This window comes from Nuphar pumila, chromosome 9 (genome assembly GCF_984573655.1).
Source record: "Nuphar pumila chromosome 9, dmNupPumi1.hap1.1, whole genome shotgun sequence".
NCBI lineage: Eukaryota > Viridiplantae > Streptophyta > Magnoliopsida > Nymphaeales > Nymphaeaceae > Nuphar > Nuphar pumila.
Genome location: NC_143257.1, coordinates 105,892,752 through 106,036,930, shown reverse-complemented (window position 1 = coordinate 106,036,930; position 144,179 = coordinate 105,892,752). Strand labels below are relative to the sequence as shown.

The window sequence follows — 144,179 nt, the reverse complement described above, 5'->3', positions numbered from 1 at the left end:
CGTTATAACCTATGCAACGATTAAAGTGTGTAGATATACTAATAATCCTTGACATTAATATTAGAATCTTGTATACAAAATTCTTAGATATCTTAACCATACTTTAAACTATAGGATCCACTATATCGAGTTTTCTACCATTATTTATGGGTATAATGATGCAAGTTGAAAAACTGAATTTGAAGATTCTAAATTTACTAGTGGTTAGGTTTCCGCCCTTATTAGAGGAGGAATTGCATAAGGGTCTAAAAAACATACTTGGATAACTCATTCTATATTGGAATATGAGTTTATTGCGTTGGCATGTGCTTATAGAGAAGTTGAGTAACTTAAAAATATGCTAGTAGACATCTCACTAGGTGAGAATCCCATACCTATTATTTCAATATTTTGCGATTACAATAAATTTAAAATATAATGAGAAATCTAGATACATTATTCTAAGACACAATTTTATCTAACAAATGATTGATGACAATATTATTTATTTAAAATATGTAAAGTCATATCAAAATTTGGCAGACCCATTGATGAAGATGTCATCATTAAAACATCAAGGGGAATATAAATTAAGTCAATTAAGTCATCGTCCAAGATAACCCAACCTAAGGCATTGAAGATCCCACATGCCTATGTTCAATGAAAATCAAATTGATGAATGACAAGTATTGAGCACATTTATGTGAACCCATTCCTTATGTGAGTTCATGAGTTGTAACAAATGTGAGGGTTGAGCTAATAGCTCTTAATGAGTTTATAGGCCTTAAGGCTAGTGTATGCATTACAGAACACCTAGACAAACTCACCTATGTGAGTGTAGAATTGTTAGCCACTTCTTCTGAGAATTGACAATTCTCAAAAACACTCATGAATCCAGAAAAGCATAAGGCTCTAAATGTGCTAACTTGAAATCCACATAATCAAACTTTGAAAACCTATGTGAAGAAAAATCCAGTTAACAATATAAGAAGCTAAGTTAAATGTAAGTCCACCTAGCACTTTTCACTAATTCAGAGGACGTCGTCACTAATGAATAGGTTTTCTATATAAGCCAAACATATTTTGAAACTTAGTGGGGGACAATTGGAAATGTTTTAAAATATATTATTTTCAATGATGGGAAAGTATATATTCCTTATAAAGATTTGGAGAATTTATTGCACACACCAAATTACCTTTGAAAAGTATCTAGTCAATCTTTTCTCTATATCTTATTCTTTGAAAACTCTCGTGTCTTAGGGTGACTTGTGTATGTTGATGTGCATCACGCAGGAATGGACACGTCAACAACACGCACATGTGCGTGTGTATGAGGGTGCTTGAGGCATAATATGATGCTTTGATGCCACACTTTGTACTTCTCACAACTGTATGAGACGCAATCAGAGGCTCCTAGGTCCATTTTGATTGCATTGAGCCCACCTTGACCTTCCCAACTTTTACTTTCCATTTCTCACTTGATTTGGCCTATTTGAGAGTATTTAAAGAACATTTAAATGTTGTTTATTGGTCTTTGTGACTGTTGGGAAGTTTTGGTAGTCCTTGATCATTTGTCAAAGGTAGGTGACCATTCATAGTCAATTTTGTTTAATTTTTTAAACATTGAATTTATGGCCATTTAATTTCACTTATCAACTAATTCATTTTTAGCCTTACTAAGGTTATAAAAAACCAACATTTTCATCTTTTTGAATCGTTAAATTTTTTTAATTCTCAAACTTTTATTTTTTTGTATTCTTTTGCTCTCATTTGGCTTGTAAGTTCACGTGAGGAAGAGGTCACCTGATCGTGTGAAGCAATGACACTCTTGGAGTCTAAACCTAGTTGTATCCTAGGAGCTCAGCCATGAACAAACACAGTTTACATCTTCGAATATCCTAAAGTGGGGGCGATTGAGGTTCTAATGTTAGCGATCTTAAGAGTGTGCCTCTAGGCTTGGGATCTCAATTTTTCAAAATCCTGATTTCTCACACTGTGTACCAATAATTTTAGAACTTCAACATGGCCTCTAGTTCAACATCTAACTCCATCAATTTGATGAGTCATGACCTTCGGAAGCTTGATCACTTTAATGGATCAAACTTTATATGGTGGAAATCGACAACCTACTTCTTGTGGTCAGAGCTACACATCGGCTATGTCCTCAAGAAGCCATGTCCTACTGTTGCTGCTATAGAAGTCGAGATATAAGAAATAAAAAGAGAAGTGATATACAAACAACTATCGATGCAAATGACACATTATGAACATTTTAACTGACTCACTGTTTGACCTATTTCTCTTTTAGAGACTAGTAAAGAGTTGTGGGATGTTCTAGAGATCAAGTACAATGTAGAAGATGTTCACAATAAGAGATTTCTTATATATCAGCAAGTTAATTTTTTTATTATTGATGATAAGTGTATACTTGCTCCAATTCACGAGATGCAAATATTAGATTATAGGATTATGAGAAAATGTTTGTATCTTGATAATGATTTCCAACTTGTAGTCATCATTGGGAAACTATCTGATTCCTTAAAGAATATAGAAATCACTTTAAACATAAAAATAAAAAAATTACTTTGGATTGCCTTCTTAAGGACATTCGAACTGAAGAAAAAACTCATTTTCATGACAAAAAAATTTGAATTTTAAAAAAGTTTTTGATAAAGTGAATATTATTAATAACAAAGGTGATAATGAAATCCCAAAGAAACAAAAAAAATTTGTGATAGGTAAAAAACACACTGATAAAAAAAATCAGTTGTTATGTATGTGACAAGTTTGGCTACATTGCAATTAAATGTTGAGATCGAAAGAGGATTGGTGATGTAGACATGACCGAACTACGGGGTTGGTCTCGAATACGCATACACACCAAGTGTACAATGCAGAAGTGACTAAACCTAAATGAAAAATAACTTGAAAACAAAGATTTTTTTGTTTTTTTTCAAAAATAAATGACTATCTACACTAAACCTAACTATGACTATATATATAAGATTCAGTTGGGAAGTGAAATATATGTATATAGATATAGGTTTAAGACTAGATTTGAATTGATCACACAAGTTAGAGTTTTGTTAAACAAGCGCTTAGAGACAGTTGCACACTTTCAGAATTAGTTCGAGTTGGGAATTCAATTCAGGTAAACAATGAAGATCACCAACAGGGCAGGCACAACATGAAATTCAGATTTGGATCTTCACAAATTAACAACCGTGCAACTTCACAATTTCAGGAAAATGGTTTTCTGTTCTTGGTTAATGTTCAGTCCCAAACTAAACTGTATGCAGGTTCAGATTTGGGATGGGCTGACACTGATCCAATTCAGCGTGACAGCCAAATGAGAATAGGCATGTAAGACACCCAACAGTTGATGCTAGCAAGGCAACAACATGCTGGTTGCAGTTCATGGGTGAGTCTAGTCGCCAAACAACATACAAACACAACTCTGAACAATGCAAGTTTACGCACACAACCGATCAAATTTAAATTAATTATGAAAATCATGATAATGTGAACACAAATAAGTGCTAATCAAAATTTTTAGCCTACCCAAACTCAAGCATGAAACAACACTAAAGTGTAGTTGGTGCATAAACAAATTCTCAAAGAGACTTCCAACAGCAAACAATTGAGAAATGGTATGAGTGAAGTTCTGATTTATACACCAAGTTTCAACAAAATTTCAGCAAGACGAGCTTGGGAACTATGGTCCGCAAAGACTTGTAACAGTCACTAAACTAAAGAAATTGGTAATTTTTTAAACAGCAGATTACAATTGTTCCCTTGTGACTTACAATGTAAAGTTGTGTCTAGAGTCTGTTTTGCTTTTGTTGAGTCTGATGTAAGTTGTCTGGTTCAGGTGAATCAATACCTCTAAAGGGCAGCCTATATACTTGAACTGTAATAGCCTGCGGGAAAAATTGTGAATGAATTAAATGTGTTGAGCTTTCTTTTGTTCACCCTCATTGTGATTGCTTCTTGTGATTGTAATTCTTCTCCCTCTATTCTCTCTTGCTCTCTGATTACAAGCTTCTACGACAGGCAAGCGAGCGATAAGTAGGCTTGCGGTTATGAGGAAGGACTGTTGTGTTGCGCTGGCCTATTAAAGAAAATAGGACCATGACAAGTGGTACCAGAGTCTGTTCTCGTGCTGGGGAAGGAACTTCAAAGTCGGTGTCGACAGACACGTCGACAGGCTGCGATTTATGAGCAAGACATTGTGGCGCTTTATCAAAACTTGCGCAACACCAAAGGCAAGGCAGTTGCCGAAGCTGAAGAGATGGGTTCACCTCAGGGCCAAGAGGAGATGGTTGCAATTGTCAACAGACTGGTGGAAGATGTGACTTCTCACAAAGAAGTGATTTCACGCGTAGTTGAATCATTCGGTGGACTGAATTATATGGTGGCGAGCCACCAAGAGCAGGTGATCTTGCTGATGGGACAGGTCACTTCGTTGACAACTACAGTGGCTGACTTGCAGACTGAAGTAGGGGAGCTTCAGTTGAAGAACCGCACATTGTAGCGGACTGTGACCCTAAATGGGGAAAATGTTAAGAGGCCATCAAGGATTGATATGCCAAGACCAGCAAAGTTCAATGGTTCTCGCGACAGCAAGGACATTGAGAACTTTTTGTTCCAAGTAGAAGACTACTTGGATATTCAGAATATGATCGTTAAAGATCTTAGGATCAAGGTTGCAATAGCTCTACTCGATGGAGATGCTATCGCTTGGTGGAGGCAGAAGCACAGTGACATGGAGAGGGGTCAATGCGTGATAGACATCTTTGACGACTTCAAAATGAAGTTTTGTAACTACTTTATGTTGATGAATACGTAGACGCAAGCATACCGGATGGTTGGCAAGCTTAAACATATTGGTTCGTTACAAGACTATGTTAGAATGTTCCAGAAGCTTATGTTAGAGGTGTCTAACATGCCAGAAGAGGATAAGCTCAATCGGTTCATTGTGAGACTTCATCCATGAGCACAGTCTGAAGTGGAAATGAGCAACCCCCGTATTTTGGAAGATGCATATGTGGCGACCGAGCACTTAGTTGACACACAGTACAAGCCTTTCACCCCATTAACCAAAGTCTGGAAGAAGCCTAACCATAGAGGAAAGAAGGACGAGCGGCATGACAACAAAGGTAAGGCATCGACACGCCATCAATTCGAGAAGAAACAAAACTACATCGAGTCTAACAACAGCCACAAGGGTGCGGTTGTGACATGTTGGTTTTGTGAAGATAGGCATATCGTCAGGCAGTGCCCAAGGCACCTCGTGAAGGACGATGGGCATGCCAATGTTGCGCAGACAGAATGCAGCGACACTGAGACTATGCAACCATGGATGGGAGTCATGTGGTCAATCAACACAGCTAGAAGTTGTGTATTTGAGAACATGCAGGTTAACAAAGAACTGATGTATCTCAAAGTCATTATGAATGAAAAGTATACTTCAGCAATGGTAGATTCTGGGGCCACACACAACTTCGTCTCGCGGGAAGAGGTAGAGTGGTTGGGCTTGATGCCCGAGACAAAGTAGAGGACCATCAAAACTGTGAACTCTGAGGCCAAGCCCATCCTTGGTGAAGCAAGAGATGTGGCTATTCAAGTGGAGAGTTGGGCCGGCAAAGCCAACTTCTCTATGGTGCCCCTGGATGATTTTAAGATGATTTTGGGTATGGAGTTTCTGCGGAGCCAGAATGTTATGATGCTGCCAAAGTTTAACATGTTGGCGATCATGGGGCCAAACCTGTCCCACACAGTGCAGTGCTTTACGCAGAAAGGCAAATCTTTAGTGTTATCGGCGATGTAGTTGAAGAAGGGTTTCAAGCATGGGGAGCATACATTCTTAGTTGTTATGCGCACAGAAGAAGGGAAGGTGGAAGCAGCAGTGCCATCGACCCTAGCCCCAATGTTGGAGGAGTTTCAGAGGGTGATGCATCTGAAATTGCCGAAGTGACTTCCGCCAAGATGTGAGGTCGACCATAAGATTGAGTTGACCCTGGGAGCGAAGCCTCCCGCAATGGTTCCATACCGCATGGATCCAACTGAGTTGAAAGAGCTGCATAGGTAGTTGGACGAGATGTTAGATGTAGGCATCGTTCATCCATCGAAAGCTCCATTTGGTGCCTCAGTTCTATTTCAGATGAAGCATGACGGCTCTAGAAGGTTATATGTAGATTACCGTGCTTTGAACAAGGTCATGGTGAAGAACAAGTACCCATTGCCATTGATAGCAGACTTGTTCGATCAGCTAGGCAGTGCCCGTATCTTTTTCAAGTTAGATTTGCGATCGGGTTACTGGCAGGTGAGGATTGCTAAAGGTGATGAGCCGAAGACAACTTGTGTCACCCACTATGGTACTTACGAATTATTAGTAATGCCATTCAGGTTGACGATTGCTCCAGCCACATTCACGACTTTAATGAATCGGATTTTCTACCCTTACTTAGACAAGTTTGTGGTAGTCTACCTAGATGATATTATGATCTACAGCAGCAACATGGAGGAACATGTCGGACACTTGCGAACAGTGTTTCAGGTAGGTACAGAAGAATGACCTCTGTGTCAAGCGAGAGAAGTGCCTCTTCGGGCAGGAGGAGATCAACTTCTTTGGCCACATTGTGGGGCATGGTGTGAGCGTATGGATGGGCAAAAGATAAGGGTCACCCAAGAATTGGTTTTGCCAAGCAAAGTTCTAGAGTTGTGGTCATTCCTTGGTTTGGCAAACTACTATTAACGTTTCATCGAAGGCTACTTTCTCATTGTTGCGCCCCTCACAGTTAAAGAAGAATCAGGTATGGCGCTGAACAAGAACGTGCCAAGATGCCTTTGATGGCTTGAAGAAAGCCTTAGTGAGAGAGTCAGTGTTGTGATTGCCTGATCACTCAAAACCCTATGAGGTCTACACAGACGCCTCAAACTTTGCCATCTATGGAGTTATTATGCAGCGGGGTTATTTGATTGCATATGAGAGTCACAAGCTGAAGGATGCAGAGAGGCGTTACACGGTGCATGAACGTGAGATGACCGTCATTGTGTATTACCTCAGGACTTGGCGGTAATACCTCTTGAGTGCCCAATTCATCGTCAAGACGAACAATATTTCCATGAGCTATTTTCAGACACAAAAGAAGTTGACGCCTAAGCAAGTTTGGTGGCAGATGTTTTTAGCTGAGTTCAACTTTGCCTTGGAGTACAAGGTTGAAAAGACCAATGTTGTGGTGGATGCTTTGAGTCGCAGGGCTAAATTGGCAGTTGCATGTGCAGAGCCTTCTGAAGTGCATTTGGAGAGCGCATTGCTGAGTCTCATCCGCGAAGGGATGCAGCAGGATCCAACAACATAACACCATGTTTCTCTGGCACAGATAGGGAAGACTCAACGATTTTTGCTACAAGACGGCCTCCTTGTGACAAAAGGGGGACGTGTCTTCATGCCATGGTGGGGAAGCCTCCATTGGGAATTACTTAAAGAGTGACATGATACACTATAGGCGACCATCCTGGTCAGGAGTGGACCTTAGCACTCCTTGAGTGTGACTACTACTGACCGTAGATGAGAGACGACGTGGAAGGGTATGTGCGAACATGCCTCATCTGCCAGCAAGATGAGGGGACAAACCAGAAGGTTGTCGGTCTCCTTGAGCCTCTACCAATTGCAGGGCGTCCTTGGGATAGCATCTTCATGGAATTCATTATTAGTCTGCCAAAGGTAGAGGGCCTCAGTTCTATCCTGGTTGTGGTGGATCATTTCTCAAAGTATGTCACCTTCATCCCATCTTCGAAGGAGTGCCCTGCAAAGAAGACTGCAGAGTTGTTTGTAAAGCATGTGGTGAAGCACTGAGGCATACCAAAGAGCATTGTAAGTAATCGCAATGCTCGCTTCATGAGCAAGTTCTGGCGTGAAGTATTTCAGCTACTTAGCTCTAATTTGCTATTTTCAACAAGCTTTCATCCACAGACAGATGGGCAAATAGAATGCATCAACGAGATACTCGAGCAGTACCTTAGGCACTTTGTTAGTGCAAATTAGAAAAATTGGGTGAAGCTCCTTGACATGGCACAATTTTGTTACAATCTGCAGAAGGGCGAGTCTTCAGGACCAACCCGTTTGAGATAGCCGTGGGGCAGCAACCACTGACCCCACACACTCTTGCCGCACAAGAAAAGGGAAGGTCATCCTTTGATTGTCAGTTTGTTCATGACTGACACAAGCAGAATGAGTTGGCAAAGGCATTCCTACGCAAGGCGGCAAAGAGAATGAAGAAGTGGGCGAACAAGCATTGTCGGCCCGTTGGGTTCCAAGTTGGGGACCAAGTGTTGGTGAAGTTATATCCAGGTCGCACCGACATCTTCCGCAGGCAGCATCGCAGACTGCTTAGAAAGTATGAAGGACCCTTCACCATCACAAAGCTGGCGTACAAGCTGAAGTTGCCCCCAGATTTTAAGATGCACCCGATGTTCCACGTGTGCAACCTCAAACAGTTCCATCTAGTCGATGGAGATCCGGAACACAGCTTGCCACAATGCACTCCTATCATGTAGAGGGCCCCGATAGCACAACTGGTCGAGAAGCACCTCAGTCAGATCCTTCGTCACATGGTCAACTACTTGGGCAAAGTGAAGAAATACCTAGTGTAGTGGGAGGAACCAATAAAACCAACGTGGGAGCCTGCATTCCGAATGAACAGCCACTACCCGGCTGAAGTCATGGCTTACCATGAAACAGATGGTGCCGAGGACGACACATGATTTGAAGGGGGGAGCATGTTCCCTTGTGATTTATATTGTAAAGTTGTGTCTAGAGTCTGTTTTGCTTTTGTTGAGTCTGATGTAAGCTGCCTAGTTTAGGTGAATCAATACCCCAAAGGAGCAGCCCGTATACTTGAACTGTAATAGCCTGCAGGCAAAATTGTGAATGAATTAAATGCATTGAGCTTTCTTTTGTTCACCCTCGTTGTGATTACTTCTTGTGATTGCAATTCTTCTCCCTCTATTCTCTCTTGCTCTCTTGCACTTTGATTACAAGCTTTCGCGACTGGCAAGCAAGCGACAAGTAGGCTTACGGCAGTGATGAAGGACTGTCACGCCGCACTAACCTATTGAAGGAAATAGGCCCGTGACAACAATAGTGATTCAAATGATAGTTATCTTTTATGATGTGAAAAGATCACACAGGGATTTAAGCGAGAGAACTACTATTTCCTATAGGATTTGGCCAAGTTCAAGAAACAAACAACATAAATCTCTTTAACAACAATAATGAGTTCCACACACTAAGGATTCAAGCATGTAACATGAACATCAAATTATTTCAGTTGGGAAACAAAGAGAAACATGTATCTGATGTAACACAGTCACAAACATCGTTCCAGCTGCAAAGGTTCACCACCAGATGGATGGTGCATGGTTTGGTTCAGTTGTGGTTTGGTTCATGCCCATCCACAAATTTCCAAAGGCTTCATAAGTTGGGTTCACGCCCAGCCACAAATTTCCAAAGGTTTCACAAGTTCGGTTCACGCCCAGCCAAGAAGAGAGCAATATGGACGTTAATGAGTAGGTCACCACATCTTGACCTTTCCAAACTCCTCACTCGAGCCAGGTGTGTCCTCAACCCACAAAGTTCAATGCTCCACAAGTTCACGAGCCTCACTAAAACTGGTTTACGTTTTAGGTAGTTCTTCTCCTTCAAACTTGGACAACTCCAAGTATAGTTAAAGAGCAAATCACGTTTTTGTTGCAAACACAAGTTCATCTCTTTCACAAGTTCACATTTTTTACATTGTTTCTTCCATATTCTTTCCATATTTTTTTTTCAAAAGATGACAAAACTCCCAACACCTTTTAGCTAAAATGTTTTTATATGAGAGATGAGATGTAGCTTAGGCTCTCATTACCTACAAGTGAGGTCATCTCTTTGAAGTACAGTGAGAGACCCTCACTTAAAAACTTTGTCCTATTCTTCTTTTAGCGCTCAATGAGGAGCCACCAAGGGAAAAAGGACTAAAAGCCTTGGATGACACCTCTTTTCTAGCACAATGGAGCTTGAAAAGAGGTGGCTAGCTCATGGTTGACCACTTAAGTGGCCACCTCTCTCAAGATCCACTAGAATAAAGTCACTTGTCATGTTGGGCTCACTCAAGCAAATGGATTTAGATCCAAATTTTAAAAAATAAAAATTTGTCCATTGACCCATTACACCATCTAGTACTACAAAAGAGAACCTACTGGATACTAGAACTATCTAGAACCGTAGTATCCAGTTGTTTGGGGTTCTAAAATTTACAAAATAGGAACCAAATATAAAAATAGTTTTTTTGAAATATATTACACAAAATTCTAAAAAAAATATTGTGAGTAAAATTATCAAAATATCCTTAAATGTTGAATTGGCCCAAATGAATCAGAATCAAATCGAATATATTTATAGTTATATTTTGGATTTAGATCTCGCTCTCACTCCTAGCATGTGGGGCACAGATCTCGATGCTCCTGCATCAATTGGTCTCAAGCTAAACAAGTAAGAGAAAAGACTTGTAATCTTTGAAACCTTCATGGTGGCTGCTGATAGGGGCTGGTACCTGGATAATGAAAGCATTGTGCATGTGAGAAATGATAGAAACTTATTAAAGTTGTATGAGGTAGTGAGAGAGGGATGCAATCTCTTTATGGGACACTCTTGCTCAACTAAAGTGTTGGGCAAATGGTTGAAAATTAAGTTTACCTAAAATATTCTAATACCTGAGAATGTCCATTATGATCCAAAAGTTCGTAAGAACTTAATTTGTGCATATCAACTATCACGAAATGGTTTCAAAATTGTGACTGGCTATGAGATTGTAACTGTGACCAAAAGGGAAAATCTCTGTAAGCAAAGGATTTGCCACTGGTGGTATGTTCATAATGAGAAATAATGAATTTTTTACTTTTGTTTATATGGTTAACTTCTATTCTCTTTGGCACTCATGATTAAGACATTAATTCATGCAACATTCTTAATATGAATAATTTTGAATTGCTTTCTTACCAAGCCAAAATAGAATATAATCATAAGTGTGATACATGTATTCAAACTAATCTAACTAGACTTCTATTTCTTAGAGTAAAAGAATATTATAAATTGCTTAAATTAGTGCACTCAGATGTGTATAACATAGATAATGTTGTAAGTCATGGTGGCAATAGGTATTTTGTTACCTTCATATATGATTATTAGATATTTGGTTATGTTTATTTGATGAAACATAAATTTGAAATATTTCTCAAATTCCTTCTTTATTTTGCTGAAGTACAAAATAGGTTTAAGACCAAGATTGTACAATTAAAAACAGATAGAGGAGAATACTTAGGTAGAGAATTTGATAAATTTTGTGAAGATAAGGATATTATTCATCAAACTTCTGCTTTGCAAACTCTCAAATAGAATGGGGTAGCAGAAATAAAAAATAGAACACTTGTAGAAATGATGAATGTTATGCTTCTTGATATGGGTTTACATCCCAACTTGCGGGGAAAGGCTCTACTCACTATTTGTTACATTCTAAACTGAGTTCCCTACTCTAAATCTGATAAATTACCCAATGAACTATGGTTTGGTAAGAAACCTAATCTAAGTTATTATGGTGTTTCTAGTTATTTAACATATGTTAAAATTTTAGAAAACAAAAGAAAGAAGGTTTAACATAAAGCATTCAAATATGCATTTATTTGTTATGTTGAACATAGCAAAGCATATAGATTTTTAGATATTAAAAATTATGTTAATATTGAATTTAAATATGCATCATTCAACATTTGATTATCTACTTGATGGTAGTCATAGTGTAGTTGGTAAACATCATGTTAATGACATGATTCAAAATTCTAATGATTATGATACTAAACCTAAAATTAAAGTTAGGTGTATTAAACACATTAGAAAACAAACTAACTTTGGTTCTGAGTTTTATGTATTTCTGATTGAGAATGATCATGTGTCTTTTCAAGAGGCTATGTTTTCTCAAGATATTGCCTTTTGGAGAGGAGCTATAAATGATAAAATTATTTCAATTATATCTAATAATGTTTGAAAATTAGTAAATTTATTTGTTGATTGCAAAACTATTGGTTGTAAATGGATTTTAAAAAAGAATTTAAAAGCAGATGGTACAATTAAAAAATTTAAAACTCATTTGGTTGCAAAAGAATTTAAACAAAAAGAAAGTGTTGATTATTTTGATACTTTTGCTTATATAATTAGAATAGCTAGTAGAAGAATTATGATTGTTATAGCTGCCATATATAAGATTGAATTCCATCAAATGGACATGAAAATAATCTTTTTGAATACAGAATTAGATAAAGAAAAATACATGGAGCATCCTAAAGCTTTGTAGTGTAAGAGCAACAAAGCAAAGTTTGCAAGCTTGAGAGATTTTTATATGGATTAAAACAATCTCATAAGAAACGACACGAGAAAATTGATAGTGCATCGGTAAATCATGGTTTCAAAATTCGTGATGCTGATAAGTGTGTTTACAGTAAAGTAAATTGTAATTTTGTCATTTTGTTTATATGTTGATGACATACTTATTCTAGGTTCTAATATTAAATTTGTGAACCAAAAAAAAAGTTTTCTATCTTCCATGTCTTGTATAAAAGATTTGTGTGTTTAGATGTTATCCTAAAAATCAAAATGGTGAGAAATGACAATGGCATTGCATTATGTCAATCACATTACATTAAAAAAAATTCTTATAAAATATAGATATTTTACCCGATAAAGCCTAGGCAATGACTAAGGTGTGTAGATATACTAATAATCCTGAATATCAACATTAGAATGATGTGCACAAAATTCATCAAATTGTTAAGCATACTTTAGACTATGGATCCACAATACTGAGTTTTCTATCATTATCGAAGGATATAGTGATGTAAGTTGAAACATTGAATCTAAAAATTCTAAATCTACCAGTGGTTGAGTTTTCACCCTTGGTTAATGAGTAGTTGTATGGGGTATAAGAAACAGACCTATATAACTCATTCTATAATGGAATATGAGTTTATTGCTTTGGAGTCTACTTATATAGAAGTTGAGTGACTTAAAAATATGCTAGTGGATATCTCACAAAGTGAGAAGCTCATACATGTTATTTCAATGTTTTGTGATAACCAATCAACTGTATATAAAGCAAAAAAATTGAAATATATTAAAAACTCTAGACACATTAGTATAAGATACAATTTTATCAGACAAATTATTGATGATAGTATTATTACATCTTTGAAATATATAAAGTCATGTCAAAATTTCGCAAACCCATTGACGAAAGGCCTTTCGAAAGATGTCATCATTAAAACATCAAGGGGAATGGGAATTAAGACAATTAACTCATCATCCAAGGATACCCAACCTACAGTGCTAGAGATCCCAGATGCTTGAGTTCAATGGAAAATGAATTGATGAATGACAAGTAATAAAAACATTTATGTGAAATAATTTTTTATGTGTGTTCATGAGTTGTAACAAATGTAAGAGTTGAGTTAATAACTCTTAATGAGCTTGTAGGGCTTAATGTTAGTCTTAATGTTAGGGTGTGTGTTGTGGAAAACTCAGACAAACTCACCTATGTGAGTATAGAAGTGTATGTCGCTTCTTTTTAAAATTGAAAATTCTCTAAAACACTCATGAATGCATGCAAGCAAAGGGCTCTAAATATGCCAACTTGAAATCCACACAATCAAACTTTGAAAACATGTGTGATGAAAATTTTGGTTAACAATATATGGAGTTAAGTTCAAGATAAGTCTACTTAGCACCTTAGTTAATTTAAGTTTTCTTTCACAAAGTGGAGGTTCAAGTCTAAAAGACACTCACTAATGCCCAGGTTTTCTATATAAGTCAAACATATTTTGAAACTAGTAGGGGATTGTTGGAAAAGTTTCAAAATATACTATTTTCAGTGATGGGAAATTACATATCCTTTATAAAGATTTGGTGCATTTATTGTTTCCCACAAAAATACATTTGAAAAGTGTTTAGTCTCATATCTAACAGGGAGAAAAAAATATGGTGGTCTAAATAGTCTTTTCTCTATATCTTACACTTTGGAAACCCTTGTGTCTTAGTGTAGCTAGTGGACGTTGATGCACATCATGTAGGAATGGACACACCGACCATCCATACGCATGCGTGTGTGTAAGAGTGATTGAGGCGCAATGTGGTGCTTTGATGGTGCACTTTACACTTCTTATAGTGGTGTGAGGCACATATAGAGGTGCCTAAGTCCATTTTGACTACATCAAGCCCACCTTGACCTTTTGATCGAGTAAACTTTGACTTTTCATTTTTTGCTTGATTTAGCTTATTTGAGAGCATTTAAATAATGTTTATGGGGATTTGTGATTGTTGGGCGATTTTGGTGGTCCTTGACTGTTGCTCAAAGTTGGGTGACCATTCAAGGTCAATTTTGTCTAATTTTTTAAACATTAGATTTATGGTTATTTAATCTCATATATAACCTATTTCATTTTTAGCCTTTCTAAGGTTATAAAAACATTTTATTTGCCTTTTTTTATCATCAAATTTTTTTAATTATCAAACTTTTTTAGTTTTCTATTTTTTTGCTCTTGTTTATCTTGTAAGTTCAAATACAGGAGAGGTCACCTGATCTTGCAAAGCAGTGACACTCTAGAGATCCAAGCCTAATTGTATTCTGAAAACTCAATCGCGAAGAAACCATGTTCGCATCTTCAGAAATCCCGAAGTGGGGCAATTGATGTTCTAATAAACATGCCTCTCGGCTTGGGATCTCAGTTTTCTAAAATCCTAATTTCCTACTATGTACCAACAATTTTAGAAATTCAACATGGCCTCTGGTTCAATATTCAACTTCATCAATCTGCTATGTCATGATCTTGAGAAGCTCTATCGCTTTGATGGGTTGAACACAATGGCAATCAATGTTCTCCTTCTTGTGGTCTGAGCTACACATTGACTATGTCCTCAAGAAGCTCTGACTCATTGTTGTTGTTGGAGAAGACGAAACAAAAGAAAGAAAGAGAGAAGTGGTACACAGACAACTATGGATGCAAAGGGGACATTCTAAACACTTTAGCCGATTCATTGTTTGAATTGTATTCTCCTTTGGAGTCGACTAAAGAGTTGTAGAATGCTCTAGAGATCAAGTACATCGTAGTAGATGAGGACAATAAGAGATTCCTTGTATATCAGTATGTTAATTTTCTTATTGTTGAGAATAAGCAAATACTTGCTCCAATTCATGAGATGCAAATATTGGCTTATAAGATTAGGGGAGAAGGTTTGTATCTTAATGGTGATTTCTAACTTGTAGTCATCATTGGAAAACTACATGATTCCTGAAAAAGAATATAGAAATCACTTTAAACATAAAAATGAGAAAATCACTTTTCATGGGCTTCTTAAAGACATTTGAATTGAGGAGAAAACTAATCTTCATGATAAAAGGAATTCAAGTTCTAAAATGGTTTTGCCTAAAGTGAATATTATTGGTAACAGAGGTGGCAAAATAGTGAAATCCCAAAGAAACAAAAAGAACTTTGTGATATGTGAAAAGCAAACTGATAAAAGGAAAATCAATTACTATGTATCTGACAAGTTTGGCCACATTGCAAGAGAATTCCGATATCAAAAGAGGATTAGTTTCAAGCCAAATGAGTAGGAAAAAGTTCTTGATGTTGTAATCTCTAAAACTTTCATGGTGGTTGCTGATAAGGGTTGGTACTTGAACATTAGAAGCATTGTGCTTATGGCAAACGACAGGAACTTGTTCAAGTTGTATGAAGTAGTGGGGAAAGGATGCACTTTCTTTATGAAAAACACTTGTTCAACTAAAGTGTTGAGGATAGAAAGTGTGAAAATTAAGTTCACCTCTGAAAAAGTCCTAACACTTGAAAATGTCCATTATGCTCTAGAAGTTCATAAGAACCTAATATCTATGGATCAACTATCACAAAACGCACTACATGAAAAAAGGGCTTTACTGGCGCAATCATTGTGCCATAAGTCATGCCAGAGAAAGCCTCGATGGTAAAACCTCGCCGAAAATGTCTTTCACTGGCAAAAATTGCATGCACCAGTGAAAAAGATTTCAGTGGCACAGACTTGTGCCAGTAAAAGACTTTTACTAGTGCTAATTTAGCATCGGTAAAATTGGCTAATAGAAAAAATATTGTTTCCTTGCCATTTAATCTCATTTATCACATAAATCGTTTTTAGCCTTCTTGAGTTTATAAAAATCCTTCATTTCAGCTTTTCATATCAATTTTTTTTTATTCTCAAACTTTTCTATTTGTCAATTTTTTCTCTCGTTCGACTTGTATGTTTGCGTGTGAGAGTAGAGGTTACCTGATCTTGCAAAATATTGACACTATTGAGGTCCAAGCTTAGTTGTATTATGAGAACTCTTTTGTGAACAAACCCAGTTTCAAAAATCCTAAAGTAGGACGATTGGAGTTCTAAAGATCTCTTAAGAATGTGTCTCTAGGCTTGGGATCTCAATTTTCTAAAATCCTTATTTGCCACTGCATCTACTAACATAAACAACCTGATCTAAAGCATGTTTTGTGATAGACAAGCTCAAAGTTAAAAATAAAACAATTTTCTTTTGGTTGCACAAGCATGCTACTGACCATAGTGTCACGCTGTTGTGTTCTGAATTCAACATGGTGGACATGTCTTCCCTAAATGACATCAATTGCGAATCAAGTGGAAACACCATATCATTTCCCTACAAGCCAAGGCAACAAGAGTCCCATCGCACTACAAGAAAAATGTCAAATTGCGACGGAAATTTATGATGAAAATAATTCATCATAATTTTGTAATGGATTAGCGAGAGAAAATGAGTTGTCCCTAAAATTTGATTTAGTTGCGGGATTTGTGACAGAACAATTCCGTCGTTAAGTAGCGACGGAATTACATCCATCACAAACTATGTCGCAACTTAGCGACGGAATAGCGATGGCTTTTTTCCGTCGCTGATTAGCGACAGAATGTTTCTGTCATGAATCTATCGCTAAGTATCGTCGATGTTGGCAACAGAATTATTTTATCGCGAATTCGTTACTAATTTTTTGATGTAAAATGCCCATCTAGGGCATGAAATTAACTATGCTCTCTCTCTCTCTCTCTCCTGCGTTGCTTGCCTCAGCCACCTACCTCTCTCTGGCAACCGCTCCAACCACCTCCCACCCTTCGGTGACCGCCCCAGCCACCTCTTTCCTGTGTCTGGCAAACACCCTGACAATCCCCCTCTTTGTGTCTCCTCTCATTTTCCCAGCGGCCACCAACGACTAGAGTTGTCGGCGACTGCGCCGACGATCTCCCCATCGTCGTCTTTCTCTAACCTCGCTCTCCAGGAGGCTCCCTCGGCCGATGACGTCTTTTCCCCAGTGACACCTCCCCCTTCGACTGAGGTAACCCCCGACTCCCCTCTCTCTTTATGTTACATCGTCGACCATTTCATTTTTCGCCAGGGAGGGGCCGAGCCTCCCTGTCTTACGAGATGCGAGGGAGAGGCTTGGCCCCCTCCCTATGCCTTTTTCACCAGGGAGGGACCGAGCCCCCTCCCTGTCTCCCTATCTTACGGGTGCCAGGGAGGGGCCGAGCCCCCTCCCTATCTCCCTGCCTTACAGGATGCGCGGGAGGGGCTCGGCCCCCTCCCCTTTTTCTTTTTCTTTTTTGCTAGGGAGGGGCCAAGCCCCCTTCCTGTCTCCTTGTCTTACAGGATACGAGGGAGTGGTTCGGCCCCCTTCCATGTTTTTTTTTTTTTTGCCAAGGAGGGGCCGAGCCCCCTCCCTATTATTTTTTTCGCCAGGGAGGCATTGTGCCCCCTCCCTGTCTCTCTGTCTTACAGGATGAGAAGGGGTGGCCGAGCCTCATCCCTTTTTTTTTGCCAGGGAAGGGCTGAGCCCCCTCCCTGTCTTACAAGATGCGAGGGAGGGACTCCCACCCCTCCCTGTTTTCTTTTTCGCCAGGGAGGGGTCGAGCTTCCTTCCTGTATTATTTTGTATATTTAGGCTTTGCAGATGCGTTGCTGAGCTAATTGCGCGATGCTTAGTGCTAAGCATCGCATGCTGCTAAAAATGCAATGCAAAAAGAAATAAGAAAAAAATGCAAAGGCAAAAACAATTCAAATCAGGTAAATACTCTTTGTGAGTAAGTGATGCAAGTGCATCACATGTTATTTAATTTCTTGGATGCAACACTTTTCTGTTAACACACTCACTTAGTTGTGGATATCTAGGATTGCTTTGATGGAGTTTAGAGATCATGCTGAGAATGATTTTAATGCATGAAAATACAAGTGTTCTTATTTTTAGAGTACGGATTCCATGCTAGGCATGGTAGTAGTTAGCGGGATATTGGAGTTGTTTGTTGTAGGTACATGTTTGACATTGTTTTGATATGAATGATTTGAATGTATTACAATGTTTGATGTATCTGTATTTATGCTTGCATGAAGTTATTTTCCATTTGATTATGCCTTCCATGTGAAATTGTATCATGAAAACATGCTTCAAATGAATATATTGTTTTATGGAATGTGATTTCATATTTCTAAATATCCTCGTGATGTGTATAAATATGATATGATGGTGTTACACACGAAAACATTAAATTATCAATGCATGCATAATAGTTCATGGAATTGCATTTTATGTTAAGCATGTTTGTAGTACAGAGGAGAAGAAATTTATGCATTAATTGAAACAAAAAAATGCTCACAAACAATCACCAAACAAGAATTAATAGATATTTTTTTCATCATAGCATTATTAAGATTTTCTTTTAACTGGTAATGATAATATTCATAACATTATAGGATAAAATGACTGCAAACCGTGAATGAATATATCATAGGATAGTTGATAATGAGGTGTCACATGAATATATGGATAGTGTTGACAGTTTTATTGAATTTACAACGGCAAGTGTCAGTACAATAGATCCCACTGGTCGGATCAGATGCCCCTGCACGATGTATAAGAACAATCAATTTATAGAACCTCATGGTGTTAGACATTACCTATACAGAAAGGGTTTTGTTAGTAGTTATCATAATTGAATGCTTCATGATGAAGAATTTTGGAATAATTTTGACGCACGGGTAGATGTGGTGCACAATAATCCATATATGGATTTGATATTTGATGTCGTAGGACTAGAAATGGGTTCTGTTATGTGACAGTGATACACCAACTAGGGTAGAGGAAGAAGCAACAAACGATGCAGCTAGTAGATTTTATGACTTACTTAGAGATGTTGATGAGCCACTATGGAATAGTTGCGAGAGTCACACTATCTTGTCTGTAGTTTTTCAACTACTGAATTTGAAGTCAGAGTATAATTTGAGCCAATCATGTTTTGACCGTCTGCGCTCTATTGTGAAGAGTATGTTGCCCAAAGATGAAAAATTGCCAGAAAATCTCTACTATGCGAAGATTATGGTCAATGCTCTAGATATGGGGTATCAAAAGATAGATGCTTGTCCAAATCACTGCATGTTGTATTTCAAAGAACAAGAAAATAGTAGATCATGTCCGTCATGTGGGCATCCTCTATTCAAGCAAAAGCCAAGAGAAAATGGTAGCACGACATCAAAAGAAGTGTCATATAAGTCACTATGTTACTTCTCTCTCACCCCTAGATTGCAACGATTGTATATGTCTTCGAAAACAGCTAAACAAATGATATAGCATGCAAATAAAGTTTGACATGATGAAGACAAGATCACATATCCTATTAATGTGGAAGCTTGGAGGCACTTTGATCGTACTCATCAGAACTTCACAATGGAAGTGAGAAATGTTAGGCTAGGTTTATGTATAGATGAATTTAATCCATTTGGGGGTAGATCAACCTCATACTCGTGTTGGCCGGTATTTGTCACCCCATACAACCTTTCTTCAAGCTTGTGTATGGAGCGTCAAAATTTTTTCTTGTCTCTATTGATCTCTGGTCCGACTTCTCTGGGCCAAAATCTTGATGTATATTTAAGGTCATTGATTGATGAACTGAAAATACTGTGGGATGACGGTGTTCTCACGTATGATGCCCACAAAATACTAAACTTCAATATGAAGGTTGTTGTTCTATGGATAAGCAGTCACTTCCCTGCATATGGTATGTTATTTGGTTGGAGCACACATGGGAGGTTGGCATGTTCGTACTGCATGGAGGATATAAAATCTTTTAGATTGATGCGTGGAAGGAAGTCGTGCTGGTTTGATTGTCATCGTCGATTTCTACTCAGCGACCATCCATTCCGACGATAAAGAAATGTGTTTCGAGCAGGTACAACTGAAATGAAAGGTCCACCCACAAAGTTGTCTGGCATAGAGATTTTAAGAAGATTGTGATACTTTCTATGTGAACTGATAGATGCCCGTAACCCGATGCCCTTCCTTGGATTTGGGAAAGATCATAATTGGACAAAGAAATCTATATTTTGGGAACTATCATATTGGCCAACCTTATTTATACAACATAATTTGGATGTGATGCATATGGAGAAAAATGTGCTTGATAATGTGTTCAATACGATAATGAAATAAAAAACAAAGACTGTAGCAAAAAAAGCATCTGGTGGGATAGATGATCCACTACAGTGGAAGGGTCATGGGTCTTCTACTATCAGGAGAGATTATTGGGAGGGCATGTGCGACAAGTGGACAAGCAATGAATTTCGAAACTGCTCAGAAAAGGCTGCACAAAATCGAGTGAAGATGCCCGATGCTTATCTACACATAGGTGGATCTAGGACTTTTGGGAGCTATCAGAAGAAAATGGTAACTCATAAATATATATATATATATATATATATATATATATTATCAAATTTGTAAGTATTTATGCAGACTTATTAATTGATTTTTTTATCATTTAACATTACAAGAAGCAGAAAAATGAGACATTATGCCTTACAAGGATGTGTTTGTTGAAACACAAATATAAGAGCATGGGAGCTTTTGTATCAGAGAAGGCAAGAGCATCATCGGTATGTATTTATTGTATTAATAAACATTGTAATATACAAGTTACTATAAATTACGTTATCATAAAGATTGTAATTCTTAATTATTAATTCATATTCTAATCATTACTTTATAGGAGTCATACGAGCAGCAAATTGTAGAGCGATATGGCGATGACTCCACTCAACATCCGCCTTTTGATCATGCAGCATGGGTGACTGCAACCGGTGAACCCAAAAAGGGTCGTATGTTCGGGTTTGGGAGTAACATGAACACCACATCAGTCGTTGCCTCCTGCAGCCGTGGCTCTCAGAGTTCTCCCGCCAGCATCAACTCCCAACATTTGATTGACCCTGCTATGTCTTGGGATGGTGTCTGTCAGCGTCTTGAGAACAAAACGCAGTACTTTTTAAATGAAGTTATTCCCAACATTGTCCATAATGAGTTGTGCAACTTTTTTCGAGACAGGGGAACTTCGTCTGCATTCAACATGAGCTCTGGTGCCCGTCAGGTATAAAGATTCATGTCATTTGTTTCATGTCGTTAGATTTCAAGATAGTATATGCATGATTGAGTACATATATGCATGATTGCCTCACTATGAATTTTTTTGACACCTTTAGAACACATATATGCATGATTGATTCACTATACAATTTTTATGACACCCTTAGAACACATATACGCATGATTGAATCACTATGAAAGTTTTTTTACAACCTGACAACACATGTATGCATGATTTCATTACTATAAAATTTTCTTAGTGTCTTATAACACATATATGCATGATTAAATCACTATGAAAGTTTTTTGACAACCTTAGAACACATACAAGCATGCTTTCATCACTATGACAACCTTAGAACACATATGAGCCTGATATTAGCATATATGAAAGTTTTTTAATGCCTTATAACACATATATGCATGATTGAATCACTATACATTTTTTTGACTGCCTTAGAACATGATACGCATGATTGAATCACATATAAAGTTTTTTTACTGCCTTAGAACACATATGAGCATGATTGAATCACTATGAAAGTTTTTTAACTGCCTTATAACACATATGAGCATGATATTTGCATATATGAAAGTTTTTTTACTGTCTTATAACACATATATGCATGATTGAATCAATATGAAAGTTTTTTGACAACCTTAGAAGACATATATGCATGATTGAATCAATATCAAAGTTTTTTGACAACCTTAGAACACATATATGCATGATTGAATCACTATGACATTTTTTTGATAACCTTAGAACACATACAAGCATGCTTTCATCACTATGAAATTGTTTTACTGCCTTAGAACACACATATGCATGATTGAATTACTATAAAATTTTCCTTAGAAAGTTTTTTGACAACATTAGAACACATATAAGCATGATTTCATTACTATGGAAATTTTTTTAGTGCCTTGCAACACATATATGCATGATTGTGATACATAACACATTTATTTGACAGCCTTATAAACCATATATGCATGCGTGAATCACTGTGACATTCTTTGACAACCTTAGAACACATGTCTGCATGATTGAATCACTATAAAAAAGAATTTCAGTCTTAGAACACATCTGAATTCTGTTAAGGTCCTTCAGTTTATTGCTAGTCTATGTGTCATTCAGTCATTTACTTTGTTGCATTAGATTAGGTGCATTGCATATAATTTATTTCATTATATTTTGTTTATAAATATTAACATTTTAGTTCTCTTGTAGGATGCTGGAGATGATCAGCGTAGAGGAGCTGATGGAGGCATGGAGGGACGGACAAATCGAGAAAATGAAGAGGATGATGCCCAGAATCTTGGCGAGGATTAGATTCATGTGTTTAATTTGTTTGATGTACTTGTAACTAATTATAACTTGGCAATGGCTGCATTTGGTTGTTAAAGTTGTTTAACTTAGAACTTGTGTTAAATTTGTTTCACCTGTATATGTATTTTTTATGTGTACTTTGTTTTTTTATAAGCAGGTTATATGAATTGTATAGCGAAAATTTTTTCTCGAGTTTTAGAATATTTAAAAAATAATAATTTTTTAAAAAAAATAGCGATAGATATTATGCGTCTCTACTTCGTCACTAATTTAAATCAGTCGATGGTTTGCGACGAAATTTAAGCTATTGCTAATGTTCATCTTCAAATTGGCGATGGATATTAGCGACATATATGTATCCCTCGTTACAGATTAGCGATGGATTAAATTCCGTCGCATAACCAAATCAGTTTCTATTTAGCGACGAATTTGCGACGAACATGATCCACCGCTAATCCATCTTTAAGTAGCGATGGATTGGCGACAGATAAATTTTGCCACAGTTTAGCGACTAGGGTTATGCGACGGACGCTATCTGTCACTAATCCGTCGCTAAACACATTAGCGACGAATTTTGCAACGGATAGAGTTTGTCGCTAATACGCATTTTTCTTGTAGTGTCGGCTCAACTAGAAGACTTGATTACTTCATGGTGCTGTCCGACCTGGATGCACACTTTGGTCCAAAGAAGAGGCATTAGTTATGGGTAAGAAAACCCATAAAAATATTATTATTTCTATCAAGTTTATCTTTCATATCTACGGTTTGAATAACCAAGCCTTTCCGCACGATAGACTACACAGTGACAAATATATAAGAAGTTTCCTGCTCATGTCCTAAGGGCAATCGATAAAATATTTCTACTGTAATGTTGAAAAGGTGCACACAAGTCTGTGAAAAAAAGAAAGTCCACGAAGATTTCTGTCAGAAAAAAGAGCAGAAAAATGAAAATGGTCGCCGATTTCAAAAACAAGTCATGGTCCACACTGCCATTGCCATCTCATGGCCTTTAATTAATGCACAAATTGAAAATAAGGGTGAACTTCTGGCGTAAAACAAAAGTATGCAATGTATTAGAAGAAAACTAAGAAAATTATCATAAACCAATCAAAGGCAACTTTCTGTTTTTTTTTTGTCAAAAAGCAAGAAATACTTGTAAAATCCAACGGGGGCAACTTAATATCATTACAGAAATATTTTAGATATTGGTACTAATAATACTACAATTGTATCGAATAAATAAATAGAAACAATGTGTATATATAGGGAACGGCGCAACAGTAGGCGCCCGTCCGTAAAATGAAAAATAGGACACACACTTGCTCGCTTAGCCTAGTTAGTGACCGCCGCTAAATGTGTTTTGTTGAAAAAAAAAAAACAGGACCGCGCACGAATGTCGAAACTTCATTTTGGGTGTGATTACGTGTATTTTACCAATTGGCTACATTGGGAAGCTTTATTGGGGTGCAAATAAGTATCTTTTACCAACACGAGTATCGTTCATGGGAAACTTCATTGGGCTCTTCAAGCACACCAATGATGATACCAATAGTCTTCTGATATTAACAAAATTTTGGAGTTATTCGGAGAAAGCAGGTTGCATGTCTTACATGCCCAACTGAAACAGATGGGAAGATGCCTTTTTTCAATTATACAAGTTGGTCAAGAATTCAGTTTTTTTACTAAAATGCTACGGATCCCAAGCAATAAATAGGGGAAGTATGGGAGGAAGGTAAACCAACATGGCGTTCTTCATTCGTTTCATCCACTTGCTTATTTCTGTACTGGCTCTCGCTGCTGTTTCTCGCCTAGAGGATGGTGCACTCCCTTATCCACCGCGGGGATCTCGAAATCCCCCCTCCCCATATGCTAAAGATGGGAGTTTCCGATCTGCAGTAAAGCAACCGAATTTCCAAAATATCCACCACTAGGTTGTGTCAGCGGCACTCTTACATGCCTTCGTATTAGATGGTTATTCCTCAGATGTACTTGTCAATTGCTTTACTTGTATTGGATTATGTCAATCTTTATGAATTTATTTTAACCTACTTGCTGTTTGTTGCGTCCACATAACCGAGCTGTTCAATTCATTAATCACCTTGTTCGTTAAAAAAAAAAGTGTAAAGATTCAATGACCATCCTGTTTATTTTTATTTTTACTAAAATAATGCTCTATGAAAAAAAAACAGTATCCTTTTTCTTTGAAAGAAAGGAAATTTATTGAGATGCAGAAAGCATTAGTACAATACGTAGACGAGTAGGGTCACGAGACATCACACTACTGAACAAGAAACGATCCAACAACGAGTCGAGTCGATCCCCTGATTGGCAAGCCACCATTCGCAAAATCCTTTTGCTAAGTTTCCTGGGTGCCTTTTGCTATCATCAGGAACTTCTCCCAGAACGCTCTGTTGTCGAATACTGAGTTCTATAGCAGAGTCAGTCTGGAGCCTACGTTTTTTTTTTAGAGAAGAGGAGTCTGGAGCCTACCATCAATCTAGAAATTTAAGCACCAAACTGAATCCAAAACACTTCTGCAGAAATGAATTTGATTCCCGTGTCGACGGTACAGAGTACACAGACGAAAACGTAGGAGCAACTGTGCTCTTCTTTGACAGAACGTAGCCCCGTTGAAACAAACACGGTTTTAGAAATACTGTTGCAGCATGCCATGGCACTTTGGGGGACAGATTTTATTGCTCGTTGCCAATGATGGTGATGAGACAAGCGAAAACTAAGCAGGGCCACATTTCTTGCTTGATTTGGCCAGTTTCAGATCATTTAAGTGGTGTTTATGGGGTTTTATGACAGTTGGGCTGTTTTGGTGGTCCTTGGCCATTGGTCAAAGTTGGGTGAACGATCAGAGTAAATTTTGTCTAATTTTTTAAACATTGGATTTATGGTCATTTAATCTCATTTATCACTTAAATTGTTTTTAGCCATCCTAAGTTATAAAAACCATTCATTTCTATCTTTTTGGATCATCAAAATTTTCTTGTTCTCAAAACTTTTCTATTTTTCTATTCCGTTATACTCATTTGGCGTGTAAGTTCGTATGTAGGAGAGGTCACCTGATCTTGCAAAGCGGTGACACGTTTGTGGTTCATCCCTAGTTGTATTTTGGGAACTCAATCAGGAACAAACTGAATTTGCATGATAAAAAATCCTATAGTGAGGCGATTGAAGTTCTAAAGATAGTAATCTTAAGAATGTGCCTCTAGGCTTAGGATCTTGGTTTTCCAAAATCCAGTATACCAAAAATTTTAGAACTTCAATATACCCTTTGATTTGACATCCAACTCCATCAACCAACTGAGTCGTGACCTTGAGAAGTTTGATCTTTTTTATAGGTTGAACTTTAAATGGTGGCAATCGACGATCTCCATGTTGTTCGAGCTACACATCAACTATGTCTTCAACAGGCCCTCTACCACTGTTGTTGTTGGAGAAGTCGAGACAGAAGAAAGAAAAAGAGAAGTGACATGCAAACAACTACTAAAACACAGAGCATATTCTAAATGCTTTAGTTGATTCATTGTTTCTGTATTTTCCTTTGGAGTCAGCTGAAGAGTTGTGGAATGCTCTAGAGATCAAATATAATGCAAAAGATGCCGACAATAAGAGGTTCTTGGTAGATCAGTTTGCTAATTTTCTTATTGTTGATGATAATTATATACTTGCTCAAATGCACGAGATGCAAATATTGACTTATAAGATCAAGGGAGAAATTATGTATTTTGATGATGATTTTTAAGTTGCAGTTATCATTGTGAAACTACATATATAACGCCCTACCTGACTCCAGGATTTTTTTTTTAAACACAGCGAATGACTTTTTTGAACCAATTCGAAACCATCCTCAAACTCGAGTGTGTCAGAGAGTTAGAATCAAACCATTACAATTCAAATGTCATAAAATGATTTCATTTATATCATAAATAAAATTTTAGAGTGTACACAAAACACCAAAAAGAAAATAGAAGGGTACAATCCAGCCCAACACAGCAATCCCCATGTCTCTCGACATTTGTCTGCCTATTCTCACAGAGCTGAAAAAAGAAAAGAAACAGAACGTGAGACACATCATGTCTCAGCACAATTATGTAGACCCTTACTAGGTCTCAACAAGTAAGTCCTTCATGCACACTCAGATGAATATATCAGACATATAATACACGCATTCATTTATGCGTGCTTAAGCATATAATATTACGCAAACATTAATGCGTAAATGAAACTTACATTTTATGCATATCTTTATGCATAAGTACACATATAATTCAAACATATAATCATATGCACATGTATTCGCGCATATAATTATGCGCTCATGTCATTTGAATGTAAACTTACACTCGTATATCAATTCATGCAAACATATAAGCATTTATCCTATTTAAGCATGCAATCATGATAACGCATATTTCATACATATAATTATGCAGATATCAATTTAAACATACAAGCACACTCGTAAATAGTTTAAATGCATATAATTATGCAATCATGCTATAACTTACTTCATGTATGAATAATTTTTTTTCTTTTAATTAACTTTCTTTTGCAATTCATGCAATGCTTGCAAACATTAAACTTAAATTTCATCTTGTTACATTGGGGCACTACGTTCAGCCAACTATGGATTCTTAGGTCTCTAAGGACATTATTGAGATCAAAAGTAGAACCATAGGTGTTTAGAGTAAGATTACCGACATGTGAAACAGAAAGCATCTTACCATTACCAATCACGATCTGATCACTCTCTTGATATTGCGACTTTTGGGGAAATTGATTATCATCCATGGTGAGATGATTGGTAGCACTGGTGTTAGGATACCAAAATCATCTATATTTTGTTGAAGAGACATAGCCAAAAGGGCTTGAGGGATATCCCATAGGAAGAAGGATGGAACAGAGGAGAGAAAGAACCGGCAGGGGTGGCAGCAATGGTGGCCGGAGGTGGAAGTGACGATCCAGTGGTGGGCGGCCGTGAAAACGGGGGAAATAGAGAAAGGGTGGTGAGAGAGGAAAAAAGATGGTAGCATGGGAGGAGTGGTTGTCGACAGTGGTGGCCAGGGGTTGGCAGGTGGCTGGCGGGGATAGGGCCAACAACACAAAAGAGAGAGAGGGACAGAATCAGAGGTACTCCGGCGGTGGTGGCCGGCAGAAAGGTTTCGACAGTGGTTCATCATTGCAAGCACCCCAATAATAGATGTATGGGATGGTGATGGCATCGGGTGGCTAGGGTCATGGCGATCAACGGTGGTGGTGTGGTGACACGGTGGTGGGAGGTGGCATCTGCAAGAAGAAAATGGGAGAGAGGGAGAACGATGAGAGGATGTGTGAGAGAGAGGAGAGATGATTTGAGACAATGTGGGAGAGAAGAGAGAGAGTGTGTGTGTGTGTGTGTGTGTGTGTGAGAGAGAGAGAGAAATAAAGAGATAAATGAATGGAGAGAGAGTGATGTGAGAAGGGGGGTCGGTTTATGTAAAAGGGATAGGAGAGAGAGAGGTAAGGGATAAGGAGAGAGAGAAGGGGGGGGGTGCCATGTGGCAACTCCCCATTTGCTGGGGTCCCCTTCATGAAGAATTACCTACATGCCCCTCTACAACCTCATAAAATCCCTCTTATTTCTTCCCGTTTTTCCTCTCCTTTCTCTATTTCTTTCACATATGCCCCTTTGGGCTCAGCGCATTTGGATCTCGATCCAAACTCCACATACATACCTGGTCACTTCAATCAAACAAGGTTTCTGGATTTTTTATCAATCCAAATCTTGCACAGATCGATCCTATGGAGTCTTTATCGCTCCATCTCCATTTCTGACCGGATATCAGGTCAAGTTCATTCTAACTCACATTGAACCCAAACTTGATGAGTTTTGGGTCGCTCCTAGATCCAAACTTTCATAATCTTACGTAAAAGAACCTAAATTTATCATTAAAAATTCTTGAGTATTATATCCTTACCTCTAAAAAGAAATTTCATCCATGAAATTTAACAAACATACAAAAAAAACTATGGATACCGTTCTTGTATCTCAGTTTTTGGTTCCCAAGTGCACTCTTTGATGTCATGGTGTTGTCATCTGACCTTGACTAGCGAGGTTGTCTTATTCCTCAGCACCTTCTCGTTGTGATCCACTATCTCTATTGGTCATCCATAGTCAAGTCTGCATGCACATCCACATACTCATATTGGATAGTATGAGAGGGATCACTAATGTATTTCCTAAGCATCGATACGTGAAATACATTGTGCGCCTGTGCAAACTACGATAGTAAAGCAACTTGATACGTCATTGCTTCTACCTTCTCGAGAATCTTAAAGAGACCAATGTATCTAGGGCTAAGCTTACCCTTCTTTTCAAACCTGAAAACACTGGTCTGCAACACCTCCACGAACACATGGTCTCCTACCTAAAATGTGAGCTCACGACGCCTCTGCTCTCCTACCTCAAATGCGAGCTCACAATGCCACTGGTTGGTGATATCATTATGAACACATGGTCTTCTACCTCAAATGCGAGGTCACGATATCTCTGGTTTGCATAGCTCTTCTGACTACTCTGAGCAGCTTTCAAATGGTGTCGAATCAACTATACCTAATCTGAATAATGTTGGATGACAATCGAAGATTCCAATGCTTTATCCCCAATAACACTCTAACAAGTGGGTGACCAACATGGCCTACTGTATAAGGCCTCAAAAGGTACCATATCAATGTTGGCATGATAACTGTTATTGTAGGCAAACTCTGCCAACTTCACGTGTCAACCCCACTTACCTGACCACTCTAGAGCACAAGCTTTCAACATATCCTCTAAGGTCTAGATAGTCCTCTTTGACCGTCTATCAACATGTGGGTGGAACGCAGTACTGAATTACATATTTATTCCTAACACCTGCAATTGTTCCCAAAATTATTATATAAATCGCAGGTCGTGATCGAATACAATGGATTATGACACTCAATATAGTTGAACTATCTCATCGACATACAAATTTGCCATACTCTCCATATTCTGATTCACTTTAAAAGGTAAAAAGTGCACAAACTTAGTGAGATGGTCTACAATCACCCAAATGGAATAGTTTTGCTTGTGGGTGCGAGGCAACCCGACTATGAAATCCATGGTGATATTGTCCCAATTTCATTCTGGAATCCCTAGAGGTTGTATCAAACCACTAGGCCTCTGGTGCGTTATCTTCACCTTCTGATAGGTGAGACACCTGTATATGAAATCAGTGTCATGACACTTTATTTTGTTCCACCAAACATATGTTGCAGATCCTTAAACATCTTTGTACTCTCCAAGTAGACATAGTACATGAATATGTGTGCCTCTGTGAGTAACTCATCATATAAGACCTAATCACTTGGGACCCACCATCTTCCCATAAACTTAATGGTCCCATCTTCATCACAAATAAACTGGGACCTTAGGATTCTGCATTGCAATCATAAATTTCTCGAATTTTGTGTCTGACTTCTGCAACTGAGCAATTCTATCAAACATCACTGGTTGTGCACCTAAGTTCGAACACTGAATTTGTCCTAACTCATCCACGAATGACCGCCATGCTATAAGCTCCTCCACTAGTCCCCAACTTTGGCAAATCAAGCGTGTGTGTGCGTTAGGGCACTTGAGGCACAATATAGCACTTTGATGACACACTTTACACTTCTCGTAGTTGTGCGAGGTATATTTAGAGGCACCTAGGTCCATTTTGACTGCATTGAGCCCACCTTGACCTTTTGACAGAGCCAATTTTCAATTTCCATTTCTCACTTGATTTGGCCAGTTTGAGAGTATTTAAAGAGCATTTGAATGGTGTTTATTGGTCTTTGTGATAGTTGGGCGGTTTTGTTGGTTTTTTATCATTGGTCAAAGGTGGGTGACCATTTAGGGTCAAATTTATCCAATTTTTTAAATATTGGATTTATGACAATTTAATCTCATTTATCACATAATTCTTTTTTAGCCTTCCTAAAGTTATAAAAACCCTTCATTTCTATCTTTTTTATCATCAAATTTTTCTAATTCTCAAACTTTTGTATTTTTCTATTATTTTGCACTCGTTTGGCTTATAAGTTCGGGTATGGGAGAGGTCACTTGATCTTGCGAAGCAGTGACACTCTTGAGATCCATGCCTAATTGTATTCTGAGAACTCAGTCGCGAACAAACCTAGTTTGCATCTTCAAAAATCCCAAAGTGGGGCGATTGATGTTCTAATAATAGCGATCTTAAGAGCGTGCCTCTAGGCTTGGGATCTCAATTTTCCAAATTCTTAATTTTCCACAATTTCTACCAACAATTTTAGAACTTCAACATGGCCTCTGGTTCAACATCCAACCATCAATCTGCTGAGTTGTGACCTTAAGATGCTTCATTGCTTTGATTGGTCAAACTTTATACGGTAATATTCGATAGTCTCCTTATGGTTCAAGCTGCACATCGACAATGTCCTCAAGAAGCTTTATCTCATTGTTGCTGCTAGAGAAGTCGAGACAGAAGAAAGAAAGAGAGAAGTGACGCACAAACAACTATCGATGCAAAGGGTACATTCTGAATACTTTAGTTGATTCACTGTTTGACTCGTATTCTCTTTTGGAGTCAGCTAAAGAGTTGTAAAATGCTTTAGAGATCAAGTATAATATAGAAGATGTTGACAATAAGAGGTTCTTTGTATATCAGTATGTTAATTCTTTTATTATTGATAATAAGCGTATACTTTCTCTAATTCACGAAATGCAAATATTGACTTATAAGATTATGAGAGAATGTTTGTATCTTAATAAAGTTTTTCAACTTGCAGTTATCATTGAATAACTACTTGATTTCTAAAAAGAATATAGGAATCACCTTAAACATAAAAATGAGAAAATAACTTTGGATGGCCTTCTTAAAGACATTTGAATTAAGGAGAAAACTCATATTTGTGACAAAAAGAACTTAAATTCTAAAGAAGTTTTGCCTAAAGTTCTTAAAGAAACAAAAAGAATTTTGTGATAGGTAAAAAGCAAACTGACAAAAAGAAAATTAGTTGCTATGTATGTGATAAGTTTGACTACATTGCAATAGAATGCTGAAATCATAATAGGATTGGTCTCAAGCCAAATGAGTAAGAGAAAAAACTTTTTGTAATCTCTGAAACCTTCATGGTGGCTGCTGCCTGGACACTGAAAGCATTGTTCATATGGTAAACGATAAGAACTTGTTCAAGTTGTAGGAGGTAGTTTGAGAGGGATGCAATCTCTTTATGGGAAATTTTTGCTCTACTAAAGTACTAGGCAAAGAGAGTGTGAAAATTAAGTTCACATATGGTAAAGTCCTAATACTTGAGAATGTCCATTATGCTCCAGAAGTTTGTAAGAACTTAATCTCTGCAGATCGACTATCACAAAATGGTTTTAAAATTCTAATTGATTATGAGATTCTAACTGTGACCAAGGAAAAAATCTTTGTAAGCAAAGGATTTGCCACTAGTGGTATGTTCAAGATAAAAAATAATGAATTTGTTACTTTTGCTTATATGGTTGACTCATATTGTCTTTGACACACACGATTAAGACATTAATTCACACAATATTCTTAATATGAATAATTTTGAACTGCTTCCTTACCATGTCAAAATGCAATATAATCATAAGTATAATAAATGCATTCAAACTAAGCTAACTAGACTTCCATTTCTTAGCGTAAAGGAAATTATAAATTGTTAAAATTAGGGCACTCAAATATGTGTAACATGAATAATGTTCTAAGTCATGGTGGCAATAGGTATTTCATTACCTTCATAGATTATTATTAGATATTTGGTTATGTTTATTTGACGAAGCATAAATCTGAAATATTTTTCAAATTTTTTCTTTATTTTGCTAAAGTACAAAAGTGGTTTAAAAACAAGATTGCACATTTAAGAACATATAGAGGAGGTGAATACTTAGGTGGAGAATTTGATAAATTTTGTGAAAATAATTGTATTATTCATTAAATTTCTGCTCTCCAAACTCTTGAACATAATGGATAACAAAAATGAAAAATAATACACTTGTAAAAATAATGTATGCTATGCTTCTTAAGATGGATCTATATCCCAACTTATGGGGTGAAGATCTAGTCATTGCTTATTACATTTTAAACCGAGTTTCCTACTATAAATTTGATAAATCACCTTATGAATTGTGGTTTGGTAAAAAAACCTAATCTAAGTTATTTTAGTATTTTGGGTTGTTTAGCATATGTTAAAATTTCATAAAACAAAAAAAGAAGGTTGTATCTAAAGCATTCAAATGTGAATCGAGTGATGCATCTTTCATAAAGTATAAAAATGCATTAAATTTTCTTCTTGACGGTAGTCATACTGTCGTTGATGAACATCTTGTTAATGACATGATTAAAAATTCTAATGATTGTGATATTAAACCTAAAATTAAAGTTAGGTGCTTTAAAAACATTAGAAAATAAACTAATTGTGGTTATGAGTTTTATACATTTCTGATTGAGAATGATCCTATGCCTTTTCAAGAGGTTGTCTTCACAAGATGCTACCTTTTGGAGAGAAGATATAAATGATGACATCATAATTGGATGATTCAAGAGCTAATCCTTATAAAAGTAGGCATGAAGATCACATCTGTATGGTTAGATTTAAGAAAAAATAACAAAAAATCCCTCAAAATCGCAGTTCACATGGTAATTCTCATATTCTAGTGATTCTCTCTCTATATTATATATTTATATATTCATAAAGGGGATGGTCCACCACTATATGTTTGTAGACACCCAATTTTTTATGATACCCAAGTGCAAAAAATTTTGAAAAATATTTTCTTAGGTTCCAAGTTGAAGATCCACAAAATCTCAGCATATCCTAGCTTAAGAAAACCCTAGAATTTCAAAAAAATGCAAAATTTCTCCTTTTCTTTTGGATGGCAAAATCATTTTGTCGTGAGATAGCAGGATGGCAAAACATTTCGTTGTCCGATGGCGGAATGGCAAAATAGTTTTGTTGTCCTATAGCATGACAACAAAATGTTTTGTCATCTAGTGGCAGGAGAACAAAATTGTTTTATCATCTAGTGGGGGGACGACAAAAATATTTTATCGTCCATTATCCTAAATGTAGGGATAGGCCTTGGGCCTTATCCTTATCTTATCCCAACCCATTTTGCGCTCTTCTTCAATATAAATCTCTCAAAGGGATAACTTTTATCCCTTCTTTGTGGATAAACACAAATCCATTTGAGTTGGATATGAATCCAAAAAACATTTGACCTGTATCCCATACATCACTTCCATAAATAGGACTGACCCCTAGAACCTGAGCATTTGAGAGTTCTCTGTTTGAGTGTTGGTCATAGAAAGAACAAACACTTTAACCTTTCCCTCATTCTATCCCTCTCTTATCTTGAGCATAGATCCCTATGCAGAGGTATTGCTGGACTGAGAAGAAGTTGCTCTGGAATTGTCCTACATGCCCTAGGAGGGGTCTTGGCTGAACAAAAGCCTGTTATTTGGAGATTAAAAGACAAACATACCCAAAGTTCAAAAAAGGTAACCTTCAAATTCATTGGGTTACTTATTCATTTATTTTGATTTTATATTCATTTTTAGTATTTCTTGCATAAGTACTTATACATTCTCTTGATTTGAATTGCATATATCATTTCGTGGGGCGTTTAGATCCTGGACCTGAATTTTCACAATAGTAGACTTCAAAATATGAAGATCGGACCTGCTTATGCTTTACCTTCTCATGGAGAAGGACGGTCGAGGCTTGAAACAAGCATCTCATATCTTTTAAATGATTCTAAAAAAGAGTTTTGCAAAATCAAGGTGAGTACATTTCTTTTATCACAAAATTTTTGTTAATAATTTTTTGCGATCACAATGGGACAACGTGTTTTTTTATATTTCATAGTTTAGAAATTCATTATTTAGGAGAGTTGAGGTTCTGTAGGATCCAAAATCATAGATAGATAGCTTTGTTTTGCAATTCAAGAGGTTTCAAACCAAACAATAATCAAAGTGTTGTTAGGAATTGAAACAAAAAAAAAATGCTATCCGAGACTGAAATGAAAAAAATCTTTTGTTGTTAAGAACCTAGATGGAAAAAATATTTTGCCAACCAAGACCAAAATGGCAAAACCATTTTTTCGTCCAGGGACTAAAATGACAAACTCTTTTGTCGTTTGGTCGTTGTGACCTATCCTATGAACAACTCATCTTTTGGAGGTTGTAACTCATAGCCCCTTTATCAAAATCGAGTGATTTTTATTGAGTTGGAAAGATGAGATTCCAAAATTTATTTCATCTTTGTGGTGCTTCTTCTTAAATGATATATTTTTACCCCAAAAGTGTGTAAAAATTTTATGTTTTTATTTTGTGATAGAAATTTTTAGACAGTTTGCTTTCTAGGAAGGGAATCTCCACGCTTCGCTGTCAAAATCGTGTGATTGTTGTTTCTTTTGAAAGATAATTCATTTTATACATTTCATCTTTTATGAGATTTTCCAGAAAACAAAAATTTTTAGGTCAAAATCACCTGTAAAGTTTTTGTTTTTCATTCGATAACAAGTAAGGTTGCATGACAGCTTATACTCCCTGACATATTTCTCTCTGCCCGGGCGTTAGATGTTGACAAAATTGGTCACTTTTGAAAGCTGACATCCCAAAATATGTCTGATATTTTGAGAGAAAGATATTTTTCTTAGTAAAAAATTCTCAAAAAAAAATCGTTTTGTCATTTTGAGGCAAAAAAGCTCATTAGGTGTTTGAATTCCAAATAGCATATCTACTTGCTCTAGAATCCAAATTTCATGAATTTTGCTTCCTTTTAAGATAATATCATCATTTTTAAGCTTAGTTCTTAGTGTTTGACTTGTTTCTTTTTTCTAGAATCCTTAATATAGGGTTTGCATTAGGTGCATGCATAAATATTATGTTTATATTTATCACATGTATAGAAACACTTACTGGAGAAAATTCATGTTACTTAGAAAATAGGAAAAGTATCCTCGAGCAAGCTAGGATCTTGATTGAGACCTTATTTAAATTATTATGTTTTCTTTAGATTATTATCCCCTATTCTTCTAGGATTAGAGCCTCTCTTTTATTTGGATTTTTGAAAAATTCCTAACCCATTATTTGGATCTTTCAACCCCCCATCAGTACATTTAAGTTGTTAGCTTGGGCATATCAATTATGGTACCAAATTCGAATAATCCATACATCAATACCCTACATGGTATATAGGTGGTGGACTCGAGAGAAAACTCTTATCTGTATATTCCGAAGAGACCTCACAGATTCGTAGAGCAATTTTTGAGAAGATTTAGAGTACCCATTGTTTTTTAAAACCTCACGTTACTTGTTTGAGCTTCTGTTTGAATCATTATTTGGGGTATCATAAATACCCGATATCAAACCCTAAAAGCTAAATCTCAATTCATTCCTGAAGGGCAACCTTTAGAAAATCTCACCTATGGGATGCCATCACACATGGTGTTTAACCTCATCTTCGATGAAGAGCATGAAGAAAGGACCCATATTGACATCCCTGATGAGCCTAAGAACTGACAAAGAGAAGGAAAAATACCATCCTAGAATCCAGTTCACATTAGTACTTTCTTCATACCCACAAGGATCTATCCGCAACATATGAGACAGACAATTCAAGCACAAAAGGGTCTGCAAGGAGATGAGTCCCTCAGACCCAACCTGTCAAAAATCCTCTCAAAGGCAGAGGATAGGATAAGGACACTTTAAATGAAGGAAGTGTATGAACGGGTTCATGTAGTAGAAACAGAAAGAAAGGCCAAACGAGTCCAAAAACAAAAATATGAGAGAGGCTATAACCCATGGAAAGAATCCCAAATGTTAGATTGGGAAAGAAAAGTTCACAGTAGTACCCATCCAATTTAAACCACATTATTGGAGTCGGATAAAAAAATAAAGTCCCTGAAAGACATGGTTTGAAACATTAGTATCAAAATGAAATATATGGATATAGACATGAGAGAATACTCCATAGAGGACTTTTTACCAAGGATAAGAGGATGATGTAAAAGATACTCCTCCCAAAGTTTTCAAGTTTAGTGGAAAGGGAGACCCAATAACTTATATGGCTCTATTCATGAGAAGTGCACAAATATCATAACAACGATAAGAGGCTGATCAATTGGTTTCACATGAGTTTGAAATGAGATGCATTGGAATGGTTCGCTACCATAAACCTCCAACAGGTCAGAGAGTTTAAACAGATTATCAACCTTTTATGGATCAGTTTTGTTTTAATCTTAAAGCCCTATCCACCATAAGTCAGTCATATGACTTAAAACAAATGAAAGAGGAAAGTATTTATGAGTTCATCAATAGATGGTGATCATTGGTCAATGCAATAAAGGATCTATAAAGGATCTGATCTCAAACTCCCATGCCCAAATCATTATTATAAGCAATTTCTTTCAACTTTTAAAGAGTTTAATCAGTATGACTCAGGTTGAAACCTATGTTGAACTCATTAAGAAAGCTACTACATTTGAGGTTGACATCAAAAGTGGAGTGTATGATACGTTTCTGAAGCATAACAAAGACAACATTTATAAGATGTCAGACTCATCTAAAGGTCATATAAATATGGTTCGTGCCTCTAGACAGAGCTATCAAAAGTAGTGCAATTAGGGCTAGAAGGCAAGCAACTAGAGAAGTACTCTCAAAAAATGAAACTCGAATGAAAATGGGTATGATGAAAACTCAAAATGGACCAAGGAGTGAAGGTTTATAAAGTTCAAGCAAGCCCGATCACATGTCCTAGATCTTTTATTGCAGGATGGTCTAGTAAAGTTGCTTGAGATGTCAAACCCACCACAAATGAAGAATAAATACCCCTCTAAATATTGTCGATATCATAGAGTTGTGGGTCACGATACCAAAAAATATAAAGTTCTCAAGCATGTCATATAAGATAACGTCAAAAGTGGTGAATTGCTTGTTGATAAAGAGCAACAAAATCACTGCAACAATGACATGGACATCTTTAAAGAGCCATTTCCAAATCATAACACAAAAGAGTCTAAGCATGCGAACAAAAAGGGAACTAGCTTTCAGAAAAAACTATTAAGGCAGAACCACATACCAACACAGTGATATGTATTCCCCAAGTCCTCACTTGTAACACTAATTGTCATCAACTTCTCATAGTAACTTAAATATATTACCATGGAGGAAAGAAGGTAGAAGTAGGGAAAATTTCACAAGGGAGTAAAAAAAATTTATGAGAGACCCCTTAGATAAGTGTGATTCGCCTGAACCCAACAAACAACAATTACATAAGGGTTCATCCCCCAACATCTTATAACAAAGATGCAATTGTAAAAAAGGACAACCTTCCTGTACTTTCTCTTAAGAAGAATTGGCTAGAAAGTGATGTGAGTCGGGTCACATGTTCAGAAATGGTTTTCCAACTAGAAGTCTTAAAAAAAGCTCACCCTTGATGCCTCATTAAATCACTTCTTAATCCATGTCTAATAAAAAGGCCCAAGAAAATCCAAAGAGGTAGGAAAAGGAAATTACAATATTGAGATCCAACTGGCCAAGACACCAACTACTATATTGATATTTGAACTAATTAGGGTTTCTTATGAACACCTGGATGCAGTAAAAAACAAATTGAAAAATGTCAATGTTCCCCCAAGCACCCAACTTGAAGGATTGACAACCTTAATATCTCAAGTCATGACTCAAATGTCCATTACCTTCTCATATGATGATATGCCAAAGTTCTTGACACCCTACATTAAGGCACTATACATTATTGTGTAAATCAAGGGCATGTCAGTCACCAATTGTCTAGTGGATGGAGGTAGAAGAATGAATATATGTCCAATCATTACTGCCAAAAGGCAGGATATTTCAAAATTAGAGCTAGGGAAACATGTGATCCAGAGCAACGGATATGATGGCAACACTACAACTAAAATATACACCATGGTATTAAATATTATAATAGGTCACATTTTTCAAAAGATACTTTTTCATGTGGTTGATGTGCCACCCTTATGCAATCCTCTGTTAGGGGAGCCCTGGATTCATGACCTCAAGGTTGTCACTTCAACATTTCACTATTGTGTCAAAATGCCATGGCAAGATTAAATTGTAGTGGTATATGTTGATGACCCTATAATTTGGCAATTGTTTGGTTAAAGAAAGAAACAACCCTCTCATCAAGCTCAATCATAAATGTGACATCATCCAGCTTAGACCAAGTGTTAGTTGTAGACCTCTCCAAAAGACCCAGAATCTTCAAGCTTAGAGAGATGATAGATTACTCACCTCAAAGGACACCCCCAATATCAACATGTTCTAAAATATATCAATGGGTGAAGAATTGCCTTGTATATGGGGTACCTTTTTACCCTAAATGTAGGGATAACCCTTGGTTCTTATCCCTATCATTTTTCAACCCATTTTATGCGCATCTTTGATGCAAATCTCTACAAGGGATAACTTTTATCCTTTCTTTGTGGATAAACATGAATCCATTTGAATTGAATCTGAATCCAAAAATTTCATGAGCCGTATCTCATTCTTAACTTCTATAAATAGGGGTAGACCCCTAAAACCTATATATCTGAGAGTTTTCTGTCTGAATACTGGTCTTAGAAAGAATGAATACTCTAACCTTGCCCCCACTCTATCCTTCTTTCATCTCAAGCTCAGACCCCTATGCAAAGGTGTTGTTGGATCGAGAAGAAACTGCTCTTGAATTGTCATACATGCCCTAGGAGGGAGCCTTGGCCAAAAAAAGCCTCACAATTGGAGCTTAAAAGACAATTCAACCTAGAGTCCGAAAAAAGTAACCTTCAGATCCATTATGTCATTTATTTTAATTTTATATTCAATTTTAGTATTTCTTACATAAGTGCTTATACATTCTCTTGATCGGAATTGTCAATTATACATTATTTTAATTGCATATATATATATAGAGAGAGAGAGAGAGAGCTCATTTTGCCCTAAAACGTGGCTCTCAAACGGAGCCAAAACCTAATTGCTAATGTGCAATCAGTGATCCGGGGGATGGAGAGGTTGTTCCCTTGGTCTAACCAAAAAACGAAAAAGTCTATTTTCTCCATTTTCTTTTTCGTTTTTTGGTTAGGCCACGGGAACAACAATCTCCCCATCCCCCCCTAGATCACTGATTGCACATTGGCCGACCTTCTGTTGGTAAAACGCTTGAGGTCTACCCTGTCCACTGAGCAGTATATCAAGCTTTGACCTTTCAGTAAGGATGCTTCCCGCTGATTTGAACTCGTGACATCCAGTCTAAATGGTGACTTTCACAAGTAGCCCCTACCAGGAGAGTGGTACTCGTACGGGCAAAATCTATCTATTTTAAACTAGTTCATATCATTTATTTGGTTCGAAACCTAACTGGTTGCTTATATATTGTTTGTTTTAGAGGAGGCTGCATATATGCTGTTTAGTTAAAAGAGTAAATCTTTTACTTAATTTATTTTATGGCTTACTAATTGAGATGACATAAATGAAGGGAAAAGTGAAAGAAGATGAGCTAGACTCCCTCCAGATGCCGTTTTACAACCCAAGCGTTGAAGAGTTCAAGGAGCTGGTGGAGATGAACGGCTAATACACCATTAATGCGGCACAAGTTGGTGATCAAGGATGGGGGTTGAATTGTTAGCCATTGATTTTCACTGTCTCAAAAATGGAATAGCAAATAAATCATACTAAACACATCATAATGGTTAGATTTACCATTTGATGGTTAGATCTACGTAAACAAGAGTGTGTACCACCATACTGTAACAGTACCATATATTTTTACACATATTTATAGGGAGAGAGAAATTGGTTGCTCCTAATCGTCCATATGGTGTGGACAGTGCTATTTTTTTATATTTCTACCCATGATTGGTAAATCTAACGCACATGTGTTTAGCATGATTCATTTGCTAGGAATACATTGTTGGATCATACTTTTTCAATGAAAAATATGATTTTATGAGCCTTAAAATTTATAAAAAAATTTGAACCATTGATTTTTGAATCCTTATAAAATTTTGCTCACATGTCATAAATGAATGATTCAAACTCAGATTTCTACTAAATTAACCATGTAGATAACATATGTAAAGATAAATTTTCAAAAAAGTCCAAAAAATGAAAATTGAGACTGTCCACACCCTCCTACATTAGAAGGAACCTCTCTCTCTCTCTCTCTCTCTCTCTCTCTCTCTATATATATATATATATATATATATATATATATATATATATATATAGTCCATTCTATAAACACTTGACTTAGCAAATGTTATTTTTTGGTTTTCTTTTGCACTTTTAACCCTACATGTGTGATCAACATGGTTCGTTGTGCTGATGGGAATTTGAATCGTTGGATTCCAAGGAGTGAGCATGATTTTCTAGTGATTCAATAATTGACTACATATCATGTAATACCCTAAAATTTTAGAGATTTTTTTTTTAAACTGCGAAAACAAACTTTTTCTTTAGGTTAAACATTCTAGGCGGATTACAGTATAATCAATTATCATAACTTAATTAAAATATAAACATTAAGATTTAATTCAGTTTCAATAATTAAAAATACATATCAAAATATTTTGATAACAATAATTATGTTTTTCCAAAATCATCCTCGAGAAAGAAAAAGATTGGCTCTTGACGTCGCTTAAGCATTCCGTATTAGCTTCATAGTTGCATATCATAATCTACCTGAAACCCAATAAAATGGGACAGACTCATGAAAGCCTAGTAGAAAATAACACACTTGCAATAAATGCATGATATCATAATGCATTCAAATATAACCTTAGATATATCAATCATGTCATACACATTTTAGCAGATTATAACATAAAAATCATGCTAACAATTAAAATAACATATCAGTTATATGTACATCCATTCATGCTAAGTTTTTGCATCAACACAATAAATTATACATATACATGAATATTTAAAAAATGCATGAACATATAAATATGCATGAACTTACCATTTAAGTGTTGTAAATCCTTTATGCATGAATAGTTTTTTATCTTCACTTATTGTTTTCTTTCTTAAATGATGTATGCTATCTTCTATCTATATGTAATTCAAAATCTTGTTTTACTTGTCAATATCTATCTGTGGGTAAAACACTGACTCTCCCAAATGAAGGTACAACCTAGGTTTGTAGTTTCAAATAATTGTGTCTTATTAACCTGCGTGACACCTCAACTGTGCATACTCTAGAGAGCAAATATAATTTTATAAAGAGAGTTTCAACTCCTACAATTCCAATATATCAGATTTTTCTCATAAGTCTTATCTGTCACACCGTGGACAAATCATGTCAGTTCCCCCGGTTACTGGTCTTGTGGATAAGGGACAAAAGTGACCTTCCGTGCTAAGCTAAATATCTCGTAGAACAATCAGTATCATACTTACTCTCTCAAAAAACCTTAAGAGAATTAATTTTATTTTATTTTAATTAAATCTCTTGTTAACCATGACAATGCAAACATGCAATTACATTCAGGGTTCAAATGCAACAATATTCATGGCACTTTATGCATGCTTTTGATTATTCTCTACCATAAAATCAATATAATAATGCAATTATTATGCATTTACACTGTCAATGTAGGCTAATCATTGATATTTATGCATTCTTAATTCAATCAATAATAAAATGCATTAATTTAACATGCATATCAGTCCAATATCTCATTTAAGCATCAACAAACATGTTGTAAAAAGTAAAATACAACTTGGCATTAACACATGTCATACTGTGCAATTCAGATCCTTGTTAACCCGATTTTGAAAAACCCACAAAAAATTATAGGTATTAAATTTAACTCTTAAAATTTTATTGAGATTTCCACATCATCTTAGAAACACAGTGCAAGAAACAAAATTACAAAATTTATTGTAATAAAATCAAAAAAAAAATTGGGACTGAACCGTGTTCAGAAAATATATCAGATAGATTTTGTTAACTACAGAAATTTAATCCAGATTGAGGAATTTCTCAAGATTTACAGAAAAATCCTTTGACAAAATCCTTTTATAGAATCATTTTATACATGTTACCTTTCACTCAAATTTTTTATAATTTATTTTGATAAATTTTGATTAGGGTTTTAGAGCTTTCAAAATCTTTGGTCAGAATAGTCCTGCTGACATGGTAGAAAATATGTACTCTGTTGCAATAGACGTTTCAGCCTTCAAATTGTACCAAATGGGACAAAACACGATTCTAAATTTAAGCCTTGGATGTGTAGAACACTTCACCAATTTTATTTTATTTTTATTTTTAGTTTTATTTATTGACCTCATTTTAATAGAGATATCAATTTTTTTTAGACTAGTCGAAACAAAAAAATGAGGATAGAATAACCAAGATCCAAACTCGTGCAAGATCTATTAAGAAAGAATAAGAAACATAGTGAAACTCATACAATCATAATTTTAAGATACTTTAAACACATTTACAACATCATACAATACATCTTTGATCATATTTAGGCTAATCTTGCTAAAACATTAACAAACATCATTCAAAAATCACAAAACCTTCATGGAATATCTCAAATACGATTTCATTTATACAATAATCATACGAGACATAAAAATAACAATGAATCATGGATTATTTATTCAATAACATGTTATTTAATCATGTTATACATGTCATAATCTATTATATATGATCAAATTAACTTTCTTTATCATAAAACAACAAAACCCTAAAATATTTTTTAGCAAAATCTTTTTCAAAATGATTTTTGCATATTTTTAACCAAGATCTATGCAAGAGACATATTTATAGCATTAAGATCTATGAAAAAATACTCAAAAACATGTTTTTACATTCATTATTCGTGCTTAACAATTAAATAAAATATAGATATATCTATTGACATAATTTTTGCTTTTTAGGATTTCAAAACTAGTCTTTTCCAAATTATTTTCTCAAAATCGATCTTCCAAAACATTATTTTGGGTTTTCAAAAATCTTTTTCATGTAGATTATATAAATCTCTAAGTCCTGGATAAAAAAGATGATATGATAATGTATCTCGAAATTGAACATCATAAAAGTAGAGATTTCCTACTAAAAATTCGCTCTTCGCAATAACATCGTCGCTTTTTCCTCCACTAGTACCTCATTCTGGGCTAGATTAGACCTTTACCAAGGTGGTTTGGAGGTCTGGACTATCCTAATGGCTTAAAAGAAGAAGGAGATATGAGAAAAAAAAGAAAAAAGTTGCACTTTAATAGGGAGAGGGAGAGAGAACTAACCTTTTTAATCCTCTTCATGAGGACTTCTATTTATAGATGGGCTTAGGCAAGAGTCCCATCTCTAATATAAGAAATTAATATCTATTAATTTTTTTATTAATAAAATAAGTAAATAAATTATGGGCTCTAACTTATTAAATTTTGAAATTAACTAAGGTAGAGAAGAAAGTTGTGTTCTTCTTACCTTGGCTTGGGCTCTAGTGACATGGTAACCTTTTGAGCAGTCTACAGACCCAAAGACTCAACATAAATTGACATTTAAATAGTCAATTTGACAACTCTCAAAATGTAGATTGTCATGGTGGTCTTAAATTTAATCGTACACACACAAATCATCAAGAAAATTTAGTTGGCGTTGAAAAACGTTAATTTTTGACCTATAATTAGGCATGAACTTCGATCGATGATAAAACACTTAAATCAACATCAATTTGGGCGTGTAGATAGTTGAATTCAATGCCCTCAAAATGAGGAACATCAAGGTTGATTCTGATCTAACAGGTGAGCTACCGATCGGTCGAAATTTTTATTAAAACAATAATAATAGTGTTCGGAGCGTCTGACCCTATGAGTACAATCTAATGATATTAGATCTAAATATCCTAAGTTATATCTAACCCAATTAATCCTTAATTAGATCCAAATGACATGAATTATATCCAACTTAATTGGGTTGGATTCAAATATCATGAGTTAAATCCACTACCTACTATAAGGTTCAAATCCATATTAGACCTGAATGCTAAGATTTAGATCCAAGTCCAATATCCATAATCTAAATATATACACATCATTTACTTTATTGCATAGTCCACATATTTTAAATTTTATAATTATTCTTGAATGTTCTTCATAACTTAAGACTTAATTTTATAATAATTCGAAATCAAGAAATTCAAGAATTTCAAGAAAACTAAGAAATTGCACATATGTCAAAGATAAGAATAACGTTTATTATTTATTTATTTTAATTGCTAAAGAAAAATCTTGGGTTTTACATCCTACTCCCTTAAAAAGAATTTCATCCCTGAACTTCGATATAAGCATCAAACAAAAGAACTACCAAAATATAGTTCAATCAATTTTAAACAACCAAATTATGAACTTTATCCAAGTTGGAAAACCCAAAATAGATGACGGTTAATTTTAAAAACTATATTTTTTAAACCAACTTATTACCAAAATCATCAAATCTAATCTTCTATGTGATCTACGGCTCATAACGGAACTAACTAGAGTCCTAGTTCAATTTAAACTCTTGAATTTTGCCTAAATTTGACCTGATTTTAACTTGAATTTAACTTGAATTTTGTTCGAATTTAAAAGTTAAAATAAAACAAAATTCGCAGGTATTATATATCATGTCAGAGCGAGATTTGGCAGTAATCCATCTTTGTTTGTTCACCTTAGGTATTCCTACTTTATGAACCACTTTTGATGGATAGATAACTATAAGAATAGATGGAGCGATGTGTGAGACATTAATCACCATTAAGAACAATGAATATTCATTATATGCAGCTCGATATAATTCAATTGTGAAGAACTTGTCACATTGATTCTCTGGTAAGTTGCCCTCGTACAAAATGCATGTGATCACATGTTCATAAGGAATCCCACTAATTTGTCACTCTTTATAAGAACACAAGTGCTTTTGAATATCAATATTGTAACTGTGAGATCGATCGCTGGATTTATATCGATGTCAAAGGCAATGCACTACTTGTACATGTATTTATGGTGTCTTTTTCTTTAGTTCTTCTAAAAGGAACTAGGGATTTGTCACGTATGACGAGAATCTACAAATTGAAGCTCTCTTTTATATTAGACGTTAAGCACCCATATTTTTTTGCTGAAAAGTAATTGTTAGACCAATGTTTCGGTTGCACATTAATGAAACATAATTGTATGCATTTTTATTTTGCTCCCAAATTTAAAAAAAATAAGTGCATTATTCTCTCGTGGCTGCTAGAGCTGCACTCCACCAAAGTGCACTGAGTAGTGAACCAAATTTTTTTGAAAAGTTCTTCGTCAAATGTTTTATGCAATATTCAACATGCCATATATGCCATGTGTGAGAGACAATATACTTTAAACCTTGATGTCTATCTGAGATAATTGTTAATACTCTTCTCTCTCTAAACTCATTGAAGTGTATGCATTTATGTTTTAGATGTTCTAAACACTATGTCAATGACCCATTTAACTCCTTATCAACAACTACAAATGCTACTGCAAACATCTCACTATAATGATCAATACTTATGGGCTGACAATAATATACTCGCTATCTTTCTTTTAGGAATATGCCATCTACCAAAAGAACTATTGAGCATCATTTCAAAACTCATTGATGCTAGGATGAAAGGATAAAAATGATACTGAAATTGATCTTTTCGATCGCTCTGAATATACTCTAGAAATATACTTGGAAAACACTTTCTCCACTATAAGGTTGCCTAGTGATCCACCACATGTAGGCTCGCTTTGATATTTCTTTACTTGAAAGAACTCTGCTTCACGTACCTTTGTGCAATAAATCTTCAAGGGGCAATCAACTGTCATCTGTGGGTTCTTCTTCGTGCTCTTTAAGAACTTTTCTTTATAGTTATTCTTAATCACATGATCTTTCAAAAACTTGTGACAGTGTTGGAGATCATTAAACCTTTTGCCAAAAGCAATTTCTTATGTTGTTAGCAACTGAAATTGTTCATAATCATTAAATTTTTTGTTACGTAATTGGTTATATAAATGAGATGTCTCTGCTTCAATGATTTTTAATTATTCTTCATTGTATGAGAATCTATTGAATGAAAACACATTCAACCACTTATCATTAGTGTAAAAACATAAAACAATTATACTACCCAACAAATGTTCATATAATTATATAACATACCAAGGGTTCGACCATTCACCCCCATTATTTGTCCCATGTTATCACTATTTTTGTCCTCTCCTATCGATATGGTATACTCTTCATCATCAATATCATCTAATTCTTAACAGTTAATATGATCGTTGTTACCGTTAATTGACTATTCAGTTGCACAAACTAAATCAAAATTCATTATATCTATCGTTTCATTTGCTTTCATGCATGCAATATTTTTGTATTTTCAACATTCAAGATTAACCATCAAAATATCACACTCATAATCACACCTATATCTCAACAATAAATTATATCAAAATTATAACTTGTACCTAGCTTTGTCGTATGCTAAAAAAGGTTGCATGTCATTTAAATTACTGTGATAAAGATTATTGGCACTAATTTGCTTATGTGGTTTTACATCATTTGCAATGGTTATTTGGTCATGTACAACATCAATATCGTTTACTGTTTGAGCCAATTGGATGATCAACAAATGATTCAGGTCAATATATGGTGCTCAAGATATATGCACATTCTCTACTTCTCTTTTAGCTTTGCGAGCAACTAAGCAAACGTCATCACAAAATAACATCAATTTCACATTATCATCGCCCAACACAATCATTCATATATATTGGATATCTAGGTTTGGAGAAAAACTGTATCGGAGGATCATTGACTCTTTCGCGTATCCGATTTTACAAGACATCAAAGCTATAAATTTTTTATAGCTACTATTTTTTGAGTCGATTATAGATCGCCCAGGGTAATCAATGCTATAATAATTTACTCTAACTATTTTAGAGTCCATCGTTAATTGCTTACACCAACCACACAACATATCATTTATCTAATAAAAATAACATGTGAAAAAAGACTATCCATGTACACTTCATACATTCAATTAACATAACTCTTAACCCTTCAAAAAACTAATTACCAAAAATAAACTCTTAACCCCTATTCAATGGTTGTGCAGAGTAAACCCTTAGCCCCATTACACCGACACACAAACATCGAATATTAACTAAAATATAAGAAAATAAATATAAATTATCTATAATAAAAACATATATATATATATATATATATATATATATATATATATATATATATATATATATGTGTGTGTGTGTGTGTGTGTGTGTGTGAAAAAAATCCTAAATAGTAAATTTGGTGGCTGAAAAAATCAATGACAATATAGGAAAACATACAAAAAACATCTATAGCAACAACCAAACATAAATACGCATGAGGCTATTAAACGGTTATATCTACAAAAAAAGAAAAAGGTTCAGAGTAAAAAATAATCAATATGTATATATATATATATATATATATATATATATATATATATTTATATATATATATATATAGTTTGTATGAAACGCATGTTTCGAACAAATAGATGAGAAAGTCGATGACACGGATGATACCGCAACCTCCTCAGAATGCAACACCAAATTACATAGGAATCATTGCAAAGGAAAATGAACAATGGAGAGGGTTCTACATGAAAATCTTTTGCAGACACAAACGAAAAGAAGAAACCCTAGATAAAAAAATGAGTTTATATATGATTCGTAAACTTTGTAAATAATAAGAAAACTCATATATATGTAATAAATTCACAAATATTTAAGTAGCATATTTGCAATATTGTGACATTCAGTTAAGTAGATGTTCATACATGTTTATCTAAATTCGTGAAGTATATGCAAACAAGTAGGATATTTGTGATGTTCTAAGTTTCAGTTTGACTGAATTTTCTCAAATATATTATGCAAATTCATGAAGTATATCCGAATAAGCAGGATATTTGTGATTTTAGTGATTTCAGTATAACTGGATGTGTGCAAATAAATTTATGAGAGGTTCATATTATATATGCGAATAAGTAGAGTATTTACGATTTTAGTGGTTTCAGTTTCACCGAATGTTCACAAATAAATTTATGCAAGTTCGCGAAGTCCGTATAAGAAAACGTGTGATTCTAATTTTAAGTAAAAGTTTGCACTAGCTTGCAAGCAGTACAAATTTATCGCAATAACCACGCAAAGGATAAAAAGGTCCTAAGGAAGCTATGTATTTGCGATTTTGGGCATCGAAAGAATAGCGAAAACTGTAGAGTTTTTAGGAAAACATGTCAAATTAATCGAACAGCATGATCATTTTTTGATTTTTAATATAAAAATGATAAAAATTTATTATTTTACCGAGTATGACCCGAGTCTGGTTCATGTAGTTCTTATCGGGTACGAGTATGATTTCTTTGGTGAGTCCGATTAAACCCGAGTCTGGACCCAATACCATACCCAAAAACTAAAGCGAGGTCTGGTTCCACCAGAGTCAGAACCAAACCCGTTGACACCCTACTCGGCCCTGCATGCACTAGTGAAAAATTGAAGAGAGGATCGTGTAAAACGCTGGGTGAGATAAGGGTGGGTTTTGTGGTTGGAAACGTTGGGTGAGGGCGTTTTACAGGATCCGCTCTTAGTTGTAGTGCTTTTATAATACGTGGGTGGTTAAAATGATGTGACAAGTATTGTATTTTTCTTTATCACTGCACTGCCCTCCAACGTGGATCCGGCAAAATGGACACGAAGGTGAGTTGGAACATCCCTGAGACATATGTTCTGGGTTAGGAGTAGCCGCCTGAGTGGGAGCCGCATCCCGTAGGCAAACACGATGCTCATTTTTGACGTTATATGGACCATTCATTTTGAAAAGCAACGGTCCAGATTCACTCTCTTCTACATTCTCTAGTTTTCGACATAGAAAGCTGACGCAGCTACCAGTTTATATCATTGGGATTCGAACTTGCAACGTCCTAACAAGGGTAACGTGCACTAACTGCTCCTGCCAGACAAGCGGAGCCCCCGTTGGTCTCTCTTCTACAGTGCAGCGAAGCAGAACTCATGCAAGCACTCCGCACCCTGTCCATCCCTTCCGGTAGCCGTCGTCCTCACCGTAACATCCCTCTCTCCGCTCGTCTGCGAAAATCCCGTTTGGGGATCTCGCAGAATCGCGCTTTGCGAATTCCGGTCCGGCGCGAGGAATCGATCTTCAGTCAGAGAGGCAGGGGATCAAAGAGCATTTTTATCCCCCTTAGGTCCCTCGCTTCCTCATCTTCAGCCGCATCTCCTGAGTTTTTTATGTCAGCAAGTTCCCCGGTACGAGCTCCGAAATCGATGATTCTTGGTCATTCCTCTGTATCTAATGTCTTTCCCTACCTCTTCTTCGCCATTATTCTTCCCCGACTCTTGCAGACGATGGAAACGGCGAGTCCCGAACGCTTCCGATCGGAATTCATGGAAGTGTTGCGCTTCAGGCGTTCTGAAGAAGGCTAGATTCCCAAAACTTCTAACGGATCCTATTTTTTTTTTTTTCATTTTTTGTCCCTCAATTTTTATCCTGATTTTCGTTCATGAATTTCCTGCTAATCCGAGATCTTAATCGCGAAATTTTCTTCTTTTTTTTTGCTTTTTTAGTTCCTCTTTGTGTGGAGCGCACGTCTCCCGTGACTGATCCGAATTACCAGGGGAGTCATTTGGGACCTCGCGAGGTCGGGAACTCTTTTTATCTAGAAATTGTTGTAATCTGTTGCAGATTTCCAATTTCTTCTTTTTTTCACCTTTTTCTCTTAAGAAGTCGAAAATGAATGCAGGCGATGGAGTCTTGCCCTAGGAAGGACGTAGGAGATCCAAAGGAAGCTTTTGAGGAGGAAAACTTTTACTTGTTTACCGAGGTAATTTCTTATTTCCCTAATTTAGATGCTGTTCTGTGGCGGATTGAGTAATGGACAGGCTGGTTTATCGTCGTGAAGAAATTTGGATGAATTTCATAATCAAGATGGTAGCTTTAGTGATTACGAAGTCTGGGCGGGTTTCCTAGTGAACTCTGTTAAAGTATATATATATGTCATCTCTCTCTCCCTCTTAGCCCTAACTTTCAGCATCTCTTCTCCACCTCCCTCTTCTCCATTACACCAAGGCGCAACTTCCTTCAGCCACAACTGCAGCATCCACCGTTGGTTCCAGCCACTGCACCAGCTCTTCCTTGGTGACCAGCATATCCTCCAGCTACACCAAGGCGCAACTTCCTTCAGCCACAGCCCCCACACCAAAGGGCAGCATCTCCTTGGCTCCAACCGGCGCCACAACAAGCCATCTCCTCGACCACCGGTATATATATATATATATATAAAAGTAAAACTCATTAGGGGTATTTTGGTTATTTCACTTTATGTAATTAGGTGTCCTTGTTAAGGACACATTAGGGTTTTATTTTTTTTATTTATTCATTTTTATCAAGGGCATTATAGTCCTTATAATGCCCTTGAAATAGAGCTATTGGGAGCACTTCTGATGGGTCTAGTTGCTTTCTTTTGTGTATAAATAAGAGTGAACCCCTTTTTTTATGTGAAGCTTATTCTCAAGCATTCTTTCAGTAAAGTCCTTATATTTTTTTATGTTGTCTTTCTTGCCCGTAAGTAGCAATGTGTTTTGATTGTATCTTGACCTATAAGTGATCTTCATTTGTGTATGTTATATTTGCCTATAAGAGGCACGTGTTAGTGTTCATTATATTTCATATCTGAGCTTTGGTGCTCTTAGGTTGTAACTTGTACGTGAAAATTAAGAGGAGGATCGTGAGATTGGTGGAGCATTGGTTCGTTGGTTTGTTGCTTCGAAAAGCATGCTATCATACTTTTCATCACATTCTTGCAATCTTTTTCTTTTCTTTTCTCTCTATCTTTTCTCTTCTCCTACTATTTCTTTTCTTGATACGATGGCCAAAAAAGTAGTTATGGTTGTTTTTGTCAAATTTGATGAGAAAAAATATAAAATGTGGGCCATCGCTATGAAAATAATTTTAGTTGGCAAAGATTTGTGGGACTATGTTGATGGCTTCATATCGGAACCTCAACCTATTTTTACAAAATCTATTTGTGGGGAAGATAGAGTTACTAAAAAGCATAGTCATAGATATCGCCGATATTTTGAAAATATTGCGATATTAACTCGATATAATGGCAAAATAATATTAAAGGTAAAATATCATGATATTTTCAAAATATCATGAATTTATATATATCACAATAATATCGAGATAATATCAAATATATATTTTTTTATATTTTAAATATGTTTTCCTTCTTTCTTTTACATTTTTACTTTTTTATTTTTATTTTTTATGTATTTTTTTATAAACATGACATTTTCTTATTTTTTTCTAAACATGATATTTTCTTACTTTTTTTTGTTACTTTTTATATATTTTAGGCCCCTATATTTTCCAAAATTTATCACCAAACCTATATTATCACGAGAAATTGTTTGCCGAGATATAGTCAATACCGATATTTGTGACTATGCTAAAGATGAACCTCTCAAAGACAAATAGAGAGAAAAGGCTATTTTAGACTACAAAAAGACTATTAAAGCATGAGATATTGCAAAAATATATTAGAATTTGAGAGGGCGGATGAAGCATGGGTTTATATCAAACTACACCCAATATGATGATTCCTATAAATAGGAATTGTAAGATAAGATTCACAATTGCAAGCAAGGAAAAAGAAGTGTTAGAGAGTGCTATGATACTTTCAAAAGACTTTGGGACCAAATGGCTAAAATAGAGCCTATTTGGGATACCCTTGATGAAGCTCGCCGTAGAAAAAATCAAATCCTTAGTGAGCAATTTTTTTAATTTATGATAGGGCTTAGGCCCGAATTTAAACATGTTTGAGTTTCTATCATCCACCGGAACAAAAATCAAGTAGAGCTTCCTCCTTTACATGAGATTTTAGCCTAAGTTTGCATTGAAAGAAACAAAGCTAAAATCCATGAACGAATCTAGGGAGTCCAAGGATAATGTATTGGCGGTTTCTAAACCAAGTACCTGTAACGACCCCAACTCATACCCCTTGAAAATGCGATTTTTTTTTTTAACAAATGCGAAAATATTCCCAGACATCTGGGGCCTTTACAGTTTCACTCCCAATTGGATAATCACACACACCACAATAGAGTTTACACTTATCATCCATACCAAACCATTATTCATTTATTTGAAAGAAAAAATGTTTAAGCAATAATTGTAAGAGACATATCAGAGTTATTTAAATGACATAAAAGTAAATAATGAAAAATTGAGCCACACTGTCCCTCTGTGAACCGTCCATCAAGAATGTGACACTCGTAACTCTTCCAGAAACCAGTCGTTTCACTGATCACCTGCGACTGCAAAAACCATAGAAGTAGGGTGTCATAACCGAAATCCTGAGCACAGGTACTTCTAATGAAATAAGTAAGCATAACGAATACAAATAAGATTTTATGCAATCATTTAGTGGAAAGCAGTTATGACAACTTCATAATTTCAATTAAGCATTCATGCAACATAGAATAATTTCTAAGCATGAAGAATCATTAAGCAATAGCATGGATCACAATTTAAATAAGCAGGACATTTAGCATGCATTATAAATTAAACCTCATGTATTCACCATCAACGATTAAGGAAACATGTAAAATATGCATGTTCTAATGCTTAGCAGGAATATGCATGATTTATGTGCAATGCATGAACATTTCATTATCTTTCATTAAAGTTTTCCTTTCCATATGCATGCCCTATTAAATGCATACAATTTAAGTTTCTCTTTTTAATTACCGTTGCCCGCAGATACAACAAACGTTCCCGAGGTCAAGTTAGGTTCTCAGGGTAGCTTAACACACAATTTGTATTTTATTACTGGGTTCCAAACTTAACCCTCGACCGATATCATGAAACAACACCATCTATCAGAACATTAGAAAACAACATCTAATGTCGGGGATACCTGGAACATCAGCATCCACAAGTGCCAATTTTCATGGTATACCAAAACAACACCTGTGTCTACACACCACCCCCAGGCAAAGTGACAGACTCTCCCTAAAACCGTGGCCAAGAGAAGAACCTCAATATCGGGTTCAGGGGCAACAACAACGCACACAAAGTTTTGTATCCTCATGATTTCTCCAAAACCGCAATATCCAAGATTCTCACATTAAAGAAGGGACATCAAGGAAACATAAATTACACAATTCTTTACTTTCTTTTTATCTTGTTATTAATTCATCTTTTTTTCATTTGCAAATCAACATGCAAAATTAATAACATAAGTTTGCAAATCAACATACAACCATAAGCTCGCAAATCAGCATGCGCAACTCTTCACGGTCTACCACCCATGGCAACAATAGAACAACACAATTAAAACCATAATATAAATGTGATTTTTGCGATGCATTTAAACAATTAAAGAAAGAGCAACCAAAGCTCAAGGCTCTCCAGACCTGTGATGATTCATTTAGACCATCGATGCATCATACGCAAAAACCATAACTTGAAATCATGCTTCCAAATGCATATTTATATATGTCAATTTAATCATGTGCATGATATGTCACATTCATATGCATGTGTTCACCATTCATGTGCATATGCCTTTACAAAATCATTCCACATACATGCATTCACTCATGAATCATCTCAATTGGGACAAGTGAACAACTCATGCATTTATGTACATGCGAAACACACATCAATGCATGTATGCACATGCATTTGAAACAAACTTCATATAGTATGATGCTTAAGCACGTCACATCAAGTCAAAGCATATAAATAATTCCAAATCTTGACATGTCTCGAGAACCAAAATACATGCACACCACACATTCTGGAAAGTTATATGCACATTCAGAAATGCAAACATGTATCATGTGTATGCCACAAAAATATTCATAAGCATGTCTTTGTTCAATTCGGATACATACTCAAGTCAAATGCATACTTTTATTCATGAACCAGTTCCAATTAAAATATGTGAACACGCACGTCATGAGGTACGTGCCAAAATACATCAATTCCATGTATGCAATATCATTCTTTCTTTGATTCACCTCTAGCAAAACATGCATACAAGTATATAAGCATGCAAGTGCAATAACAATAAACTTTCATGATCCGTGTTTTCAATACATGCACATGTCCATACATTCACATGCGTAAAAAGAAAAACTAAATCTTTAACACATGTAAACCAGGGGATAACATGAACACTTTTCATATGAGAATCTGTATATAGCCATATGCAGTTTGTTGAGTCAATGAACTTGAAAACAATTTTGCAAACGTCCCAACACAAGGTGACATGCACTAATTCCTATGCAGTTTGGTTTCACCGAAAAAGGGGGATCAGGCAGATCCCTGACGGCCATACAACCATATAGAGGGGATTTGAACTTGCAACCTCTGAGCACAAGGAAACGCGCACTGGCTGCTCCTACCAAACAAGCTGAGGTTAGGGCAGACCCCTACCAGACAACAATAACATTGGGATTTGAACTTGCAACGTCCTAACACAAGGTGACGTGCACTAATTCCTCCTGCCAGACAAGCGGAGCCCTGGTTGGTTTCCTCGACAAGGGGGGGGATCAGGCAGGGGGGCCCTGCCTGTTGGCCGGAACAGAAGGGGAAAAGGGTAGCAGGGGCCTCCGATCCCCCCCCCCCCCGACGGCCACAGGAGGGGTGGCAAGGGTGGCAGGGGTGCTGGCGGCCACCTGCCGACCCTAGGCAAGCCCCTCCCCCCCCCCCCCAAAAAAAAAAAAATCGAAAAGGAGGAGGGCACGCCAGGGGCCTCCTGCCGACCTCCCGGCGAACACAAAGGGGAGAGAGACGCAGCATAAGAGGGGGGGGGGGGGCGTCGGCTCCCTGCCGGCCTCCCGGCATCCTCGCGAGCATCAGGAGGAGAGAAGAGAGGAACAAAGGCTCACCTGGAGGACCGACGTCGGCGGCCGGCGTTGATGGCTGTCGCACGCTGGGAGGGGAAGGCGATAAGGGAGAGGGAAGAGGAAGAGGCTGACGCTGTTGGGAGGTCGTCGGTGGTCCCGCGGTTGCGCACGAGCACGAGAGGGAGACAGATGAACAGGGAGGCCAAGAGAGTGGAGAGAACGAGAGAGATGAGAGGGAGAGGGAGAGGGAAGAGAGAGGTACCGAGGGAGGAAGAGGGTGACCCACTCCTCTCCTTCCGAAAAGGAAGGAGGGGATAAACTTTCCCCCGGCGGCTCCGCGCCCCTCCCCTTTGCCAGACTCGTGTTAGGGTTCCTTCAGAACCCTAACCACGGGTTTTTCTTCTTTATCGCTACACGAGTTGCGGCCCAGGTCCGAAACCCACGACTCGGGTTCCAACCATGTGTTGGATCTGGGTCTTGCTTGAAATGCGGATCCACAGGTTGGATCCAACTGTGGATCCCTGCACTACCTTATATTTTTATATATTTTTTTTTATAATGACATTATCCACTTTATGGGTCCTGGATCCGAGATTTGGATCCCAAGCCCAAATCAAACCATTTACGAAAACATGTCAAATTAGTAAATAATAACAAAAAATTTGCAGTTATTACAGTACCAATACTCGTTTCTATAAGCCTCCTCACTTCTACAAGAATAATTCTTGGAGGCCAAGGAGCAATGATAGGAGGTATGATAAGAGAAATGATGCAAAATGAAAAATTACTTTTCATAACTGTGGAGAATCAGGGCACATCAAACCTTATTGCCTTGAATTAAAAAATGATGAGAAAAAAGTAGCTACCCTAGAAGCTCTTCAAGAAAACAAGGAAGCCTCTAACTCCGGTTACCAAGGCATGTCTTTGTCTCAACTTGCGGAAGCTCTACAACTGCTCCTTAAAAGCTCATTCTCCTTAACTGGTGTCGCAATATCCTCTTTCTCATCTCTTGATAAGATTTCTTGGCTCCTAGATTCCGGTGCCTTATTTCATATGACCCCCTAATAGTACTATGCTCTCCGATTGTGTTTTTGATTCAAGTAGATCTAATGTAATGCCCCAAGATTTGAAAACCCAAAAAATGAGAAAAATTTAAAACTTTTCTTTTCAAAGTATCAACGAAACCTTTCTTAACTTTTTGTCAAGACTTCAGGCAGGTTACAAAATGATCAATCACAATAATACTAAATTTAATGCCGTTAACATTTACCAAAATGATTCCATTCTATAGAGTAATTTATAAAATCTGGAGTAACGGTAATGTTTTCTAGAACAACTAGTAAAGTTTATCCAAAAACTCAGTTTTGGGAAAAGAACAACCCCAACAAAAATACAATAACAAAACATACTTGCATAGAAATAGGTATACATGAAATAACAGTCTTTTTATGTAAATAAGCAATTGTCAGTGCAGATAAATAACAGTTCAATATCATATGCAATAGTCTTACCCATGCATGATCATTCAATTTATGCATAACTTACCAGTGCAAGTGAAACAATCATCGTAGGCATGAATAACTTATAATTCTTTTCATTTACATTTTCTTTCTTAGATGGTTCATGCCATGCTTCACTACATGCATGATATACTTTTATTTCTCTTTCATTATTCTTTGTGGGTATAATACAGATATACGGATTAGAGGCTTGACTTAGGGGTATATTCAATTAACTTGTATTTTATTACCCTGGCCTTGCACATCCTTTTCGGTCTCAGGGTGAGGGACGATATAGTCGAAAGAGAAACCCAACACCCGCAACTTGATATATCAGAATTTACTTTCAGCTGAAGCCTTATTCACTACCACCCCGCGGCCTCGGTGGTAGCTATCATCTATTTTCGTGGCTGGGGAAGCAACCTTCTGTGCTTAACAATATTCCACGGAGCCTTATATATCGCTTACTCTCTCATTGTAAGCTACAAGAGAATTATTATACATATTCTTTATCATTTGATTAACTCTCTTGACATACATGTTTTAAACAATTATTAATCTTTTACCGCTTCAATAGCCTCTATTGGCATAAACACGGATGCTTTCAATTGACCTTATCAAAAGGTTCTTAGCCACCTATTTGGGGCACTATCATATCAATCCAGTTAATCGTGCACAAGGTTAGGAGCTACTCATCTGAACTCGAGCCATAACAATTTCATAACATGCTTTTCATAATACACATTATGCAATACATACATATGTAATGAAGTAAGCAGAATTACAAATAACAAAGTATAGAGCACTTACCAGTCCAATAATGGACAAATATAAAGAGAATAGACAAGCACTTAAAGTGCACATACAAATCCACAAAGGGACAGTACCAAAAGGCTAACAAAAATAAGTATTATTGAAAAAGTGAGAGAAAGGAATGATATATGTAAAGGGGGAACACCCCTATTCATATACAAAAGGGAGAGAGAGGGACCCTTGGGAGCTCCCCACTCTAAGAGTTGTTGGGGAGCTCCCAATGGTCATATTTATGACCGTTGGGGCCCCAACAACTCCTAGAAGTGAGGCCCCAAAGCTCAAAAAGAATAAAAAATAAAAAAAAAGGAAAAAAAAGAAAAAATTGTTTCTAATAAACAACTATTAATACATATAAAAAGACTAAAATGCCCCTATTGGGCAATACATTGGAAATACAAATTTATACATATACATATATATTTTTAACACCCCCTAAAATTTTACGGAGAAAGAACCAAAAGTTTGCTAAGGAGAAAGAGAAAACGATGAGCAGAAAGAGCTTTGGTGAAGAAGTTGGCCAACTGATACTCCAAGGTGACATATGGCAATGTAATGGTTCTTCTTAGATATTCATCATGAACATAATGACAATCCATCTCAACATGCTTGTTGTGCTCATGGAAGGTGTGATTGCTTGCAATATAAATTACACTTTTATTGTCACAGCACATCTTCGATGGTGTTGAGACGATGATACCCATATCACGGAAAAGACTTTTAAGCCACACAATCTCCATTGTTGTTGTAGCCATTGCACAATATTCGACTTCAGTTGAGGATAGAGATACTTGTTGTTTCTTGCACCTCCAAGAAATCAATGAATCTCCTAAAAAAATACAAAAACCAATAGTTGAGATTCTATCATTTGGATTATCTCCCCAGTCAGCGTCAATATAAGCAGTTAAATCAAAAGATGAGAAAAAGGATAAGAAAAGCCATTTCAAAATGGTGTTTTTAATGTATCGCACAATCCTCGTTACTGCTGCCATGTGCACTGTGGTAGGGGCATGCTGAAACTGGCTGGCCGCATGAACATGAGCAATATCAGGTCGGGTGATGGAGAGGTAAGTGAGAGATCAAATTAATTGACAATATGGAGTATGATCTTCAAGCAATACACCATCTTCGAGTCTTAATTTAGCATTTATGACTTCTGGGGTCTCCACCTTCTTTTCATCTGAAACTCCTGACTTAGCACATATGTCAGCAGTTAATTGTAATGGAATTGATTGAATCCAATAAACATGTAAAAACACACTTTCAATCAAGTAGAATACTTGATTGAATCATCAAACCACCCACATAAGGGTCTAACAAATTTGTTATTTTATATAGTCACTTAAAAATGAATTGAAAATACAAGGCCTCAGAGGGCCTATTTATAATACAAATGGACCACTAGGGAGCAGCCCCAATATGGCTATTGGGCTGCTCCCAACAATCATATTTATGACCGTTGGATGCAGGTCCAACAGCTATATTGGAGCTGCCCCAAAAACACAAAAATAAAAAAAATACAAAATAAAATAAAAGTAAAAAATAAAATAAAAGTAAAAAATAAAATAAAAGTAAAAGATTGTCAGCCTCTAATGGGTTGGCGTCTAAGTCACACGGACTCGGCTAAAAGGTCGATGCACCCGCGTTGACACGCCCCGACACGGGTGTGGACACGGGTGCGGCTTCAGACAAGGGGCGGACACGGTCAACGCACTGGGGTCGAGTTCGTCCATATTTTGGACTCGGTCAACTTTGATCGAGTCTATTTTTGTCCATTTCTGAAAATTAATTTGGACTCGGGTTAGGTCCTGATCCGGACCTGACCTGACCTGACCCGACCCGGATCTAAGACAGTATCGGGGTCGGGGCCCGACCCTTAAGAGGCTACGCAGGAGGAGGGGAATACCCCCCCCCCCCCCAAATTCTTTTTAAAGAAGTCGAGGGTTAGGGTCCTCTCCCATCCGAGCTTCGGCAGGCCGTCGGCGACCCTCTGCCACCGCCTCTCGACCCTCCCTTTTCTCTCCTATTTCCCTGCCACCCGACGCCGGCAACCCCCGACGCTCCTTTCTCCCTCCCGCTCGTCGTATTTCGGCAGCCGATGCCAACACCCCCAGTGCGCCATCTCCCAACGCCGACGACACCCCTTTTTCCGCCCACCTCTCAGGTAATATCTCTCTCTCCGTCTCGTTGTCTTCTTCTTCTTTTCCCTGTTTGCGCAGAGGAGGGGCCGAGTCCCTCCCCGCCTCCCTGATCCTTTTGTACGCAGGGGAGGGGCTGAGCCCTCCCCTTTGCGTCTCTTCCCCCTCCCCTCTTCGCCCTCTCCTTTATTGTCGGTTGTCAGGGCCTGTCGGCCCTTCTTATTGCAGGACAGGCAGGGGCTCACCCCCCCCCCCTTTCCTGCACCCTTTGCTCGCAGAGGAGGGCCTCGGCCCCTCCCTGTGCCTCTTATTCCGCAGAGGAGGGGCTCGACCCCTCCTCGTGTTAGTTTGCTCTGACAAGCGAGGCGGGGCCCGACCTGTCAACCGAGCCCCTCTTTCCCCCACCTTCTTCTGTGCCAGAAGGCAGGGCCTGCCGGTCCTCCCGTTCGAGCTGGCAGGGGCGAAGCCCCTGCTGCCTTGAACCTATTGGGCAAGGGGCTTCGCCTCCCCTTGCTGCTCGTTTGCCCAACATGGCAGGGGCGATGCCCCTGCCACACGTGGATCTTCGGCAGGGGCGATGCCCTCTGCCGATTGGGGTTTTTCAGCAGGAGCGATGCCCTTGCCCCTGAGCACCCTTAGGTAGGCAGGGGCCTCACCCCTGCCTCTTCTCCCTGTCACAGGCCTGCCTCCCTGCATCTTATTCGGTAGGGGCTTCACCCCTGCCGCTCAGTTTTTCCAGCATTGGCAGGAGCGACGCCCCTGCTAGGCGCTCTCTCTCCTGCAGCGCAGGCAGGCGCAAAGGGTCCCTGCCCCTTCCTACTTTTTTGATTTTTCCTTTTTGTATACTAATGTATTGCAGTTTTTTAGCAGGGGGCGGAGACCCCTGCCTCGCAGTTTTTTGGCAGGGGGCGGAGCCCCCTGCTTTTGTTATTGTCTGTCAGGCACAGTGAGAGGGGTGAAGCTCCTGTTACTATTTTTTTGAAGTGTTTATTAACTTTATTTACATATTTTGGTGCGTACTGTATACGATTTTGTGTTCAGTTTTCAGTTTCACTTTTCTTTTCAATTTTCAGATATGATGGCGAGTTCTAGTGGCAGTGTCAATACAGTTGGTTCAAGTTCTAACTCTGAATTAGAAGTTTCTCAACCACTTTGGAGGCTTGTGACAAAAAGGATAAAAGCTAGTGGTGGTGGTGGGAATGTGCAATTTCTTTGTAATCTATGTAAGATTGCTTTCACGGGTTCTTATACGCATGTGAAAGCACATATTTTGCATATTCATGGTCTAGGAATTAAGCCATATTCTAGGGTTGACAAAGACTTGTTAAAGCAATTAAAGAAAGAACAAGAGGAAGCTGAAAAGAAGAAAATTGCAGAGATGAGAAGCGATTCGATTAATCTGCCTTTTGCTATTGCTAATGATGAACAAGAAGAGCTTTTGAAGAAAAGAAAGATGGAAGGCAATAAAACAATACAAGGGTCATTTAAAAACAGGGCAAGAGAAAAAATTGATAAAAAGATTGGTCGATTCTTTTACTCAAGCTCAATTCCTTTTAATGTAGCTAGAAGTCCATACTGGAAATATATGATTACATCTTTGGCTAATTGTAATTTGAGTGGTTATGTGCCTCCTAGTTCAGAAAAACTAAGAGCAATCATTCTTGTAGAGGAAAAAAATAGAATTGAAGACTTGTTAGAGACCAAAAAATTTGCATGGAAATGACATGAAGTGTCTATTGTTTCTGATGGGTGGACTGATATACAAAGGCGACCACTGATAAACTTCATTGCTTACTCACTTAATGGGCCAATCTTTTTGAAGTCTGTTGATGCATCTGGGGAGTATAAAGATGCTGAATATTTAAAGAGGTTATTTATCGAAGTGATAAAAAAGTGGGTAAAGAAAGTGCGGTACAAATCATTACTGACAACGCTCCAGTTTGCAGTCGTGCAAGAATGAATTTGGCAAGTGAAGATACATACAACAAACAACAACAACTACGCCTTCATCCCAAAACAATTGGGGTCAGCGATATGAACCAAAAAAGAAATTCATTTTGGGTCTTCCACATGAATCCTTTTCCTCCAATCATTTCTATCCAATGTCATGTCCTCGGTGAGGTTCAAAGCATTCATATCCTTTCCTATCATCTCCATCCAAGTCTTCCTAGGCCTACCCCGACCTCTTTTAACTAATATATTTTCCCATTTCTCCAACCTTCTAACTGGAGCATCATTAGGCCTTCGCCGAATATGTCCAAACCACCGTAAACGATTCTCTCGCATCTTATTTTCAATGGGTGCAACACCTACCTTCTTACGTATCCTTTCCTATCATCTCCATCCAAGTGAAGATACATATTCACATATTTTTTGGACTCTTTGTGTAGCACACAGTTTAAATTTGACACTTAAGAATATATGCAATCCATCAAAAGATGATGCACATGCACGTGAAATGTGTTTATGGATTGAAGAAATAGAGCATGATCGAAATATTAGAAATTTTGTTGTAAACCATCATCATGCCCTTTCTATATTTAATAGGCATTCTGATCTCAAGCTACTGAAAGTTGCTGAAACTCATTTTGCTTCTCTCATTGTTATGATGAAAAGAATTAAGCAACTAAAGAATGCATTGATGATGATGGTGGCTGATCAAGTTTGAGATTTTTATCGTACTGAAGATGATGTTAAGGCTCAAGCTATAAAAAAATGCATCTGTGATGATTTTTGGTGGGATAAAATTACATATTTTGTTAAATTTACAGAGCCTATTTGGGAAATGTTGGGAGAAGTTGACAGAGATGTATCCATGCTTCATCGAATTTATGAAATGTGGGACGATATGATTGAAAAAGTTCAAAGTATCATTTTCAAACATGAGAAGAAAGATGTTGCACTTGATGATTCAAAATTTTACAATCATGTACATTCAGTTTTAGTGAGTAGATGGGATAAAAGCAATACATCTTTGCTGAGACATCTTTTGACTAAGATTGGAGAGTCTATTATGCCCACCAATCTCTTTTGTGATAATCAGAGTGCCATACAAATTGCCTTCAACCCCATTCATCACAGCCGTACCAAACATATAAAGATTGATCAACACTTCGTTCGACAAAAGATCGAAGATAGAGAAGTTGCACCAACCTATATTCTCACGACTGATCAAGTGGCAAATTTGTTTACTAAGGGCCTTACTAGCATCCATTTTTGGTTTTTGAAGAACAAGTTGTCCATGATACAAAACCATGCACAACTTGAGGGAGACTATTGAGACTGGACTGTACAAGTATATACGGGTCCAGATCTGGACCCGTATCTCTATTAATATTGGGTCTGGATTGTATCGGGTCTGGACTGAAGAGTCACAAACCCGACCCGATCTGGATGTTATAAACTTAAGTCAAGGAATAGGGCACGTATTGTTGAAGATTGGTGTGCAACTGCTGCAACCTCCTCTCTCCTCCCCTTTCAGCAACATCAACGAAGCCGATCAGGAAGTTAACAGGTACGTGCGTGATATCTAACAGATTCATCTTGTTGGCAAGTTAGCATCTTAGAGAAGTTTGGATCATCTTTCTGTTGAGTTATGATCTGATCTATGATATCCGTTCGAATAGCCATGTTGGCTATTCCCATCTTGCTGGAATTGGAACCGATAGGTTTCCATGCAATGAGATCTTCAAGAAGCTTTCACTCATGGCATAAGATAAGCTTCTTGCCTTTCTGCTCAAGGCATCTGCGACAACATTAACTTTTCTTGGGTGGTAAGAGATAGTAAAATCGTAATCTTTGAGAAGCTCTAACCACCTTCTTTGTCTTATATTTAACTCCTTCTAGGAGAAAATATACTTGAGGCTCTTGTGGTCAGAGAATACCTCGAATTGCTCTCCGTACAGATAGTGTCACCATATCTTGAGAGCGAATACTGCTGCTAACTCTAGATCATGAGTGAGGTAATTACGCGCGTGCACCTTCAACTGGTGAGGAGCGTATGTGATCACTTTCCCATGTTGCATTAGAACACAACCTAAACCCGTTCATGAAGCATCACCATATACAACAAATCCTCCTTGGCCCAAGGGAAGTGTAAATACAGGGACTGAGGTAAGCCTCTTCTTTAACTCCTAGAAACTTTCTTCGTATTGTTGTGTCCATACGAACTTGATTCCCTTACGAAGCAATTTTGTCATAGGAGTTGCTATCTTGGAGAAATCCTTAATGAACCTTCGGTAATAACCGACAAGTCCTAGGAAGCTGCAAATGTCCGTAATATTCTTAGGATGTTTCCAATTCAAAACTACTTCTACCTATCAGGATATCCAAAATCTATTTACAAAAACCAAATTCAAAAATTAAATTAAGAGATTCAATTATTAATGAGATAATTACCTTGGCGGGGTCCACAGATACTCCATCTTTCGAGATCACGTGTCCTAAAAACATGACCTGCTCTAACCAAAACTCATACTTAGAGAATTTTACATATAACTTATGCTTTGTAAGTGTCTCCAAAATGATCCGTAGATGGTTTTTATGATCTTCCTTGCTTTTTGAATAAATCAGGATGTCATAAATAAAAACAATCACAAAAAGATCTAGGAAGGGTCAAAATATCCTGTTCATAAGATCTATAAATGCTGTAGGTGCATTGGTAAGCCAAAAAAGCATCACCAAAAACTCATAATGGTCGTAACGTGTTCTAAACATTGATTTCTGCACATTGGATTTTGAAATCCTCAATTAATGGTAGCTAAATCTGAGGTCTATCTTGGAGATGACCTTTGTATCTTAAAGTTGATCAAATAAGTCATCTATATGTGGAAGAGGGTACTTATTTTTTATAGTCACCTGATTCAGCATACGATAATTGATGCATAACCATATTGATTCATCCTTTTTAGCAAAGATCACAGGGGCTCCTCATGATGATACGCTAGGTCGAATAAATCCTTTATCAATGAGTTCTTACAGTTATTTTTTCAACTCTTCTAGCTCTGTGGGTGCCATCCGATATGGAACTTTAGAGATTGGGGTCGTACCAGACACCAACTCTATCGAGAAATCAATTTCTCGCACAAGGGTAGTCCCAAAAGATCATCAGGAAATACATCCGTGAATTCTCGTATAACGTCCAAGTCCTCCATAGGGGTCGTGCTGGGTTCCACCACGGAAACGCTGACCAAAAAGGCCTCACACTCCTTCTCAACACATCGTTGAGCCTTCAATGCATAGATCATCTTTCCTTTCTTTACAGATTTACCAGCTTTGTATTTGAGGACAAGCTGATTGAGATAGAATAAAACAGATCTGTCCCTTATGACAATCCACACAAGCATAGTGCTCGTATAGCCAATCCATTCCCAGAATAACACCATACCAAATCATGTCTAACACAACCAGGTTGGCAGATAGGTTCTGCCCCCATAACGATAACTTTTATTTTGGGCAAATAGTTTCGGGCGATAGTTTTATCACTCGACGGTATGACAATCTCTAATACATATCCCAATGCAACAAGTATTATTATCTATCATGCTAGCAAAATGCATAGATACAAAAGAGTTTGTGGCACTAGTATCAAATAACACCTTAGCCTCAAAGTTCACAATAGGGATGACACCTTATATCACATCAACATCCTTTGTCAGTTCCTCTAGGGTAGTCGCGTAGATGCATCCCGTAGCTCGCTTTTGTCCTTGCAGTTGTTGCCGCTGCTGGGGCTGTTGTTGGCCTCTTGGTGCCACATTTTTCCCGTTTTGTGCCATCATCTTGGCAAAGTCCTTGATAAAGTGTCCCATCCCTCCACAGTGTAGGCATGCGCCGATGTCAAAGTAGCACTAGCCCTTGTGGTGCCTCTTACACTTCGGTCAAGCATTGTTTTATGGCTATTGTCGAAAGTTGCCACCTTGCTGAAATCGTGCCCTTTTGGCTGGCGGTCCTCTGTTCTGCCATGCAGCAAGGTTTTGAGGCCTCTTCTTGTTGCCTCCAGTCTTAGTTGTTGAGACTTTCTGGAAGAATTCCGGTCTGCCTTTAACAACGTGGCCATTTCGACAACCTGATTTAGGTTCCGAGGTCTACTACGGAGAACTCTCGACCTCAATCCATCATAAAGTCCGTGCACATACTTTCAGGCATGTTCCTCATCCATGATGTAGGTATGCAGATAATATTTCTCTAGGTGTCTGAACCTAGTGATGTACTCCGCAATGGTACGACTGTCTTGCTTGAGTTCCAGAAACTCTTGCTTCTTCTGGTCCTTTACATGTTGGGAAAAATAGGTGTCGAGAAACACCTCCAAAAATTGGGCCCACGTCAGGGCCTCTGTTCTGGTGTGTAATGAATCTCACGAACCGTCTACCACTAGCTTTTTGCATCCTCTTTCAGTTGGTACATGTCAAGCACCCGTAGTACCTGAAATATCTCCCTGATTTCCCGAATCCACTCATCTGCTGCATCGGGGTTCTTTTTCCCCGAGAAGGATGGGGGATGCAAAGCCATAAAGCGCTTGAAGCTGACTTCATGATTGTCGTTCTGGTTACTTTCCTGGTTCCTTTGTCTATTACCGTTACCATTACCATTGCCATTACCCCCATTATTATCGACGTTCTGACAAGTCTCGGTTAGAGTACCGAGAGCTTTTAGTAGAAAGGCTCTCTGCGCAGTCCAACCCTGGGGTTATCGTCTAACCATCTAGTACAATAGCGAATTCATAAGTTCACATAAATACCTATGATGTCTTTATCTCAACATCTAAGCTCATACTTTCAAACTTACAGTAATAAACATCACAATTTCAATCAATTAAACAAGTGAAAATTACTTACAGAGCAATGTCGATCTGCTGAGTGTGTCACGAACCAGTATTTTTTTCGCTCTGATACCAATGTTGTAACGCTCCAAGATTTGAAAACCCCAAAAATGCAAAAAATTTAAAACTTTTCTTTTTGAAGTATTAGTGGAAACTTTCTTAACTTTTTGTCAAAACCTCGAGCGAGTTACAAAACAATCAATCACAACAATACTGAATTTAAGGCAGTTAACATTTACCAAAATTATTTCATTCCATAGACAGTAATTTACAAAATCTGGAATAACAGTAATGTTTTTCAAAACAACTAGTAAAGTTTGTCCAAAAACTCAGTTCCTGGGAAAAGAAAATGATTGGCTCTATGACGCCGCCTTAGCTTCCCGCAACCGCTCCATCTCAGCTACTCATTTCCTAAAATGGTTTTAGTAGGGGGTCAGAACAACCCTTAATAGGAATACAATAACAGAACATACTTGCATAAAAATAGGTATACATGAAATAACAGTCTTTTCATATAAATAAGCAATTATTAGTGTAGATAAATAACAATTCAATACTATATGCAATAGTTTTAATTATGCATGATTATTCAATTTATGCATGACTTACCAATGCAAGCGAAGCAATCATCGCAGGCATGAATAACTTGTAATTTTTTTCATTTACATTTTCTTTCTTAGATGGTGCATGCCATGCTTCACTATATGCACGATGCACTTTTGTTTCTTTTTCATAACTCTCTATGGGGTATGACACAGATATACGAATTAAAGGCTTGACCTAGGGGTATATTTAATTAACTTGTATTTTATTACCTTGGTTTTGCACATCCTCTCCAGTTTAGGGGTGAGGATGATACAGTCGAGAGAGAAACCCCAACCACCCGCAACCTGATATATCAAAATTTAATTTCAGTTGAAGCCTTATTCACTATCACCCTGCGGCCTCGGTGGTAGCTATCCCCCATCTCCATGGCACGGAAGCAACCTTCCGTGCTTAACAATATCCCATAGAGCCTTATATACTGCTTAGTTTCTCATTGTATGCTACAAGAGAATTATTATACGCATTCTTTATCATTTGATTAACTCTCTTGACATACATGCTTTAAACAATAATTAATCTTTTACAACTTTAATAGCCTCTACTGGCATAAGCACGTATGCTTTCAATTAACCTTATCATAAGGTTCTTGGCCACCCATTTGGGGCACTATCACATATCGGCCCAGTTGACTGTGCACAAGGTCTGGAGCCACTCATCCAAGCTTGAGCCATAACAATTTCATAACATGCTTTTCATAATAGACATTATGCAATATATACATATATCATTCAATATCATTTTATCATTCATAAGCATAAGCAAAATGCTGACATGTATCATAAATTCTGAAATACACTCGTAGGTGCATGTCCGTAAAAATTCAAAATACGTGAATATGCTCGTAAAGCTTGAACATATTTGTGTCTTTATTGAAAACATATTTGAAATATTCACATATGGATAGTTTCAAAACTTTTTGCATACATACACATTTTTGCTCAAAAAATCCAATGGTTTCGTAAATATATACTTTTCTCAAAAAATGTGCAACACGAACACTTTCTGAAACCATATATATGTATATATTTTTAACTACATAAATATGCAAAAATCCACGTATTTCAAGAAACCTAAAACTATGCATATATGTAGTTATCGTAACCTACTTTGTAGTGCATGAAGAGAGAGAGAGAGAGTGTGAAGAAAAATGAGAGGTGGAGTGGGTGCCAGCTGGGCATGCTGATGGTGGTGCCTGAAGGGAAGGTGGCCACTCTGATGAGAGAGAGAAAAAAAAGTTGGAGGAGATAAGTGAGTAAGAGTGAAGGGTAAGGGGGGTATTTATAGGGGAGAGAGGGAGTGGGTAGGTGAGCAAAAAGGAGAGTAGGTAGGAGGCTTGATGGGAGGGCTTTAATGGGGATGTGAGGGGTAGAGATGATGGGTATTTGGGTTTGGATTTGGTGAGACCCACTTGGATCTCATTAAATCCAAATCCAATCTCTAATATTATATATATATATATATATTTAATTAAAGTCATTTGGGTCTTATGTGGATCCAAAATCTTATTATATACATTTATTTTTGTAGGATCCATTTGAGTCTTCCAAATGAATCCAAAAATCTTATTATATCCATTTATTTTTGTAGGATTTATTTGGGTCTTCCAAATGGATCAAAAAATCTTACTTCTTAATGGGATCCAATTGGGTATCCAAGTGGATCCAATATCTTATTTTTTTACTATCTATTTGGGTCTCCAAATGGATCCAAAACTCACTTTTTACTTAGTGGGATCTATTTGGGTCTCCAAATAGATTTGAAGCTCACTTTGCTTAGTGGGATCCAATTGGGTCACCAAATGGATCCAAAACACTTTCTACATTAGAGGGGATCCATTTGGGTCTCAAATGGATCCAAATATCTTCTATGTCTGGTTTAAACCCCGATATGGGTCTAAACCCTACCCAAACCCATTTGGGTTGATCTGAATCATATGAAGATCCAAATACCTTGTAAAAACCTCATAAATTCTCCGATTAAACATCTAATAACTTGAATAAATGCTGAACTATTATCGATAATGAATTTGCTGATTTAATCGACCGATAATTTGTCAGAAAAATGGTATTTAACTAAATAACTCACAAAAATTCCTCTTATTCATTTTGAAACTTTCGAGAAATTTGCGGATTTTACATCTAATGTTTTTACCGCGGATGGATCCTCTCTTGAAATTAAAAGAATTGAAATTTTTTTAAATTCTTCAAAATTTTCTATTTCAAAATTCATAATTTGTTCCAAAACTTAACTTAAATCTTCTTTCAGTTTCCCAATTAATAGACCATGGTTGTAAGGTCTCCTTATCATTCCCAAAGATTATTTTTGCTTCAATGTACAAAATTGAATACTTTTTTATGGCATTAAAGACTAGGTCATCCTAGCTTTTCTAAATTATCTAATATATCTTATTTGAGAAAATTTTGTAATGAAAAAATCTAATGTACTGACTGTATTTTTGAGAAAATGAAAGACATTTCTTATCAAGCGAGAATTTTTGTTATCTTCAAACCACTTGAATCAATATATTCGGATGTTTGGGGTGTTGCTCCAGTTGCCTCTAAGGGATGATTTACTTATTATGTGATATGTGTGGATGAGTATTCTCTTTTCACTTGAATTTTCTTTCTTAGCCACAAATATGAAGTTTTTCAAACTTTCAAAACTTTTCACAACCTTGTTAAAAATCTACATAAAACCAATATTTCTATTTTTCGGTCTGATATGTCAAAGGATTTTAAAAATTATTTAGAGAATTGTGACATTTTACATCAAAGATCTTGTGCAAACATGCCCCAACAAAATGGTTTGGCCAAAGGGAAACACAGGGATATAGTGAAAACCACTAGAACCTTGCTTATATCTAAACATGTTGCAAAATACTTTTAGGTTGAAGCTGCGCTTATTTCACTTTATCTCATAAACTGACTTTCTTCAACCAAACTTCAAAATATTTTTCTCTATGAGAAACTTTATAAAACTACCCCTGACTTTTGGATGTAAATGTTTTGTCCTTATAAATAAAAATGACAAACTTTCACCAAGAGCCATTCTTTGTGTTTTTCTTGGTTATGGGGAAACCCAAAAAAGATTTAGATGTGATTTTAAATATGATAAACTCTATATATCAAAGAATGTTTACCTTTATAGAGCAAGAAAGTTTATTTGATTTAAATGTGCCTATTAAAGAAAATAATGAATATTCTTTTCTTGAATTACTTTCTAAATGTAATAATGATATATTAAACCATAATGATGTTGTTAACGAGGAACCTCAATCCAACATCCAGTATGGTAAGTCTAATAACATTGATGGTGGACCTCTAGTTATCCAATATAGAAGAATAACTAGTGATAGACATCCAAATGCCTTAGAACAATATCTAGCATAGAATCAAGCACTCTTAGAAAATCCATCAGAATACATAGGCTTCCAGATAGTTTTTTATCTTATGAAAACTTAGCTGCTTAATATAGAACTTGTGTAGCCAAGATATTTTATTACTTTGAACCCTCAGTCAAGCCAAAAATTGTCCAGAATGGATGAGTGCTATAAATAATGAAATACAAGCCTTAGAAAAATAATAAACCTGGGATATAAGAAGTCTTCCTCATGAAAAATAATAGGTTGTAGATGAGCATTTAAAATTAAAACAAAGAGTGATGAAACTTTAGAGAGACATAGCCATGGGTTACTCTTAGGAATATGCTATAGATTATGATGAAACTTTTGCCTCAGTAGCTAGGATGACTTCAGTTAGAACTCTTATAACTATAGTTGTCATTAGATGTTAGCATATTTATCAAATGGATGTCAAGAATGCCTTCCTTAATGGTGAATTGAAGGAAAAAGTTTATATGGACCCACCACCTGAATATGAGGTTCTTGTTGGAAAGGTGCTTCACTTAAGGAAAGTCTTTTATGGTTTGAAACAGATGCCTAAAGCCTGATATGTTAAACTAGGTTTTACTTCCTATTATTACTAACACTGCTATGTTTATTAAGAAATATGATGCAAGTATTGTTATCATCCTCCTCTATGTTGACGACATGATCATCACTAGAAGAGAAACAAAAAGTTGATTTTCTTAAGAATGTTTTAAAACAAAGCTTTAAAATGTTTGATTTAGGCTTTCTTAGATATTTTTTAGGGATTGAGGTTGCATATTCCGCTCGTGGCTATTTTCTAACTCAATCCATGTTTGCTTCTGACATCATAAGCAAGTCTAGAATTATAAATGAGAAAATAATTGACACTCCTAAAGTGATAAATGCAAAAATGAAGATAGATGATGGCACACATCTGGATTATCTTACTCCTTATCGCCAAATGATTGGGGCCCTCACATACTTGACCATTACCAGACCTGATATCTCATATGCAGTCCATCCTGCCAGTCAGTTCCAACATTCTCCTACCACTATGCACACGAGTGTTGTTATGTGTATCATTAGATACAAAATTTTGTTTCTAAGGGGATTATTTTGTCTTCCTCGTTCCCACTTGAATTAATTGCTTATACTGACTTTGATTGGGGAGGAGATCCTAATAATAGATGCTCAACTACTAGTTTCTGTATGTTTATAGGTAACTCATTGGTGTCTCGAAAATACAAAAAGTAGCAGAAAGTATCGTTGTCATCAACTAAAGCTAAGTATCGTTTCATAGCCACTACAACATTTGAAATTGTGTGGTTGAGAAGATTATTGGACGACATGGGGGTGCATATGCAATCACTCTCAAGGTTATGCTATGTCAATAAAAGTGCCATCTACATAGCTGGCAATCACATATTTCATGAGCGTACCAAATATATTGAAATGAATTTTCACTTTGTTTATGAAGAATACCTAAAAAAGACCATCATTCTACCTTATGTAACATCGAAATTGCAGTTGGCTGACTTCTTTACAAAAGCTCTTCTCCCCAGTTTCATTTTTTGCTTGACAAACTTTCGGTGATTATAGAGAAAGTTTGAGCGAGAGTGTTAAAGTATATATATATAAGTAAAACCCATTAAGGGTATTTTGGTCATTTCACTTTATGTAATTAGATGTGTTCATTAAGGGCACATTAGGGTTTTATTCTTTTTTGTATTTATTCATTTTTATCAAGGGCATTATAGTCCTTATAATGCCCTTGAAATAGAGCTATTGGTAGAGCTCCCAACGACTATATTTTTAGCTGTTGGGAGCACTCTCGATGGCTCTAGTTGCTTTCTTTTGTGTGTAAATAGGGTGAACCCCCTTTTGTATGTGAAGCTTGTTCTCAAGCATTCTCTCAATAAAATCCTTATATTTTCTATGTTGTCTCTCTTGCCCATAAGTAGCATTGTTTAGATTGTATCTTGACCTATAAGTGGTCTTCATTTGTATGTTGTACTTGCCCATAAGAGGCACTTGTTTGTGTTCATCATATTTCATTACAAATTCGTGCTTTAGATTTTTTTTCTCCTATTCGATCTTGATTGGATTATTGACATTTCAGTTTCAAATTCTGCTATTTGGATCGATTTATTGCTTCTTGAGTGAAAATTCTTCGCATAGGTTGAAATTTACATGCACAATTGGGTTTAATTTTGTTGAGAACAAGAATTCTGGCATAGATATAGCTGCATGTGAGGTGAATTTTACACCCTACCATCCCTGTAGACCTGGCTTTCCTCATATTTACATATAGTGTTCTTGACTGCTATGATCCATCTCTTGAACTGATTGTGCTGCATTCGTTTGCAAGAAAATGTGAATTAGTCACACAGTTTGTTATAGGCTCATGTTCATGATTGAAACGAATTTGGTAGTTAGGCAGGTGAACAAGGGAAGATGCCAGTGCTGGTTGTAAAACTGAGAGAGAAGAAGGTGGAGAAAATGCCTGCTATTGTAATTCTTCATAGCTCTTACAAAACCAAGGAGTGGGTGCAGCCATTGCTTGAGGTAAATGTTGGTTCCCTGTGTGTTGGTGATTCATTAAAATGTTATAGTGGCATCACCATGTGTGACAGGTGTGATTCCCATTCATAGGCTTATGCTTCACGGGGTTATGTTGCTGTTGCTGTTGATTCGCGCTATCATGGTGAACGGGCTAAAACTCTAACCTTTTATCAAGATGTATAATATCTTTTTTTATCCCCTATGTTTTATTTGGATACACACACATATTCTTAACCAAGAGCTGATTTTCTGTATCTTGAGTCAATTCATTTTCTATATCATGCAGGCTCTTATATCTGCGTGGAAAAATGGTGATACCATGCCTTTCTTATTTGACACGGTATGTGAATTGTCTTCGTAAAGTTCTCTCTATCTCTCTTTTGGTCACAAATTCCACCATCAAAATAGAAATGCATGGTAATCTTATTATTCACTACAAGTAGTATATCAAACTTCAAGTGTAATCTGGTGGATTGTAGGTTGGTAAGGCCAGAATCATGTGGGGAGTAATACCCATGTTTTGCATCCATACCTATGTCACAGGGACTCGGTATAGAGGCCGCCGCACCCTCGTCAACGCGATGCGGGTGCGGCACCCAGTGCGGTCAACCCGCACCCATGGTTATTTTTATCCAAAATGGACTCGGTTAACTTTAACCAAGTCCATTTTGGTCCATTGAAAAAGGGAGGGGCTCGAGAATGGATAGGGGTACCTCGAGCCCCCCCCCCCCCCGCCTATTAAAAAACAGGGGTTTCCTTGAGCCCCCCGCACCCAAGTTATATATATATATATGTATATATTAAATTTTTTTATATATGTATATTAAAATATATATACCCTCCCACACCCTCGCACTCAACTTTTTTTAAAGTGCCTCATCACCGCACCCGCACCTATGTGACATAGATCCGTACAGTTATAGTTTGGTCCAACATCAGAACCCTGGCAACTTCTTGTAGGCTTTTGGGTGCCTTTTAAGCTCATTGATGTTACAGTTTTGTGCTCATCTGTTTAGAGCATAGTTACCGAAAGCTTCTTGCTATATGGTGAAACTCGTTTCCTTAGAAGCTCACTTCCCTGAAATGAAGGGAAGCTTTGGGAAACTCGCTTCCAAAATATGGGAAACTCGATTTCCTTTAGTTGGAGCCCGCTTCCTCTTCATTTCCCAAATTGATTCCCTTTCGCTTCCTTAAAGTTTTTCACTCGCTTTTTGTCACTTCCCACTCACTTCCTACATTTTTCATATTAGAAAATTATAATTTTTTATAACAATCTTGCATGTTGGTTTTATATTGTTTTATATTTGTGTTCACATCATTTCTTATTTGCTTCTACCCATGCATCATATTGCTTTCTGTCTCCTTTTCATTTTTTTATGCTCTTACATAATCATTTCATAACCGTATCCCACTTCCCGCTTCATGCTACTTTTTCACACTCGCGTCCCCACTTCCGCTTCATGCATTGCTTCTCATATCCATTTCATTTCCTGGTAACTATGGTTTAGAGTATCCAGAAAAAGATGACATTTCAACATGGTTCCAACATTAGATTTTGCTTAAACTAGGTTTGTCTCTGCCGGCATCAAAACCTTGCTTCCTTGCCCTTTTACAAGGTAGGAGTGTTTGTAGCTTTCTTTGTCTTTTAAGATTATAATTTGCATCAGTCACAAGGAAACAAACGTCACAAACAGCAAAATAGGCACAGGCTGTGCCCTTACCTCATGTTGCTCCCATCTCATGAAAGTGCTGCTACTTTCTGAAGATATTAAAGCTGCATGATACCCACTTAAGTGTATGAAGAGCATAGTTACCATCTTCATGGTCTATGGTCTGGATCACCAAGTGCCTAGAGGCCCTCATTTGGGGAGTAGGATAGTTTGATTTCTAGAATCTTGGTACAATGAGTCATGGGTTGCAGGCTGCTATTTAAGACAGAATATTGGCGAGGGTCTACCATTAAGAGTTTGGGATGCGAATATGGAAAATGGATTGTTGATGTTTCTAGAGTGACATGGTGGGAGGCTGGTACCTTTTTAAAGCATCAGACATGTGATATCTGCTCAGAATTTTTCCTTGTTTTGATCTGCGAATTTCTTCTAAATGACAGGCCTATGTGTTTTTTACTGTTACTCCATGTTGTCAAATGAAGCTGCTTTTGCAGTTAAAATTTAGTATGAATTAATTTAAGGCAGTTTAAGTTGCTTTGTAGTTTGTACACAAGGCTACAATTTTTGCATTAACTGTTTTTAGTTTAAAGCATGGTCACAGATATCAGCGATATTTTCAAAATATCATGATATTACTGCAAAGGAAAGTGGTCCATGGGACATACCCATAAAACCAGCAAACAATATTAAAGGTAAAATATCCTTATATTTTGAAAATGTCACCAAATGAATTATATTGAGATATTCTCATGACAATACCGCAATATTATCAATTATTTTTTACTTATTTATTTTCTACATCTTAAATATGTTTTTCTTCTTTCTTTTACATTTTTTACTTATTTCTTTTATTACATATGCATTTTATTGTCTAAGTTACTTATATTATTTTTATATTTCATTTTTTTTAAGTCATACAATTTTCTCGAACTTTATCAACCTAACCTACAATATCATGAGAAATTGTCTCACCGTGATATAGCTGAGACCAATATTTGTGACTATGGTTTAAGGCTCTGTGTGAAAAGAAATCGTCAATCATATCTGGGTTGGGTTTGGATCTGAGATCCAGACCCAACTCAAATTCATTATGTCACATGTTCATTAATGGCTTACTTGTATTTTAGTCTATTGTGTAGAGGGTATTTTAGTACCCTAATATTTGTATTACAAATACTTAAAGAAAAGCCTAATACGAGATCCCTATTGAGGGTTTTTCAGCAACATACGTTCTCCCCTTCATTCTCTCTCTATTCTTGTGGCTGAACCTCAGAACCTTCAATCTCTAACATGGTATTAGAGCAGCAGATCCAACATTGAAGTCCGTGATCTTCTTGGTTCATCAAAATTCGATTTCTCATCCTCTTCTAAGGTATCTTTCTATTCCATTTCAAATCCCCTTCCTATTGTAACACCCCAAAAACTTAACCCAGAAACACCGAGATTTTTTTTTCCATACAGCGGAATCATTTTATAACTCATGGTTAAGTGAATGGAGTGATACAGGTAAAAAGATCTTCAAACAATCCACACATCCTTTATTCCACTTTAGTTCATGAAACTTTACAAAAGTACATGATGGCATATCAGTTACAAGTTGGCCAGGGAACCAGTAGATCAAACAGATATCGAAACCTCTCCTGTAACCGCTTGTGGTGACTACTCAGGACCTGAGAATGTTAAAATAAAATAGGAATTAGACTACCACGTCTAAGCAGGAATTCTGTACTGATAGAGCAAGTATATCGTGAGTCGAGTGTGTGGTATGAGTGTCATGGTTGAGCTTTAATGTATTGAACATGAGCAGGTGAGCAATTATTTAACAATAACAAATATGCAACATTAATAAACAGGTGAGGTATGCCACAGTCAATGTAATAACATGTACACTTTCAAATAACAATTTAATTACCTCGTATCCACCAAGTTAAGAATTTTACTAATTTATAAGTTGATAATATAAAGCATCTGACATATAACTTACATACATCTCTCTAGTGTCTCCACCGGTTGTGACACCTAACTCTTCTAAATGATGTTTAATTATCTTATCTCGTGGGTACACACGACACAGGTGACCATCTCAGAAGAGAATATTCGGGGGTATATTATTCCAAGTAATTTATTAACCCGAACATTCTAACGGAGACTGAATCCCCAAGAGAGCGACCAATAGCCGAGAGAATCTCCCAAAGGCTCAACTCAAAACAGGATGCATCCCTAACTTCTGCAGAACACGTGGGACTACCACCTAGGACACAAGTAATCCTGGTCCCTAATTCCGAGGACGGGGACCCACGAGCCGCTTCACGCTCGACACCAAACACAAGCCCTCGAAGTCCTGTGCCACCCACCCTGTCCAAGGTAGGTCTCAACTGAGTAATTGGGTTTCATTAATTTAGTTATTTTCCCGAAGTTTAGAACATTTCCACAACTTCTAATCACTGCCATAACATTAAACCCCCTTCTTAATAATACACTCACACACTTAAACATTGCGTCCCAATTTCCATGTCATGTGATATGTTCATTGTTCACCATATACTAAACATGAGTACCCATCATATGTATCTATCTGATAAGTTTGACCCAATTGCTCTATTAACAGAAGTATCATGTACCTTGAGAGTTTGTTCTAACCAATTTGTTTCCAGCTAGATATCTTTTAAAAAAAATAACAATTAAGCTACTCTGAAATTTAGTGGTAAACTACTTTGTGCTGACACTTGTTCAATATAGAATGCAGTTGAACACTGAATTAGTTTAGAAATATAACATTTCATACAAGGGTGCAGTAGCTTATCGAACAAATTTTTAAAGAAAACAGATAGCACATTTGGTAAGGGTTACTTCTTCAGCAAGATTTAATAATCAGTCATAAACAATTTAAAATGAGATGTGATAATGGCTCTAAATGTACCAATATTCAGGTCACTCATGGACTGACATAATACGGCTAAGATAAACTGACGGAATTAGCCACTAATGGATAGGAAAAGAAACTCATTATGAAGCTACCCTTACATGTTAACAGGAAATCAACATCTTCAGCAAATCCAAAATAAAAGATTCGATACAATTGTGCATAGTACAAAAATGCCGGACAGTATCAAACAGTTTGTGTTAACATGATGCCCATACAACTAGTCAATCAAGAAAGGGTGCTGGAGAAGTTTATATATATATATATATTTTATACAACCCTTCCGAAGTTTGAAGCTATCGTTACTTTTGGATTATCAAGAACAATAGATGAACCGAAAGGAAAAACCTATACAGTGGCTTATCATTACCGCTTGGTTATCATTTGAAGTTAGATGAACAATGAAACTTAAACAATTACAGATTAAAATCGGATGCACGATCAAGAAATGCTATTCGTCACAAAATCAACTATGAGCAAGAAAAATCAATCTGACCGAGAAAAGAAAGCAAATCCTATCAAGAAAGTGAATAGGATCAAACCAAACGCCCAAAACGTTATGATTTGAAGATTTAGGGCTTGGCCAGCCAGACCCCTAATGGGATCGTTTTGGGAATCATCCACTCAGAAGTCCCAACCCCCCCCTTTTTTTTTATCACACCAAGAAAATTAAACAAGAATCGGCACCCCCTATCAAGTTTTACCTGATACTACAACAAAAACCCTAAATCGATGGGATTAGGTATTGTCGTGTTAGGGTTTATCAAGAAAACCCCCAAATCGATTTGATTTGGGGATTTTTGGTTTAGGGTTAGGCAAGAACACATCTTCCCCTCCCAAGACTATCGTTACCCTTACCGGTAACCCCAAGCCACAGCGTTGGATTTTCCGACAACCAAGAACAGATTGAAAAGCTCGTACATGCGATAATAATCGGGGTTTCCCTTGACCGACCCAACCCCAACCCGATTCAGTCCACACCTAACAAAATCAGAGACAGAATCCTACCTTTTTCCGGCGACAAATGGAGAAGAAAGAGGCTGACGACCGATCTCAAGTGCCTCCAAGACCGTGCTTCTTGCTGCAAACTCTGATGCTGTAAAGAAAGGAGGGATGAGAGGCAAGAGACGGAAAAAGGTATATGAAAGGAGAGATGCGCGAGAGCACAACCTTCTCCACCTACCTCTTTTATAGCGGCGACCCCCTATCTCCGATGAACCGGGAGAGTCGGTTACCTCCTGTAACCCCTCCCCTCCCCCGATCTTGCTATTTGCACCCTTAGGCAAGAATCGTGCCCTAGGCACGATTCTGATGCTCGAGTTTTAAATAAAAAGGAAGCGGGTCCGGGTCCGAACCCGATAACCCACAGTACCAGATCTACTCTAAAGTGGATCCGGGTTTGTAATAGGTTATGAACCCATTCAAACAGGCAGACCCTCCATGACGTGGGTTCGAAATGACACCACTTGGGCAAATCCTTAAGTGGATCCATTTGGGTCCATGGTGAATTCGACCCAAATCATATAGTTCGTACCTTATTGCCTACTCCATTTGGATCCAGTGAAGGGATCCAAGACCCAAATCTCCTTATTTTTCATAGTTATTACACCTGTATTCTTTCTTCTTACCGATTTTATCAACTTCTTTTTCATTTCTTGGTTTCCAAAATTCAATCTTGGATTGGTTAGACGTGCTTTCTTTTCTTTCCTTCGATTATTGGTTTTCCTCTTCACTGTCTCTCTAATCTGAACGTGATCTTTCACAAACAAGATTTCTTCTTGTATAAGATCAGTTTTGATCTAGGCGTGATTTCAAAATTGAAAGGATCACGTCAAAGTTTTCTTTTTCTGATTTCCAAAATAGATGCAAAGCCAAACTTTGATCTCGGCATAATCTTCTCTTTCTTTTTAATTAACTGTAATTCTCTTTGCTGATCAATCTCTTGAATCTCTTTTGTCTTTTCTTTTAATTCAGAAAACACGTCATTTTCAAAGTGACGTGCTAAACACTGATTGAGTCTTATTCGAAACAGATTTTACAGCAAAATCTGTTTTACTGCTTTTGGTCTGCAAATCATTTGGATTAAAAAAGAAGAAGAAAAAAGGGTGAAGCAAAATTTGTTTGGAATCTAATTTCTGTTCTGAATTTCTTTTGAGTCAGACTTTTACTTGCCACCTTGTTCTAAAATCATCTTTCTCCTTTGTTTCTCATTTCTTTTCTGAATTTCCTTTGAATCTTCATTTTCGATTTCTATATTCTTCATCTCTTGAGTATGGATTCATTTCCTCCTCAATCTGGTCTTTCCTCAAGCTTCCTCAGTCAACTCGTATTTGAGAAACTGAACAACTCCAATTTCCTAACCCGGAAGAGACAAATTATTTCGTTCATAAGTGATGCAGAGCCAGACCCGACTGGTCCTGTACCCCGTGACCCAGGCACGGGCAGGGAGCTCGACCCACCACAGGGGATGGACAATCGGACCCATGGGTTTGATCCGATCGCAGGTACGGTGCTGCAACGCAGGGATGTGCCCCTACGTACCTACTCCAGGCGAGGAGCAGTCCAGACGCCACGGATCCAGCAGCAACCTGAGGACGACCCGGATCACGACTCGGGTCCAAGACTGGACCCGCGACCCGGGTCCACCAGCAGCCTTTAAAACCCTCTCCTAGGGTTGCGTGAAGACATAGAATATTGATTTTGCAACAACTTTTCTCTTTCTTTTCCCATTGCCAGTTTTCCTTTTGTTATTGCGTCTTTCCTTTTGTCGTTCAGTTCATTGTTTATTGTTCATTGAAGTTAGTATCAAAATAAAGAAACCAGTCTCACCGATTAATGGTGGGCGTTCTTCTCAATCTCTGCGCATCACACGACCGTGAGGGTCGGGCCACCATTTTCTGTCGTCTAGTGCTATGCAGCCGGCCCTCCCACTGCATCAAAGTGGTATCAGAGCTCAGGCTTCCACCTTCATCAACGTGATGTCTCTTGAAGCGAGGACCGATCCGGCACATGGTGAGGAGCGTGAGGAAACTGGCAGCGAGGATCTGATGTTACGGATGATGGACGTGTTGACAAAAATCCAGGAAAACCTGCAGCGCGTGAGTAAAGATGTAGCCGGCATGTCGAAGGTATGGATGGATTTGAAGATCGACTTGTTGCTCTTGAATCACCCATAGGGCAGCGCGCAGTTGTCACATTCCCACCAGGCGCAGGTCTGGTTGACGGTGAGATGGCAAGCTTGAATCCCATCTTCTCAGAAATCTGTCAGCTGACACACCCACAGCCTGGCCGTGTCGCTGCCTTACCGCTGGCTCCAATACCCCCATCCGATCCGGGTACTCTCCAGCTGCACCAGGGAATCCCGACAGGCAACCCCCCCATGTGGGGGTACCACATCCCAGTCAGCAAGCCCCTGCGACTGCGTCGCAGGTTGGACCGGACCTGCAGGACCCCACATAAACTTTATGTATGCTCATGACATAATCTGAAAATCTTATGACATAATCGAACCCATTCATTTTAAGTGTGCACATGCATTGATAACAACTTGAAATAACATAATACTAAAGCATGTCATGACAAGCTAAAACATGTAAATAAAGACATCCCATTCTTAGCATGTATTCAACTCAAAATACTTAGCCAGAACTAAAAAATTTAATTACATAATGAAACATATATATATATATATATATATATATATATATATATTTATTTACCTCTTTTTTTTTTGAAGGTGCAGCCCCCCCCCCCCCCTTAGCTGAGCCCCCTTACAAGACTGTCAGGGCACGGTCTGGCCTGACAGTCAGCGTGCAGCCCCAGCAGGGCCTACACACATGACTGCCGAGGCCTGGCCTGACAGTCAGCGTGCAGGCCCTGTGCACTTGACTGCCAAGGCCTGGCAGTCAGCCAAGTAGAGCTCGGCTGGCTGCCAGCCAGCTCGTAGAACATTGCACAGTTCGCGGGGTGTGTGGGTGTGTTGAGGACTGGACATAGATAGTGGATCTTGGATTATGATCCCACTGTTGCATATTGATTAAATGTTTACCAATTATAGCTTATTGAGGCCATTCTTGCAATTTAGCTTATATAAAAAATATGCATGTTAGACGTCCTAGCCTTAAACTGATTGCTGGATGTCTCATTGCCTCCAAACTTCTGCTCTTCTCCTTTCTTCTTGTTTGGTACAACAGGACACCGATCCCAAGGAATGACTTCACATGAAGCACCTTGAATATGTGTGGTCCTATTAGACCAAACAACTCTAAATCTGACATATCACCTTTCTGATCCTCAGTAAAAAGTATCTTATGGGTTCCGAATGAATTCTGATGATACCACTTCAACAATCTTCAAATGGCTTATCAGTTTCCAACCGTGCAATGGTAATGGCCTCCACCATTTTCAGATAACTTATCCACAGCATATCAATACATGCATTGATAGATGCATATATGCTATAGCAATATTGTTGAGATTAAGAGGTTTTATGTTTAAGTTTTTCCTAGACTAGAGGTTATTTGAATTTTTAGTTTAATGAGGGACTTATGTGTAATTTCTCTCTTTGGCCTCTCTCTATTTAACATAGAGATTAGCCCTAATCATGTTTAACGAGTTCTCTTATTTTGCAGCCGTCTCTCTCTCTCTCTCTACCTAGGGTTCTGCGCATCTTATTTAACCTTCTACATGGTATCAAAGCCACTGATCTCGGGAGCGTGATCGATCATGATCTATGTCACAAAGATTCGGCTAGCAGGGTGCCGCACCCGCGTCGACGCGACTCGACGCGGGTGCGGCCAACCCGATCCTGGGTGCGTTGACCGCACCCAGGATCATTTAGGTCCATTTTTTTTTTGGATTTTTTTTTAAAAAAATTTGCCCTATGAAATGGGCTGCGAAATTTTTTTAAAAAAAATTCTGTTGACAGTTGCTGATGGGCTGCGATATTAAAAAAAAAATAATTCTGCTGACAGCTCCTGCCTTTTCAAATCCTTTTTTTCGTAAAGGATTTTCTCTGCTGACAGCTCCTGCCAGCTGCTGACAGCTCCTGCCAGCTGCTGCCTTTTCAAATCCTTTTTTTCGTAGAGGATTTTCTCTCCCCTTTATATATATATATATATATATATATATATATATATATATATATATATATATATATATTACATTTTTACCCCTGCCGCACCCCCGCACCCGCGCCCGCACCCGCACCCATGTGACATAGATCGTGATTGATCTACACCAACGAAAAAAAAAGTTGGAACCAGGTGTGTAGTTTTTTTTTGCGTAAGATCTGATAACAGATCTGGTGTCTGACTAAGGTCATGACCCAGATCTGTCATCTGATCTAAGGGACACGATGGATGCGTGTCTTCAGGTCTGACAGTTGTAACCCTTGAGCCCTTGAGTTGTGGAATTTTTTTTTCTGGAAACAGCTGCCATGATTTTTGTGTTTGGGAGCAGCGGCAATCTCATTTCCTGTGTTGTTGTTTGTGATCGAGATATGACTGGTTTTTAATCGTGCCCTGAAGAAATGAATTTTTTTTTGGCTGTCGTGCTTTATATGTTTGGGAGCAGCAGCTGTCGTGATTTTTTATTTTTCTGCGTCTGCATATTATTGTTGGTCGTGAATCTGGGTGTCGAGTTCTTCTCAAATCTTATTTGGTTGTTCTATTTCAGAATATGATATCAGCAGTCGTGATTCCCTGCTGTGTCGTGATTTTTTTTAAACATGCGTGCTGTGAAAGAAGCATGTTAGTATCAGTTGTGTTTCTGTCGTGGAAGCAGCAGGCGTGATTCCCTGCTGTGTTGGAAAATATCCTGTTTGTGGGAAGTTTTTAATTACTGTCGTGGGATTCTGTGTTGAGTACAACTGCTGGTCGTCGTTTTTGGCTAATGCATGATTGTAACACGCTATTTTCTGTGTTGCTTGAAGCCTGTCAAGATTTTATTTTTGGTGTGACCAACTGTGTAGTCGTGGACTTCCTTGACGTGTGATTATAAAACCTGCTGTTCAAGTGAGTGAATCCGATTTTTTTTGCAGCTGAAATAGAATTAAATATTCAATATGAGTGAAACTTCGAAATATGATTCCAAAATTGAACATATTGGGGAGTATAAGGCTTTTGCCAATCCCTTCTCGTATGTCTCTTCTGTAAGGTTAAATGAAACTAACTATGCCAGGTGGTCCAGAACTTTTATGATGTCGGTATTTGGACATCGTAGAAAACATATTTTGTTGGAAGACGAACCCAATGAAAAGGTGGGAAAATACGTTACTTGGGATGAAGATAATGACATAGTTATGTCATGGATCATGAATAGTGTCGAACCCCATATTGCAGATGGTTTAATTTACTATAATACAGCCAAACAGATGCGGGTCAATCTTCGAGATACGTACTCACAAGAGACTAATGTGAGTCGTATCCTGCAAGTCGAATAGGAGATATATAATTTACAGTAGGGAGATCAGACCTTGGCCCAGTACTATGCATTCGTCAAAGCTGCGTTTGAAAGACTCAATGCTCACAGGCCTCTTTGTTGTTCGAAGCAAAATGATCATCAAGAACAGACTATGGTTGCTCGGTTTCTTACAAGTCTATCTTCAGAATTCTCTGTTGCAAAAGTCCAAATGTTGACTGGATCAGATGTACCTACTCTTGCTGATGCATACAATCGTCTGAGTAGACTTGCGATCTCTCTTCCACAATCTCAGCCTGTGGCCCAGTCATCTGCTCTAGTTGTCTCATCTGGTTATGGGCGTGGAAATATTCAGAATATCAGAGGACGAGGTCGTGGACGAGGTCGTGGACGAGGTATCGGAGGTAGAGGAAAGCTTCAATGTACATTCTGTGGAAAATCTGGACATTTAGAAGATCGTTGCTGGGATAAGCATGGTCGGCCAACCTCTTCTTCATCAAAGTCATATGCTCCTAAAGCAAACGTTACTACACTAGAGGCAACAAATGTACATGATAATATCTCTGCAAGTGACAGTATCACCCTCAGTCGTGCTGAATATGATGAGCTGATAGCTCTTCGCCCTTTGAGTTCCACCCCTCCTGTAGCCGATGTTGCCTACTCAACAGGGAATCATCTTCATCCGACTGACAGTAAGTGGATTATTGACTCTGGTGCATCCAGACACTTGTGTGGAAATTCGCTTGTTTTTTCAGATCTAAAGGATATTACTGTTCATCGAGGAGTCTCATTAGCCGATGGGAGTTCCTCCCCAGTTGTTGGTCAGGGAAATATTTCTATATCCTCTTCCTTACAGTTGAAAAATGTTCTTCATGCTCTCAACTTTCCTTAAAGTTTACTCTTTGTTAGTTGCCTTACAAAAGAACAAAACTGTAGAGTAATATTTGATCCGATGGGTTGTCATTTTCAGGATTTGCTGACGGAGAAGAAGATTGGTGGAGGCTATGAAGAAAATGGAGTCTACTACCTACATCATCCAGTGGGTAATGTTTATGCTGCAGTGAAACACTCATCCAGTCCTGTTCAGTGGCATCGTCGTCTTGGTCATCCTTTATTGTCAAAGCTTCGTTCTGTCTTTCCTCAAATTCCTTCCACTACATCATTTCATTGTGAAGCATGTCAGTTGGGCAAGCATCATCGAAGCTCGTTCCCTTCGAGTCGGAGTCAGTCTAGTCATAAAGTTTTTGAACTTCTTCATGCAGATGTATGGGGTTCTAGTAAGATTCCTACTAGGACTCAGTGTCGATATTATCTTGTTATTGTTGATGATTTCTCTAAGTTGTCATGGGTGTTTTTAATAAAAGAACAATCTGAAGTTCCAAGTATTATCAAATCCTTAATTCTTGAAATAAAAACTCAGTTTGAATCTATTGTCAAGATTGTTCGCACTGATAATGCTCTTGAGTTTAAATCAAAAGTTCTGTTACAATTCTACCAAGATCATGGCATTCAACCCCAAACTTCCTGTGCCTATTCATCTCAACAAAATGGGATGGCTGAGCGAAAACATCGGCACCTGCTTGATGTTGCCCGAACCATTATGATTCAATCCAATGTTCCTGCGTTATACTGGGGTGATGCGATTACCACTGCTTGTTATCTGATCAACCGCATGCCTTCATCTTCTGTGGGTGATCAAATTCCATTACATATCCTAAAACCTAATGCCCCACTCTTCTCTTTCTCACCAAAAATATTTGGATGTGTTTGTTTTGTACACAAACTTGGCCCTGACCGTGATAAATTATCTGCTCAAGCTACAAAATGCATATTTATAGGTTATCCAAAAAATCAAAAGGGATATCGATGTTATGATCCTATTTCTCGCCGAGAGTATGTCAGTGTGGATGTATCTTTCTTGGAATCCACTCCATATTTCTCTAGTACCGGTTCCCCGCTGCAGGTTGATCCAACTGACTCTTTTCCATTACCTATACCTCCTTTTCCTTTAGAATCTGTGCCCTCATTACCAAACCAAACTTCATCCTCTTCACGATTTAATAATCCTCCATTGGTATATGTGCGTAGAGCTCCACCTCCGCCAGTGCCTCTATCTTCTTCTTCTCCTGAGGTAAGTACTACTGACAATAGTGATCTACATGATGATGATAACAGGCCTATCGCTCTACGCAAGGGGACACGACAATGTACCTTATATCCCATATCTCATTTTGTCTTCGATGTCAGAATTGGAAATCAGATAAAAACTTTTATTTCAGCCTTATCTGCTGAAACGATTCCTCTGAACTATCAACAGGTAGAGCTAGATAATCGCTGGAAGCTGGCTATGTAAGAAGAAATAGATGCTTTAGTGTCTCAACATACATGGGATCTAGTTGATTCCCCAATAGATACTGACATTGTTGGATACAAATGGGTATATACAATAAAGTACAAATCGGATAGTTCTATTGAAAGGTACAAGGCCAGATTAGTAGCAGAAGGATATACTCAGACATATGGTATTGATTTCTTTGAAACCTTTTCTCCTGTTGCACGGATGGGCACCATTCGTCTTGTTCTCTCAGTAGCTGTTTATCATGGCTGGAGCTTATGTCAATTAGATGTGAAAAATGCATTTCTATATGGGGATCTATCTGAGACAGTTTACATGCAACAACCTTCAGGATTTGAGGTTGAGGGGGAGTGTCAGAAGGTGTGTAGATTGAGAAAGGCGATTTATGGCTTGAAACAAAGTCCGCGTGCATGGTTTCAAAAGCTGTTTGAAGTGATGTCACGCTTTGGCTTCAACAGGTCAGCGACAGATCATACATTATTTATCAAGAAAACTAACTCAGGCATAATTGTTATGGTGGTATATGTGGATGACATCATTCTTACAGGAGACGATGTGAAAGATATTGAAGCCACAAAGGCTCATCTTCAAAAACACTTTGTTACAAAAGACCTTGGTTCACTTAGATATTTTCTGGGTATAGAAGTTGCCAGGAGCCGTGAAGGGATGGTTTTGTCTCAACGGAAGTATGTTCTTGACTTATTAAAGGAAACGGAAATGTTGGGAGCTAAACCGGCAAATATTCCCATGGACCATAAAGTTCAGTTGTTTGAAGAAGGGTCAAAACCGGTTGATAGCAAAAGCTATCGCTCACTAGTAGGGAAGCTACTGTATATAACTGTGACCAGGCCGGATATTGCTTTAGCAGTAAGCAAAGTTAGCCAGTTTATGGACAAACCAACTGAGGTACACTGGAATACAACTATAATGATTCTCAGGTATTTAAAATCTTCTCCTGGAAAAGGGTTATTGTTCAAGAAAGGTGGAACTCTGGAGATAGTGGCCTATTCTGATGTTGATTATGCAGGATCTGTAGTAGATAGAAAATCTACCACAGGATTCTGTGTGTTTCTGGGAGACAACCTGATTTCATGGAGAAGTAAGAAGCAAAATGTGGTTTCTAGATCGAGTGCAGAATCAGAATATAGGGCTATGGCCCAAACAACTGCTGAATTGATGTGGGTTCGTAGTACGTACTGTTCTTCATGATCTTCAGGTGAAGGTTTCCTCTCCTATGACCATGATGTGTGATAACAAGGTTGCCACATATATAACGAACAATCCTGTCTTTCATGAGAGAACAAAGCACATTGAGGTTGATTGCCACTATGTAAGAGATATGGTTCAAGCTGGTCATATCACTACCAAATATCTAAAGTCGGAGGACCAAGTTGCAGATATGTTTACAAAGCCTCTTGCTAGACCAAATTTCTTAAAATATTGTGACAAGCTGAGCATGATTGATATCTATGCTCCAGCTTGAGGGTGAGTGTTGAGATTAAGAGGTTTTATGTTTAAGTTTTTCCTAGACTAGAGGTTATTTGAATTTTTAGTTTAATGAGGGACTTATGTGTAATTTCTCTCTTTGGCCTCTCTCTATTTAACATAGAGATTAGCCCTAATCATGTTTAACGAGTTCTCTTATTTTGCAGTTGTCTCTCTCTCTCTACCTAGGATTCTGCGCATCTCATCTAACCTTCTACAAATATTACTACAGAAATCAACTAGAAGAATAATTATTGAAATTACAACTACTCATAGGTCATAACCAATTGTATTGTTGCATACTGTCAAATAAATAACATGTACGAAGTTGCCTACTTGGCCAAGGGCAAAAACCTTAAAGACAAAAGTAGAATTTGTGCTTATGCTATCAATGAGCAGCATGTGATATTATATTAACTTCTACCGAAGAATATGAGGCCATAAATATGTGAGATCTAAGCATTCAAAGAGCAACACGACTCAACCATATTAACATTATTAATTCTCATGTTAGTATTTTACTGCTTTTGAAGGCTGACGTCAGAAACAAAGAGATTTGGTAATTAATCTCTAAACCTTGGTTTAGTTGCTTGAATAGTACCCTGTTGTAAAACCCACGTTTAAAAAAAAAAAGAAGAGTTTTTCGGACACGGGTCAGGGCCGGACCCGATCCGGGCCCGTTAGGGTTTTAAAAAACCCGACGCAGGAGAGAGGGTTTTTAAGAAAACCCCTCTCCCCTGTGCGCCCCACCCCGCCCGTGCTGTTACCCTCCCTTCCTCTGCAGAAATTGAAACCCCTTTGGGAGTTTCCCTAATTGGCACCTCCCCGTGCCTTTAAAAGCACGCAGGGGGAGGGTACCTCCCTGTGCTCCTTCTCCACTCTCTCTTGAGTCTCCTCTCTTCTCCTCTCGTTCCCTACGCGCAATAGCACGGTCGACGCCGACGGCTGACGCCGTCGAGCTTCTCCCAGGTACGCCCTTCCCTTCTCCTCCTCCCCCCATCTTTTGGTTCTCTTCCACCTCTCTCGTATCTCCTTCCTCGCCCTCCTTGCGCCAACACCCCTGCTCGCATCCCCCGATGCCATCGGCTCCCTGCGGGCGACTGCGACCTCAACGCCATCCTCACCCTCTCTCTGTGTTCACCCACTCTCCCTTTCTGATGGACCTTTGAACTCTGACTTGCGAGCCATCGCCAGTGACATGGACCCTATCAGCCCCTTCTCAGATAACTCTCTCTCTCCCTTCGTTGTCTGCTTCCTCTTCTTCTTCTCCTTTCGGCAGGGGCGCCGCCACTGTCGTTTGAGATTTCTGGCAGGCAGGGCGACACCATGCCTTCTCTTGGTCTGGCAGGGGCTTTGCCCTTGCCGATTTCCTTTTCGCTCTCCCTCCGACAGGCTGGCAGGGGCAGAACCCCTGTCGCTTGGGCCTTCTTTCGATAGGTCGGCAGGGGCCGAGCCCCTGCTACCTTCGGTTCCTCTGACAGGCCGACAGGGGCTATGGCTATGTCGCCTCTTTTCGACAGACCGATAGGGGCCTTGCCCCTGCCACCTTTACCTTCTCGGCAGGGGCTTCGCCCCTGCCCTTTGTGTCTTTCACTGGCAAACAGGGGCAAGGCCCCTGCCGCCTTTGGCTTGGTCGGCAGAGGTGATGCCCTGCCCCTCTCTGTCTCCCTCTTTTGTTTCGACCGGCAGGGGCGATGCCTCTGCTGTCGTTGGGATTCCTCTGACAGGGGCTTTACCCCTGCCCCTTCTTTTTCTCGATAGACAGGGGTTCGCCCCCTATCTCTACCCTTCCCCCCCTCTTCGGATGTGTTAGCCAGGGGCTTTGCCTCTGCCTCCTCGTAGTTGGCTCAGGCTCTGTCTGGTAGGGTAGTCGCCTTGCCTCTCGGTTCTTGTCAGGCAGGGACTGTCGTTCCCAGGTTTTGTCAGGCGGGGGTGAAGCCCCTGCCATTTCCAGATTTCTGACATATCCTCTGCCCCTTATCTTTCTTTCATTCTGTTTTTACTATACTAACAATTTACTTCTCTCAGCTTGCACAACGAAGCTTGTTCGTGGCCTGCGACTCGAGCCGTCATCACCTACGCTCAGAGGCGATCGAAACCTCGCAACTTCCTAAGGTAGGGGAAAGTTGCGCAAAAAGGACAGTAGATGAACTGAATTAAGTTGAAATAATTAATGGTCATGCTAGATATGCCTAATCGTACTTTATTTCCTTCCTGTACTTATCTGCTTTGCGTATTTACTTGCCTGCACGCTTATTGGTTGAGATATGGTTTCGTACCTCGTGCCTTATTTGCACATTTACTTGATTGCTTAGATATTTGACTGATGTATGGTTTTGTACCTCGTGCATTATTTGCATATTTACATATTTACTTGCTTGTTTAGATATTTGATTGATGTACAAATTTGTACCTCGTGCATTTTGCTTATACATCTTTCGCTCGATGTGTGATTTTTGCATATCGAGTATTGCTTAGTACTTTGCTATCACGCTATAATGTTTTCATGCTCGCAGTTATTGTATACAAGTCGATGTAGCCCTTTATATATCCTATTTTTGTTGATTTACGAAAGATGCGAGTTGCACTTGTGCGCAACGGTTCCTCTTAAAAGGATTCCTTATGCGAATCTAGTTTTCAAATGCACCGTTTTGTAAAAGCGAAAATTGAAAGCCTTGTAGGTTGCGAAAGTGCAACTAAGTTTTCCATGACAACACTTTCGAATAGAATGTTTTATAACTATAAATTGATATTTTGATATGATTCAGAAACTCTGAAAAGGGTTACAACTTATCAAGGTCGCAACCTTGCAAAGCAAGCTCGAAGGTTTTGGGAGTTGCAATATATCAGGCAAGTCTCTCAAATAGCCGTGTCTTTAGAGAACAGAAGCAAGATCTGCAGCGATCTCCTGCATGCAATATTGTATCGTCACTTCAAAAGAGTGATTCAAGGCAAATCTCATATCGTGCAAGATACCATTGTGTTAATATAAATCAAAAGACTTGATCTTATCAAACTGAGTAATTATTGTATCACTTCTCTTATAAAGGATAAATGTTGGGTGTTTCTTTTGAGAAACCGTTTTCCCTTTTATCGTAGTCATACCTTTTAACATGTATGGCCGTAACTTTGAACATGTACGTCACATTGGTGTTATGATGATCGGATGAGAGGTTTGGGGTAACCTCGAATCGTGTTTTGGCACCTTATTGTAATCATGTAATGTTGATGATCGCCTACAGGCAAGAGGCTCGTGAGAGTCTAAAGGACCAGAGCATGACAAATATGAAATTGAGTGATTATACTGTGTACTTTTACAAAGCAGATGTGTTGGGGATTTCATATGAGAAATCCATTCCCCTTTCATCGTGATTGTACTTTTGAACAGGTACGTTGCGTATTACGATGAGTAGGATGAGAGGTCCATATTTACCTCAAACGTATAACACACATAATGGTGATGGTTTCGCCTTCACAGGCAAGATGCTCGAGTGGGTCGAAAGACCAAAGCATGTAGAACGGGGTGGCGGTTAAGAAACCCTTGTCGTGCTCGTTTGACATGGTTCGTATGGACAGGTCCTTTAATGGCAGTTACGGGCAAAAGACTCAGATTCTTCAGTCATCGGAGTTAGGGGAAATGGGCTACAAATGGTAGCTTACAGTTGGATGCATCCACAGACCACCTATGCCTTTTGGGATTTACTCTCTTGGTCACTGGCCATCCCCTTAGGAGCGGACTCAGTCAGCCATTCGGGTTATCTAAAACACAGCATAATAAACCCCTAGATTGGTCTCGACTGTTTCTACGTTTCGTGCCTTGCGCGTATCCCGTCTGGCCAGCTAATATCGAAACATAAGATAAACTATTCACATTATCGAGATATGCACGTTGTGACGTTAATTGCTTGTTTATTTCAGTATTCTACTCGTTGAATTATGCACGCTTATTGTAGCGTTACACTAGTTCCTTGTTAGTAATAACTGGCTGCTCGTGCTAGTTAAATGCTTATGATAGTAGCATTATGCTAGTTGCAATATGACACCTGTGACATGCTTTACTACTTGGTCGAACTATCCTGGCTTGTCAATGTCATTGCTTACAATTCGTAATCTACGAACTGGTTACATCTTAAGATTAATGCGACTGGTTACAGCTCGTAATCCACGAACTATTTATAACTAGGGCTAATGGAGTTGCATGTCTTATTTGTTGCTTACAACTTGTGATTAGTATAACTATTGTTGTATGATTGCTTACCGCGTGCAACTTCTAAACTGCTTGTTGTGCAATTGCTTGCACCTTATGAGTTAGGTAGTTACTTGCAGTAAAATTTTGTAAACCTTCATTTGTTTACATATTCAAATTACTCATTTGCATAGTCTATTGCACCTGCTAAATATAACTTGTTTTAATTGCTTATTTTAGTGCTATATTGACTCTCTTGTGTACCTACTAGTTTTTCGTGAAACTGACCCATTCATGGGCAGGCGGTGTACAGGTGATACAATTTGCGATGACACGATGAGATGATGAGATCAAGATGAAGCTCTTTCCCTGACGTTTCGCTCCTGAGGACATGTTGGTATAAAGTGTCTTTCAAAAATTCTCTTTTAATTAAACCTTGAGTTACTAAAGCTGTTATACTAAACTTCTTTTTTGTTTTAATAAATATAATGAGTTGCAAATCTAATATACAAATTCTCAATTATTGAAACTGCATTTTGAAACCATTTGATTTCAATGGTTGTGCGAAATTCGACAAAAGAAAGTTTGCACTGTAATGCGCTCAAAGTCCATTGACTTGTTTTAAAAAATATCATTTTTTCGCTGAATTACTATTTAAACTCTGATAATCATATGATTTCAAAAGCTTTCTAAATTATCCTAAAAGTTACAAGTCTTGGATTTTTTGGGCGTTACACTGTAGTAGCCATAAGGTTTGTTGCACCATAAAGGTTAATTTGTATGTGTGCATGTTTTCCCTAGTGTGACAGATGACCTACTATATATCACATTCTTTTTTTTTTTTTTTGCATGAAGCAACACGTATAGGAGTCTTGCTTCTGAACAAAGCTATGAACCTTAACTATAAGAAAACAGGAAAATACAGGCTGAAAGCAATCTGTCTAACATACTATATATGATGATTCAATGTTTAAAGAAAATTTTACAGCAGTATACCCATATTTAACCCGTAAATCTGAGGCTAACCTCTGAGTACCTGCCTGCCAGGACCCACTCGGTTGCGCCTGGCAAGTCTGTCGGCACCTGGCAAGAACTGGCAGTATGCTGTCAGGTCTACGCCAGTCCAGCCGAGGGCTAGACTAGGCTTGACAGATCTGTCATGCCCGGCTGACCCACTTGTCTGGGCTGCTTGCAGCCAGGATCAAACTTGTTTTCATTTTCATCATTTGTTTTTTAATTCACCTACAATCTTATTTACAATCTAGAGTATGTTCCATCACAAGTAAAATTCTGTTTTGGCATACGATGGGGCATACACAGAAATTTACCTTGACAAAGTGAATAGAAATCTGAGACCAATCCATGGAAGAGGATCTATTGATCCCCTTTCATATATGTTAGCATATGCATATAGATTTACCCTTTTTCCCCATGGATTTTGATGCAGGGCAGGACCCGATTGGACCCATCGTGCCACCCGATCTACCACAAACGGCAGATGACCGTACCCACGTGTCCGACCCCATTGCAGGTACGGAGCCGCGATGCAGGGACGTACCCCTGCGCACCTACTCCAGGCGTGGTGCGGTTCGAACATCATAGAGCCAACAGCCGATTGAAGCTGACCCGGATCGCGATTCGGGTCCAAGGCTGGACCCGCGACCCGGGTCCAGCAATAGTCTTTAAAAGACCATCTCCTAGGGTTTCGTGGAACACAGAAGATTGAAGACTCAGTAGCCGTTCTTTTATTGTTTTGCTTATTCTTTTTTTTCTTTTCATTTACTCTCTGTTTCATTTAATTCCCTATTGTTCGTTGTTTTCCCCTTATTATTGAAAACTTATTGAAATAAAAAAAGAAGCTTAAGCCACACCGATTCTCGGTGGGCATCCGATTTCTTTCCTCCTCGAAGAGCACTGCATCAAAGTGGTATTAGAGCAGGCGTCCACCTTCATCAGCGAGATGACTCTTGAAGCAGGGACCGATCCGGCACGAGGCGAGGAGCGTGAGGAGGCTGGCAGCGAAGATCCAATGTTGTGTGTGATGGATGTGCTGACGAAAATCCAGGAGAATATGTTGCGAATGAACAGGGACATCGTCGGCCTGTCAAAGCGACTGGATGGGTTTGATGAGCGCCTGGTGGCCCTTGAATCACCCAGGGAACAACACGCAGCAGCAGGCGCAAATCTGGTGGACGGCGCGACTGCAGGCGTGAGCCCCAATCTTTCTGCATCCTGTCAGCTGACCCAACTTCAGCATGGTCGTGTTACTTGGTTCTCGTCGGCTCCGATGCCCACCACCGATCCGGGTATTTTCCAGTTGCACCAGGGTGTTTCGATAAGCGACCTTCCCCCTGTGGGGGTATCACAACCAAGGCAGCCAACCAATGTGGCTGCGTCGCAGGTTGGACTGGCCCTGCAGGGGCCCAGCGTCCCACTGGGTCCACCTGCAGGTTCGGGTCCGGGGTATCAACACCCTGTGATCATGTCGCAGGCCGGCCCGAGTCAACGGGACCCCAACATTACGCTGGGTCCACCTGTAGGCCCAAGCTCGAGGCATCTGGCGGCACTACCGGTCGGGTCAGGACGACAGGGCCCCAGCGTCACGCTGGGTCCCTCGTCGGGCCCAGCTTTGTCGGCCCGACCCAGGACGGAAATCTTATACCCCCCTGACCTAGTGCGTGGAGGCCTAGTGACAGCGTACCCGCGCACTGGAACAGGTGGGCCCTTTTTAAGTGGATCGAACCCAGGAGGGTTCGGTCCAGCCTTCATGTCTACAAGGCATAGGTCCGATTCGCTGGGACCGTCCGTTGGGTCTCAGGGAGCGGGTCTGAATCCTGAACCCCTTCACCCGACTTACCCAGTTGGGTCCGGTTTGCGGTCTGCCCCGAACCAGATCCAACTCATTAATTTTTATCCCCCAGATGAATCCACTGCCGACCCAGACCCATATCGGACTCGGACGGAGCTCCAATTTGGATTTGAGCCGGGTCAAAACCAGACCCATCATCATATGGATCGCGGATCAAGTTCAAATCGAGCCTCTTATCCCCACAACTCGACCCACGATCCAACCTATCCAAATCTGGGTCCGACGAATAGTCTAGGATTAGTCCTGACACATATCCAATAGGGCGAATCATCTCAGTCCTATCCCAACCTAACCCGATACCCAAAACCCAACCAACCCATTATCCCCTTACCGATCCAAAACCCGATACCTCACCCGACTCAACAACACTATCATAACCCAAACCCGTATTACCCTGCTCCTACCCAGTTAGCACCTGAAGGCCACCAGACCCACCCACCTTACCCTGGACCTCCTGTCATTCCGGTGCCCCAACGCCGGCCGCAGATGGCTCCTATCCACGGACAAGCCAGACCGAGGCAGAATCAACAGGGAGCGGCGCGACCTGAGCGCCAACCACCCATCAGTGGAGTTCGTCAACACCAGCATCCAGGCGAGCAGTACCGCACAACGGGCGATGAAGCAGTATGGGACGACGACGCTTTCTGGAACGAGTATCCTGCAGGAATGGTGGAGCCTCGACAGCAGAGAGCACCAGAACACTCCTCCACCTACGGAGTGAAGCTGAATCTTTCGGAGTTTGCGGGGCGATTCGACGCGGAGCAGTTCTTCGACTGGTCTTATGTCGTGCAGTTCTTCTTCGACTACCACACCGTCGTTAAACACCGTCGTGTCTCTCTAGCGTCTACTCGACTGAGAGGCCTAGCACAAACATGGTGGGTGGAGCTGCAACGATCGAGAGAGCGTGTAAAACCCACGTTTTACATAAAAAAAAATTATTTTATCGGACTCGGGCCGGGTCGGGTCCGGACCCGACCCGGGCCCGCCAGCGATAGGGTTTTAAGATAACCCGACGCAGGAAGAGGATTTTAAATCCTCTTCCCGAGCGCCCCCCCCCCCCCCCTTCCACCTTTGTTTTCGGAAGTATTAGGGAAACCCATCGGGGTTTCCCCATTCGTCGCCCCTCCCCGAGCTCTTTAAGAGCGTTGCGGGAGGGGAGGATCGATGCCCCGCCCCCCTTCTCGTTCCCTGCAGGCGACAACCTCGCCGGCAACCCCGACCGACGCCTCCTCCTTCCCTGCGCACGCCGCCGATCGCCAGCCACCTCGCCTCCCAGGTACGCCACTCCACCTTCTCCTCCTCCCCCTCCCATCTCCCTCTCTGTCACCTCGCCAGGACGCCGGCAGGCGGCGCACGGCCCCTGCCACGCCCTCCCACCTTCCTCCTTGCCCAGTGGAGACCCGACAGGGGGCCTACAGGGCCCCTGTCGTCCCCTTCCCTCTTTTGGGGGTTCGCTGGAGTGCCGGCAGGGGGGCCAATGGCCCCTGCGACACCCCTTCGCCCCGATCTCTCTCTCTCTCTTCGACAGGGATTTGTCCCCCTGCCATCGTCCTTTCGCCAGACGGCAGGGGCTCAGCCCCTGCCGATTCGCTGTCGTCGGCAGGGGTGCGCCCCCCTGCCGTCTCTGTGTTGTCGACAGGGGAGCGACCCCTGCCGATTCGTTGCTGTCGGCAGGGGCTAGCCCCATGCCGATTCGCAGTCGTCGACAGGGGTGCGACCCCCTGCCGTTTCAGTGTGGTCGGCAGGGGAGCGACCCCTGCCGATTCATTTCTGTCGGCAGGGGCTAGCCCCCTGCCGATTCGCAGTCGTCGGCAGGGGTGCGACCCCCTGCCGTTTCAGTGTTGTCGGCAGGGGAGCGACCCCTGCCGATTCGTTGCTGTCGGCAGGGGCTAGCCCCCTGCCGATTCGCTGTCATCGGCAGGGGTGCGACCCCCTGCCGTTTCAGTGTTGTCGGCAGGGGAGCGACCCCTGCCGATTCGTTGCTATCGGCAGGGGCTAGCCCCCTGCCGATTCGCTGTCGTCGGCAGGGGTGCGACCCCCTGCCGTTTCAGTGTTGTCGGCAGGGGAGCGACCCCTGCCGATTCGTTGCTGTCGGCAGGGGCTAGCCCCCTGCCGCTTCGCTGCCGTCGGCAGGGGTGCGACCCCTGCCGCTTTAGTGTGGTCGGTAGGGGCTAGCCCCCTGTTGATTCGTTGCTGTCGGCAGTGGCTAGCCCCCTGCCACTTCGTTGTTGTCGGCAGGGGTGCGACCCCTGCCGCTTCAGTGCTGTCTGCAGGGGCTCGCCCCCTGCCGCCTCGCTATGTTTGGCAATGGCTCTTTCTCTGCCACCTTGCTGTTTTCGGTAGTGGCTCGTCCCTGTCGCCTAAACCTACCCATGTCCTCGTCGCACCATTAATTATATTAGCAAAATTGAATATTTAACACTCTTGCATATTTACGCAATAGGTCCCGATCGTGCTCCACGGCTCAACCCTCGTATTATCCTCTCGCGTAGGCGTACGCAGCTGCACGACATCCCAATGTAGGGTAAAGTCGCACAAAAAGCAATTGATGAACGTATTTAAGTTGAAATGATTAAGATGCCATGCTAGATATGCTTAGAGTTATAATTGCTTCTGCATTGTGTATTATCATGTTTGTATGCGCATGGGTCGAGGTACAATTTCATTCTTCGATTATTACTTTGTGTAGTTGTTTATGAATTTGAGGTGTGGTTTCGTACTTCTTGCAATACCTATGCCATTTTTGATTGCATACATTTTTGCCTGCACATTTTCTGTAAGTGAGGTCTGACTTCGGGTCTCATGTATTACTTATGACCTTATGTGTTTGTCTATCTAAGTGGCCAAGGTATGGTTTGGGTACATCGTGTGTTACTTATGTGCTTTTGCTCGAGGTGCGGCATCGCAAGCCGAGCGTTGTTTGTCGTCATCTTATAACCTGCATATGTTGACACTTATGGTAAATATGTACCTACATAAATGTAGTCTTGTGCCCATCCTGATTTCACTTGTTTTCAAAACACAAGAAGTTGTGCTTGTGCATTTTAGTTCTCTAAAAACGAGTTTACTTCTGCGAACCCGGTGCTCTTCAAAATGCACAACTTTTGCAAAGTATGATTAAGTCTTGCAGGATTGCGAAGTCACATTTGGCCCCTCCCAAGTCCACACACTTGGGAGAAATGTTTTATAACCTTGATTCAAGTTGCGGCTCATTTTGAATAACCCCGATCAGGGGCATGAGTATATGAATGAGTGGGGTTCTGTTGAAGGACCCATTCTTTATGTATCAATCTAGTGTCACATGTCGATACTAGATAAATTTTGGATGTAAGATTGATAGTGTTGTGTCTTGTGTGAATGACTTAATGTGGCATTATGGCTTTTAAGGATGAATCGTGCCAAATGAGCACTCCTTTATTCTTGGGATCATTATGAAGTTGTGTGTTGGGTGTTCCTTTTGAGAAGCCCACACACCTCCCTGGTTCAGTATAGCGTACTTTTAGACATGCACAACATGTTAAGTACTTTGTTGATCGGACGAGAGATCTGAGATGACCTTGCATCATGAAATACGAAAAAATGTTGTTGAAGTGAATTCAAGACTTATCTTGTCAGGCTGTGTTGTATTAATTCTTTTGCAGATAATATCTGTTGGGGTTTCTTTTGTGGAACCATTTCTCTTTCATCGTAGTCGTACTTTTGACAAGTACGACCGTACTTTTTGACAAGTATGTCTTCTTACGTTGCGATGATTGGATGAGTAGGTTGTGGCAACATCGATGAGTGCAAATAACAAAATGTTGTGATCACCTAAATAAGTGATGTTTTCGCCTTCACCGGCAAGATACTCGAGTTGGTCGAAAGACCAGAGTATGTAGAATGAGTCTTCAGTTAACTACCCCTGATGTACTCATTCGAATCGCTGACTCCTATCAGGAGAGAGGACAGGAAGGTACAAAACTTCGATGGACAGGCCATTAATGGCAGTTACGAGCAAAAGACTCTGCTTCCTCAGTCATCGGAGTTAAGGGAATGGGACTACCATAATTATCCTAGGTGGTAGCTCTCTATGTTTCGGATGCATCCATTGTTTATGCTGCTTTGGGGATTTCTCTCTTGGTCACCGACCGTCCCCTTAGGTGCGGACTCAGTCAGCTATCCGGGTTATCATAAAATACATAGCATAATAAACCCCCGGATCAGTCTAGGCTGTTTCTAGAGTCGTGCCTTGTGCGTACCCGCTAGGTCAGTTAATATCGAAACATAATTTAAATCCGATCACACAATGTGTTCAGTTATGCACGTATGAAAGTTATAGGATACAACAGGTTCAATACTTATGGAATGATGTGTGTGGTTGATGAAGCATTGTATTTGGCTAGTTAACTTTCTTGTGCAGTGCTTTGGTTGTAGTAGTTAGCCTACTTGTGCCAGTAAAATGCTTGTAATAATTTTAGCATTATGCTCATGATAGTTGCTCTGTGAATCTGTTGAAATTAAATTGTTATATAATTGCTTGTCTACTTGACCTATTAAATTATTCTGCTTAATTATGTTCAATATTGTCATATCTGTGCACCTACCAGTTTTTAGCGAAACTGACCCATTTTATGGGCAGGTTTTGAATAGGTAATACGGTCTGCGATGGCACGATGGCGTGATGAGATCAAGCTAGAGCTCTTTCCTTGACGTTTCGCTCCTGAGGACATGTTGGTAAATTTGGTATAAAATGTGTTTCAAAATTTCTCTTTTATTAAACCGTGAGTTAATAAAACTGTTTTAGTAAGCTTCTTCTTGGTTTCAACAAACGAATTCTCAATTATTGAAACTTCATTTCTAAACCATTTGATTTCAATGGTTGCGCGGGAATTGACAAAGGAAAGTTTACGCTGTAATGCGCTCAAGGTCCATTGACTTGTGGTTTTAAAAATATCATTTTCCGCTGAAGTATTATTTAAACTCTGATTATTGTATGATTTCAAAGCTTTCTAAACTATTGTAAAAGTTACAAGTCTTGGATTTTTGGGGCGTTACAGAGCGGCAGAGATTAGAGCGCGTACAGTCATGGGAGGAGATGCAAAGATTGATGCAGTCAAAATTCGTGCCTTCAGATCACGCCAAGAGAGCCTACAAGGAGTACCTGACCCTGCGTCAAGGCACCCGAATTGTGGCAGAGTACACTGCGGAGTTCCATCGTCTTTCCCTACGTGTGCAGATCGAGGAAACCGCCCGCCAGCAGGTCACAAGGTACATTTCGGGTCTCCGCCCTGCCATTTCTGATGATTTTAGTTATGTCACAGTTGAGACATTAGATCAGGCCAACAATTACGCCATGAATGTCGAGGAAAAGCTGAAAAGGAGGCAAGAATATAGGACCTCCCGTAGTGAACCCACCAGTCGACCTAAGTCGGCTTTCCCAACCAGGGGAGCAAGCTCCCCTAGTGGCTTAAAGCCTAGAGCAAACTTTAGCAAACCTAACCAGTGAGGACCAGCTTTCCATACCCGGTCCAAAGCCAAACCTAGTGAGTCGACCCTTCGTTGTTTTAGGTGTCAGGAGTTAGGGCATGTCGCGTCTAAGTGTCCCACCGTGAGCAAGAACACCCATCTTGTTGAAGGTATTGTAGAGTCAGCATCTGAGAGTAAGAGTGCGAGCAAGTCATTAGTTGAGGACAAGGATGAGAGGGAAGTTATAGAGTTCGATGGTAACGTCAAAAGTTTGTGGTCCATTCGTCATGTGTTGACCACACCCCGAGAATCGGCCCCATCGAAATGGTTGAGGAATAACATTTTTAAGATCCGGTGCAACTGTGAGGGTCACGCATGTGATGTTATCATTGATACCGGGGCATGTGAGAACATGGTGTCTGAGAGTGTAGTGTATACCTTGAAACTCAACACCGAGAAACTGTCCAAACCCTATAAGATGGCTTGGTTCAAGAAAGGAAACGAGGTCCCCATCACTCAGCGATGTCTAGTCCGGTTTTCCATGGGGGAACACTACCACGATGAGGTGTGGTGTGATGTAGCCCCTATGCACGCGTGTCACATCCTTTTCGGACGGCCCTGGCAGTTTGATCGTTAGACAACTCACGATGGACGCAAGAACACATACTCTTTTATCTTTAATGGCCATAAGATAGTCCTTCTCCCTATCAAGGAGACCCGGTTTCCCACCGTGGATAAGCCTGAGCGAATCCCCAGGCTAGCAGGCCTCTCGTACCGGCTTTTCTTGAACCATTGTCAGGAAGATGGCTATTGTTATGCCTTGGTGGCAAAGCCCTTGATGAATTCGTCAGTGTCCATTCCCGCGGACGTTGCCCCTCTTATAGAGGAGTTCCGCGACATTATGCCGGATGACCTACCTGATGGATTATTTTCGACAAGGGTAGTCCAGCATGCCATTGACTTTGTGCCGGGGTCGAGTCTACCCAACCTCCCCGCATATCGCATGAACCCCTCCGAGCATACCGAGTTATTAAGACAGGTTCAGGAGTTACTGCAAAAGGGTTTCATTCCCGAGAGTGTTAGCCCTTGTGCAGTACCCGCCTTGCTCACTCCTAAGAAAGATGAGTCCATGCGCATGTGTGTTGATAGTCGCGCGATCAATCGCATCACGGTCAAATACCATTTTCTCATCCCCCGTTTGGATGATATGTTTGATATGTTATCTGGTGCCTCCATTTTCTCTAAAATAGATTTAAAAAGCGGGTATCACCAGATTCGTATACGGGAGCGGGATGAGTGGAAAACGACATTCAAGATACGTGATGGGCTGTATGAGTGGTTAGTCATGTCGTTTGGGTTATCTAATGCCCCAAGTACCTTCATGAACATGATGACCCAAGTCTTGCGTCCGTATATCGGGAAGTTTGTTGTTGTCTACTTTGATTATATTTTGATTTATAGTTCGTCTTTGTCCGATCATTTGAGTCACCTGCGTCAAGTCTTAGAAATTTTGAGGAAAGAAAAATTGTATGCCAATGCAAAAAAGTGAGTTTATGACATCCAGTGTCGTGTTCTTAGGTTTTATTGTGTCATCTGATGGAGTCAAGGCAGATCCCGCAAAAGTCCGTGTGATTGTCAATTGGCCTACCCCAAAGACTATAGGAGAGATCCGTAGTTTCCACGGGTTGGCCACTTTTTATCGACGTTTCGTGAGAAATTTTAGCACCCTCATGGCCCCAATCACGGAGTGCCTAAAGGGTACTAGCTTTCATTGGACGCCCGCGGCTGGAAGAGCCTTTACGATCATCAAAGAAAGAATGACTAGTGCCCCTATCTTAGCCCTCCCTGATTTCAATGCAGTCTTTGAGGTTGAGTGTGATGCCTCTAAAGTGGGAATTGGTGCCGTATTGAGTCAGAATCGCCGCCCTGTTGCTTTCTTTAGTGAGAAGCTGACTCAGGCTAGGTGTCAGCATTTCACTTATGATGTTGAGTTCTATGCCGTTGTACAAGCCCTTCGTTATTGGAGGCATTATCTCATTTATAAGGAGTTTGTCTTATACACGGATCATGAGGCATTGAAGTACTTGAATAGTCAGAAAAAGCTAAGCGCTCGTCATGCCAAGTGGGTCAGCTTCTTGCAAGAGTATACTTTCACGATTCGTCATCAATTGGGTACTCTGAATAAGGTGGTTGACGCCCTTAGTAGAAAAAACAGCCTTCTGATGACTATATCAGTGCGAGTTATTGGGTTCGAGCAGTGCAAGGAGTTATACCCGACGGATCCTGACTTCCAACAAGTCTGGGAAGGGTGCATCTCTTCAGATCACCCCGTCAACCACCGTTTTAGTATTCATAATGGTTACCTCTTTCGTGGGAACAAGTTATGTGTGCCTGATTTTTCCCTTAGGCTTCAGTTGATTTCCGAGTTACATGAGGGAGGGTTAGTTGGACATTTTGGACATAATAAGACGTTCGCCTTATTAGATGAACAATACTTTTGGCCCAAAATGCGCAAAGACGTGGTCAAGTTCATTCAAGGGTGTCAAGTGTCTAAGGGTCATCGTCAGAATAGTGGTCTGTATACTCCGTTACCCATCCCTGAGCGACCGTGGGAGCACGTATCCATGGACTTTATCGTAGGTCTTCCCAGAACTCCATGTCGTTTTGATTCAATTCTAGTCGTTGTTGACCGGTTCTCCAAAATGGCTATTTTCGTCCCGTGTAAGCGAACCACTGACGCCTCATTAGTAGCTTCCTATTACTTCAAGGACATCGCTCGTTTCCATGGCTTACCCCGCACCATCACCTCTGATCGTGACACACGTTTTATGAGCCATTTTTGGAAATCGTTATGGGCTTTATTGAAGACCAAGCTTCAGTTCAGTAGTGCATATCACCCCCAAACAGATGGCCAAACCGAAGTTGTCAATCGCACCTTAGGAAACCTGTTACGGAGTCTAGTGGGGGAGAATGTCAAAACTTGAGACTTCGTATTGCCTCAAGCCGAGTTCGCATATAACAATTCCATTAACCGTTCTACAGGTAAATCTCCATTCCAAGTGGTGAATGGTCGGTCACCCACCCATGTCGTTGACCTAGCCCCTGTGTCCGATCTCCCAGCTCCAGCTCCAGACGCATTTCATGTCGTCGAATATATGCGTGACATCCACAGACAGGTCCGCGCCAAATTTGTTGAAAGCTACGAGGCCTACAAAGCTTTTGTAGATCAGAGTCGTCGTGATGTCCAGTTTCCAGTCGGTCAACTCGTCTGGGTTTACTTGCGTGCCGAGCGCTTTCCAGTAGGCACCTATAGCAAATTGAGTCCTAAGAAGTATGGTCCTTTTAAGATCCTTCGACGATTGGGTTTGAATGCCTACCTTCTTGAGCTGCCCGACGATTGGCATATTTCCCCTATTTTCAACGTGATTGATCTATATGCTTACTGTGGAAACAACAAGTCGTCAGAGCCGACTTCTTCCCAACCAGGGGAGAATGATGCAGGGCAGGACCCGATTGGACCCATCGTGCCACCCGATCCACCACAAAGGGCAGATGACCGGACCCACGTGTCCGACCCCATTGCAGGTACGGAGCCGCAACGCAGGGACGTACCCCTGCGCACCTACTCCAGGTGTGGTGCAGTTCGAACATCACAGAGCCAACAACCGATTGAAGCTGACCCGGATCACGATTCGGGTCCAAGGCTGGACCCGCGACCCGGGTCCAGCAATAGTCTTTAAAAGACCCTCTCCTAGGGTTTCGTGGAACACAGAAGATTGAAGACTCAGTAGTTGTTCTTTTATTGTTTTGCTTATTCTTTTTTCCCTTTTCATTTACTCTCTGTTTCATTTAATTCCCTATTGTTCGTTGTTTTCCCCTTATTATTGAAAACTTATTGAAATAAAAGAAGAAGCTTAAGCCACACCGATTCTCGGTGGGCATTCGATTTCTTTCCTCCTCGAAGAGCACTGCATCAGATTTCCAGCAAAATCATGCATGGAAATCCATCTATATCCAGTTTCTCATTTATTTTCAAGAGAGGAGACCCGTACCTTTGCAAAAATTGAAGGAAAATTAGGGCTGAGGTGCAAAAACGTGGGTACCCTCTTCTCCCACTCTTCTTCCTCTCCCCTTTTCCCTCTTCCTCTCTTTCTTCTTATCTTTCTTTCCACTTTCTTTTTTTTTTTTTCTTGATTAAGAAGGCCAAAGAGGAGGTGATGCCCCCCTTCTCCTTCTCCAGCCCCCTTTAGATGGGCTGGAGAGGGTGGGTTTCCCCCTTGGGACCCTCTCCTCTTTCCATTTTCCAAAAATCTTTCAAATCCCAAGATTGGACTTTTTGGTAGTTTCCAATTTTTCTTTAAAGCTTTTTCTTAAAGCTTCTCAAGACTTATTAGGCATGAGTAAGGACTCTTTAAGAAGTCCAAAACCAGCCCTGATTAAAAATTTGGAATTAATTAAAATTAATTATTTAATTAATTAAAATTAATTATTTAATTAATTAAAAGTAGTTAATTAATTAATTGTTTTATATTAAATAATTTTTAATTATCTAGAGGTTTCCAAAAATAGCCAAATTAATTTAGGAGACTTATTAACCTTATTTAACTCTAATTTAAAGCTCCTAATTGAATTTAAAGCTATTAAAATATTGGGCATGAATTTGGATATGGATCCGGATTCAAGATCCAAATCAATTTTCAAAAATCCAAATAGATTTTATACCAGACCAAATCCAGATTAATATGGGTCTTGGATAGAGTCCAGATCCATATTAATTTGGATCAATACCATTGGATCGAGTCCGACCCAAATCTGGATCTAAACAGACAAACTGCTCTTTTTTCAGAAAAACGCAATTTCTGGGCCAACCAGAACTCAAATTCGAAAAATTAACATACCATTGCGCTCGTCATTTCGAGATGCATCCAACGACATATTACACGAATACCAAATTTTGAATTTCGCCCGAAAATAACCCAAATTTTGCTCGAATTTTGCTTGAATTTAAAGGTAAAAAATAAAACCCTCTCTTACGCTTTGATTGGCTCGTCTCGACCTTGTCAATGAGACCCTAGCCAGGCTCAGACTCAAAAACATCAGTCTAAAATCGAGGTTCAAACAATTTTTCTTCTATACTTAGCCAAATTTTCGAAAAACCTGAAAATGACTAAGTATGAAAATACGTGATATTACAAGGATAGTCGGGATGCTTCAATATCTCACTTTCACTCGGCCCGATATTGTCTACTCAGTTAATCAGGTATCTCAGTTCATGCGTGAGCCGCATATTGGGTATATGGAAGTTGTTAAACACATTCTTCGATACTTGAAGGAAACTATCGGAGATAGTCTTTTGTATAGAAAGAGTACGGATGAGCATTGTGGAGAAACCCAATACTGCACAGGAACCGAGAGAGCGAGAGAAAGAGAGAGAGAGAGGAAGAGAGAGCAGCTGAGAGGGAAAAAATCGTAATCACCTTTTAGGGCTAAACACTGTTAGTTTTGCAACTTGCAGTTCGTTCCACGCTGGAGAGCTGCAAAACAGAGAGAGATAGAGAAAGGGAGAGAGAGGTTTGGGAAAAACCGATACCCAGCTGTGTATGGGTCGGCTGTTGTGTATTCCTTTATGTTAACATGTGATTACAAACAAAATTAGGGTACTAGAATACCCTTTTTACAATAATCAATATTACATAATGCCATTAATGAAGAAGTGGGTGTCACGGGTTTGGATCTTCAGATCCATGATCCGTAACCAGAGAAAACACTTCTTTTCACCCTCCCTCAAGTTGTGCATGATCTTGAATCATGAACAACTTGCCTTTTAACGTCCAAAATCTGTCTTCAGTCAATCCTTTTGTAAATATATCAGCCACTTGATCTGTAGTTCGAACAAATTCAGGCTCAATCTCTTTCTCTTCTACCTTCTGTCTCACAAAATGCTGGTCTATTTCAATATGTTTGGCACGACTGTGATGGATTTGATTAAAAGACATACTAATGGCACTCTGGTTGTCACACAAAAGAAGTGATCGAGATATCGATTCTCCTACTTCTGTCAGTAGATGTCTAACCCAAGTAGCCTCAGCAGTGGCGCGGCTGCCATTGACCTGTATTCAGCCTCTGTACTGGATCTGGCAACAGCCTTTTGTTTCTTACTACTCCAAGAAACCAAATTCATCCCAACAAATACACAATAGCCGGATACTGATCTGCGTTCATCTGGATCTCCCGCCCAGACCGCATCAGAATAAATAGTGATCTCATGTGCACTTTGCCCATTTGTCTTTCGTTTATATATGAGACCATCCCCAACCGTTCCCTTCAGATATCGTAGTATCCGTTTAACTGCTTCCATATGCCCTTCACATGGGGCATGCATAAACTGAGAAACTTGATTCACCGAGTAGACTATATCAGGGCGTGTAAAAGTGAGGTATTGTAACATACCCACTATGCTACGGTACTGTGTGGGATTATCAAATGGATCTCCATCTTGAGAGCTAAGCCTTTGATGAAGAACGCTAGGAGTGCTTAAGGGCTTGCAGTCTTTCATACCCGCTTTATTGAGAATATCAATAGTATACTTATGTTGAGTGAGAGTCATTTCTTCAGAGGAACTGTCGACTTCAACTCCAAGAAAGTACCGTAGTTTACCAAGGTCCTTCATTTTGAACCTCTGATTCAAGAGATGTTTGACTTCTTCAATGTGCTCATTGGAACTGCCAGTGATGATGATATCATCCACATATATCAACAACAGAGTAATTGTGTCTTGGTTCTTAAATATAAATAAGGAGTGGTCAAGAAGAGATTTCTTAAAACCATATTTTTGTATTTCAAGAGAAAAGCTGTCAAACCAAGATCGAGATGCCTGCTTCAATCCATATATCGCCCTTTTTAGTCTGCAGACATATTTTGTAGGATTACCTTCTGCGTAACCAGTGGGTTGTTCCATGTAAACTTCTTCTCTCAAATCTCCATGAAGAAAGGCATTTTTCACATCAAGTTGGCTAATGGTCCATTGGTGTTCAATAGCTAAAGAAAGTATGACTCGGATTGTCCCCATCCTCACCACTGGACTAAAGGTTTCATCATAATCCTGTCCTTGCTCCTGTGTAAAACCTTTGGCTACAAGTCTCGCCTTGTATCGCTCTATAGTCACATCTGGTTTATACTTTATTTTGTACACCCATTTCGAACTAACAACATTTCTGTCAGGTGGTCTTGATACGACATCCCACGTACCACATTCATGTAGAGCTTCCATCTCCTCATTCATTGCTTCAATCCATCTTTTGGAATTTGATGCTTGAGAGAACGTTGTGGGTTCATCTTCTTTATTCAAGGCTGTTAGAAAGAGTTGAAAATCTAATGAGAAATTTTCATAACTGACCCACCTTTCAATTGGATGGCGAGGACGTGTGGATCTTCTAGTATCAACAATGTTCGATGTTGAGGATGTGTCCATGTCTGAATCAACTATGGTGGGTGACTCTCTTTCTCGTCGAGTGTAGACAAAGCCTCTATATCTTCCTGGATTCAAAGTTGAGTCTGTATTTTCATGATCAATCATCCCATCAGTAGACACAGGTATCTTATCCTTTTGAGTGCAATTTGAGCAAGCATCATTAGCTCTTGCGAGAAGTTCATAATTCAACCAAGGATAGTAAGCCTGAACTTCATGTTTTGATTCTGAAGAACTAGTACATTGACAATCAAAATTCAATTCATCGAAGATGACATTTCTTGATATTTTGATGCGCTTGCTCACCGGATCATAGCACTACTTATGTCTCCTTGAACTGCCAACATGAACATAGCATAAACAGCCAAACACATGCAAATCATAGTAGTTGGGGTGAATACCAAAAAGAGACAAGGAGACTTGTTTTCCAAAATAGTCATGGGCAATCGATTTATCACATGAACTGCAGAATGAAAAGCCTCTGTCTATAAAGTGATCGGAAGATTACTATCATGCATCATGCTCATCGCACTCTCAACAATATGGCGATGCTTTCTTTCAGCAATCCCATTCTGCTGAGGTGTGTGCGGGCAAGACACCTTTTTCCTTATCCCATTACTTTGAAGAAAGTTAGTAAAGTCAATGGAAGAGAATTCACCTCCTCCGTCACATTGGAAACTTAGGATGTTTTCAGAAAATTGGTTTCTGACAAAGGAATGGAAGTTACGGAACAACTTGAAAGTCTCAGATTTATGTTTCATGAAAAATATCCAGGAATAGCGAGAATAACTGTCAACAAATAAACGATAGTATCTAGTTCCAGACATAGAAGCAACTGGAGCAGGCCCCCAAACATCAGAACAAATAGTCTCAAAAGGTCTTGAAGCTCTTTTTTTGATAGAATGAAATGGTAAAACATGACTCTTACATAAGAGACAACTAGAACATTTGTTGTCATTTACATTTATTCTTAAACTTGACTTGGGAATGAGGTTACTTGAAACAAGCTTTTCAATGAAATTATTACTGCAGTGACCTAGACGACCATGCCAAAGGTTTGACTTATTGATTTCAGAGACACTAAAAACGCAGGTAGGATTTTCAGAAGACAACGATGATTGGAGCTTCAAGTTTGGGTCTGCAGAGCGAATATGTGCTGAAGGATCTTCTTGAAAAACATACATATTGCCTTGCCGTTTTTCTCTAGCGAACGTCTCCTTCGTGCAGAGATCCTTAACAAGAACAGAAGAGGGAGTAAATTCAACTGAGGCTTTGATATCATCAACAAGTTTAGAAACTGAAACAATGTTTTTCTTGATATTAGGGTCATAAAGAACATTTGAAAGATTGATGGAAGATTCGGGCAAGGGTATGATGGAGTTTCCAATATGCGAGACAGAGTGGTGTGATCCATCTCCAGTAACTATACTACTTCTACCAATGTAAGGAACAAGTTTTAGGAGCTTACCTGCATCACCAGTAACATGAGTCGCTGCGCCAGAGTCCACATACCAAGTGCCTTGCTCATTTTGTTTCAGATTCAATTCTGCTAAGGCTGACAACAACAACTCTTTTACTTCTCCGTTGGTCCTTGTATTGTCCGTGCCTCTTTTTGCTTCAGTTTGTGTTGATTTTCCTTTATTTAGGGGATTGAACCAGCAATTAGCTTTGATATGCCCCCTTTTATTACACAGAAAGCAAGTAGGAATTGGCCTCTGTCTTTGTGGGTTGGTATATGAGTTGGGTGTAGGCAATAATCCACGACCTCCATGACCACTTCTACCTTGTGCTCCTTTTCCCTTGATATCATAGTTTCCTCGTCCTCGTGCATAAGTAACCCCTGTAGCAAGAACTTCTTGTGCCCCAGCATGCATAGATGATTCTTCAGAAAATCCCTTTAGATTCATCTCATATTGTAACAATTTTGCGCGCAGATCTTCAAAATTGGGCAGCTCAGGTAAACATAACAGAGAAGTGACAATCATATGATAGTCGTGTCCCAATCCACTGAGGGTTTGTTGTACCAAATATTTATCAGAAACTGTACTTCCAACAACTGCTAACTGATCTGTGATAACCTTCATTTTGTTCAAATATTCCATGATGGTCATGGAATCTTTTCTTAACATTTGAAATTCTCTTTTAAGAAACATAATCCTGGCCTGAGAAACCTGTGAGTATGTCTGAACAAGTCTGTTCCAAAGTTACATGGCAGTGCAGTCATCTGGAATGGCTACAAGAACCTCTTGTGAGAGTGTTGATGTAATATAAGCAACAAGCGCTTGGTCTCTTTTCATCCAAGCCACAAATTCAGGATTTCTAACATATACGGTAGTAGATTCCCCTTTGTTGTCCCTTTCTTCTTGTGATATGAACTCAGGAGGAACTGGAATAGATCCATTCAGATGTCCAGAAAGATCCTGACTCCTAATGAAAGGTATGATTTGCCTCTTCCAAGTCAAGAAGTTACCATTATTTAATTTTTCAGACACAAGTTGGCTGAGGAAACTTGAAGAAAGAACTGACTGGCTAGGAAGAGAATTCATGTTTCACAGAATGGAGAATGTATTCAGCACAATCTGCTTACACCTGCAGTTCTGTAACTTTTTTTTTTTTTTTGCTTTTGCAGAAACTAATTCAGATTGCTGATATGAAACAGAAATTGAATGTCAATCAGATTTCTGATTTGTATATGAAATGGAATATCGGATATGAAAATCCAAAAAAAAAAAATCAATGTGAATATGTATTCCTAATGTATCGGCTTGTTAATGGCTGAATGAGGAAATTTGGGCTGAGTCACTCAAGAGACAAAAAAAGGTGGAGAAACCAAGGTTCGGCCACCACCAAAGTAGGAGAAAAGGAAACTGTAGGGAGAAAAGTAATGAATGAATGAAACGTGAACAAAAAAAATGAGTTGGCTGGATGAGAAAAGAAGGGGATGAATGAGACGTGAATCCAAAAAAAAAACTGAGTTAGTTGGGTCAGTCGTGAGTTCCAGAAACCTGAAAAAATCTGAGTTGTCTGGGTCAGTCGTGAACCAAAAAAAAAACTGACTGGGTCAGTCGTGATTCCAGAAAGAGGCGAGAAATAGACTAAGACTGACTGGGTCAGTCGTGATTCCAGAAAGAAACAAGAACCAGATGTAGGATGAAAAGAATGAGACTGACTGGGTCAGTCGTGATTCCAAAAAAAAAAAAGGGGAAACAAGAACAGACGTACCTTTTTTTTTTATTTTCAGACTTTGGAAGAGAAAATAGAGGAGAAAAGGATCTTCAGACGTGCCTTTTGAATCGATCCCAGTTTCAGCTGAAGCGTGGCTCTGATACCATGTTAGTTTTGCAACTTGCAGTTCGTTCCACGCTGGAGAGCTGCAAAACAGAGAGAGATAGAGAAAGGGAGAGAGAGGTTTGGGAAAAACCGATACCCAGCTGTGTATGGGTCGGCTGCTGTGTATTCCTTTATGTTAACATGTGATTACAAACAAAATTAGGGTACTAGAATACCCTTTTTACAATAATCAATATTACATAATGCCATTAATGAAGAAGTGGGTGTCACGGGTCTGGATCTTCAGATCCATGACCCGTAACCAGAGAAAACACTTCTTTTCAAACACCTCTTGTTTAAATAGAGGTTTAGCCTAATAAACAAATTACAAAGAGGTCCCTCATTATTTGTAATATTCTAAAGAACCATCTTTTAAGAATAAAGAATAACTTTAAAGATAAAACACTTGAATCTAACTAATAGTTGACTAGTCTTAACACTCCCCCTCAAGCTGGAGCATAGATATCGATCATACTCAACTTGCTGCAACATTTTGAGAAACTGGGCCTAGAAAGAGGCTTTGTAAACATATCTGCAACTTGATCCTCCGAGTTCTGATGCTTGGTAGAGATATGTCTAGCTTGAACCATATCTCTTACATAGTGGTAGTCAGCTTCAATATGTTTTGTCCTCTCATGAAACACAGGATTATTTGCTATATACGTAGCTGCCTTGTTATCATACATCATCACCATAGGAGATGAGACCTTCACTTGAAGATCATTTAATACATTTTGAACCCACATCAATTCAGCTGATGTTTGGGCCATAGCCCTATATTCTGATTCGGCACTCGACCTAGCAACCACGGTTTGTTTCTTACTTCTCCATGAAATTAAATTACCTCCCATAAACACACAGAATCCAGTGGTAGATTTCCTATCCATAACATATCCAGCATAATCAGCATCAGAGTAGGCGACTATCTGTAACGCCCCAAAATTTTGACTTGTGATTTCGAAAACCTTATCGAAAACCTTTCAAAGATTTAAAGTTTGAACTTTTAAAAACGACAGCGGAAGACATTTAGAAAGGAACACAAGTCAACAATTCTGGGTACGTTAGCTGAAAAACCATCATTCACATGTACAACAACTTAAAGGAATTTAAGAAATAAGGCAATAAATTAAAAATCTGCAGTTTATTACAAAATGAGCATTTTGTTCCTAAGTTCAGTAAATCTAAAGAAAACTCCAAAAAGACCCAGAGCCAAGCCGCCAGCAGAAAGAAGATAAATCTTGATCCATATTGCACCACGCCATCGGCCACCAGTGAAGTCCTACTCCTCACCTGCCCATGAAATGGGTCAATTTCATAACAAACCAGTAGGTGCACGAACAGATAAGTAGAATGAAAATAAAACAGGACATTTATGAGTTAAGCAGTTATGATATTTAAGCAATTAATCCAATTGTAGTCTATTCTAACAAATGTAATATGTGCAAAGAGTTGTTAGTTGAAGCAGTGTAAGTCTCAGTCATCTACAACTATTCATGAAGATATTCTTTAAGTTCTGATATTAACTGGCCTGTGGGTACGCACAGACGCGAAACGTAGAAACAGCCGAGACCGATCCGGGGGTTTATTATGTCAGGTGTTTTCATTAACCCGGATGGCTGACTGAGTCCGCTCTTAAGGGGACGGTCAGTGACCAAGAGAGTAAATCCCCAAAGGCATTCGTGGCCCATGGATGCATCCAACTTCTGCAGAAGTGCCTGGGAGTTACCACCTAGGATAATTTATGGTAATCCCAATTCCCCTAACTCCGATGACTGGGGAAAACCGAGTCTTTTGCCCGTGGGGTGGTTGTTAACAACCTGTCCATCGGAGTCTTTGTACCATCCATCCTCTCTCTTGATGAACCGTGACGATCGGATGGGTACGACGGGGGTTTCTTAACTGCCGCCCCATCCTACATGCTCTGGTCTATCAGACCCACCCGAGCATCTTGCCTGTGAAGGCGAATGGTCACCATTTATGTGATCTCAGCATTGTGCTAATTGCACTCATCGAGGTTGTTACAACCTCATCCTCCAACCATCGTAACCCACATGGGACATACTTGTCCAAAAGTACAATTGTACTTCCCTAGAGGTACGACTACGATGAGAGGGCAACATATAAAGTTTTATGATTCTTTTGGTTCATAAATGACATGTATTGCTCTTTTGATAAATTTGGCCTGTGGAGGCCAACATTAACTCATCTATATAAAGTCTTGATTTCCTAATTCAAGGTTCTCCATGTCCTCTCGTCAAATTTATACCATACCTGCCTTAAGGTTTGGTTAAAACAGCAATAGCAGTGGTTTTCTCTTCAGAATTGAGTCTACTCACAAAGTCTACCTTAAGTATGCAGTTTCAAAGAATAAGCATGCAGAACAGACAATCATGAGTCAATTAATCCTACACGTAAACAGGTATGCAATTAAACTACTTGATTCTTTCTAGAATGAGTTTAACCACATAATTTACATTAAGCATGCAATTTCGAAAGAATCAAAATTAATAAAACTCTGACCAGCCAATACTTCTTCAGGTAAGCAGGTATATAAAATAACTATTCTATCTCAGAAGTCTTATTTTATTTTGTTCATACAAACTTTCCGTGCGACTTTCCCCTACCTCGGGATGTCGTGCAGCTGCGTGCGTCTACGCGTGTAGATGATACGAGGCTCAGGCCGTGGAGCCAGAGCGGGGGTCCGATGCGAGGTCTGCAACAGTGCTACGTTAATTATTATGCGGAGAAAATAGAAAAACAAGCATGCCTATAGGAAAAGAGAGAGGCAATAGGGGTGTGCCCCTGCTGGCCGAAATCAGAAGAATGACAAGGGGCGAGCCCTTGCCTGCAGACAGCCGCGGGGTGACAGGGGCTGAGCCTCCTATCAACAACACCGAGGCGGCAGGGGGGCGGGTCAGCCCCTGCCGACAAAGACAAAGTGGCAGGGGCTGAGCCCCTGCCGGCAACATCCAAGTGGTAGGGGCCGAGCCCCTGCCAACAGCATCCAAGTGGCAGGGGCTGAGCCCCTGCCGGCAGCATAAAGTGGCAGGGGCTGAGCCCCTGCCAACAACGTTAAAGTGGCAGGGGATGAGCCCCTGCCAGCAACATTAAGTGGCAGGGGCTGAGCCTCTGCCAGAAACGTCAGAGTGGCAGGGCCTCGGCCGCCTGCACGGCGAATAAGAAATGGCAGGGGTCTCGGCCCCTGCCTGGCCCAAAAGGAATGGTAAGGGCCTTGGCCCTTACTTGACGAGAATGGGGAAATGGCAGGGGCCCCAACCCCTGCCTATCGAAAATGGGGAATGGCAGGGGCCCCAGCCCCTGCCTGATGAATTAAGGGACGACAGGGGCCTCGGCCCCTGCCAGAAGCACCTACAAATGGCAGGGGCCTCGACCCCTGCCTGGCAAAATCACGGAGCCGCAGGGGGGGGGGGGGGGTTGTCCGACCCCCTGCATGTCGAGGATCAAGAGCAGCAGGGGTATTCCCTGCCCTCCCAGAGGCCAAGAGGTGGCAGGGGCATTGCCCCTGCCTACCGGAGATCGTGAGGCGGCAGGGGCTAACCCCTGCCAGAGAGAGAGAGTTCGGGACGGGGGTGACAGGGGGCAGCCGACCTCCTGTCGGATTCCCTATCACCCCCAGAGGTGAGGGAGTGTCGCAGGGGCCATTGGTCCCCTGCCGGCACTCCGACGCACCCCCAGAGGGAAGAGGGGACGACAGGGGCCTTGCAGGCCACCTGTCGGCCCTCTGATGATTACCGGAGAGGCGGGAGGGCGCGGCAGGGGCCGTGCGCCGCCTGCCGGCCTCCCGGCCTCCCGGCAAGGTGACAGAGAGGGGGGTGAGGAAGAGAAGAGGGAGGAGAAGAGGGCGGCGTACCTGGGAGGCTGTGGCCGGCGTCGTCGGCGGGGCGTAGTGACGGCAGGTCGGCACGAGGAGGAGGAAGCTCGAGAGGAGAGGCGTGCCTCCCCTCGTTTTCCCCAATTCACTCGAAACGAAAGGGGAGGAAAGGGGGTTGCGGCGCCCGAAAGTTCGGGTTACTTAAAACCCTAAATAAAAAAAAGGGGCCCGGGTCGGGTGCGGACCCGACCCGACCCGGGTCCAAACAAATTTTTTTTTTTTAAACGGGGTTTTACATCCTACCCCTCTTAAAAGAATTTCATCTGCGAAATATTTATTACCTTGAAGAATCAAAATACAGGTCAGGATATTTTTCCCTAATATCGTTCTCAGGTTCCCAAGTACATTCGTCAATTCCATGATGTTGCCACCGAACCTTTACAAAGGAAATGGTCTTTGATCTTAGCACTTGGTGACGACGATCGACGATCTCCACTGGTCTTTCTTCGAATGTCAAGTCCCCTCTAAGGTCCACATCATCATAATGAATGATGTGCGATGGATCGTGAACATACTTCCTCAACATGGATACGTGAAAAACATTATGGATCTGAGCATACTGCGGAGGTAACGCCACGCGATAAGCTGCTTCTCCAATCCGCTTCAGGATTTCGAACGGTCCGACGTATCTAGGACTTAGCTTTTCCTTCTTCCCGAACCGAAATACGCTCTTCGTCGGAGATACCTTAACAAAAACCATCTCGCCAATATCGAAGGTAAGCTCTCGTCGGCGTCTATCTGCATAGCTTTTCTGCTGACTCTGAGCGGTACGGAGTCGTTCTCGAATCATCTGCACTTGTTGAGTATAGTGTTGCAAGACTATAGGTACCTCCAATCTTCGTTCGCCAACATCGTCCCAGTAAACAGGTGATCGGCATGGTCTCCCATACAAAGCTTCGTATGGGGCCATCCCGATGCTCGCATGATAGCTGTTGTTATACGCGAATTCCGCCAAACTGATTTGGGAATCCCACTCTCCCTTCCAGTCCATCATACATGCTCGAAGCATGTCTTCCAAGGTCTGAATCGTACGTTCCGACTGCCCGTCAGTCTGAGGGTAAAACACAGTACTGAACTTCAACTTTGTGCCCAACGCCAACTGAAGTTGTGCTCAAAACCTTGAAGTGAATCTAGGATCATAATCGGAGATAATCGAGACTGGAACACCGTGCAATCTCACAATCTCTCTAACATAAAGATCAGCGAGACTATCCAACGATTGGTTGAGACGGATAGGTAGGAAGTGAGCAGACTTGGTGAGTCTATCGACGATCACCCAAATCGCGTCATGCTTCCTCCGCGTTCTCGGTAGACCGACTATAAAGTCCATGGTGACATCTTCCCACTTCCATAGAGGGATCTCTATCTGCTGCATGACCCCACCGGGTCTCTGGTGCTCGATCTTGATCTGCTGACACGTTAAACACTTCGAGACATACTCAGCCACGTCTCGCTTCATACCGTTCCACCAATAACTGCGTTGTAAGTCCTTGAACATCTTCGTGCTACCAGGGTGAATGGTGTACCTAGACTTGTGGGCTTCCACAAGAATTTCATCTCGAAGAACCGGGTCATCAGGAACCCAAAGGCGCTCCTTCAACCATATATTTCCATCCTCCTTCAAACGAAAAGGTGTATCTGCCAATATCGCTTGAGCCTTCAACTTCTCGTAGCGTGCATCAGTTTTTTGCCCATTGATGATCCTTGCTAGTAGCTCAGGTTGAGCAACAAGGTGGGATAAACCGATTGAACCTTGAGTGATTGCGAAAGGTTCCCAAGAGGCTAGGTCTTCGACCAACCTCCATCCAGTAAATAAGGCATTAATCGAAACCTCCGGTGCTTTGCGGCTGAGAGCGTCAGCCACGACGTTCGCCTTTCCTGGGTGGTAGGAGAGGGTGAAGTCGTAATCCTTGAGGAATTCAAGCCAACGCCGTTGTCTCATGTTCAATTCTTTCTGCGAAAATAGATACTTAAGGCTCTTATGATCGGTGAATGCCTCAAATTGCTCTCCATACAAATAATGTCGCCAAATCTTCAGTGCGAACACCACCGCAGCTAACTCTAAATCGTGAGTTGGGTAGTTCTTCTCGTGAATTTTAAGTTGCCGAGAAGCGTAAGCGATCACTTTCCCATTCTGCATCAGTACAGCCCCTAGGCCTGACCCAGAGGCATCAGTATAAATCACGAATCCGCCTTTACCAGAAGGTAAGGTCAAAATAGGAGCACTGGTAAGTCGCTCCTTCAATAACTGAAAACTCGCTTCGCACTTCTCGTCTCATAAAAAATTAGCCTCTTTCTTCAGCAACTTCGTCAGGGGTAACGCAATTTTAGAAAAATCCTGAATGAATCTTCTGTAGTAACCCGCTAGTCCAAGGAAACTTCTGATATCACGTGCGTTCTTTGGTTGCTGCCAACTAAGTACATCCTCAACCTTTGCAGGGTCCACGGACACTCCTTCCTTAGAAATAACGTATCCCAGAAACATGACTTCCTCGAGCCAGAATTCACATTTAGAGAGCTTGGCATACAAACGTTCCTTTCGCAAGGTCTCTAACACAATTGTTAGGTGCTCCCGATGTTGCTCTCGACTTTCTGAGTACACCAAGATGTCGTCGATGAACACGATCATGAAGGTGTCCAAAAATGGCTTGAACACCCTATTCATTAAGTCCATAAAAGCTGCGGGGGCATTGGTCAGTCCAAACAACATGACTGTGAACTCGTAATGTCCGTATGTCGCTCGAAAGGTCGTCTTAGGAATATCCTCATTCCTAATTCTGAGTTGATGATATCCAGACCTAAGATCGATTTTCGAGAAAACCTTAGCCTTCTGCAACTGATCGAACAAGTCTTCGATACACGGCAAAGGGACTTGTTTTTTATTGTGGCTTGGTTGAGCATTCGATAATCGATGCACAGACGCAAGGTCCCGTCCTTCTTCATCACGAAGAGCACAGGAGCTCCCCAAGGAGAAACGCTGGGGCGAATGAATCCCTTATCCAAAAACTCCTGCAACTGCTTGTTCAGCTCCTCAAGCTCAGCTGGCGCCATTCTGTAGGGTGCTTTGGAGATTGGCATTCTACCTCACGAGATGGGGGAAGTCCCGACAGCTCTTTAGGAAAAACGTCGGGGTAATCGCGAACAACATCCAGCTCACTGATGGGAATAGGCATTGGATCTGACTGGATAACACTAACCAAAAAGGCAGTGCATCCCTTCCGCAAAAAGTTCTGCGCCTTAAACGCCGAGATCATCCGGCTTGCTCGAACAGGTCTGGGAATTCTGAATTCTACTCTCGAAGAGCCTGGAGGTGATAAAACGATCTTCCCATCACGGCAAAAGATCTTGGCATGATACTTGTGCAACCAATCAATGCCTAGGATGACGTCAAATTCGGTCTTCTCCAGCAGGATAGCACAAGCAGGCAAGTGCCGCTCTGCCACCACTACGTCCAATCCAGGTATGTAAGTGGTGCAAACTGTGTTCTTCCCAACGGGGTTATACACGTCTAGAGCATTATCAAGTGGTTCTACAGTTATATGCAATTGTTTTACGAATTTTACTGAAACAAACGAGTGTGTGGCACCACAATCAAAGAGTGTAAAAGCTGCTTGACCAGCAACAACAATGGTACCTTGAGCGAGATCCTCTTTCGTCAATTGATCGACCGTGGCTGCATAAACTCGACCCGGCTCCCTGCCACTGCTTTGTTGTGCTCGTTGTTGCTGCTGATGAGGTGGTCGAGGAGGCTGTGATACGTTGCCGGTTCGCTTGAGGTCATCTGCTGCTTTCTTCCGGCAGTCGCGTATGAAATGACCCATCTTGCCACAGTACAGGCATCCGCCAGTGTCCCGTGGACAAGATTGTCCCACATGAGGCCTCTTGCACCTCGGGCAGTTATCTCCCGACGGTTGCCTGGGCGGTGGATGGCCCTGTTGTCGTTGGCGCTTCGCCGGAGGGAACTGCTTCTTCACTCCCTCAGTCTTCACTGAAAATGGTGGTCGTTGCCCTGGGCCGCCGGGATAGGTCTTCTTCTGATCACCACCTGACGCGGGTGACTTTTTGGCTTGCACACTTTTTGAACGCTCCCAATCCTCATTCAGTAAGGTGGTTGTTGCTACCGCCGTAGAAAAAGTCGCGGGCATGCTGGTGAGAACCCTATGCCTGAGTGCTTCCTTCAGTCCGCGAATGAACTTCCCAGCCCGCTCATGATCATCCTCGAATAGGTGAGGACAATAGCGCTCCAACCATTGAAATTTGGCGATATATTCATTCAGACTTAAGCTGCCTTGGCACAGCTCCAGAAATTCCACCTTCTTCTTTTCCCTCGCATGAGGAGGGAAATAGTTTCCGAGAAAAGTCCTTCGGAAGGCCTCCCACGGAATTACCTCAGCACCTGGAAACTGTACCTCCTGGGTAGTGTCCCACCATTCGCGAGTGTCGTCCTTCAATCGAAAGGACCCGAACATCGTCTTCTTATCGTTAGGGACGGACAACACTTGGAACACTCGTTCCACCTCTTTAACCCAACTCTCCGCCAGGTCAGGATCAACCTTGCCAGAGAAGGTAGGAGGGATCAACTTCAGAATTTTTTCATAGGTGGCAGTTGGTGCATTCCCAACAAGGGAACCTGGATCCTGTGATGGGCGACCCTAGCTACGAATCGCCTCAGCTAAGGAGTTGAGGGTATCCATCATGAATCCCCTCTGCTCACGCAACTTATCGGCCATGCTGTAACTTGAGTTTCCCGCCATCCTTAAAAAGCAACCAAGATTAAGGTCAAAAATACTGAAGACGTACAAGTAGGCATAAGTATAGGAGCAAAGGCAAAACATATATTTTTATTTCGAAAGTCAAATATTTAGAATCCAACTGTGCTGGTACATAAGCAAAAGTTCTATTCCGTAATTATAAATGAGTTCACAGACTCCCACAAAATTGGGTAAATGCTACCTTCCCTTAGGGACGGCTAGAGTACTTCCTAAGATATTCTCTTCTATTGCCTGTGCGCCTGAATCTGCGCTTAGGGGTGAAGGGAAGTGGCTCCTCGTAGGAGGGCTCCTGCCCGTAAAGGGGCGTCGCCGGAGTATATTCTGATGAGTCAAGACTATAATCTGAAGAATCCGTCGCAGGTGTGTATGTGGGTGATACACCGCCCACTGGGTCTGCTGGAGGTGGCGGCTGCTCGCTTGCAGTCGAAATTGCGATCTTGTTGTCATGCTCGGCCTTGTAGAGGCAAGCATCCATGGTGTGCCCTGTTTCTCCGCAGAAACCACACTCCTTTGCTAACTCAGGGGGAACAAAATCTCCCGACGACTCCTGTGGTGTCTGATGGTGCACCCGAACGTGTGAAGGCGCGAAACCACCTTCTCGAGCATGCACCTCAGCCCACGTTGCTGCCAAGGGTATCTGGTAGGCGATCGGTAGTGGGAAGCCTTGATCATCCGTAAAAATGGGTAGAGGAGGGCGGTTAGCCCAGTAACCAGCCTCGAACATCTCATGTCTGTCGCTCTCCCTTACGGAACGGCCACGTACTCTACGCGTGCCCCTACCGCGACTACCACTAGAACCAGTAAACGGATCCATCTATCGGACGGTACTACAAATAGAAGCAAGAATATAATTTAGTCTAAACATGCTATAAAATATAAAAACTTACTTACAGCGCGATAGGATGCTCAATAGTCAAGATTCACTTCTTTCTTATCTGACTCTGATACCAAGTTGTAACGCCCCAAAATTTTGACTTGTGATTTCGAAAACCTTATCGAAAACCTTTCAAAGATTTAAAGTTTGAACTTTTAAAAACGACAGCGGAAGACATTTAGAAAGGAACACAAGTCAACAATTCTGGGTACGTTAGCTGAAAAACCATTATTCATATGTACAAGAACTTAAAGGAATTTAAGAAATAAGGCAATAGATTAAAAATCTGCAGTTTATTACAAAATGAGCATTTTGTTTCAAAGTTCAGTAAATCTAAAGAAAACTCCAAAAAGACCTAGAGCCAAACCGCCAGCAGAAAGAAAATAAATCTTGATCCATATTGCACCACGCCATCGGCCGCCAGTGAAGTCCTACTCCTCACCTGCTCATGAAATGGGTCAATTTCATAACAAACCAGTAGGTGCACGAATAGATAAGTAGAATGAAAATAAAACAGGACATTTATGAGTTAAGCAGTTATGATATTTAAGCAATTAATCCAATTGTAGTCTATTCTAACAAATGTAATATGTGCAAAGAGGTGTTAGTTGAAGCAGTGTAAGTCTCAGTCATCTACAACTATTCATGAAGATATTCTTTAAGTTCTGATATTAACTGGCCTTTGGGTACGCACAGACGCGAAACGTAGAAACAACCGAGACCGATCCGGGGGTTTATTATGTCAGGTGTTTTCATTAACCCGGATGGCTGACTGAGTCCGCTCCTAAGGAGACGGTCAGTGACCAAGAGAGTAAATCCCCAAAGGCATTCGTGGCCCATGGATGCATCCAACTTCTGCAGAAGTGCCTGGGAGTTACCACCTAGGATAATTTATGGTAATCCCAATTCCCCTAACTCCGATGACTGGGGAAAACCGAGTCTTTTGCCCGTGGGGTGGTTGTTAACAACCTGTCCATCGGAGTCTTTGTACCATCCATCCTCTCTCTTGATGAACCGTGACGATCGGATGGGTACGACGGGGGTTTCTTAACTGCCGCCCCATCCTACATGCTCTGGTCTATCAGACCCACCCGAGCATCTTGCCTGTGAAGGCGAATGGTCACCATTTATGTGATCTCAGCATTGTGCTAATTGCACTCATCGAGGTTGTTACAACCTCATCCTCCAACCATCGTAACCCACATGGGACATACTTGTCCAAAAGTACAATTGTACTTCCCTAGAGGTACGACTACGATGAGAGGGCAACATATAAAGTTTTATGATTCTTTTGGTTCATAAATGACATGTATTGCTCTTTTGATAAATTTGGCCTGTGGAGGCCAACATTAACTCATCTATATAAAGTCTTGATTTCCTAATTCAAGGTTCTCCATGTCCTCTCGTCAAATTTATACCATACCTGCCTTAAGGTTTGGTTAAAACAGCAATAGCAGTGGTTTTCTCTTCAGAATTGAGTCTACTCACAAAGTCTACCTTAAGTATGCAGTTTCAAAGAATAAGCATGCAGAACAGACAATCATGAGTCAATTAATCCTACACGTAAACAGGTATGCCAATTAAACTACTTGATTCTTTCTAGAATGAGTTTAACCACATAATTTACATTAAGCATGCAATTTCGAAAGAATCAAAATGAATAAAACTCTGACCAGCCAATACTTCTTCAGGTAAGCAGGTATGTAAAATAACTATTCTATCTCAGAAGTCTTATTTTATTTTGTTCATACAAACTTTTCGTGCGACTTTCCCCTACCTCAGGATATCGTGCAGCTGCGTGCGTCTACGCGTGTAGATGATACGAGGCTCAGGCCGTGGAGCCAGAGCGGGGGTCCGATGCGAGGTCTGCAACAGTGCTACGTTAATTATTATGCGGAGAAAATAGAAAAACAAGCCTGCCTATAGGAAAAGAGAGAGGCAACAGGGGTGTGCCTCTGCTGGCCGAAATCAGAAAAATGACAAGGGACGAGCCCTTGCCTGCAGACAGCCGCGGGGTGACAGGGGCTGAGCCTCTTGTCAACAACACCGAGGCGGCAGGGGGGGGGTCAGCCCCTGCCGACAAAGACAAAGTGGCAGGGGCTGAGCCCCTGTCGGCAACATCCAAGTGGCAGGGGCTGAGGCCCTGCCAGCAGCATTAAAGTGGCAGGGGCTGAGCCCCTGCCGGCAACATAAAGTGGCAGGGGATGAGGCCCTGCCAACAACGTTAAAGTGGCAGGGGATGAGCCCCTGCCAGCAACATTAAGTGGCAGGGGCTGAGCCTCTGCCGGAAACTATTTCCCTCCTCTGCTCGAATAGGTGAGGACAATAACGCTCCAACCGTTGAAATTTGGCGATATATTCATTCAGACTTAAGCTGCCTTGGCACAGCTCCAGAAATTCCACCTTCTTCTTTTCCCTCGCATGAGGAGGGAAATAGTTTTCGAGAAAAGTCCTTCGGAAGGCCTCCCACGGAATTACCTCAGCACCTGGAAACTGTACCTCCCGGGTAGTGTCCCACCATTCGCGAGTGTCGTCCTTCAATCGAAAGGACCCGAACATCGTCTTCTTATCGTCAGGGACGGACAACACTTGGAACACTCGTTCCACCTATTTAACCCAACTCTCCGCCAGGTCAGGATCAACCTTGCCAGAGAAGGTAGGAGGGATCAGCTTCAGAAATTTTTCATAGGTGGCAGTTGGTGCATTCCCAACAAGGGAACCTGGATCCTGTGATGGGCGACCCTGGCTACGAATCGCCTCAGCTAAGGAGTTGAGGGTATCCATCATGAATCCCCTCTGCTCACGCAACTTATCGGCCATGCTGTAACTTGAGTTTCCCGCCATCCTTAAAAAGCAACCAAGATTAAGGTCAAAAATACTGAAGACGTACAAGTAGGCATAAGTATAGGAGCAAAGGCAAAACATAGATTTTTATTTCGAAAGTCAAATATTTAGAATCCAACTATGCTGGTACATAAGCAAAAGTTCTATTCCGTAATTATAAATGAGTTCACAGACTCCCACAAAATTGGGTAAATGCTACCTCCCCTTAGGGACGGCTAGAGTACTTCCTAAGATATTCCCTTCTATTGCCTGTGCGCCTGAATCTGCGCTTAGGGGTGAAGGGAAGTGGCTCCTCGTAGGAGAGCTCCTGCCCGTAAAGGGGCGTCGCCGGAGTATATTCTGATGAGCCAAGACTATAATCTGAAGAATCCGTCGCAGGTGTGTATGTGGGTGATACACCGCCCACTGGGTCTGCTGGAGGTGGCGGCTGCTCGCTTGCAGTCGAAATTGCGATCTTGTTGTCATGCTCGGCCTTGTAGAGGCAAGCATCCATGGTGTGCCCTGTTTCTCCGCAGAAACCACACTCCTTTGCTAACTCAGGGGGAACAAAATCTCCCGACGACTCCTGTGGTGTCTGATGGTGCACCCGAACGTGTGAAGGCGCGAAACCACCTTCTCGAGCATGCACCTCAGCCCACGTTGCTGCCAAGGGTATCTGGTAGGCGATCGGTAGTGGGAAGCCTTGATCATCCGTAAAAATGGGTAGAGGAGGGCGGTTAGCCCAGTAACCAGCCTCGAACATCTCATGTCTGTCGCTCTCCCTTACGGAACGGCCACGTACTCTACGCGTGCCCCTACCGCGACTACCACTAGAACCAGTAAACGGATCCATCTATCGGACGGTACTACAAATAGAAGCAAGAATATAATTTAGTCTAAACATGCTATAAAATATAAAAACTTACTTACAGCGCGATAGGATGCTCAATAGTCAAGATTCACTTCTTTCTTATCTGACTCTGATACCAAGTTGTAACGCCCCAAAATTTTGACTTGTGATTTCGAAAACCTTATCGAAAACCTTTCAAAGATTTAAAGTTTGAACTTTTAAAAACGACAGCGGAAGACATTTAGAAAGGAACACAAGTCAACAATTCTGGGTACGTTAGCTGAAAAACCATCATTCACATGCACAACAACTTAAAGGTATTTAAGAAATAAGGCAATAGATTAAAAATCTGCAGTTTATTACAAAATGAGCATTTTGTTTCAAAGTTCAGTAAATCTAAAGAAAACTCCAAAAAGACCTAGAGCCAAACCGCCAGCAGAAAGAAAATAAATCTTGATCCATATTGCACCACGCCATCGGCCGCCAGTGAAGTCCTACTCCTCACCTGCTCATGAAATGGGTCAATTTCATAACAAACCAGTAGGTGCACGAATAGATAAGTAGAATGAAAATAAAACAGGACATTTATGAGATAAGCAGTTATGATATTTAAGCAATTAATCCAATTGTAGTCTATTCTAACAAATGTAATATGTGCAAAGAGTTGTTAGTTGAAGCAGTGTAAGTCTCAGTCATCTACAACTATTCATGAAGATATTCTTTAAGTTCTGATATTAACTGGCCTGTGGGTACGCACAGACGCGAAACGTAGAAACAGCCGAGACCGATCCGGGGGTTTATTATGTCAGGTGTTTTCATTAACCCGGATGGCTGACTGAGTCCGCTCCTAAGGGGACGGTCAGTGACCAAGAGAGTAAATCCCCAAAGGCATTCGTGGCCCATGGATGTATCCAACTTCTGCAGAAGTGCCTGGGAGTTACCACCTAGGATAATTTATGGTAATCCCAATTCCCCTAACTCCGATGACTGGGGAAAACCGAGTCTTTTGCCCATGGGGTGGTTGTTAACAACCTGTCCATCGGAGTCTTTGTACCATCCATCCTCTCCCTTGATGAACCGTGACGATCGGATGGGTACGACGGGGGTTTCTTAACCGCCGCCCCATCCTACATGCTTTGGTCTATCAGACCCACCCGAGCATCTTTCCTGTGAAGGCTAATGGTCACCATTTATGTGATCTCAGCATTGTGCTAATTGCACTCATCGAGGTTGTTACAACCTCATCCTCCAACCATCGTAACCCACATGGGACATACTTGTCCAAAAGTACGATAACCTTCCTAGAGGTACGACTACGATGAGAGGGCAACATATAAAGTTTTATGATTCTTTTGGTTCATAAATGACATGTATTGCTCTTTTGATAAATTTGGCCTGTGGAGGCCAACATTAACTCATCTATATAAAGTCTTGATTTCCTAATTCAAGGTTCTCCATGTCCTCTCGTCAAATTTATACCATACTTGCCTTAAGGTTTGGTTAAAACAGCAATAGCAGTGGTTTTCTCTTCAGAATTGAGTCTACTCACAAAGTCTACCTTAAGTATGCAGTTTCAAAGAATAAGCATGCAGAACAGACAATCATGAGTCAATTAATCCTACACGTAAACAGGTATGCAATTAAACTACTTGATTCTTTCTAGAATGAGTTTAACCACATAATTTACATTAAGCATGCAATTTCGAAAGAATCAAAATTAATAAAACTCTGACCAGCCAATACTTCTTCAGGTAAGCAGGTATATAAAATAACTATTCTATCTCAGAAGTCTTATTTTATTTTGTTCATACAAACTTTCCGTGCGACTTTCCCCTACCTCGGGATGTCGTGCAGCTGCGTGCGTCTACGCGTGTAGATGATACGAGGCTCAGGCCGTGGAGCCAGAGCGGGGGTCCGATGCGAGGTCTGCAACAGTGCTACGTTAATTATTATGCGGAGAAAATAGAAAAACAAGCATGCCTATAGGAAAAGAGAGAGGCAATAGGGGTGTGCCCCTGCTGGCCGAAATCAGAAGAATGACAAGGGGCGAGCTCTTGCCTGCAGACAACCGCGGGGTGACAGGGGCTGAGCCTCCTGTCAACAACACCGAGGCGGCAGGGGGGGGGGGTCAGCCCCTGCCGACAAAGACAAAGTGGCAGGGGCTGAGCCCCTGCCGGCAACATCCAAGTGGCAGGGGCTCAGCCAGCAGCATCCAAGTGGCAGAGCTAAGCCCCTGCCGGCAACATAAAGTGGCAGGGGCTGAGCCCCTGCCAACAACGTTAAAGTGGCAGGTGTTGAGCCCCTGCCAGAAACGTCAGAGTGGCAGGGCCTCGGCCCCCTACACGGCGAATAAGAAATGGCAGGGGTCTCGGCCCCTGCCTGGCACAATGCCCTTACCTGACGAGAATGGGGAAATGGCAGGGGCCCCAACCCCTGCCTGATGAATTAAGGGACGACAGGGGCCTCGGCCCCTGCCAGAAGCACCTACAAATGGCAGGGGCCTCGACCCCTGCCTGGCAAAATCACGGAGTCGCAGGGGGGGTTGTCCGGCCCCATGCATGTCGAGGATCAAGAGCAGCAGGGGTATTCCCTGCCCTTCCAGAGGCCAAGAGGTGGCAGGGGTGAGCCCCTGCCTGCCGGGAAATAGAAAACGGCAGGGGCATTGCCCCTGCCTACCGGAGATCGTGAGGCGGCAGGGGCTAACCCCTGCCAGAGAGAGAGAGAGTTCGGGACGGGGGTGATAGGGGGCAGCCGACTTCCTGTCGGATTCCCTATCACCCCTAGAGGTGAGGGAGTGTCGCAGGGGCCATTGGTCCCCTGCCGGCACTCCGGCGCACCCCCAGAGGGAAGAGGGGACGACAGGGGCCTTGCAGGCCACCTGTCGGCCCTCCGATGATTACCGGAGAGGCGGGAGGGCGCGGCAGGGGCCGTGCGCCGCCTGCCGGCCTCCCGGCGAGGTGACAGAGAGGGGGTGAGGAAGATAAGAGGGAGGAGAAGAGGGCGGCATACCTGGGAGGCGGTGGCCGGCGTCGGCGGCGGGGCGTAGTGACGGCAGGTCGGCACGAGGAGGAGGAAGCTCGAGAGGAGAGGCGTGCCTCCCCTCGTTCTCCTGGAATGCTCTTAAAGAGCTCGGGGGGCGATGAAAGGGGAAACCTCGGTGGGTTTCCCCAATTCACCCGAAACGAAAGGGGAGGAAAGGGGGTTGCGGCGCCCGAAAGCTCGGGTTACTTAAAACCCTAAATAAAAAAAAAGGGGCCCGGGTCGGGTCCGGACCCGACCCGGCCCGGGTCCAAACAAATTTTTTTTTTTTTTTAAATGGGGTTTTACACTATCTCCAGGGTTCTCCCTTTCTTGAATAATAACCCCTTTCCAGGGGAAGATTTTAAGTACCTGAAAATCATCATTGCAGCATTCCAGTGTACTTCATTCGGATTTTCCATAAATTGGCTAATTTTGCTTACTGCTAAAGCAATATCTGGTCTAGTCACAGTCACATATACTAGCTTTCCTACTAAAGAGCGATAACTTTTGCTATCCACAGGTTTCGACCCTTTTTCCAACAACTGAACTTTGTGATCCATGGGAATATTTGCTGGTTTGGCTCCCAACATTCCTGTTTCTTTTAATAAATCAAGAACATACTTACGTTGAGACAGAACCAAGCCTTCACTGCTGCTTCTGGCAGCTTCTATACCCAGAAAGTATCTAAGAGGACCAAGATCTTTTGTAACAAAATGCTTTTGAAGATGAGCCTTTGTAGCTGCAATATCGTTCATATCATCTCCTGTAAGGATGATGTCATCCACATATACCACCATAACAACTAGACCTGAGTTAGTTTTCTTGATAAATAATGTGTGATCTGACGCTGACCGCTTAAAGCCAAACTTTGACATCACGTCAAACAACTTTTTGAAACCATGCACGAGGACTTTGTTTCAGACCATATATCGCTTTCTTTAACCTGCACATCTTCTGACACTCCCCCTCAACCTCAAACCCTGGAGGTTGCTACATGTATACTATTTCTGACAGATCCCCATATAGAAATGCATTTTTCACATCTAGTTGACACAGACACCATCCATGGTGAACAGCTACAGGGAGAACTAGACGGATGGTATCCATTCGTGCGACAGGAGAGAAAGTTTCAAAGAAATAAACACCATATGTCTGAGTATAACCTTTTGCTACTAATCTGGCCTGGTATCTTTCAATAGAACCATCTGAGTGGTACTTAATGGTATATACCCATTTACATCCAACAATGTCTACATCCACTGGGGGATTAACCAGGTCCCACGTCTGTTGAGAAAATAAGGCATTCATTTCCTCTTGCATTTCCTGCTTCCATCTACTATCAAGCTCTGCTTGTTGATAGTTCAAAGGAATAGTTTCAGCAGATAAGGCAGAAATAAAATCTTTCATCTGACTTCCAATTCTGGTATCGGATACAAAATGAGATATAGGATATAAGGTACATTGTCGCGTCCCCTTACGTAGAGCTATTGGCCTGTCATCATCAACATGAGGATCACTGTCATCAGGAATACTTACCTCAGGAGAAGAAGAAGGAGAGGGCTCAGGAGGAGGTGGAGCTCTACGCACATATACCAATGGGGGATTGTGAAACCGTGAGGAAGGTAGAGTGGAACCTGGTAATGGAGGTACAGATTCCAAAGGGAAAGGAGGAACAGGAAGGGGGAATGAGTCATTTAGATCAACTTGCATCTGAGATCCAGTTTGAGAATAATATGGAACGGACTCCAGGAAAGATACATCCGCACTGACATACTCCCGGTGAGAAATAGGGTCATAACATTGATAGCCCTTTTGGTTCTTTGGATAACTTATAAAAATACATTTAATTGCTTGGGCTGCTAATTTATCACGGTCAGGTCCAAGTTTATGCACAAAGCAAATACACCCAAAAACTTTGGGCGAGAAAGAGAAAAGAGGAGCATTGGGATTCAGGATGTGCAAAGGAATTTTGTCTTTCATGGATAATGAAGGCATACGGTTGATCAGATAACAGGTTGTGATAATAGCATCGCCCCAATAGGAAGCAATAACATTTGATTGAATCATAAGGGTACGTGCTACATCAAGAAGATGCATGTGTTTTCGTTCAGCCACCCCATTTTGTTGGGAAGTATAGGCACAGGAGGTTTGAGGTTGAATGCCATGGTCTTGATAAAATTGCAACAAGGCTTTTGTTTTGAACTCAAGCGCATTATCAGTGCGGATAATCTTAACAACAGATTCAAACTGAGTTTTTATTTCAAGAATCAATGACTTAATATTCTTTTATTAGGAATACCCAAGACAACTTAGAGAAATCATCAACAATAACAAGATAATATCGACACTGAGTCCTAGTAGGAATCTTACTAGGACCCCATACATCCGCAAGAAGAAGTTCAAAGACCTTATGACTGGACTGACTCTGACTAGAAGGGAACGAACTCCGATGATGCTTGCCCAACTGACATGCTTCATACTGAAATGAAGTAGTAGACGGAATTTGAGGAATGACATGACAAAGCTTTGACAATGACGGATGACCAAGACGACGATGCCACTGAACAGGACTAGAGGAATAGTCGACTGCAGCAAAACTGTTCCCTACTGGATGATGTAAGTAGTAGACTCCATTTTCTTCAGAGCCTCCACCAATCTTCTTCCCCGTTAGCAAATCCTGAAAATGACAACCAACAGGATCAAATATCACTCTACAGTTTAGCTCTTTTGTAAGACAACTCACTAAAAGTAAACTTTGAGGAAATGAGGGAGCATGAAGAACATTTTTCAAATGCAAGGAAGAAGATATAGAAACATTTCTCTGACCAACTACTGGAGAAGAGCTCCCATCTGCTAATGAGACTCCCCGATGAGTAGTAATATCCTTTAGATCTGAAAAATAATGAGAATTTCCACATAGATGTCTGGATGCACCTGAGACAATAATCCACTTACTATCATTGAGATGAAGATGGTTCCCTGTTGCATAGGCCACACCGGCTACAGGAGAGGAGGAGCTTGAAGGACGAAGAGCTACCAGTTCTTCATATTCAGCACGACTCAGGGAAATGCAGTCACTGGGAGACGAGGCTTCATTTGCATTTGCTACCTCTAGTTTTGTAACATTAGGCCTCGATGCAGGAAAGGCAGGCCGTCCATGTTTATCCCAGCAACGGTCTTCTAAGTGCCCGGATTTTCCACAAAATGTGCATTGAAGTTTACCTCTACCTCCCACACCTCTTCCACGACCACATCCTCTAATGTTCAGAGTATTTCCACGACCATAACCAGAAGGAACAGCTAAGGCAGATGTATGAGATATAGGATGAGATTGTGGGAGAGAAAAAACAAGTCTGCTCAAGCGATTGTATGCATCAACTAGAGTAGGTACATCAGATCCAGTTAACATTTGGACTTTAGCAACCGAGAATTCGGAAGATAGCCCTGTGAGGAACCGAGCAACCATAGTCTGCTCTTGATGATCCTTATGCTTTGAACAACACAAAGGCCTGTGAGCATTAAGCCTTTCAAAGGCAGCTTTAACGGATGCATAGTACTGGGCTAATGTCTGATCTCCCTGCTGCAAATTATATATTTCTTGTTCCACTTGCAGAATACGGCTCACATTTGTTTCTTGAGAGTAAGTATCTCGAAGATTATCCCACATTTGTTTAGCAGTATTATAATAGATTAGACCGTCTGCAATATGAGGTTCAACACTGTTCATGATCCATGACATAACAATGTCATTATCTTCATCCCAAGTAACATATTTTTCCACTTTATCACTCGGTTCAATTTCCAACAAAATATGCCTTCTACGATGTCCAGATACCGACATCATAAAGGTTCGAGACCACCTGGCATAGTTAGTTTCATTTAATTTCACTGAAGACCCATAAGAAAAAGGATTCACAAAAGCCTTATATTCCCCAATAGATTCAGTCTTAGAATCAGCCTTCTGAGCTTTAGCCATAATGAAGAAAGCTTATGCAGGAAATGATAACACTGATCTACAGGAGCAACCAACAAACACCCTCCACATCATCTCTGATCACGACCAAAAAAAAAATCTGTGTATTTAATCACAGCTCTGTTAGAAGCTCAGTTCCACTGCCGACTGCTCATGGTACAGGATTCACGACAGATAGAACATTAAAACATGCCATACTCCATTCACGACAACACAGCTCCGATGAAGACTGCTCACGGCACAGGATAAAAAAAAATAACGAAACATGCGATACTCCAATCACGGCAACCCCAGATCGATCTAAGTGTTCCAACATAATAATCAGAAATTTCTTTTCTCATCCAGATCCAGGATTAACAATATAAGATTTTCTTCAGATTCACGACTGAATCCAGGTCCAGTTGATAAAATCACAGCTCATGAAGGCATCACGGTTGACGATATACAGTCCAGATGACAGCGATGTTGCCGAGTTCTATGGATCTGATTAGAGATCTATGTCTTGACTCTTGCCAGACAATAGATCTGTTATCAGATCTATGCCACCCAAATTAAAGGAGGTAGAGCACGCACCTTTTTCCTTTTTTCTTTTTTTTTTGTCGCAGATCGAACTCTGGTTTACGCTCCCACGACCTTCAGCTCTGATACCATGTGGAGAAACCCAATACTGCACAGGAACCGAGAAAGAGAGAGAGAGAGAGAGCGGCTGAGAGGGAAAAAATCGTAATCACCTTTTAGGGCTAAACACCTCTTGTTTAAATAGAGGTTTAGCCTAATGAATAAATTACAAAGAGGTCCCTCATTATTTGTAATATTCTAAAGAACCATCTTTTAAGAATAAAGAATAACTTTAAAGATAAAACACTTGAAACTAACTAATAGTCGACTAGTCTTAACAAGCATGACACGCATGAACTTTTTGCTTACACAGTTGAAGATTGAGTCGGAGATCCAGATGAGCGCAGGTCGATCTCCAGATACTGTGTTTTCATTGGCCTAAATCTAGTCTCCTGGAGCAGTAGGAAACAAAAGGCCATTGTCAGGTCGAGTACAGAAGCCGAATATAGATCAATGGCAGCTGCCACAGCCGAAGTAACTTGGATCAGACACCTATTGATAGAAGTAGGAGAATCGATATCTCGATGTCTTCTCTTATGTGACAATCAAAGTGCCATTAACATGCCTTTTAATCCCATCTACCATAGTCGTGCCAAGCATATTGAAATAGATCAACATTTTGTAAGACAGAAAGTTGAAGAGAAGGAAATTGAACCTGAATTTGTTCGGACCACTGATCAAGTTGCTGACTTGTTTACAAAAGGAGTCATCACAGACAGATTTTTGATGTTGAAAGGCAAGTTGTTCATGGTTCAAAACCATGTACAACTTGAGGGAGGGTGAAAAGAAGTCGTCAATCATATTTGGGTTGGGTTTGGATCTGAGATCCATACCCAACTCAAATTCATTATGTCACATGTTCATTAATGGCTCACTTGTATTTTAGTCTATTGTATAGAGGGTATTTTAGTACCCTAATATTTATATTACAAATACTTAAAGAAAAGCCTAATACGAGATCCCTATTGAGGGTTTTTCAGCAGCATACGTTCTCCCCTCCATTCTCTCTCTATTCTAGTGGCTGAACCTCAGAACCTTCAATCTCTAACACTTTGTGTGTGTTCAGATTAAATAGTGAGTTTGATGGACTGGTAGCTTCAGCTACTGGAAGGAAGAAAAGACAGATTCAAGGGAGAGCAGAATATGTTGGATGAAAATGTTGGTTGAAAAGAAAGTGTGTGGTACGTGGAGGCAGTTATTCCAGTTAAAGCACATGGTGTGTGAGAAAGGTGTCTCTAGAAGAGTCAAGAAAATGTGAACATAAAGAGTTTCCTACCCAATATGAGTGTGAACGTTCTGGAACCAAATCTGATTGTTGACGTGTGAAGAGTCCTATTGGAAGGATGCCTAGAGAGAAATAATCAAGTTAGTCCTAAGGAAGAGTTTGTAACTAGACTTCCTAAAGAAGTTGGAGTCTCCTATATTGAACGAGGAAAGACTCTTCTTATCGTATGTAAACCTCATACAATATTATAAATAAAAAGCCTCTCTCTCTATGGATTTGGTGAGTGAGAGACAGGCCTAAAGCAAGATCTTCAAGCTATAAATAAACTGAGCTTATTTTTTTCTCAATTTTTGTTTTCTAGGAATGGAGAATAATATTTTTGTGAAGAATTGGGTTAAAAAATTCCCAAATGGGGACTGGTGGCCATAGCATGGATGATGGAGAACTTTATATGGGATGCAAGATCGAGTAGAAGGTTCAAAGACTTTCATGTGATAAATAAATGGTTAGCATATGTGTTTAACATACTTAGGCCAATATTATAGAAGACTAAGGTTTCCTCAAATATCCAATTACTAACTATTATTTCCTTAGGGTTTGGCAAGATCCTGCCCACTTTTTTGAAGCATGACATGACCCTACTCATGAAACAACCAGAAGGGTATTTAGTGCTTTTATTGCACTATAATGTTTACGCTTCTACATCAAATGGGTCTCTGATCAATGTTCTATGTTTACTTAAACGTGGAAGGTCTGGGACTTGATAAAATTGGCCGACTATCTAACTCAGAGGGAAGATGTTGATCCTTCTAAAATTGGGATTACTGGTGAATCACTTGGAGGTGGGTGCGTAAGTTTTATTTTAATTTTTTTAATATTTAGTGAGACACTTGCAATTGAAATATGCAACTGATTGGTTTGAGGCTACAGGAATGCATGCTTGGTTGGCTGCTGCTTCCGATGCCAGGTATGCAGTGGTTGTGCCAATAATTGGTGTTCAGGTATGAACCTTGTTGCCTTCTGTTTTCTTTTCCTGTGTGATGTCTGCAATTCTTTGAGGCTTGGACTATATTCTAGATGACACTAATCAACTTGCCTGAATTATTACAGGGATTTCGTTGGGCATTGGAAAATGATAAATGGCAGGCTCGAGTTGATAGCATAAAGCCTGTTTTTGAAGGTGAGCTTGCACACTGTCTGCTGAATCTCAGCTCTTGTTAGGTTGTACAAGTGGTCTAGATTATATCATGTTTTTATTAATCTTCCAGGCTTTAAAATGTGTTATTAGTTGGAGCCTTAACACTAGGATATTGGTGTAAGTTTTCCAAGTTGTTGAACCTACGAGTTTGTAAGGTTACCTAATATGGTAGTTTTTGTTGTTTAGATTTGATAAACAAGAAATGCTTCTTGTGTTTCCTTTGAAATTTTGTTTTTTTTCATATACATTTTTGTTGTTTAGATTTGATAAACTAGATGCTTCCTATGTTTCCTCTTGTTGAACAATTGTTTTTTTTCATTTTCATTGTACAATGTCACTAGCTTATAGAATTCCCCTCTTTTTTCCCTTTCTGTATCATGATCGTGCATTTGAAGTACTATCTTTTTTTTTAATGTCTCCTGTTTGCTACGTAAAATGAAATACAAAACTTGGTTCTTGTTACATATACATGCACACTGCAGGGAAGCTTCACTGCTTCTACTGGGTTACTGTTGTTTCCAATACCTCATTCAATGAATCTATCTTGTCGCAAATCTATCTAGCCTCATGCTTGTTTCGGAGGACACAGCCTAGATGCTGCTGATAAATCTGATAAAATCATGTGCAACCTTTTATTGTTTTCATTCCTTTATGCATATGAATAGAGATGCAGCGGGACCCACAGAGGATCATGCTTAGAGAAACTGGTTACTCTTTCTTCATGCATGACAAATGCATTTGGACATGAGCATGCATGACAGAACCCTTTGGTATTTTGTAATGTCCAAGGCAACATACCATTCTAGAAGCTTGCATGGTGTGTCCCCTCTCGTTATCTTTTCCTTTTTCGCATTGTTAAAAATATGAATAAATTTGTGTTCATAAGATTTTGTTTGGCTAGTATTCATGGTTTCATCCCAGGGATATGGGAATCTATAGCCCAAATGGCAATTCAAGGTGTTAGGGGGCAGATGTAGTTGTTCAACTGTCTGCATCAGAATATCCAATTTTCTTTTTTCTGGTTGCAGATGCACGTGTTGATTTGGGAAAACCTTCAATTGATAGGGAAGTGGTGGAGAAGGTTTGTTTTTGTCGTTGCACATGATATAATTTTATTTGTTTGGTTTTATTTTCATTTGTATTGATTATCAATTGGCTTTTTCCTTTCCCCTCAGTTTTTGGATTATCATCCTGTTTTTTGTTTCAGGTTTGGGACCGAATTGCACCAGGACTAGCTCATCAATTTGATGCGCCTTACTCTGTTCCGGTTATTGCACCACGTCCTCTACTTATCTTAAATGGTATCTATTTCCAGAACTTTCTAGTTCTCAATATAAATATGCAAACCTCGTGTTTCCCTTTTTCCTCTCTTCTCTTTAAAACGATTCAAAAATAAATAATGCTGCTTGAACTGTAAATAAAAGTTGAACTGCAGCTCAAATTGCTTCTTTCCTGTTCAAGGAATACTTTGATGATTGCCAGTGTAGTTCTTCAAAGAAAAAGAAAAGAGGAAGAAAGGTTGATAGTTTCCTCATGATCTCCTTTTTTCATGTGTGGCAGGTGCAGAAGATCCACGGTGCCCTATTGGAGGTTTAGTGCTTCCTGTTTCAAGGACGCATATGGCTTATGAGGATGCTAAATCACCATATAATTTCAAGGTTGTGTATGTGTTTTGTGGAGAGAGAGAGAGAGAGTTGGGACAATTTTTTTTCCCATTTCCATAAGGACCAAAATTCATGGAGAGGACTGAAGTGTAACTTTTCTTCCCTTTTTTCTGTTGCTTTGACAGTTCATAGCACAACCAGGAGTTGGGCATTTTATGACAACCGAGATGGTAAAGGAAGCAAGCGATTGGTTTGATAAATTTCTTATGTAAGCCGGTATCCATACTGCTTAGGCTTGTCTTTGTTAAATTGAAATGCAGTTGACTTTGTGGCTCTTGCGGCTTCCATGTACTTATACAGCTTCTAATAATTTATCTAGTCAATATAAATGGCTAGACGTTGTTTTCATGGTTTTAATTCTGAGATGGTAAAAAATGCCAGTGATATTTGAATAATGATTTTATCTTGATATATTGTAAAAAGATAAAATCGTGTTATTTTTGTTTTAAAACATTGTGATTTGATGGTAACATTAACACTGCAATTTTTTGTATTGTTTTTCCTAGATTTCCCAAAGTAACAGTTTTTAGTTCATCACAAGAATTTTTCTTTGCCAAGAAAATCTAGATATGGAGGTTTACGATTAACACTGCATACTTCGACTGGAAGAGATCCTCTGGGGCTTTCCAAGTTGACCAAGCCTTTGCCTTCCCGTGTTCAAAATCTTGGATTCTCAACTTTTTTAAGACATTTTTGCTCTTTCAAAATATGATAAATCATTTTTGCAAATGTCACTCAAAATATGCGAAACTCCTTTAACTATATACTCTTGAAGTAAGTTTGCAAATATAGAACAACCTTCTCAAATCATTTTTGTGAATGTCACCAAAAATATGTGAAACTCCTTTAACTAAACATTCTTGACATATGTTCACAAATACAATACGTCCTTCGCAAATTATTTTTGCAAATATCACTCAAAATGTGTACTTTTAACTAAACACTTTCAACGTACGCTCGCAAATACAGTACGGCCTTTGCAAATAATTTGTGCGAATGTCCTCAAAATGTATGAACCTCCTTTAATTAAATACTCTCGATGCACGTTCATATATACAATATGACCTTCACTAATCATTTTTGTGAATATCACCCAAACTATGCGAACCTCCTTTAACTATATTTTATGAACTATGCCAACAAATACACATAAATCATTTTTGCAAATGTCACCCAAACTGTGTGATTTTTTTTAACTATATTTCACGAAGTATGTTCATAAATATCGCACGACTTGCGCAAATCATTTTTGTGAATGTCACCCAAACTGTGTGAACTTCCTTTAACTATATTTCATGAAGTACGATCGCAAATACAATATGACCATCATAAATCATTTTTGTGAATGTTACCCAAGCTGTGCAGACCTCCTTTAACTATATTTTATGAAGTACGTCCACAAATATAGTACGATGTTCACAAATCATTCTCAATGTTATTTTGTGAATTTTCTTACCTTCTTATACTTTCTTATTAACATATAAAGTCATTGCGGTTCTTTTTTTTTCTGTTTGATTCTTGTTAGAACCCTAACCATTTTTTCTTTAGAATCTTAACCCTTTTTTATCTCACATTTGTTGCGATTCTTATAAAATTCATCTTGCAGTATTTCGGCAAAGTTGCAACATATTTCTAATTCTCAAATTCATGGACTCTCTCTATATATTGTTTTATTGCATTCTTAAGTATTTTTTTTAGATCTATATATTTAATAGCCATGTAGTATTTGTATTTGGTTGTTATCATGGGTGATTTATGTATGTTTGTTAATATTTTATTTAATATTTAGCACCAATTTTTTTGTTTAATTTTTTATAAATATATATATTTGTTGGTGTTGTAAATGATTTATGTTTGTCTCTTAGTTTTTCATTTAATATTTAGTGGTTTTATGTTTGACTGTGAACGGGCATTCAATTAGTGTAATGGAGTTGAGGTTGACTGTGCACAAGCATTCTATAAGGGTAATGGGGCTATTGTAGGTAGTGGATTTTCAAAGTGTTTGTAGGTAGTTGTGTTAATTGAATGTATATATGAATGACCTTTTCTTACATGCTATTTTCATTATATGAATGACCTTTTCTTACATGCTATTTTCATTAAATGAATGATATGTTGTGTGGTTGGTGTAGGCAGTTAATGATGACTTTAGAAAGGGTTAAAGTATATGACCGTCTCATTGATTACCCTAATTGGAGATCTTAATGGTATTAAAAAATAGTAGCGTAAAGAAATTTATGGCTTTCTTGTCTCGTAAAACTAGATATGTGAAAAAGCTAGTGACCATTAAGTATAATTATTCTTCAAACATAGATATCCAATAAATATGGATAGATATTTTGGATGATGATATAAAATAGTGATGTTTACTTAGTTTCTTGCAAAGATAAACAAGTAGTTAGAAGTGATATAGAAGATGTAGTTGATGAACAAAATATCTATCGAAGAAGCGATGATGAGAATGATGGAAATCCTGTGGAGAATATCCATCTATCTCAGGCACTATCTATTGAGCTAACTTCTGAGGCGAACATCTGATTGTCCTAAATAGTTGGTGATATTGATGTTCTTAACATGTGTGCGGAAGGCATGCAGTTGCCTGAATGTATTTGAGATATAGATGTCGTGTGTGCAGGTAATGAAGAACTTACCCCAATAATTAATGTTATATATGATCAGAGGATGTGGAGTTATATCAGTAAACCAGTGCTATTGATCTTCACCGTAATAATTTGGATAACATTCTGCCTTGTAGGGTAGATGACATAATGAGATAAAGTTATTAGACTTTGTAATTTATGTTTGAGATGTTGGTGTGATGATGAATGTGTTATTTTTATGATTAATATTAAAAGTTTGAAATGCAAGAATAATGCATGTACGAAAGTAAATGAAGAGATAAATACAATGACTTTTGATTTTTTTTTGTGCATCCAAACAACCAATTAGTGGTAGCAGTGATCATATAGACAACCGAGAATCAGATGATGATGATGACTATACTATATAGGATGAGGATGACTCATGAACGATAGGATGAGGATGACTTATGAACGATTAGATAGAACCAAGACACTGATGATGGGACAATTAATGACAAATTCAAATGATGCGTAAATAGCAATTGAAAAGTCTAACCCTTGGTATGCTGTATAAACTATATGAGCATTTATTAGGCAATAGAATTATTTTTTTATTTTTATACTAATAAGACATGATTAAATAGGTTCTCGTTTAATGGATTCTCATACAATAAAGAGCAATTGAAAATTATTGAAGCAGAGATATTTCAGTTGATTGACAAGTTGCATAACGAAAAACTTAATGATCGAGAATCTTTTCAGTGGCCAACAACAATCTCAAATGATGAACACAATGTTGTCAGCCAAAATGATTAATGATCCAAAGTACTTTCATGAGTTTTTTAAAGATCATGTGATCAGGAATAACTATAAAACAAAATTCTTGAGGGGCTGCAGTAATAGAGTGGTTGTCGTATGCATGAGAAAGAACTCATGGATTGTGTGATTTGCCCTGAAAGATCCATTGCACAAAGGTGTGTGTGGAGCAACATTCTTTCAAGTGAAGAAGTATGAAAGATAGCATATATGTGGTAGATCATTGGGCAACCTTCGAGTGAAAAAATTGTCTTATGCATAAATTATTGGTGTTAATCACAAACACCTATATGATAACCCGAAGATGATTTCTAGAAAAATCATGAATAACATCAGTCGCGATGTGGATATTAGTTACAAACAAACATGACATAGACATGAATGCACGAAAGAAGAGCTATATGGTTCATATGAAGAGTCTTTCAAGATGCTTCCTACCTATTTGGATCATTTGATGACAACAAACCCAACAATGCTAGGGTTCATTAAGGCTAATGAAAGAGATCATTTTAAGTACATATTATTATCCTTTTGTCCATGCATCAATGATTTTTTAAAAAGGTGCCTTCCAGTTTTTATGGTAGATGACATATTCCTAAAAAATATATATATGAGTATATTATTGTCAGTTTATAGTATTGATCTTTGTGGTGAGATATTTTCAATAGTGTTTACAATTGTAGATAAGGAGTCCAAGAATTCATAGGCATGGTTTTTGGAGCATCTGAAATACAAATTCATACACTTTGATGAGTTTAAAGATAAAATAAGATTGATTTTTTTCTTAAATAGGAAGCCAGGGCTAAAGCACATTGTTTCTTACACCTTTCATAGATGTCATGTTGGATATTGCATGAAGCACTTGACAAAGAACTTTGCTAAGAAATTTGGTTCGCCACTCAATGCACTTTGGTGGAGCACAACTCGAACAACCACAAAAACATAATGCACATATTTTCTTAAAAAAATTTGAGATCAAGATACAACCATATATGATTATATTGTCACTGATGTAAAATCATAGTTTTGGGCTACATTTCACTTTTCAGAAAAAATATATCCATGTTTGACATCTCATATAACATAGTGCTTCAATTCATGGATTCTCCCCATACGTGACAAGCCCCTAGTATCTCTTCTGAAGATACTTTGTCTCATACTAATGGCACTGTTTGAGAAAAGAAATAATATCGGGCAAAAAGAATCTGACATTGTGCTTATGGTAAAAGAAAAGGTAGAGACACGGAAGAGAAAGACACAACAATAGTGTGTGACTATTATATATTACCACCAACATTTGTATGAGGCCCGCGATTGAGCTCACAATAATAGTGTTGATCTTAAAAAGATGAGATGCTCTTATGAAAAGTGGCAGGTGAGTGAGTTTCTATCAGAACATGTGATTGCATGCATTTTGCATAAGAGCAAGTTACCAAAGGATTATTGTGACAAGTAGTTCAAAGTTGAATCATATCTATTTGCATATCATACATTTGCATTTTTTTGATAGCGGATAATGCCCCACACAACACTCCATTGACTTTTATTTCAGTCTATCCACCAAGGGTGATGCATAAACCAAGATGACCTAAGGTGAAAAGATAAAAAATAACACCAAAGGATGTTGTGCCATACAAGTACAATATATATGTTGAGGTTGGCTACAATAGATAGAAGCATTCATAACAATACATTTGAGTACCTCTTATTGCAAAATAAGTGTATGTTTTTCTATATATGTGTGTATTTGTTAAGATTTGTTGAATGAATTGCTTCTATTTGTTTATAAAAAAAATTTTATGAATTGCTCTAAAGTCTTATGTCTTCCATATATATCTCAAGTCTTTCATGATATTCATAAAGTACCTAAAGGAAAAATATGGCAACAAAAGGCCAAGATCCAAAGCCCCACTCGCAAGCATGGATCCAATTGAGGTAAGATGTATAATGAAACAAGTTATATATGTGAGTAGAGGATGGCAAGTCAACCACTACAAAAGGTCCACAGGCTAAAAAGAAAGTAGAGGAGTAGAAGTCAGAGGCTTCTGCTAAGAAAATTGATATGAAAGAGATGTGGGATATTCTGGATCATTATTGATATCATTGAATTTATAATCATATGTTTTTTTATAAATATTACATTGTTATTGATATGTGATTACTATGTACATTTTTTCGTATATTACCTTATTTATGTAAATTTTACTATATATTACCTTATTTATAGTGATTGTATGTCTTTATTATGGATACTGTGTGGGTGATAGTAACAAAGATATGATAAGAGCATGTTCTAAATTATGTTCGCACCATAAACTCATGGCCTTTGTGATCTCATGACATTTGCTGGGATTATTAACCTCACAAATTGGTGATGTTTGCATATCACAATATATGAAATGAAGGACATTCACAAATATAGGTCACAATTTGCAAACAGAGAACATGTTCATAAATATGTTATGTCACAACCTTCACAACCCTGTGATGATCATGAGGTCTGCATATTAGCATCGCCCAGAACTGAGGACCTTCACACATTTATAACATGCGGATCTCCTTTAAGTATATAGACACTTAAGTTGAACACAGATATATACAAATACAAGATGAAGTTCACAAATATGTATCGTGAATGTCCCGACCTTCGAAACCCTATGATGATCACGAGGTTTGCCTATTTGTATCACATATTTGAGGAACTGAGGACCTTCGTGCATTCTTTGCATGCAGATTTCTTTTAAGTATATAAACACTTAAGTTGAACACTAGCGTCTGCAAATACAAGACAAAGCTCACAAATATGTGTTGTGAACGTCCCAACCTTCGTAACCCTATGATGATCACGAGATTTGAATATTTGTGTTACATATTTGCAGAACTGAGGACCTTTGCGCGTTCATTGCATGTGGATCTCCTTTAAGTATACAAATGATTAAGTTAAACACTAACATCTACAAATACAGGACAGTTCATAAATATGTGTTGCGAACAACTCAACCTTCGCAACCTTGTCATAATTACGAGGCCTATAAATTTGTTCCCGAACTTCACAAATATATATTGTGAGTATCCTTACCTTCACTAATATCATCCAATTGATAAGGTTAATACCAGAGCATGAGAATGTCCTAAGGGTTGCACACTATGATGTGCAAATGTTGTTCAATTGATAAGATTTATATCAAAGCATGCAAATACCATGAGGTTCGCACACTCTGATGTGCAAATATCGTCCAATTGATAAGGTTTATATCATAGTATGCGAATAACATGAGGACATTCACAAGCTTCGATATGTGAATGTCGTTCAATTGATAAGATAAATAGCATAGTGTGCAAATGTCCTCATGTTCACACACTCTGATATAAACCATGCCATCATTCAAATACAGTTTAAAAACCTACTATTTACATATATTCATGCCATACATTTACACATTCACAATATAAAAAACTTGTTAAAATTTATATATACATCTATACACAGAAACCTGTTATAAATTATAGATACATTCATACATAGAAACCTGTTATAAATTATGCATACATCCATACATAGAAACCTATCAATATATTCATAAACAGAAAATACAGTACATATATTAACATATTCACAGTATATACATTCAAACATTGAAACAAAAGCATATACAAACATGAGTGTAAGTTTATTTTAATTTAAACATGCCATTTAATTACAATAAAAGTATATACAAATTATAAGAGTATCTATACAACAAATAACTATTGTGAATCCGATCAGAACTGTGATAAATTCAATACTTGCAACTCTTGTGGATGTTGCATATTCTGCCCTCATGTTCTTAGCTCTTCAAACTCCTTATCCTTTATAGAGAGTAGCTCTACTTGAGTTCGCACAAGTTCTTCTCGGGATTTTAGAATGACCACTTTTGCTTCAAGCAAATCCTCCAACCTACAGATTTTTGCCCTTGTAAGAGCTAACTCTGCCACTGCATCAACTCTACTTAAAGTCCTTCTAAGCTTCAGACTCCTAACTTCAATTTTCTCCTCTCCCTTTTATTTGTAAGAAAGTAATTTGTAAACAGAGTTAATT

At 39.6% G+C, this 144,179-nt stretch overlaps 1 protein-coding gene across 1 annotated transcript; it reads left to right on the top strand.

The window, feature by feature from the left end:
- The first annotated feature begins 49,894 nt into the window (after nucleotides 1-49,894).
- LOC149828795 (uncharacterized) lies at nucleotides 49,895-137,187 on the top strand. The gene is made up of 14 exons (XM_090016978.1): nucleotides 49,895-50,229; nucleotides 50,326-50,401; nucleotides 50,548-50,621; nucleotides 50,724-50,804; nucleotides 73,516-73,644; nucleotides 73,732-73,818; nucleotides 73,928-73,981; nucleotides 134,593-134,683; nucleotides 134,772-134,842; nucleotides 134,952-135,021; nucleotides 136,068-136,120; nucleotides 136,247-136,340; nucleotides 136,600-136,697; nucleotides 136,829-137,187. Exons 1-14 carry the CDS (start codon nucleotides 49,975-49,977, stop codon nucleotides 136,913-136,915), a joined length of 1,320 nt encoding a protein of 439 aa, XP_089873104.1. The 5' UTR covers nucleotides 49,895-49,974; the 3' UTR covers nucleotides 136,916-137,187.
- Nucleotides 137,188-144,179: the final 6,992 nt, after the last annotated feature.

Excerpts from the sequence above, each read along its gene's own strand:
- LOC149828795 (XM_090016978.1), top strand. The coding sequence starts at position 49,975 with ATGCAAGCACTCCGCACCCTGTCCATCCCTTCCGGTAGCCGTCGTCCT. Across the intron at positions 50,622-50,723 it reads GTCATTTGGGACCTCGCGAG|GCGATGGAGTCTTGCCCTAG; the intron begins GTCGGGAACTCT and ends AAATGAATGCAG. Across the intron at positions 73,982-134,592 it reads TGCCTTTCTTATTTGACACG|GTCTGGGACTTGATAAAATT; the intron begins GTATGTGAATTG and ends TAAACGTGGAAG.